At 39.5% G+C, this 144,179-nt stretch overlaps 1 protein-coding gene across 4 annotated transcripts; it reads right to left on the reverse strand.

The window, feature by feature from the left end:
• Window positions 1-1,828: 1,828 nt before the first annotated feature.
• Window positions 1,829-67,175, reverse strand: fat1a (FAT atypical cadherin 1a). Of its 4 annotated transcripts, XR_015713499.1 has the most exons (31): window positions 67,041-67,175; window positions 62,643-65,926; window positions 55,035-55,349; window positions 45,096-45,157; window positions 40,624-40,953; window positions 38,979-39,195; window positions 38,257-38,325; window positions 36,754-36,893; window positions 29,467-29,742; window positions 29,192-29,402; window positions 24,329-28,402; window positions 24,056-24,252; window positions 23,840-23,993; window positions 22,525-22,758; window positions 19,940-20,326; window positions 18,646-18,860; window positions 17,655-17,792; window positions 17,047-17,190; window positions 15,709-15,906; window positions 15,010-15,588; window positions 13,757-13,979; window positions 13,556-13,687; window positions 13,336-13,493; window positions 11,989-12,457; window positions 11,008-11,161; window positions 10,000-10,110; window positions 9,296-9,930; window positions 7,701-7,838; window positions 7,486-7,550; window positions 5,118-5,153; window positions 3,024-3,122 (listed from the first exon to the last, which is right to left on the reverse strand). XR_015713499.1 is itself a non-coding variant. In XM_087810368.1 (30 exons), the coding sequence occupies exons 2-30, from the start codon at window positions 65,899-65,901 to the stop codon at window positions 2,476-2,478; spliced, it is 13,902 nt and encodes a 4,633-aa protein (XP_087666494.1). In that variant the 5' UTR covers window positions 65,902-65,926; window positions 67,041-67,175; the 3' UTR covers window positions 1,829-2,475. The 4 variants fall into 4 exon arrangements, 3 of the variants coding, with proteins under 3 accessions (XP_087666494.1, XP_087666504.1, XP_087666500.1); XM_087810368.1 differs by lacking the exon at window positions 7,486-7,550 and having other exon boundaries at window positions 1,829-3,122; XM_087810378.1 differs by lacking the exons at window positions 7,486-7,550; window positions 38,257-38,325 and having other exon boundaries at window positions 1,829-3,122.
• Window positions 67,176-144,179: the final 77,004 nt, after the last annotated feature.

Raw genomic sequence — 144,179 nt, forward strand, 5'->3', positions numbered from 1 at the left:
ATCTCGAAATGACGAGTTGTTTAATGTGTTTAACGTTTTCTTGTTCTTTTGTAAATCATTTTTGGAATCTTCTGTGTCAAACTTATTCCATGATTTCTTAAAAAAAATGTATCAAAATGTATTGAAAGTTAGTAAAAATTACCGCGACTGAAAATGGTTATAAACACTTTATGAATGTTGCAATTTTTGTCCATTTAAATCTCTTTTTTTTATTTTAAAACTTTCATGGATAATTTTCTCGATGTCTGAAAAGTAAATTAAAGAAAAATGTGACGTCCTTCTTCCAGAGGCTTTTATTTTGAATCATCTGTTCTCTCTGTCTTTTGACGGACAGCGAGTGCGACGCTCCGCGAGAACCACAGCTGCCGACGAAGATCAATCTTCTGCCAGGAATCTTGCCTTGAACTCACGTCCATCGTTTTCCTGACCACTTTTTCATCAGCGCTTTTTGTTCTCTTCGGTGAGTTGGATTTCATTTTGGTTTCTCCTCTGCCCCAGTGGACCTCGCGCCTTGCAGCCACACCCGCCTGAACTGTCTTTTATTTACGACTATTGTTGGACTTATTATTGTAACTGTTGGACTGACTCCTTCAAGAAACATCTGTGTTTGATGATCTACTGACTCCTTCAAGAAACATCTGTGTTTGATGATCTACTGACTCCTTCAAGAAACATCTGTGTTTGATGATCTACTGACTCCTTCAAGAAACATCTGTGTTTGATGATCTACTGACTCCTTCAAGAAACATCTGTGTTTGATGATCTACTGACTCCTTCAAGAAACATCTGTGTTTGATGATCTACTGACTCCTTCAAGAAACATCTGTGTTTGATGATCTACTGACTCCTTCAAGAAACATCTGTGTTTGATGATCTACTGACTCCTTCAAGAAACATCTGTGTTTGATGATCTACTGACTCCTTCAAGAAACATCTGTGTTTGATGATCTACTGACTCCTTGAAGAAACATCTGTGTTTGATGATCTACTGACTCCTTCAAGAAACATCTGTGTTTGATGATCTACTGACTCCTTCAAGAAACATCTTAAGACGTTTTTATTTGTTCAGGCTTTTCCTTGATTTTCTGGATCTCCTGTGTTGTTATCAGTTTTATCTTGATCTTTAAAGTATATACTTTATTGAATATTGTTTTGATTGTTTAAGTGCTTTGTGACCCTGGTCTGGAAAAGCGCTATACAAATAAAAATGACTTACTTACTGAGAGAAAGGACTCTAGTTACACTGCCGCCATCTGCTGGACATTCGTTGTACTTGCACTGTGTCTTTGTATTAAATTGTATTTTTATCACCTCAGCCGTCGTTATTTTATCGTCTTCCGCATGTTAAGTATTCCCTGACAAGCACCATGAACTCTGTCGAATAAGGACGTAGTATCCGTGATACGTGTTATATAGAGGTTTATTTTATTTAATTAGTCCGTAAAGTAGTTTAGCTGAAGCAGGAAATACAAAAAAAGAAGACGGTTTATTTTTTAGGAATAATTTATTGCCAGTAGGAAAGCGTGAGCCTGTGGCAGATAAAAATCTTAACAAGACGTAGCGCCGCTCACACAAACACCTGAAGAACACCTGTGTCCGCGGAGAACTTCTCAACTATAAATATATTGGGTCCCGTTTTCTTGGTGGAAAAATGAAGAGGTTCCAAAGTCAAAATTTACAAACAAGCAAATAAAAAAAAGGAAAAAAGCAACAACACAAGAATATGCAGTCGTTCATTGAAGACCCTTTTTTTTTTTTGAAAATAAGAGGACAAGAAATGTTACAAGTACATCTTTTTTTTCTTCTTTTTTTTGACATTTTCGACGCGTGGATGTACACACAGTAAGGCTGATATTAGCTGTTTTGTTTTTTTCTCAAAAAATAAAAGCATAGAATATCTACAAAACCTAGTCACCTCTGAAGGCAGAACTGTACAGTAAAATTCACATGAAAACAAAGACGCATATAAACACCTTATTTTTCTTTTGCAACGCTTTTTTTTTTTTTTTTACACGATGTCAGACAATCCAGTTCCTTCTCGAGGACAGACGATGGCGCCATTTTACCGACAGATGATGAACGACGAGACGCGTTGAATGGATTGAGTGTGAAGGTTTCGGAGACACTTTGACGACCAGTCCCTCGTTTGATTTATTTTTAACAAACTTAAAAAAAAAAAAAGCTTAAAATGGTTGTGATTTGTTTGAATTTTGATGAACGAACGCTTAAAAAACTGCTCAAAAAGATGCACTTAATGGTGCCTTTGATGCGACGCGACGAGTACAATGTCTTTTTAAAAAGTTCATCGTAGCTTCGTTTTTGAGACAAGATTCTGCCGCTTCAAGCTTCATCTTCTTTCTGTGACCAATGATTTTTAGAGCGATTTTAGTGCAATGGGTGGAGGGACTGTCGTGTGAAGGACTAGGTAGGTGGGGGGGCGGGAGGGGGTTCAGGCACTTTTGTTTGGATCCAGTGTCAGACCTCAGTGTGCTGCTGGGAGTCCAGCGACGGGATGGCGAGCAGCTCGAAGTGACCCTCGTCGCCGCTCTCGTAGTCGCTGATCATGGCCTCGGACTCCTCACAGCACGCCGACATGTCGGAGCAGGAGGCTGTGGACGTGTAGAGGGACAGGGACATGTTGTCCAGACCTGAGGAGTCAAAGTCCCGACTACAACCGAGGGGGTAGCCCGCTCTGTAGCCCATGGTGGAGGCCGGCGTGGTGTTGGCTGAGGTAGAGGTGGCGCCCTGACCCTCGGCGTCGACCCCGTCGCCCGGGTACGAGTGCTGCGGCAGGTACTGGTGGAGGCTGTAGAGCTGGGGCAGCGCCGGACGCTGGCGGACGCCGGAGTCGTGGTCCTCCCTCGCCGGGGGCCGCAGCGTGTCGCAGGGGTCGGCGTACTCCGGCAGGGGCGGCGGCGGCAGGTCGTCGTTGGCGGGGAAATCCTCGGGGGGCGGCGGGAAGTCGCTCTCGATGTCCAAGCCTCCCGGATAATAGTCGGTGTCGATGGCGCTCTGGTCGCTGTACAAGGGCGCCGGCGACTCCACAACCTCATACTGAGGGAACTCCTGGATTCCAGGAAGTTGCACACTTGGCATCCAATCAGATGTGTCCCAGTGGTATCCTGCTCGCGAGAACACAAGGTCAGCGCCGCCACACACCTGAACGTCTGGATGTTAATGTGGGCCATGCAAGAACACCGGTTATGACATCACAACACAGCAGGGGGGCCACAGGTAAGGACTTCATCGACGTGGGAGCAGGTAGAAGGTAAGACCCTGTTATTCACCGGGACCCTAAGAGAACGATTCTGGAAATATCACGTGAACTTTTTGTGTATTTCATTCGAATTTGAAGTTGTGTCAAGTAGTAGTGGTGTGTACTGTCTATTGTTGTAAGAATCTATCAATACAACATGTATCACAATACAGGGGCAACAATACAATATAGTGATACTATAGTAACAGGGATATATTTGTAGTATTCTCTAGTACTTGACTCTGGTGTTGTGATACTGTAGTAACAAATATATATGTGTAGTATTGTCCGGTACTTGACTCTGGTGTTGTGATAGTGTAGTAACAGGTATATATGTGTAGTATTGTCCAGTACTATCATAACACCAGAGTCAAGTACTTGACAATACTACACATATATCCTTGGTACCACAGTAACACTATATATGTGTAGTATTTTCGAGTACTTGACTCTAGTGTTGTGATAGTGTAGTAACAAGGATATATGTGTAGTATTGTCCAGTACTTGACTCTGGTGTTGTGATACTGTAGTAACAAATATATATGTGTAGTATTGTCCGGTACTTGACTCTGGTGTTGTGATAGTGCAGTAACAAGGATATATGTGTAGTATTGTCCAGTACTATCATAACACCATAACACCATATATACTTGTTACTACATTATCACAACACCAGAGTCAAGTACTGGACAATACTACACATATATAGTGTTACTGTAGTACCAAGGATATATGTGTAGTATTGTCAAGTACTTGACTCTGGTGTTATGATAGTACTGGAAAATACTACACATATATCCTTGTTACTGCACTATCACAACACCAGAGTCAAGTACTGGACAATACTACACATATATCCTTGTTACTACACTATCACAACACCAGAGTCAAGTACTGGACAATACTACACATATATCCTTGGTACTACAGTAACACTATATATGTGTAGTATTGTCCAGTACTTGACTCTGGTGTTGTGATAGTATAGTAACAAGAATATATCCGTAGTATTGTCGAGTACTTGACGAAGTCGTAACTGGTTTCTTTTTCTTTTTTTTTTTAAACCAAAATATGTCCAAACATCGGCTTTAAAAGCTACTGGAGTCGACTGTATCCTCTTGTACCCAGTCTTCGCGTGATCTTGCAGGATTTAATTGTTCCTTTACCATTTTTAACAATTGCCGCCATCTAGCTGATTAAATGCAACACAAAATTAAAGAAAAGAAAACGCAGTGAATATTTTCATGTTGATAGTAAAAAGTGAGATTTATCGGCCGACATTATTCGTTGTTCCTTTATCTGCAAGATGACTGATGCCACCTAGCGGCTGAAAGTTGAATTGCAACACTAAAATTAACTAACGCTATGAATATTTGCATTAACTTGAAGTCTAAGAATATAAAATATCAATACACTATCTGAACAAAAATTATTGCGATATTTTTTCGTACCGATACTTTCTAACATCCCTAAAAGAAAAGTGAACGAACTGCTGATTCTTAACTTATTAACGACTTATTAACGATGCTGTGAGTGACTGAGAGGATCACGAGGAAACACGGAGCGAGATCGCGACTCACTGAGTCTTGTTTTAAGTTTTAAGACAGTAAAAAGGGACAAGAACAAAAACGAGCGGCCATGCAACACAGGTCTGGTTCTTTTAAACATTCTCATGAAGGATGGATCTCTTCAAACCTCTGGTCGTGAGACACAGGACTTCGACAGTGCAAACCTGTTAGTCGGTCAACATTCAAAAAGAAAAACCCGGGCGTCATGCAAGCTGCCAGTAAACCCCTCAGTGTCTTCTTCTGTTAGTGGAAAGGTTAGGTGGGGTCAAGCAAACAGAGATGGATCAAGTCACCTTTTGAGTTCTTGGGATCATGAGCCAAAAAAGACTCTTTACATGACGGCGGAGGAGAGAGAAGAGAAACGTTAACGGCAGAGAATAATCAGGATCAAAGACATGAATGAAATGTGGACGGAAGTAAAACAAGAGTCTGAACGTTTTGCCAGTTTCTTTCACCACAAGATGTTGAAGACACTTTGATTCATCGGATGTTTCACGAGCTGCTTCTCCAAGAAGAGTGTCAGAAATGAAGAGAAATGTCAAATGCTTTTCTTAAGAGCCTTCATTCAGATCGTTTTAGGATTCTGAGCCGCTCTAGTAGAAGAACTCACATTTCTCCTGATCCTTCAAACTCTTCACTGGCTGCCAGTTTCTTTCAGGATCTATTTTAAAATTCTGGTTCTTACTTTCAGATCTATTCATGGTCAGACCTTCCATCAGTGATCTGATCCAGACTTACACCCCAGCTCGGGCTCTGAGGTCTGTGGATCAGAATCTACTGATGGTTCCTGAACTTCCGGACCAGAGTGTTTGATGATCTACTGACTCCTTCAGAGTCAAGAAACATCTTAAGACATTTTTATTTGTGCTTTTTCTTAATTTTCTGGGACTCCTGTGTTTGTTGTATATGTCTTGATCTTTTAAAGTATATATTTTAACTGTGTATTGTTTTTGATTGTCTAAGCGCTTTGTGACCCTGGTCTAGAAAGGTGCTTTACAAATAACCTTTACTTACTTACTTACTTACTTACTTAACTCAATATTTTGACTTCATTCCTAAAATAAAAGCAAGCAAAATAAGCCTGACAGAAATATTTGCCACACATTTATTTAAAACGATTTCCAGAAGTTACAACCTTACTGGCTGAGCTATTATGAAAGTGATGTCATCGTTGCAGAAGAGGCCGTTTAGACTTGTTTAATGTTCCACAGAAGGAACAGAGACAACAAAGACTGAGCAGGAAGTGGCTCAATGTTGGATTCTTTTGAACACTAACGGGAAGTATTTGAACTGTAAGGATTGAAGCTCAGGAAGACGATAAATCACAGCTAAAGCAGCGTAAATCTCATTCATTGATGTTTTTTTTGTCAATTAAAAATAAACTCTGAGGTGTTTTAAAGCAGAATATTCCCTCAAGTCTGTCCCCCTCTGGAGCTGCAGCTGCTATATCTTCACATATTTAAAAGAATCTATGTTGACATTAAAATGCGTGGCTGGACACGTTGAGTACAAAACACAGTAACTCGAGGGCCAAGTTTATAAACCATGGGCCACAGAGTCAATCAGAGGTTAGTTCTTGTCGAGACTAGCAATATTTAAGTTATGATTTTTCGCCACATCTTTAATTCTTATATAATGTTTTGTGTGATTTATACATATATTACATTAACATATAGTTTATAGTAACATTCTAACCATCTGTAATTGTACACATTGCACTGGAAAAAAGCTTTAGTTTTAGGCCCCCAGAATATCATATGTAAGGGCCACAAACAAATGCACCATAAGTCAGTGTACATGTGTTTCATTCTAAACTAGTTATTTTCGTCCAGTTTTAGTTTGAAACGTTTGAACTTGGATCCAAACATATCGTGCAGAGCAGCTCGTGACGCCGACTGAAGGTTGTGCGTAAAAGAAAGTGGCAGAACAAACACCAAGGACAGAAGCTAAGGATGGAGAGAATCAATAAAAGAGTACCTTCTCCTTCCAACTCCACAACAGAGTTGACAAGGTGAACTACTGTCTCTACGGAAGCTTGCGAGCGAGGACACACACACACACACACACACACGTCTATTAATAGCACGAGCTCAGGTTGTACTTCTGGTCACAGCGCTACGAGAAACTGCTGTCCTTGATGTTTCCTCTCTGGATGGACGGATCAGGACGAGGGTGGATGAGCACAGCGGGTGAAAGGAGCTGGTTCTACTCGAGCGACACAACACCAACAACACAGATGGAAGAATCGGTCGCCCCCCCCCCCGCCCCCCGGAGAGATTAAGTCTCAACGATGTGCGATGTGAGGAAATGAAGGAGCATTAATATGTGCTGTATTTTGACAGTCATTCCGTTCTGATCCGATGTTACCAGGAATGAAATGAGCGTCGAGAAGTTCCAAAGGGGACTTCAGGATAAAACCACAAATGCAAATATGGATGAAATGAGAGAAAAGCACTTGATAAAAAGATAAATAAAATACCATTGAGACACATTCCTGGATGTTTGATGCAAACATCCCGTGGTGGCTTTGACTTAAAAGAAAAACGAAGACGATGAGAGGAGGGCGTGCACGTGAGTGTGAGCGTGTGCACAGAATAACGAGGAGCATTCGACGGATCCCCACGTTTTGCGATAGCTTCTGCCTGTGACTGAAGGACTTACAGAGAAACACCATCATGCTTAAAACCTGGTTCTGGATTTGTGGACTGATTTGATCCAGATAGGAGCTGAAGCCCCGCAGCGATAGGAAAGAGAAAAGAACACGTGAACACGTCACCGGCGTTCACTTCCAGTCCCGGCATGCAAAGAAGGGTGTTAGCACAATCCCACGAGTTCTGCTCGGAACCGATCCGGTCCCACGACGGACGGCATCTTACCGTTGTCGTCGCACGACTCCGACTGGAAGGAGCTCAGCGACTGGACCTCGGACATGCTCCCTCTGGTGTTGAAGGGGTGACACACACTGTCCTCCACGGACTTCTTGCTCAGACACGGGTCCAGGTCCACGACTTTAGCTGAAAGATGACGACCACAGTTACATTGGTGTCCCAGACGAAGTGTTGACATTCACGACGCTCATGTTTTTGGAAAGCAACCTGACATGTACTGTAGATGATCTAGTTTCAGGAGAATATTACACTAGTACCATATTTTTTGGACCATAGGGTGCAAAGGATTTTAAGGCTCACTATTAAGACATGTCTTTATAAATAAGACCCTGCATTGAGCGTCTGGGAAGAATACTGCAGCGCCTCGAGACATCAGGTGTAATACTACAGAGTTATACTATAGAGTCTCTGGAAGCAATTCTCAAGAGACTCTAGGAATAAAACTACGGACCCTGGCGGCATAATACTAAGGGGCCTCACTGAGTAATACTACAGAGCCTTCCAGAAGAATACTACGGAGCCTTGCAGAGTAATACTACGGAGCCTTGCAGAGTAATACTATAGAGCCTCCCATAAGAATACTACGGAGCCTTGCAGAGTAATACTACAGAGCTGATAAGAAGAATACTACGTCGGCCTTGCAGAGTAATACTATAGAGCCTCCCATAAGAATACTACGGAGCCTTGCAGAGTAATACTACAGAGCCGAAAAGAAGAATACTACGGAGCCTTGCAGAGTAATACTATAGAGCCTCCCATAAGAATACTACGGAGCCTTGCAGAGTAATACTACAGAGCCGAAAAGAAGAATACTACGGAGCCTTGCAGAGTAATACTATAGAGCCTCCCATAAGAATACTACGGAGCCTTGCAGAGTAATACTACAGAGCCGATAAGAAGAATACTACGGAGCCTTGCAGAGTAATACTATAGAGCCTCCCATAAGAATACTACGGAGCCTTTTGCAGAGTAATACTATAGAGCCTCCCATAAGAATACTACGGAGCCTTGCAGAGTAATACTATAGAGCCTCCCATAAGAACACTACGGAGCCTTGCAGAGTAATACTACAGAGCCTCCCAGAAGAATACTATGGAGCCTTGCAGAGTAATACTACAGAGTCTCCCAGAAGAATACTATGGAGCCTTGCAGAGTAATACTACAGAGCCTCCCAGAAGAATACTACGGAGCCTTGCAGAGTAATACTACAGAGTCTCCCGGAGTGATACTACAGAGCCTCTCAGAAGAATACTACAGATCTCTGGAGTTGTGCGGCTTCATAGCTTACCAGTTGTACTAAAACATTCTGACATTCTGACTATTGAGCCCAGAGTACCACATCAAATTGGTTCAAGGTAAATAAGTCCAAGCAGAATTGATACATAAGCCTTATAGTCCAAAAAATATGGTATTGAAAAAAGTAGGTAAAGGTCAGCCACATTAAATGAGTTGGCAGAAGAGTGTGACGAATGCACAGTATTGTCATCTGAAATGACTGTCATCTCCTCCGTTAACCAGCAGCTATCAGTGGCAGATTTAATAGCCGAGCACATTGGCTAAGTATGAGGTTCAAGCAGACTCACCGTCATAGTCATAATCCCAGTTTGGCTTCTGGATTGAGTCACTGTCTGAGACCGAGTTAGACGGAGGTGGGGGGGGCAGGTTAGGGGCCACGCTGCACACGGCAACGGTCTTCCGGTGTCCGTGCACAGAGTCCGGGTTGAAGGTGCTGAACTCTGGGTGCTCCGGGATGGCCGAGCCCTCAAAGGAATTCCTATCCAGGTTGTTTCGCGAATCGCTGGGAATGCTGGGAGTGTATGAGATCGGCCTCACTGGCACCTGAGGCGGGATGTCTGAGTAGATGTTCTTGTTGAACTTGGTGTCAAAATAAGGTCTCTGGAGGAAGGAGTGGGGAACGCTGGATCCGTGTTTGTCCTCGTCGCTCTTGGACCTGCTGTGGCACGCTCTCTTGCGGATGATGACGAAAAGCAGGACCAGGATGAAGATGCTGGACACGAAGACCACGATGCCGATCACCTCTTCCAGGCCGATGTTGAAGGGGTTGGAGGAGACTTCGTTGCGTAACGGAGAGACCACTTCGCACGTCAGTCCGCTGAATCCGAGCGAACAGTTGCACTTGTAGGAGCCGTAGGTGTTCTGGCACTGTCCTCCGTTCTCACACGGACTCTTCAGACACTCGTCCACGTCACTCAGACACCTGCCATTAACAAGCAATGACATGCAGTTGAAGCTAAAGCTCAACAGTGTTTCTTTTAAGAGCACGTACCTGTCTCCCTGGAAACCCGCCTCACACTCGCAGACCGCACCGTCCAGGCTGTCGATACACTTGCCGCTGTTTTTACAAGGGTTGTCGTTGCAGTACGGACCCAACTGGCACCTGGAACCAAACAAGCCGTCACTGCATCTCATCTTTAGGCAAAGCTATCATAATAAAATAAAACCTCTAGAATATGCTATATATCACTTACTCGCAAGACTAATGATGACTAATGAAAGACATATCTATTAAATATACGAATAAATAATTATATTAAAGGGTAACTAATGTGAAAACCCAACTCTCCTGACTCACTCGCACGTTTCAAATGTTGAAGTCTCCAAGATGCAGTAAGACCCTCATCGTGACTGAAGTTTTGAAGTTTTTACTTTATGAAGTCTGAAATCTAGGCGAACAAGAGGTTACGAGAGCTGAGTCCATTATGATGTAATAATGGCTTCACTCCTCCTCCAGCCAGCTGTTATCACACCCTGCTTTGTTTATACAACGAGTCCTTTGGAGGTGAAGGCCTGACAAACCTTAATGTTTGACCAATCAGAGTCGCGTGGGCGTGGTTATGGTAAATAAGATTTAATCTCCAGAAAAGTGTTTTTAGTGGGCGGGGCTTAAGATCATTTTCTCATGTAAATATTTCAATGAAAAGAGAGTTTTGTACAAACACACACTGATGATACAATAGAGTCCAACATCTATTTAAGACTCACTTAAATGAACACATTATTTGACCTTTAAATGTAAAATTGTTGACAAGAAAGCTTATTATCGGATTATATTACTATGATTGTTAGTATTAAGTCAACAGAGAATTCTTGTTTGAATTTGTTTCAAAGTAAAATTCAAAGAGAAATACAAATTGTATAGTTATGAAAATATTGTATTGAAGTTAACCCTAAATAGTAATAGTAAAGTAATAAGTAATTAAAAAGTGTTGTCGTTAAAAAAAAAGAAAAAAAGGATGAAATGCTCTTAACAAAATCCCGCACTGCGGTGCCATACCTCTGTCCTGAGTACTGCCCTCTGCACTGGCAGTAAAAGTCGTCTGCTCGAGGTACACAAGTTCCGCCGTACAGGCAAGGGTTGGAGGAGCAGGGGCTGATGGGAATGTCGCAATGGGTCCCCATGAAGGACGCGGGACACTTGCAGAAGTAGCCTGAGAATTTCAGACGAAACGTTTAATCCGGAGAACACAAAGGTTGATTAGGTTCTGTTAATGAGCCCATAGCTGGTGGCTAATAAATCAGTGTTACCATGGTAACTACACAATTTTGAGTAATTGTTCACCCAAAATTCTAATTTCACTAATTTGTTACTCACCTTCATGTCGACTAAGGGTTGGGATTATTTTAGTAATCTGTTCCTTTTTAGAGTTATAGACAAAAATGTATGTCGATGCTAATGTTGTCTCATATGTCTTCGTCCAAAAAGACACTTAAAAACATCTAAATATCTCTATATTGTATGTAAAGTCCATCTTCTATTGAGGAAATGTAGAGAAAACAATTTAAAAAGTCTTTATGTTAAATTTGTTTGTAGCCGAAGCTGCGTGTTTATTCAGAACCAAACATGTTGTATTCAGTCACAAGATTTATGCTGCGGTCTTGATATCTTACTAAAAAGCTTAAAATAAAGACTTGTTTCATTGTTTTAAGAATAAGTTCTCATGTCGAGGCTTCAATTCAAGAGTGACATTATAGACGAGCAGTACGGAGGTATTTGGATGTTTTTAAGTGTCATTTTGGACGAAGACAACTGAGCTCCAGTCGCTACATTAAAATGAACAAACATTTTTGTCTATAACTCCTAAAATAACAGATTAATCTGTAAATAATCCCAACCCTTAGTCGACATAAGGATCAGTAGAAAATGTGTGAAGTTTCAATTATCACCTAAAGTCTTGAACCCTCTGGACAAGTGATTCAAAGTTAAACAATAATGTGTTTAAAAATATGCATTTATGTAAATAAAAAGAGCTTCTACCTCCGTTGGACAGTGACGTGCAGAGTCCTCCGTTGATGCAGGGGTTGCTGGAGCAGCTCTCGGCAGGGGTGAGCACGCAGCCGGGGGTCACGTCACTGATGTCCTCCAGCACGGCGTGGGCTCGGTGAGCCTTGGTGTTGAGAGGAAGCTCCTGGCCGTTCAGGGAAATGGCCTCGATGCAGCCGCGCAGCCCGTTGGTGATGGGAAGGTTGCGTCCGTGGCGGGCGGACGACGGCTGCCGGACGTGGCTGCCGAAGTAAATGGTGTTGTCCAGGTTGAGCGTGCGCAGGGTTCCCGGCGCCGTGCCCGAGGCGGCGTGCACGCGGTCCAGCACCAGCTTGGCGTAGTTGCCGTCCACCTCCAGGGAGATGGTGTGCCACTCGCCGTCGTTGACCTGAGCGCTGTGGACCGACACCAGCCCTGGTCCGCTGCCGCAGTCGAACTTGTACTGCAGGCGACCGTTGACGATCTGGTCGACAGGGAGAGAAGATTCTCATTAAAAACAGCTATTTATTGATTAAATCTTGTGGTGTTCAACACTGTCACATCATTGGTTGATGCCAAGCAACTTTTGACATGTTGTACACTAGTAAGTAAGTAAGTAAGTAATATTTATTTATATAGCGCTTTTCCAGTCAAGGGTCATAAAGCGCTTAAACAATCAAAACAATATTCAATAAAGTATATACTTTAAAGGTCAAGATAAAACTGATAACACAACAGGAGTTCCAGAAAATCAAGGAAAAGCCTGCACGAATAAGAACGTCTTAAGATGTTTCTTAAAGGAGTCAGTAGATCATCAAGCGCAAAGAGAGAGGAAGATCGTTCCAAAGATTAGGAGCAACAGTCTGGAAGGATTTCTCTCCTCTGGTCCAGAAGCGTGTTCAGGAACCATCAGTAGATTCTGATCCACAGACCTCAGAGCCCGAGCTGGGGTGTAAGTCTGGATCAGATCACTGATGGAAGGTCTGACCATGAATAGATCTGAAAGTAAGAATCAGAATTTTAAAATGATCCTGAAAAAAACTGGAAGCCAGTGAAGAGTTTTAAGGATCGGAGAAATGTGAGTTCTTCTACTAGAGCGGCTCAGAATTCTCGCTGCAGAGTTTTGTATGAACTGCAGGCGAGACACATCCTTGTTGTTAAAACATGAAAACAAACTGTTACAATAGTCCAGACGTGGGAAAACACTGCAGGAATGTGTGTAAAAATGCGAGGCCACTATCACTCGGCCCTGAAATAGATTTTCGTTCCGCCGAGCCGCCCCTTCATTCCCACAATTGCTCGAAAGTGAAAATACTAGCATGTTCAAATAAAGCTCAGCATGAGAGGACACGATCCACGCACCTCCAGGATGCTGTAGTCGGTTCCTTTGGCGAACATGACGGTGGCGTGGCTGGAGAACGTCCTGAGCTTCAGAGACAACTTCATCAGCTCCTTATTCTCGTTCTCCATCAGCCGGTACTTGATGTAGCTGCTTCCGCTGAAGGTCAACGAGTGGCCGTCTGTCGAGAAGAACGACGATCAGAACAAGAAGATCGACGGAGAAGCGTCGATGAAATGTTACCTGTGCATTTGCCTGTTCTGCTCTCCGGACACACACAAGTGTACACAGTCTCTCTGGGATCCGCTACACACTCCATCCCTTCGGGACATGGCTCGCTCTCACACACAGTGTTCAATGAGGGACATTTTCCATCTAGAGGGCGCCAAACACACACGGTTAGATGATGTGGATCCATGCCGGGGGGGGGGGGGGCAGCTTCACCTTCGCACTGACACGTCGCTGCTCTCAGGTGTCGTGGGGTGACAAAGCTGAGGCGGGCGGTGCTGTGGGTGGACATGGCGGTTCTGTCCAGGGTGACGACCTCATCGCAGAAGCGCAGCGGGCAGTCCAGGCCGGCGCACAGCTTTTGCACCACCCTTAAAATCCGGACGCCGGTCATCTCCTCGATCACCGCGGCGGAGGAATTCAACTTCCGGAAAACAACCTGAAGGGATGAAGAGAAATGTGTTTTTAAATGAAATTACTGGCAAAGATCAAAACGGCCTTGATAGATGTAGGATATAAAATATAACAACTGTATATATAAATATATGAGCATTTTTTGTACTGGAAACATCCTTTGTAGAACCATGTGTGTGTGTGTTTGTGCGGCTGCAGCTGCGGTTCGTGTGCGTTTATAGATGCGCCTCAATAGCGATTTAATGACATCTTTGTTTGTATTAAACGCGTTTCGTTTATTGAGATTTGATTGTTAAGAAATCATTCATAGTCTTATACAGTGTGAATGTTAACATACAGTATTTGTTCTGTATTTATTGTAATATTTGTGTATTGTTATTTACAGATACCATTCTCTGGATGAATCATTGAAATACAACTCTATTGTGACAAATCTGGTGTCTCTCTAATCGGAGCGGCGGTTGTGAGCAGACACTCACCCGGCATTTAATAATGTGAGACGAAACATTCAGAACAACGATGATATAAAGGTTATTACTCCAAAAACCTTTTTGTCATACGTGAACGATGCATACAAGGACGTCGGAATTGCTGTGGCGAGCGAAACACTGAAACACGCGTCACTTCTATGAACTAATAAACACAAAATGAGCACAAGGGGTTTCTATAAAAAGCAATTTGCTTGAATGAGGAGAAGCTGTTTGTCATGTGATGGAACAGAAAAGCCCTTTTCTAGTGAAGAAAAACAGGCCATTATTGAAGAAATAACTTTGTTTACTTTCTACCCTCACTTTTTTTTTTGTTTTATTTGATTTAACATATAGAGTTCGTTTTTTTTTAACTATTGTCCTATAAAGGTTGTTGCATTGTTATTTATTGGTTTGTGTGATAAAAAAAAGTAATGAAAAAACTGTGTTCATGTTGCTAAAGGTAAAAAGAATTTGGCAATAATCTGAACTGTTGAAACTCTCAGATAATTATCAGCCTCAAAAATGATGGTCGGTGCAGCCCTACTTATTAGGGCACATGAGTGTTTTCCTTTCATAACGTCTCACCTCCTGTGACTGATAGGGGGTGCCAGACCTCTCCAGAGTCAGCAGAACATCCAGATCTCCTTGCTCCGAAGTCTGCAGACTCACCAGCTGGACCTCACTCCTCCTCACACCTGCGATGTTCCTCAGGGCTCTCTGGAAGTTACGCCAGTAGTCTCCTATGAACTCCTCAGCTGCGATATTCCCGAAGCGTACGGCGATGGAGTTGTCGAGCGCGTGGCGCGTGGCCTGCCGGACGTGCACGTTCACGTCCGCCGCCGTGGTGAAGCGGCCGTCCGTCACGGTGACGTTGAGAGGATAGTGGCCGACGTCGAGCGGCTGCAGGGCGATGACTTTGCCGTCGGAGGCCGAGACCGAAAACATGGCGTTGCCGGAGGACGGAGCCAGGCTGTAGGTCAGCGTGTCGTAGATGTCCTGGTCGGTGGCGTGGATCTTGCCCAGGACCCCGCCGGGGTATTCGTCGCTGGCGGTGGAAACGAAGACGTCCAGCGGGAGGATGGCGGGAGGAAAGATGCTCTCCTCGATCACTCGCACGCCGATGAAGGCCGTGGACGAGAGCTGAGGTTTCCCGCTGTCCGACACCTAAACATAACAACAACTTTGTAACTCCGAGTAAATCTTTGTTGAGCAAACATGCAACTGAATCAGCTCCAGCTCCGGCTGGACCTTCATATCCATGAACCCACTGCACTCGTGTCTCACCCGTGCTTGAAGTAGGTAGTTATCTTTCTTCTGCTTTCTCAACAACCCTGTTGAAATCAGAGCTCCTTGCGGATCGATGTGGAACGCGTCGTCCGTGTTCCCGTCCACGATGGCAAAGGTGAAAGGTGGTCCGTTGTAAGAGGCGTCCCCGTCGGTGACCATCAGCTGAAGAACACTCGTGCCTTCGGGTCGATTCTCCTGTGGAATATAAAAAGGCTTGGTGAGCACATATGAGGAGGCTTTTGTCGGCTCTTCATTTGTATTCACCGATTGTTTTTTATACACATACAATGATGGATGTACATTATTAGTGGGTGTTTGTTTATTGTCTTCTATCACTTGTTGTTCTCAGTGATGTTAGGCTGTACATTAGGATTGGTATCATACATGTTTTATCCATGACCAGTTCCAAACCGGAACTTGAAAATGTGCTTAAAGAATGAAAAAGATCATATTTATAAATGGTCTTTTATTAAAATAACCTTTGATATGTTGCCATTGTAATACACTATATCAGAGTTATGCTCTTTTAATATTATTCTGGGTCTTAATTGTCAATTGTAACTAACGTGAGTAAAGTTAATCACTGTCATGGCTATATTTTTAATTACAGGTTAAATCTTTGTATTTTAGATAAAAATATACACGTAAAAATGACACCAAAACTGAAATAATGCACCAAAATATGAGTTGCTTTATGGTCTTGTTACTGACACAGAACTTAAGAAACATTCCCATTTAAAAAATGTAAAATATGTTATGTTCAATATATGTTTAAATATATAATCTCTAATTATTATGTGTACTACAAAACATATTTATGAAGTATTCATAATGTTATTTAATAAAAAGCCTAACTATTTTTTATTATTATTATTTTTGAACCCATGTATATTCATGGTTTTTCTTGTAAATAATCTTAACATACTACTTAACATGGTTAATTTTTATTCACTCACACGTTTATCTTTACACCATTTTGTGGAATATTTAATTAAACTAAATAAATCAAATGAAAGCACTAGAAAAGTGGTGTAGTTTGTATTGAATACTATGTTTCTTCTTTTTCATCTAAAAGGATTAATTGATCAATTGGATCCAGACGATCATTGTCTCGATTTATATTCAAGCTTCATTCACACAAATTATTTTCTGAACAAGAGCCTTTAATATATGCGCCTTGTTCAGCTTCTACCGTCTCCTTGATATTCTACTCATGGTCTTCCATTATTCCTTCATGTTAATCCTTTGTCTACTTCAATACTTATTCTTTTGCTCCCGATCTCATTTCAATTCCCGTCAGGTGTAATCGAGCATCGGCCTATTTTCCCTCCTCACCTGGATGATGAGGCTATAGTTAGCCTGGGAGAACAGAGGTGGGTTGTCGTTGACGTCCGAGATGTCGATGTTGATGACGGCGCTGCTGGAGAGAGGAGGGACCCCGTTGTCTGAAGCCAGCACCATGAGGGTGTACCCTGAAGTCTGGAGAGTCAACAGCGTTCTTTTAGGCAGATATTCATGGGGATCGTGAAACATAAGCTGTCAAAGAATCTTTAACGGCTTCACTTCTCTACAATACTAATGAACAGAGGTGAAAAAAAGTAGAAGTGAAAGTTTAAATTTCACTAACTTTCTTCTCACTCTCACGTCGACTAAGGATTGGGATTATTTTCAAAATAATCTGTTCCTTTTAAGCGTTATAGGCAGTAAGACCCTCTCTACCTTTGTAATGCTGCGACTGGAGCTCAGTTGTTTACGCTTCATCTTCGTCCAAAAAGACACTTAAAAAACATCCAAATACCTCCATACTTCTCGACTGTGAGGTACCTCTTCTATTTAAGCCTCAACGAGAGGAATTGATCAGAAAAATACTTTTTTTTCCATATAATTATGATTAGGCAAGTTTTTAAAGCTGTCAATATTTTGCTTCTCAAGTGTCTGCTTACTTTTTCTCTATCAAGCTGCTGAGCAACTTTCAACTCTCCCCTGGTAGGATCGATGCTAAAGGGGCTCCCTTTGTTGCCGTCCACAATGGAGTATCGAACGTGATGGTACCCCGGACCGTCGGCGTCCTCAGCAAAGACCTGCCGATCAATAAATCATTAGGGATTTGTCAGTTAGGAACAAACACAAAACAATGTTAAATGCTATACTTAATCTGAAAAACACATTGTTCAGGTAACAATTTACAAATGACACCCCAGAGGAAAATGTTACCACAAAATACGTGTAATTACACACGATAATCCTTACGTTAGTCTCCAAAAATGTAATTGTAGTAAAACCTCAGCCAAGATATTTCTCTTTTTTTTAAACAATGACCTGAGGTCAGGGGGAGTGGCAGCCACTGAGGCGAAGAGATCCAGACTTCCTGCCCCCTGGAAACCTTCATCTGCAGCATCAACCAAGGTCAACTAAGGTCTGACACTTTTCTGACAAGATGCCACAGTGGCCAACTTTCATTAACTTGCGTTTTTAAAATGACATGTCAGATTTTAATTTGATATGTAATATGCCATTTGATATGGTATTTATATTACAAAAAAAAAGACTTATTTTTGTTAGAAAACGTTAATTATTTCCACAATTGAGGGATCAAACTACTTCAAAAGGTAATATTTTGACATTGAATACGTTGCTCAGTTTAACGACTGTATTTACACCAGGTACGGTGAGATGTTTTTAAAAAGGGATTTTCTTCACTCAAGGACTCGCTGCTTGACGATGATCTTAAGGGATTATAAGTCTTTAATTAAACAGACATTTGTTCCCGCATAAGAACAAAGTGCAGCGAGCATGAAGAGCATGTAGTCCAAAATTAACTGAGTTAACCAGGTGTTGATTAGCCACAGGTGCTGACGCATGACGGCACTTTAAATAGGTAGAAAACAAGCAAATAATGTCAAAGGAGAGGACATCCTGGAGAACATCTCTCACCGTCAACACTGTTCTTCCCAGCTCTGCATCTTCACTGACGACAGCCGTGTAGACAGCCTGACTGAAGACGGGTAGGTTGTCGTTGACGTCTGTCAGGTTGATGTTGACAGTGGCGATGTCGCTGAGAGGAGGTGAGCCGCCGTCTGTAGCTTCTACTGTGATGTAGTATTCATGAGAGGTCTCGTAGTCCAGCGGCTCAATCACAAAAATGTCGCCTGAGAGGGAGAAGACAGTGGTTAGCCGGGGAGACGCTGGGATGTGACGCTTATTGTTATATTGTCACATGTCTCAAGAGGGAATTTTCTACCAAGTTTAGACTCAAAAACAGTCTCGCAATATTAGAGAATACATGGAAAGTATGGAAGAATTTTTGTGTAAGATGAAGTTCCCTGTCAGCTTTACTTCATTCTGACACTAGTCTTGGTCTCCTGGGCTCCCTCGACAGTAGCACGGCACACACAGGACTACAGCTCATTTACCTGAACCTCATTATATTTGGAACAAAAAGCATACAACAAAACATGACAACAAAATGTTCCCGGTCACTTACTTATTCTAATATTATATCTCTACTCTATCGTCTCTGCTGTTTTTGGATCGTTTCTGTTTGAGCTCTTGTAAATGAGTCATATTCTACATATTTTTTTACTTTATCGCTTTTATTTCTGCAACTCATGCGTCCCACAATGAGTCCATATTTCACAAGGAACTCTGAGTGAAGAAACTATACAGAGTAAACAATTAAATTAAAATAAAACTGAGAAAGAAGAACAAAAAATAATCCAACAAAAACAATATTAAAAAAAACGTTTGTTTACATTTAATGCAACCGAAACATCAAGTAATATACTATATAGAAAATACTAGGTGTGTCTGAGTGTGTGTTGATGAAGCTTCATGAAACAGTGTCATGTTGTTCAGAGGTCAGTAGGTGGCGCCATCAGTTTAAAAATGATGTTTCATTAGAACAGTTGTTCAAAACAAAGGAAAATAGTGCAGAAACCGCCATCTAGTGGACTCTGAAAATAATGACACTGCTTCATGAAGCTTCATCAGACCATCACTAGTGTCATCTCAGGGACAAGGTGACTTGAAGGCCTGAAAACAAATGTGTTTTGTGTCAAGGTGAACAACCACCACCACTGCGTATGTATTTATTAAAGCCATGGAGCTCGTTCACCTTGACCCAGAGACAACAGAAGGTGTTGTCTGTAGAAAAACTGGTACTCAAAGAATATACTGTTCTTTATGGTCTATCAAGTAGTAATTAAAGTAAAGAAATGAAGACACATACCCGAGTGTTGGTTGACGCTGAACATGCCGTGCTCGTTCCCACTGATGATGCTGTAGGAAATGTCTCCGCCGGCCTCCATGTCTCGACTGGCGGCCTGCACTCTCAGCACCTGGGTTCCCACAGAGACGTCCTCGGAAAGCGTGGCCGTGTATTCCCGATGCTCAAACACCGGCGGGTTGTCGTTGATGTCCAGGACCGAGATGACGACGTGACAGAGGGACGAGAGGCGAGGCGAACCCTGGTCACTGACTCGAGCCCTCAGGTCATAGACGGCCTGGACCTCTCTGTCCAGAGGACGCTCAAGACTGATCACTCCGGTGCTCTCGTCGATGGAGAAAAATCCATCTGCAGAATCCACTAATGAGTAGAGGATGTTGCTATTTAGACCTGAAACAAGAGGTTGGTCATTATTAACTATTTGACGTTCACATACAGAAATACGCAATAAGACAAATATTGATCACAGGTATACTTGCAGGGCATCTCTTTAAGAAGGTGGTTGTTATGCCAATGAAGACATTTCATGGCCATTTATCATGCAAGTGCCACTTTCCTGTGCTACTCTTTTTATGTGGCAGAACTAAGTGCCACTAATGCTCAAGTGGTGTCTCATCAGAAATCAGAAGTTTCAGCAGATATTTCCACTGGCGAGCATTTTCATTTGTTCTAAAGTTATAGTTTCATTCATCACATTATATATAATATTATATATGCATGTTTAAGGCTTTTTGAGAAGACGTCAGGATGGTAACTAATGTATATGGTCAAAGTTTTTTGAAAGCTTTAAGTGGGTATCTGTTTTTCAATAACAATGTAATAACAAATAATATAGTATTACATTCTAAAACGATATTCAAATCAACCATATACAGTGTTATTAGTTATTTAAACGTACAAGACTGTGTCCCGATCTATCTATCAATCCAAAACTTGAAATAAATTAACATGATGATTGTAAACTAGTGTGTTGATGAAGCTTCATGAAACAGTGTCATGTTGTTCAGAGGTCAGTAGGTGGCGCCATCAGTGAAAAAATGATGTTTCATTAGAACAGTCGTTTGAAACAAAGGAAAATAGTGCAGAGACCGCCATCTAGTGGACTCTGAAAATAATGACACTGCTTCATGAAGCTTCATTAGTACCATCACTATTGTCAAATGTCATAATGTATTTATAAAGACGTGTAAATGTATTATAATGTCTTGTGAATGTGAGTCCAAAGAACTGTTTTAATATATAACTGTGCAGTGGTAAACTGTCTATCATCTGAGGTGGACATAATCATATCAAGAGCCAGACTGATGGAAGTCATGTGAAAACACATTCCTCTCTGGAATTTGCTGTGGCTGTTTAGTTTATCAGAAATCAAGGGCATGAGTCTGGAGTGTCTGTCTGGTTCGACTGCACTCTCGCTGATAAGTCCTGTGTCTGAGAGGTTCTAGCAGCGGAAGGACTGAACAGCAGCAAACATATCCTATCCAAGTGGGCAGCAAGATCACAGGAACCTGAAGCACCTGAGTGCCAAAAGACTCAGAGTCAAACATTGATTGAAGATGAAGCGACTTCATTTCTCTTTGGTTTGCATATCTTTGGCGAGGCTTGACTGAAGGCTCGTGAACTAGGTCTAATCACATTGTTAAATCTGACTCTTGCTCGTCTTTTAAGAGAAGCCCATGTTTAAAAAAAAAAGGTCAAGACACTTTTAACCCAGTACAGATTATTTCTGGGTTGAGCATAAAACATTGGAATACAGATTAAATGAGAGATTCCTACTTGTTAGGAGAAAAGTATTTCAGTGGATAGTGGATAGTGTGGTTTATTGTGCCAGTTAGTGTTATAAAATGAACAATGGAAGCTTTTAAGACTGGACATTGTTTAGTTATTTCCAGTGAAAAAACATCAAAGATTTCAAATGGATAATATTGACTTCAAGATGTCACACTTTTTTTTTCCTACTGTAAGGCTCATAGAAATCCAGGCATATTTGTCCTTAAAAAAGACCAAAATAGAGATCCATGAGATTCTGGCAAGCTCTGAAGTATAAAAAAAACATTAGAAAAATGGGCCAGAGTAGGAAAGTGTGATTTTTTTTACTTTGACAGTAAATGTTTTCTTTCAGCAAAATGGGCGGTTATACTAAACTGGAGGTTTAATCGGAAATGACAGGCCAAAAAGCCTCCTGGCTTAAGTCCTGAGGAGCTTATATGTCTGTTACTGAATGGTTTAAGTTCTCAGTCTTATCTCCTCATGCTCCTCAATGCTTGACAAAGCTGGCTGAAAGGTTAGTTAAAAGAAAAGCCCTGTGGCTGTGTACCAGGCAGTAGGAAATTGCAACGGACCTTCACAGCTCAGAGTGAAGAAAATCATTAGAGTGTAATGAAGCTATTAATTGTGAGGGCACTCGGTCGTGAAATTCCATGTTTTCTATAATTCCACATGCCTATTAAATGTGATGTCGATGTATGGCCGCAGGACTACAGTGTAGGGTTTTTCCATTACCCTCAGGTTTACAGTGTGTAAGGTTGTAACTACTTTTGCAAAACTCAGGTAACATTGACACGGAATGTATTTGCATCAGTCCTCACCTTTGTCCACGTCAGTCGCCTGCAGTTTAGCCACGTATGTGCCCGTCTCCGTGTTCTCGAAGATGGTCAGGGTGTAGGGATCGGCGGAGAACTCGGGCGCGTTGTCGTTGACGTCCTCCACGGTGATGTGGACGTCCGCCTCGCAGTAGCGGCCTCCGCCGTCCACCGCTCGCACTTTGAACCTGTGTTCGCTCTGCTCCTCTCGGTCGAGCGGCTGCAAAGTCTTCAGCTCGCCTAAGAGAACATATCGAAGGAGTTTCGCTTTAACTCGACACAGAAAAACATCAAGTCATATTGAGTTCCTGACATTTGCCACAGGTTCAAATGAGAAACTGAGGAAACTCAACATGAAAGAACATGATCATGTATTTTTATAAAGCTTCTCTAACTGCTGTACTTCTCTGACATTAAGTGCTGCCTCTAATTAGCCTGGTTGAGAAAAAAAAGCATCTTATTTTTCATCTTTCTAGGAGTTGAAAAGCAGAGTGAGACTGCACCTAACCCCAGTGATGAATATCTCTCCAGTATAACTGAGGAGCTAATTGTAAAGTCAAGCATATGTTACTGTGATTATGAAAAAGATGAAAAGGGTTGGAACAAAATGTTAACGACATCATTCTTTCAGAAGGCGATCATAAAACCTGTCATAAGATAGTTTCTCAGCTCCATGTTGGTTGGTTTAACCAGTAGTCAGCCACTAGGAGGTAACCATGTGGTAATACTTTCAACTAAAAATAACAAGTCAAGAGTACAGCATAGTTGTAGCAGTAACCTCATACCCAAAGCAAAATAAAATTTCAGAAAAGCTAAACATTAAAAAAAAGGTCATATAATGTAATTCAATGTTGATGAAGCTTCATGAAGCAGTGTCATTATTTTCCACTAGATGGCGGTCTCTGCACACATCATTTTGTAACTGATGGCGCCACCTGCTGACGTCTAAACAACATGACACTGCTTCATGAAGCTTCATCACACCATAACTACTGTTCTGTGGCAAGAAGCGAGCGTGGGCTGAGATAAAACCACGTACTGCCTCCATTAGTTTCAACTGTTTTGCACAAACTTTGAAGTAGGTCGTGGTTTGATCAACGTTGGGCGCTAAAAAAACCCGCCACCAGTTCCACACCACATGTTCATTAGCAGTGAAGCGAGGGGAGCTTTCATCGCAAGTACATCTATTTTAAACTTTGACATTTTTTTGATGTCCTGGAATAGTCCCAGACAAACTGTTGTTTGTGCTTCTGTAAATGTTTAATGGTCCACAGGAAATCAAGACATTGTTTATTTAAAAAGCCCCGCATGAAATACACACCTGTGTCGGAGTCAATGAAGAACAATTCTGATCCACTTCCGTGCAGCTCATAGGAAATCTGGGCGTTTGAGCGAATGTCTGCGTCAGTAGCAAAGACCTGCAGGATGAGTCGACTGGCAGGGTAGTCCTCTGGGATGCTCTCGCTATACACAGACTGTAAAAAAAAACAACAGTGAAGGGACTCTGTTTGATTAAATAAAATGTATTTGATCAGACCTTGTCACAGACTGGACTGTTGTCGTTGGCGTCCAGTACTTTGACCTCCACGATGGACTTTGCTGTGAAGATGCCATCGCTGGCGATGATGTTCAAAAGATAATTGTCCTTTTCTTCACGATCCAATGGCTTCCTCACCGAGACCTTCCACTCATTCTGGATGTGTTCAATAGCAAATTGACCGAGAGGGTCGCCAGCTGTTACGAATAAAAAAAAGACCTTTTAACAATTTTGCCGCACACTGTGTATCATAATAGGCAACATTACACTCACCAGTGATAAAATAGGCCACTTGCTTATTGGCGTCTTCTGAATCGTCGTCGGTGGTGCTCAATATAGCGATCACGCCACTGGGAGGTGGATCATCTTCACTGACTGTTCCTTTGTAAATCTCTGCGGTGAATCGGGGCGGGTTGTCGTTCTCGTCGGCGACGGTCACCTCCACTTTGGTGCTGGTCACATGCTGGATTCGATCGCCTTGGTCTGTGGCTAGCACGGTGATGAGATATTTGTTCACTTTCTCACAGTCAAGATCTTTTAAAGTGGTTATCCAACCCGTTTGACTGTTGATGGCAAAAAGTTCGGAGATCTCGGGGACATCCTGCTGAGCATCGAAATTATAAAGGACATGCCCATTTGTTCCTGAATCCAAGTCATTAGCTTTGACTTGAATTACTTGTGATCCACTTGGGAGGTTTTCCAGAATGACCGCCTCATACGGACTCGACTCAAAAACAGGCTTGTTGTCGTTCAGGTCTTTCACCTGAATGTTTATATTTACAGATGCAACAACCTCATAATGCTCTAGCTTGGACTCTGCAAGCAAAGTCATTTGGTACCACTTTGTAGTCTCATGATCAAGGCTTTTCTGGACCTTCAGAGCGCCAGTCTCCTGGTCTACAACGAAAACTTCATTTGCATTGCTCTCCGGTGTGTTGCCTCTCAGAAGTCTGTAAGTGAGAGGGTGCTCGCTCTCGGCCTGAATCACATCAATCTCTGAGCCGATTGGAATGTCTTCAGCAACTGTGTAACGGTATTGTACTTCGGAGAACTTTGGAATTGGCGTTTCTGGAGGCACAATCCGGATGTAAACCCGCACGAGGGAGTGTTTTGGTGGATTCCCAGTGTCCTTTGCTCTGACAAAGAAGGAGTAGAGTTCACTTTCAAGTCCGATTAGACTTTCTTTGGTCGTGATGACACCAGAAGCAGAGTTGACCTCAAAGTTTTCTGCAACATTCTCTGCATCTGCCTCAATTGTATACTCAATGTCAGCGTTGCTTCCCTCGTCCATGTCCGATGCAGCGATTTTAACAACAGAGGTTCCCCTCGGGACATCGGATGCAATTGCTGCTTTATACTCAGAAGCCCTGAACTGCGGAGCATTATCATTGACATCGGTTAGAATAACATTTACAATGCAAAAGCCCACTTTTCCGCCACCATCTTTTGCTGTGACAAAAATAGGGATGACCTTCTCTATTGAATTCTCTCGATCCAGGGTCTCTAGAGTAGAAATCGCTCCATCGCCGTTGATAGAAAACTTGTCTTTTGCGAAATCATTAACGATCCGGTATGTTATATGTCCATATATGCCTTCGTCATTGTCAGTCGCTTTAGCCTCTGCCACCAGAGTACCAATGGGTGAGTTTTCCACCAGCTCGACAACATATTCCACTTGAGCGAAGGTAGGGTTATGGAAGTTTGCACCTATGACTTTGACGTCCACAATGGCTGAGCTCCTGAAAACACCATCCGTCACAGACACGTTGAGGTTGTACTTCGGTTGCATGTGTGGTCTTCTATGGTTCGAAATGGCGATGGCACCTGTTTTCTTGTCAATGGCAAAGTTTTGATCCTCATTTCCAGAGATGATAGCAAATTGCAGCTTGTTTGAATCTGAGCTGTCTGCATCAGATGCCTGGAGTTGGGTCACGAAGTGGCCACGTGACGCCAGTTCGCTGATGGTAGCTTTATACATGTGCTCTGTAAATAAGGGGGCGTTGTCGTTGAGGTCCGTCACATCTATGGTCACGATGATCTCGCTGGAGAGAGCTGGAACACCTCCGTCTACCACGTGAGCCGTCAGCACGTGCCGTTGAATGTCCTCATAATCGAGAGCTTTGCTTGTTGAAATGATCCCAGTTCTACGGTCAATGGTGAAATAGTCAGAACTCCCCCCGTTCTCCTCCACCAACTGATAGAACACCTCTTGGTTGTTTCCGGTGTCAGAATCTTTGGACTCAACTTGCAAGACCGACGTTCCAATGATGGCTGCCTCAGAAATATTAGCGTAGTAGGCTTTAGATAGGAAAATTGGCACATTGTCGTTAACGTCTTCCAGAATAATGTCTACAAAAACCTCAGAGTGTGCTCCGGTTAGAGAGTCTGTGGCTCGTATACTGAGTTTATAAGCAGGATGTGTCTCAAAGTCCAGAGGCTCAACAACGTGAATGACACCTGTGTTGAAATCAATAGAAAACTGTTTGAAAGGATCTCCTTCAGAGATGGTGTAAACAATACGTGGGCCTTCGGAGTCACTGGCTATTACATGAAGAATTGGTGTGTGCAACTGGATATTTTCAGGGATTTCAATCCTGTAAAAAGACTTTTCAAACACAGGCGTTGCCTTGTTCACGACTCTTATTGGCACTTCAGCTTCGGCTGAGAACGGAGCATCACCATTGTCCTCAGCTACGACTACAATCAGGAACTCTGTGTCGACAGCGGCGTTGTCAAACTTCTTCATCAGGGTAATCTCACCGGCGGAGCTGATTTTAAAATGCTCCTGGTGATGCTTAAGATAATAATGAATAGCTGCGTTTGGGCCCTTGTCTTTGTCCACGGCACTGACCTGTCGAATCACATGACCTTCTTCCGCGTCCACTTGAACCAGGGCGTGATAGGGCAGGTTCATAAACATCGGTGGGTTGTCATTGACATCCTCCACCCTCACAGTGACGACAACATGAGCTCCTTCTACCGATTTGTCCTCCTTGGTCACCTCAACAATAAAATCAAATTTGTCTTTAACTTCGCGATCAAATGGAATTCCAGTCGAAGAGAAAACCCCGGATGTGTAGCCTATTTCAAACCGACTATCAGGGTTCAGAATTTTGTAGAACAAGGGTTCATTGACTTGATTGCCAACAGCAGCAATGACGGCAAGAGTTCTCTTTTCCGGGGAATTTTCCTTCACATAGGCTTGATAGGATTCTCTGGTGAACTTAATCTTTCCTCCCTTGTTCTCTCTCACATTAATCTTTACGGTGGCAACGTTTGAAAATTTTCCATCAGAAACCCTGATCTTCAATTCATATCTGCTCCTCAGCTGAGTCATATTCAGCACAGATATTATGCCCGAGACTTGATCGATGTCGAATTTATCCCCTATATTGCCCTCGGATATTGAGAAAATGAGCTTGGAATTCGGTGCAGAGTCTAAATCAGTAGCGTTCACTTGGATAACTTCTACTCCTTTGTATGTCGGCACTATAAGCGTCGCCTCGTAGAGACCTTGACTGAAAACTGGAGAACGGTCGTTGATGTCAATCACCTCGACGGTGACGTTCGCGGCCGTGTCCGCAAACAGGCGTGGCATTCCCAAATCGTGGACTTGCACAGTGAAGCGGAAAAGATTCCTTTCTTCGTAATCCAAGGCGGTTGTAGTTCTTATCGCTCCAGTGCTTGAATCAATGGCGAAGTAGTTCAACGCATACGGCTCCACGATCCGATAGACAAGCATTGCGTTGTGGTCACAATCAGCGTCTACTGCTTGGATGACGAAAGGAGTGTTTTCGCGAGTCAGAACCACACTTCCGACGGGTGCGGACTCACTGATCACTCCTTTGAATTCCTTGTGGGTGAAAACAGGTGCGTTGTCATTTTCGTCCTTGATGTGAACGGTAAGCGTTGTGTTGCTAGAAAGTCCTGCCATGTTGGTGCCTTGGACGATGAGCTTGTACTGTGGCATCACCTCGTAATCTAAAGGCTTCTGGGTCACTATCACTCCGGAGTTTGGATTCACGTCAAACACGTTGTTAATGTTCCCGCCTTTTATCTGATAGAAAACAGACGACTGACTGACCACCGACACCAAGCTCACGAATCTCCCTGGTTGGGCCAGTTCACTGACTTCCGCAGAAAACTCCTTTTCAGTGAACCTGGGAGCGGCGTTGTCAGAGACAGTAACGAGAATGTTCACAGTGGCGGTGGTTGAAAGTGGGGTCGCGCCTTTGTCAAGTGCCTTGACGGTGAGTTCAAACGCGTTCTTGCTGCTCCGGCTGAGTTCCTTTGCAACAGTTATTGTTCCAAGAACTGGGTCGATGGCAAAGGAGTTTGCTACGTTTCCTGAAATACAGAAAAAAACGATTTAAACCTATTATATTCCGGCTTGATGTACACATGGGCCAGAACGTCACAGTATAGTACACATCAATAGATACATTGCGATTGTCTAAGTTGATGAAGTATTAAGAAGTTATTTTATTGATACATGTTATCGATAAAATAACACGCCATATCAATTAATTAAAAATCCATATCGAAGGTCATTGAACGCAAAATATGTTGTATTAAATGTATTTATTTAGGTGTCTCAGTAAAATATGTTAGTATTTAGTCACAAGATTCCTGACCACACTTGGGGCAATTTTATTTATGAAAAAAGTGCGGAAAGTGCAAGTAAGTAAGTCATTTTTATTTGTATAGCGCTTTTCCAGACCAGGGTCACATAGCGCTTAATTAATCAAAACAATACTCAATAAAGTATATACTTTAAAGGGCAAGATAAAATTGATATAGATTTGTATTCAAAGCTAGGGCTAGAATAAGCATTCTATTTGATTCCTGACATAATAGTTTCCAATCCCACAAGTGGGTCAATTAACTCTTTTCAAATAAGCTTTCTGTATGTTTTAGATTTAACGCTGCATGAGGACACTTTATAAAACAAACCCCTGAGGGAAAAGCTGTGTGTGATCTGACAATCTAGTCAATGTCCTTGACTATTCCATTCATGATCCGGCCCAGTGGGATGTGGAACTCAGCATGATTCATACATTTTTCCAAGATGACAGCTCGGAAACAATGGCGGCAGTGTTTGACACTTTTGTACTTTGTAGATTTGCCTGTTTTTACCTGACTCAATGCTGTAAATTATTTCTGCGTTCTGGCCTTTGTCTTTGTCCAGAGCCGCGACCTGCAGCACAGCCGATCCGACAGCCGCCGACTCGAACACGCGTCCGGAGTAGGGTGCGCCAATGAACCAGGGAGCGTTGTCATTGGCGTCCTCCACGTGGATCATAACTCGGACAAGGTTCCTCTTCACTGGAATGTCCTGATCTCGTACCTGTTGGGGAACGTGTGAATAAAAGCAGGAAGTGAAAATGACAATTTCACATTTGATTCCTTACCATGACGGTGAGAATATGGCTGCGCATCGTCTCGTGATCCAGGGGTTCAGCCGTGTACAGGGTTCCCGTTCCGGGATCCAGCTTGAACTTTCTCAGGCTGAAGGGATCTGTGCTGCTCAGGAGCGTGTAGGTCAGCTTGTTCTTCTCGTCTTCGTCCACTGCACTGATCTGCAACACTTCAGTCCCTGCAGGACTATCTTCGGGAACACTGACTTCATACACCGGCTTGGAGAAGTGAGGCCGGTGATTGTTGGTGTCAATGACACGGATTAGCACCTAAAAGATCACACAGAACACATCAAGCCGTCATTATATTTCTTCGAGGCATTTAAAGGCATGCCATGAATGGATAAGTACTCCAATTTTATGGTTGGCATTTCTGAGGAATTCATGTTATTGGCAATGGAAAAACAATTTGAAAAATGCAATCCTAGTTAAAGGTCAAATAATGTGTTGAGTTAAGTTTGTCTTAAATAGATCTTGGACTCTACTGTATCACCAGTATGTGTCTGTTTGTACAAATCTCACTTTTCATTGAAATATTTACACAAAATTTGCTCAAGCCCCACCCAATCCTCAAACGCATCTTTTTTCGAGCCAGCGGGTTGACTTGACCCACATGTTAAAGTAAAAATACCTCACTAAATGGTGTCAAATCTTGTATTATCTAATAATTCTTATATTATTGCATCGATCTTCCACCTTATCTGCGTTTGATGGATCTACTGACTCCTTCAAGAAACAGAAAGACATTTTTATTTGTTCGGGCTTCTTCCTACATTTTCTGGAACTCCTGTGTTTGTAGGCATATTTAAATGTGTATTTCTTTTGATTGTTCAAGCGCTTTGTGACCCTGGTCCAGAAAGGACTTACTTACTTACTTACACTAGTTGAAAGCGAGATATTTCTTTGTATGTGATTCAATTGTTTTTATCTTATTATTTGTTTATTTCTGTTCAATGAAGTGCTGATGACGTGATGAAGGACAGCTCCTTAACTCATTATCTGTTCCAAACGGCTTTCTCTATAATCGTTTTTACAAAGAATACGAAGAGGTTGTGCACTGACACGCAGGATCAATGCATTGGATGGAAAAAGCAATCGCCTGATGATTACTCTCGGTCGTAAAAGTTTTAAACATAATGAATGCTGAAGAAAGCTTAAGCGAGGGACTTGTCTAGAGTCCAGTTAATTAAACCCATTGCTAAATGGCAGCTCATATATTAAAGCTAATTCCAAATGTGTATTTGTTTTTTTTTACACGTTTTTATTTCAAAAATGCTTGCTCAGCTCAACTCCGTTTGATTCCCACACCAGTGCATTTTACTGGGACAATGTTTTATCACGGCAGACCACTCGCCTGTTGGACTTCCGACAGAGGTTTATGGTGAGATACTGGAATGCTGTCTGTGCTTTCCAACCAGCAAAGGGCTTCAAAAGCTTCCAAAACATGGTGAACAAAGGGATCAGCTCAGATTAGTCACCTGCATACCAGACACTAGGGGGGGGAAGTCCCATAAGCAAACGCACTCGGAGTCTTTGCCATTACACTGTGTGTTAAGCTCTGTCTGTAAACACCAGAGACAAATATAGACTAACTGACAGGAGTGATAACATTTACAATCTGCTGCTTTCTGTGATTTTGGCAGTCCTGCCGTGGATCACAGATGTCATCTAGGAGTGTAGGCGGCGCTGCCGGAGTCATAAGAGCTGGTTTCCAAATCTACAATAAGACACTGTTGTGCAGAGACTGTAATCTGTGATAAATGCACTTTTTCCATCAGTCATGAGTAACGACAGATACGTCTGGTGTGCCAACACAAGCGGCAGACTCACAATCGTTAAGATACGCACACACACATGAGATTTGAACAACTCGGTCCTTCCTACTCTACACACATTTAGACAATACAAGCGGTGCAGACCGTCTGAAGAGTGGCAGATAAAGGCAGTGTAAATCAGGGCTAAGGTGCGAGGAGCTGATAGTTTTGTGAGGATGAGGGAGAAAAAGAAATCCATATTGTCTTAGAGCCGTTAAACACAAACTTCCCAGTTCTTTCAAAGGAATCTGACATGGCTTCAAAGGGAATGGTTCTCCTTAAAAACACTAAATAGTGCAGCAGCAGGAACAATGGTGAAGACAGAACTGTGTAGTCTTTGTGCAAAGTCCACTGTCAGTAGAACTTTACAGGTGGAGATGCACAATGGAAAAGTACAGCAGGAATGTTTGCTGCCAAAGAGGTAAAGAGTGCATTTAAAAATGGTTTTGTTATTTGATTATTATTAAACATTTATATTGTCCTTTTCCTCAGTTTACAGTGTATTTGTAAAGTTTATACAATCTGACAATTTCTCGTAATTCTGCAATTTTAAAATCGAATCAACCAATTATTAACTATTAACCATTAAAATAAACAATTTCAAACCCTAATAGAATTTTCAACTGCTATTTAATTATTGCCAACCATTATCAAAAAACTCTCAACTGTAATCAATATATTTTAACTGTAATCAAACTATTTTCAATTGTGATTAAACTATTTTCGACTGTAATCAATACATTTTCAACTGTAATCAAACTATTTTCAACTATAATCAATACATTTTCAACTGTAATCAAACTATTTTCAACTATAATCAATACATTTTCAACTATAATCAATACATTTTCAACTATAATCAATACATTTTCAACTGTAATCAAACTATTTTCAACTATAATCAATACATTTTCAACTGTAATCAAACTATTTTCAAGTATAATCAATACATTTTCAACTATAATCAATACATTTTCAGATGTAATCAAACTATTTTCAACTGTAATCAATACATTTTCAACTGTAATCAAACTATTTTCAACTATAATCAATACATTTTCAACTGTAATCAAACTATTTTCAACTGTAACCAATACAGTTTTAACTGTAATCAATACATTTTCCAATGTAATCAAACAATTTACAATAATAATCCAAAATATTTGTCAATTATTTTAGTTGCAGTCTTTAATATTTCTGTTATTTATACTTTTCTATTTACTCAACAGAATATTGACTTAATATTAATGATATAATGTTTATTAATTTTTAACGTTACAGAAACAGATTTGTGCTTCCTCTAGAGCTCATAGAAAACATTGTATTTTGAGTTCTTTTTCTTCACAACATCTTCTTTGAGGTTTGATTCTAGAAGTGGGTTTTATTGCTTCATCCTCAATCGATCAATCAAGTCCGCTGAATGAAAAATAGTTGCTCTTCAATGCAGGCTTTGAGTCTTCAGGTGACACAGTTCAAATGAAAAGGCTCATGAAAAATGTGTTGGCTCTAATTCAACTACTTGAAGGGAGAAAGAGAGCTGTTGTAATGGAAACTAAGATTACACCCGGAACAGGAGACCTGGAACAGATTGCGAGCAGCTTGAAGTGCTGCTCAGCCAAGGAGCGATGAGGTGGTGATGGTCATGGGGGAGGGTTTGGAGGACTCGCCGTGATTCCAGCTCCTGGCTGCCACGTGACATCACCAGCAACGCGTCAAAAGACAGATGAAGACGGAGGTAGCATCCAGCGCCCTCTTTGACACGTGAATCACATGAACGTTGGAGTTGTATCTTCTTTTTTTTTGGGTGAAAAAAACACTACTTAGATCAAATGAGCAGTGATTTATGTAGAATTAACTGCTTATTGAGTTCTTATTGTGTGCTAGGATCGAGAGGAAACCCCAGTACCAGCCGGTAAATATGTATGCACTTCAACTTGACCCCAAAACAGGATTAACTAACCTTATTCCCTGCTTTTTATTCTACAAACAGACCGACCTTTCACTTTTCATAGTTGGCAAAATGTAGTACATATAAACTAAACAAAAAAAAATAGAAAGACAAAGAGGATTAGAAACCAGAAAGAAAGAGAAAACATTCCACAGAGCAAGGGAAATGGGCCAGCCAGTCTGGCTGCAGAGTTTCCACATGACTTTGATTTGACAAAGAGATAAGTCGAACATTCACGTGGAAAGCGGCATGTGTTTGATCAGGAAGATTAGCTCGGACCGCTTTTCAAAAGTACGCGAGAGATACGAACGCTTAAAGAAAACAAATGAGTATTGGATGATAAACAGTTAATGACTTGCTGTCGTCTACCTTTGAGGATTCAGGTCATCTGAGTCTGGACTTCAGGTTGCAAGGACATAACTAATATCACATCATGTAAGGCAGAGATGTTGGTTAATCCGTGGTAGGACTGCGAGATTATGACCAAAATGATAACCATGATAAAAACATCTGTACATCTATTGCATTACATTAAAACAATACCTAACCTTTTTTTACATACTGTAGGTCACAAAAACCTGCTTCTTTCCTTTGTTCTTCTTGTATTTTTAGGCAGTTTATCGATTTATGAACTGTGTGGTCGCCACCTAGTGGTCGGCGGACTCATGGTTGAACCAGTGCTGGATTAGTTTGCAGTGAATGTAAAAATTGTTGTAGAGAGTTAAGTAGTTTACGATTGAAGTGTGATTCATTTTATTACCCTAACCTGTCCGTACCAAAGGGTACCTTCATGACCGGTGTGATCTCTGGGTCAAGATGACCCAGTGACCTAAAAACGAATTATTTTCTTTGAGGTATCCCTTATGTTGCCTCTGATACCACCTCTCCGGCTTCCAGAAATACAGTGGCGGAGGTTGTTTATCTTGGCCCCTCAGACAACACAAGGGATACCTCAAACATAACCATTTGTTTTTGGGTCACTGGGTCTTTATGACCCAGAGACAACACAAGGGATACCTCAAACACAACTATTTGTTTTTGGGTCACTGGGTCTTCATGACCCAGAGACAACACAAGGGATACCTCAAACACAACAATTTGTTTTTGGGTCACTGGGTTTTTATGACCCAGAGACAACACAAGGGATACCTCAAACACAACAATTTGTTTTTGGGTCACTGGGTCTTTATGACCCAGAGACAACACAAGGGATACCTCAAACACAACCATTTGTTTTTGGGTCACTGGGTCTTTATGACCCAGAGACAACACAAGGGATACCTCAAACACAAACATTTGTTTTTGGGTCACTGGGTCTTTTTGACCCAGAGATAACACAAGGGATACCACATACATATTTGATATCGGGCCACCGGTTCACCTTGACCCTGAAATAACACAGGGTTAGGTATTTCAAGCAAATCTAGTAATAAAAAAACATTACTTGCTCAGAGCTCGAAATAGAACTTTGCCTGAAAACATCTACAGCGGTTCGTCGGACTTGATACCGAGGATGAACCAGAGAAAGAGAGAGAACCTTCAACAGCATGCTTGAGTCACCTTAGGGCAAGAGAATGCTCTTGGATAGAGGAGTGAAGATGAGAATGATAGTAATGTTTAAGTAAAACATGTTCATTGTTGAGGTTGGCATTCCCATCTGTACCCACACCTCTACTTCTGATCAGAAAAGGGCCAGAATCCAACAAAATTGTCGTTTTAATCTAAATAAGTCACGTTGAACGTTTCTAACTTTTCAGAAGCTTGAAAGTTTTCCCTCACCTGACCCGGTCACATGAGTCAAAATGCCCTAAACGTTTCTGTTCAAAGTGCTGAACGGGTGGACAAAAAAGTGAGACATTCAAAGAGCCGCTTCTTAAGGTCCAGCACAAAAGACACGAGTTTCAGCGGATGAGCGGCAAATGCCAGCGAAGGCGGCGCTTCGTCCAGGGCTCAGTGGAGCACAGCAGCCCGATGATGAAAGGCTTTATTCATACCGAGTGACAACAAATAGACTCTTTTCCAGCTACAGTGCTCTGAAGTTCCACTCTGACGACAGAGGACAAAACAGTTTGAATGTTGCCATCGCATCTGCTCCCAGTTAGCGTGCAGAAATATTCATCGTCTGACGGCTTGTACAGAATTCAGCTCGCATGTTTAAATTCCTGCGCTGATGCAACATCTGTTTAGCTGGAAACGGTGAACTGTGTGACTTTTCTTCAACCTGTTTTTTTTTCTCTGAGCTGCTTCCTGCGAGAGCAGAGATGATGCGTTGTAGACAGATTTGCAGGTCGTGACTAAAATAAAAATAATGGAAAAACTTGGCGTGTGATCACAGCCGCTTCGCAAAAGAGATAAGACAATAAAAAAGGCTTGAAACAAACTGGGAAAGATTTTCAAGTAGCATTACATCTTCTTCTTCTTCACAAATACAATAGCAGACCTTTTGATGAAGGATATTCTTGCTTTTATCAAAATACTTCCAAGTGATTCTGAACCAAAGAGTATTTGGCAAGTGGTTCGTGGGTGGATGGAGCCTGTCCCAGCTACTTGGGGTGTGAGGCAGGAGACACCGAAGACAGGACAGTAGATGATACCATATCTTTTGGACCATAAGACGCGCTATATAATAAGCAGCAATATCAATGAAAACAGAGGGTTCACTGGATGATGTTGTGCATAAGCATGGTGTTACTTTTTAGACCAAGCCAGTGCCTTGCAAAGTAATACTATGGCGCTTCGCGTACTACTACATCTGGTGGTGAAATACCACGACGGAGGAATACAACAACGCCTTGTGGTATAATACAACTTCTCCTTGTGTATTCATACCATGGTGCCTTAGGAGTAATACTATGTTGTATCCCTAATAATACACATTGCAGAATAAAACGCCTCGTGAGTATTACAACCTAGCCTCGCGGACTAATACTACACTCCACATAGAGTAATACGTGTCTTGCGGAGTGATACTAAAGAGCCTTGCAGAGTAAAACCACAGAACCTCATAGAATTATACCACTGTGCCTCGCAAAGTAATACCAGGTTTACAGATTTTTTTGCTCGTAACACATACAATCGATTCGAGGTCAGTAAGTACAACCCAAGTTCATAAATAAAGTACACCAGATTATAAGGCGCACTGTGGAGGGTTTCAAGTAGTGGTGAAGCTTCATGAAACAGTGTCATGTTGTTCAGAGGTCAGTAGGTGGCGCCATCAGTTTAAAAATGATGTTATGTTTCATTAGAACTGTCGTCAACTGCTTCATGAAGCTTCATCAAACAATCACTAGTTTTAAGTGCGTCTTATACCACCAAATATACAGTAAAAAAGACAGTCAACCGCTCTTTCAAAGCCTATAGAAACCCCACACACAGGTAGCACCTGAACGCATCATGGCACACAGCACCGCATCACTCAATAGTCCTCCTTTTACTGCAGCTATTACTCTCGCGAGGGCAAAAAAAACCTCCGACAACTGACTAATCAGCCCCCAACCATTTCATTAGTGTTTCAATTACCTGGGTGCTGACAGTTCGTGTCCCATCTGTGGCTTCCACTGTCAAGTTGTAATTTGATTTCTGCTCCGCATCCAGGGGCCGAGCCACAATCAAGGTTCCGCTGGCCTTGCCCACGTCAAAGCGGCTGTCATAATTACCACCTGTGGAATTGAATTGTGGGGAGGAAAGCACGGACAATGAATTAGACGAGGGATATTATTGACAATGTTCAACAATGACCACCACGTGCATTCTTTGTGTCGCTAAAGGGCTCATAGAAAGAAATGAAACCACGTTTTATTTTTGGTGTGTAGCCCGTTCAGACCTTCGCAAACTATTAAGAAGGGTTTTTTATCTAACAATTTAAGTTCAACTCAATATATAACTTAAACTTAAACATCTTTCATTAAAAATCTATTTTCTCATCTTTTCTGACTTCTAGTTGTCCTTTTTGTTACTTTTAAAATATATTTTTTAAACAAGGTCCCCTTACATCACATATATTTAAAATTAATATATATAAAATTGAATATTAAACAATGTATTCAAGAGCAGAATAACATTTTATTCTGTATTATCATGTATTTTATGCTATGCAATGATAACACTGAAGCTTATGATTTTTACATTCATTTATCTTTAGGTTTCCCCAACAGATTAAAGTGCTCTTCCTTTGTCCCTTTGGCCTCGTATCACAGTCACAAGTTTAATGTGAGGAAATTTAATTGGCCACCCATGGACTCGGTTGAAGGGTCTGTTTATTCCTTATTAGGTTTAGATGAATCTTTTAAAAACTGCATGCAGAGTTTAGGCTTGAAAAACGACTCGAACCAGATCTTTTTTATTTCACTGATTTAGTGAAAAAAACTAGGTCAATTAATTCCGGTAGTTCGGCAGAGGCTCTTCAGGGGTGTTCGAACTGAATCTGCAGTGAATCATTTACATGTAAAATCAATGTAGAGACACAATAGACGCGAGGCGGGCGTGTATTTCAGGGAATTGGATGCTTCAGAAGTGGCAAATTTAAAATCTTCGCATCAATTTGTCGCATGTTAGCCAATCAAAACCTGGTCTAAATATTGGAATACTTGTGTGTGTGAACGTGGAATACATTTTAAGTGTAAAAAAAAAGCTGAAGTAATAAAGTGAGCCCAATGGGTGGTTCATCCTAATAATGCACAAATGAAAGGCTATGGCTATAGTTGTTTGGAATAGTTTTGAATATCATTCATTTTAATCTATGGCCCCTTTAACCAATGGGTGGTCTTTAAACCAGATGAGTGCATTTGATGAACAACACAAATGGAACAGAAGGAAAGTCTGCTAGAAGGAATAAAAAAAAAAGGGAGTGAATGCACAAGAATGGAGTTCATGTTATGGAGGCTCAAAGAAACGATATGGAAATTCAACAGAATTGAAATAAAACCAGCTGGCGGCAAAGAACAGACAGTGGGAGATGATCTTTCAACATAAATCTGCCTATTGGGGGGTGGTGTGTGGGGGGGGCAGGAATCCAGCAGCTACCTTCTGCTGTACAGTTGAGGTCACAAGCCATCTGAAGGATGTAAAATATCTCAGTATCCTCTATGCCGTCTTCAAAATTCATCCCAGAAGTATAAGGAAGCAATTGAATTGAACAGAGGGGAAGAGAAGAGGCAAGACAAAAAAAAGAAAGGCAGACAGAGAAAGATTAGAAGAATATTTACATCAAATACTATAGCATTTTATAAATAAACGTCTCTTACACACAGTCTTAAGTCTAAATACAGTAACTAAACGCAGGTGTAGACGTTTAGCTTATCTCCTATTTGATCGAACCAGAAACATAACAAAGTAAAAACAGCACAAAACTTAAAGTGTGCTTACAAATGTCATTCCTGGCTGCAAAATAAATAAATCTGAATACATCCAGCTAGGATTTGCAAAGGGTAGATGGTTTTGAGCAACAACATTTATGTGAGCTATTAGATATTATTTTCCATTCAAATATAGGCCAGAAGTCCTACATATGTCATAGTCCAACTATATATATATATATATACAGTATATATATATATATATATATATATATATATATATACAGTATATATATATATATATATATATATACATACTGTATATATAGTCTGTCTCACAGCTCAGCCTGGAAACTACTTTTAAAACATCACTCGGTCACACAAACCTATGAGGAAAGGTTGAGCATTTCACACATCGATACATTTACTTTATAATCATGGCAGTAGTACCTGTGATTTCGAACCAAACTGGGAATTCCGAAGACTCCGTCGCTACCACTCCGACCATGTGAGCCACGGGGTCGCTCTCCATCACGGAGAAAACGAACGGGGATTCCTCGAAAAGCAAAGGAGCCGCATCCTCCGGCACGACCGGTTTGGGAATCCACTCAATATGCAGACGGCACGTCGAGGATTTCTGCGGACGGCCGTTGTCTACGGCTTTAATCTGAGAGAGACAAACAGGAGACGGGAAATGACACGGAGGTAGAACACATCGCATTCTCCATACTTGTATAAAAGGTGATTTACTCACAAAATGAGCTGGTTTTTTTTAAACAAGGAACAATTATTCTCTCTAAGCTGTCCTCATTGCAGGAGGACTTTGGATTCTGAATAACAAGACACCTTTTGTGTGCGTTTCCATTGTGATTCAGACCCTTGTGAGGAAGTACCATTACTCTAATGCAAAGCCTCTTTTAAACGAGATCCAGCTCTGCTGGAGAGAGTGTTTTGTATTTTTCCGTCAACTGAGGGAAATAATGCAGACATAATGCTTCCCCTGTTGTTCCATTGTGAGCTGGAAGAACACAATTGTAGTCTATCATGAGGTAGAAACCGTAGCACATGTACAATCCAAGACTGCCAGATGAACTGTGGGACCACCTCGCTCACTGGCTAAAGAGAAAAAAAAGGACATTACTTATTTGAGTTTTATTGGAAGTGTGGGGTTGTGAACCACTATACTCTAAACAAAGGAACCAAAGAGCTTGTTAAAGTCAATGTGTGACGATAAGTATGGCATATATAATTAATGGGGTGTCTGCGTGTGCGCTGCTGGTGTGTGTGTGTGTGTGTGTGCTAATCCAAAGTTAATTACCTTGTACAATCACACTATTCAAATTGTGTAAATTACAATATATCAACGTATATTGAAGTATATGCACTTAAATACCATAGAAACTGTGCAAAGATGTGGAGTAAAAAAGCGAGTGACTGAGTGACCAGTGTTTGCACTTGTTTGCACTGAAGTTTGTGTGATTTATTATTGACTAATAAATATAAATGTTTACATCACACCTTTGAGCACGTTTTTGCGGGAGTTTTCAAAGCATTTTCAGTGAATACATATGTGTAATTAAAGTAACTAAATTAACCTTTGCCCTTTATTTCAACGTGTGTCTAACATGCCTTCATCTTAAAAGTAGCTTTCTAACTTTATCTTAACAATTGCAAAGAAATATGTATTGTATTAGAGAAAAATGCACAAATTAAAAGAGGTCATTAATGGCATATTTAATTATAATCACAATATTTAGGAAAATAATCGCAATGAGATTATTTTCAATAAATGTTCAGCCCTATCTTACATTTATTAAATATTGAGGTGAATATGATTTTTCTATTCTTTTTTTTAGTTAATTATGTCAGAAATTGAACAATAGCTTTGTTATTATCCAGGAATTTTACATTTATTTCAGTTTGCCCATGTTGCCTCAAGACCAACATGATAACCAATGTGATGCAAAGCACACAATGTGCTTTTCCTGGATCTTTTTGTGTGTTTAAGAAAGAAACAAAGGAAGCAAGCTTGTGCTTCTCGCTGTGAGGCTCTTCCACGGAGGATAACAATCCGCCAAAAGGATTTGGAACTCACTGTGAGGATGTCGTACTCTCCAGCCGAAGAGAATTTCTTGGAGGAAACCAACCCAGTTTTGGGTTCGATGAAGAATTTTCCGTGCTCGTCCCCCTCCTCGATGGTGTAGGAGATCTCAGCGTTAGGGCCGTCGTCGCGATCGGAGGCGATGACTCGATACACCGGGTCCCGCTTCATGGCTCTCTCTTTTTCCGGCCGTTCTCGCTCCGGAAGCTTGATCTTGTAGATCTTCTCCAGAAACAGCGGCCTGTTGTCGTTGTCGTCCAGGACCTGGACGATGACTCGGACGGTGGTGGATTTGGCGGGAACTCCTTGGTCAGTGATGGTGATCTTAAAGAAGAGAAGTTTGTTTTAAATAAATGAACAACAAATATCAGAATACTTAAATGAATGCTACACTAGTAACATGCCATTTCTCCATTTTAAATTAAATTAAATTTGATAATAACGATAACTCCATTAAACCACTGGTGTGACACCAAAGAAAAAGATGGAATTCAAGCACTTGAATTAATAATTATCTGCTTGTCTCACTCACTTGTTTTCACAGTAAATGGAATCGTTTTAAGCCTTTGTAAGATTATAATAATAATAATAACAGCAAATCTTGTTTCCAATCTTTCTAGAGCCTGTGTTCCTTCATCTAAAATTCACAATCTGCTTGTCTTTATCGGCAATCTCTCATAACACTTGATATCCACGGCTGAAAATGTTTAGATTAAATTGGAAAATTGATTTGTTTCAGTTGAAAATTCATTGACCACAGCTGGAAATACAAAGTGTAGGATTCATATTGTACAATTGTATAAAAAATACAGAAAGATACTGTAAACCGAAGTGAAAAAAGAGACTGAAATATGTTGATAAAAGTGTTCTTCTAATTTAGGAAGGTTTTAATGGATTCACTCGAATGGCTTCTGATACTTGCTTTTTACTTTGTAAACGACAGTATACAATTCATTCACAAAAACAAATAATCATAAATAAGTCATTGTGTTTAATGACACTTCTGCCTAAACGATTCTTGAATCACATAATTTTATTTGTATATTTCTCTTTATTTTATTCATTTAACATTCGATTCTAGGAAGATGTTTGCATTCACTCAGTACATTTCTAGTTTAGGAGTCAAACAGTGATTCATTTTTGAATGATGAATACATTTGAAACAAGTAAATTAATGGAGCAGCCAAATGTACTTTAGTTAAGAATTTAAAGCCAAGAATCTTCACAATGAGCTGTAGTCAGGAAACTATTAGCACTTCTTTCTTTTGTTTATTAGCTGACATCTGTCAGTGGGTGAGTCGTCACACCTAACTAACACTTCAAATCTCTTTTTTAAGTCAACACAAAACAGTCAAAAGTCAGACAAATGGAAATCGTGACACCCACTGGTCTGTTGGCATTTATTGCAATTGTAATATCCACTACTTAAAAGTGCAGAGTTTAAAGGGTTTAATCAGAATCAGGGAGTGACAGGCTGACCAGAACAACAACAAAAAAATCTTCTCATTTCAGTCCAGGGAAAAGGGCTCAAGGTTTGTGCAGCGTCAGAGCATTTCCAGCTTCGATTTGCACAACGCTGCAGCAGAGCAGAGCAAATGTCACAATCGTTTAAGAGCATCTGCTGAGTTCCTTACTAAACACACTTGTGTGTCCAGAGACCAGCACAACAAGGGCTGTTTGGGGCTGTAGTTTAATTTACTATAGTAGTGCTTTGAGAGGAATCTTGCTGAGCAGCTGCCCATGCTCATCAAACTGACTCCATTAATTCAACGAGATGGCTTGAAACCCAAGAGTAGAGGGTTTTTCTCACGGGAGAAATGCAGACGAAAGGATGAAGGGTTTTAGTTCCTAATATATCCTTCAATATGGACAAGAATATGGCAATTAATTGAAACGGAAGTTAACACATTTATATACTCTATACTGAGCCATTGACATATTAAAATAAATACATTTATAAGTTTAAAAATGATGTTTCTGGCCCGACACAGAGTCAGAACAGTGTGAATACTATGGTAAGGTTCATCCATTGTACAGTTGCCAAACTCCACATGTGCTCTTGTCAAGATAAATCTCGTGTGGTCACTTGTCATGTCATGTAAACATGGCCATTGTTTTAAAAGGCAACTAATGTGTTGAGTAAGTGTGTCTTAAATGGATGTTGGACTCTACTATCGTATCATCATTATTTATCCATTTGGACAAAACTCTCTTTTCATTGAAATAGTTACATTAGAAAGTATGCTTAAGCCCCGCCCACTGAAAATCTGTTTTCTGGAGATTAAATCTTGTTTGCCATAACCACACCCAATCTCAAGATTTGTCATCGATCCCGGAAATCCCCGCCTCCAAGGGACTTGCTGTTTAAACAAAGCGGGGCGTGATTACAGCTGGCCGGATGAGGAGTGAAGTCATTGTTACGTCATAATGGACTTCGCTCTCGTAACATCTCATTCGCCAAGATTTCAGGCTAAAACATTTGAAACATGAGCAATTCAGAAAAGTAAGGTTTTTGACATGAGCTGCCCTTCAGGTGTTATGCAGTCATATATATATTGGATCAATTTAATTGTTAATCAAAACTCCCATGTTTATTATTACATTTTTGTATGAAGAATAAGATTTTAGTTGTAAAAGATATGAATCAAATCACAGCTAAGATGTGTATTTTCCTTTATCAAAACAGTGACTATGTCTTATATTGAATTGTTCTTGAATTTCTTGATTTCATAAATAGGAAGTGCTTAAAATGTATTATTACGAGAACAAAAACCCCAACATCTGGCCACGCACAATCATACCACATGTTCTTAAAGTTGAAAAATGAACCCCAAAAAAATAAATAAACAAAAATAGAAGGTATTTTGGCAGATTGTATCTCAGACTGTAGCTTTGAGGTCCCGGCATGTGCAGGCAGCAGAGAGAAGGACCTGATGTCGACACATTGTTCTACATCGTGCCGGCGCATGCTGTGAGCTGCTTCTGCGAACAGATGTGATCGGCCGTCTCACCCCGGCACTCTCCCATTTGAATGCTCCCTCTGTGCAGTCTCCGGCCTGGAACCCAGGCATGTCCCAGCATGCCCTGCTATTTACCCACCTCCCCCTCCTCCCCTCGACTCCCCTCTTCAACTGCCGGCTCTCATCCTGCCGCTCAAGCCTTCGCTCAGATCATCAACGGCAGCTTTGGCCATTCTCAAATTCCCCCACTGCTCCGACTCTGTCCTTCCTCAGCACATGGTTACCAACCCCCACCACCATAAAAGTGATCACCCCCCCCTCCTCACCCCACTCCACCTCCTTTTGGCATTTGAAGAAAACAATGCTGACACAGGCCGCTGCTCTAATTGTCCCACATGTTTCACACAAAGCTTCTTCTCCCAATAACAAGACGCATGAACTGGTCTTTGGGGGAGTTTGCATGAATGTCATTATTTCTTTTCCAACTCGAGAAAGTAAACATGGTGTTGTCATATCGTGAAGAGCGTGGTCGTCCGGGGAAGCATCCGTGAACACGGCTAAACGTGGGCTCATGAATTATCTCCGCTCACAAAGAAACCCTGACACAGTTTCCAGCAAACATTCCCGCACAGCTTCATAGCACATGTTGGAGACACATCAACGGGGTCGATGGAACTCTTCCTGACCTTCGCTTCAAAGCCGAGCGAGCGAGACTTTGATTGGGACTAAATCAACTTGATTTTCTTCAAAGACAGTGAACTGGAACATGATCTAAATGCTGAGATAACTCACTTATTACATTTAACATCTGGACCAAGAAGATTGATTTCTTATCTAAAAACACGAGTTATCTGCGTCGACTAAAGGAATAACGTTTACAAAACTTTTTGAAAAATCTGATATGACTCATAGTTAATTTGAAGTTATTAAGCAATAGATTGAGCAAGAAACTTCAGGACAGAAATGTTTTGCCTCAGCATGTTTCCTCGACTCACCCTTGTCCTCCAGGACGGTCAACCTTCTGCTACTAAGCTGTCAAGAACGCTTTTTGTGCATTCAAGTCTTTTCTACTCACAGCCGAAGTAGCCTTGATGCCACAACATTCAATTCACGGCAACTCAGAGCAGTGGAATTTGGTGGTGAAGGTAGTAGTATTTTAAAATTACAGCCACAGAAACTTTGCATATTTCAATATGTATTAGGTCTTCTTTTTTTGTAAAAATATTGAAACCAAACAAAATCTCAACTATTTGTAGAGATTCAATCAACAGTGTGACCAAATATATATTCCTATTTATTTAAACATTGTGTAGAAGACAGCAACCTATTCATTTAAAATTAAAGCATATAGAATAAAGGTATATATAACTTATTGGTACAAACTTTTCCATTTTTGACTGGAAACTGACTTGTTTTTACTGGCATCGCAGGTCAATCTAACGTAAATTGCAAAAATTGCTAGTGTTGATCAAATATTAAACTAAAATAAGATTAAAAGGTACATACTTCCAGAATGTGCTCATCCTGTTGTTCTCTGTCCAGCCTTCTTGAAGTCGTGGTGATCAGACCTGCAGGGAAAAGAGAACAATATTGTTTTATTTTCTGTGATGATTTGAACAGTCATGACTCATGTAGCAGAACTCACTGGCTTTAATGTTACCAGGACGCTGACACGACACTTATTTATTGAGAAACAAAATTGCAGTTACACTTTTTCAACACTAGAGTTTTTTGGACAGACAGAATGAATTCATAAGGTAACGTTAAGTATCAACACTACATGGTGGGATAGGAATGCAAAGTCAGCAGGAAATGTGTGACACTTGAGTGATGTTTTTTAATCAAATCTTGAATAGTAATAACTAATAGTAGTTGTACACTGATCACTGTATCCTTTTTGCAATCTGATCTCTGTCTTAATACAAGAAAGGATTTCACAGATGTGTCAGTGCTTCTTTTCATTGTGTCAGAGTCGTAACAATATTTCAGTGTCGTGCAAATGCTGTTTAATGACAGTAAAGTAAAGTCTTGAATCTTGACCTGTATGCCAGTGTTTTCATTATTTATTCCACAACATATTTTATTTTGTGTCTGACCAAATATACTTATTGTAGTAGTTGTCTGTCAATCATATATATTGTTTTATTGATTTGATTGTGTACCGCGTCTTTGTAAAGAAATGTGAAAATGAGCTGCTTGCCTGAAATATTGCCTCTGAAATATTATTCTGATATGTTGTAAGATGGTTTTAAGAGCTCACATACTTCTTCACTAGAATGTTAGGGAAGACACTGAGCCAGTTTGGCGCCAGGACACTTAAGTGACTTAGTTGAAAGAGAGGAACTGTAATCATTAGCTTAGCTAGTCTGTGTGAGGAAATAGAAAAGTTTGTTCTTTGTCTTTATGAAAAACACCAGTCCACTGAAACTGTAAAAACAAAAAAAAGAACAGCAACCAAGTTTGACAGATGCAGGAGCTGTATGAAGCTGCAGGCTCAACCATTCTTTCGAGACTTTTACCTTCCTGGTCAACTCAGCTTCCAGACAAGCAACAATGAGTGAAATACCAGCAAGGTCCGTCGGCAAATAACTCCCAGACAGCTGGGAGGTCTTGACACATTTCATTGACTTCTGCTACAAGCTGCATAAATAAGGCCAGAAACAGCTGTGACTAAAACCCATGATACATTAACTTAAATTTGATATATGTGGCATCTACAACTCATAAAACATCCATCGGGACGTGTATATACACAATCGTATCTGAAATAACTAGGTTGGATGTGGGCTTCCTTCGCAAGAGGATCCGGAGCATCAAAAAAAAACAACATCTAGTATGTTCAACCAAGAATTTAAAAACCCAAAATGACCAAAGAATTGTCCGTTACTTTATTTACACAGGCCTGCTCATGCTGCTGCCGCACAAATGGAAACTTTGTTCTGCAAATGTAACGCTCAAACAAGTTCCTGGCTAATCCAGCTGTGGAACAAAATCAAAACCGAGGTTAAGAAAAGAAGAGAGTAAAAGAATATTGCTACGCGGAGACGTAATAAGCAAAATTCTGTCCACACTGCCAATATAATTACATCTTTGTAGAGACGTTGAGTGTAGAGTAGACATGCCAGCTTCAACCGCCGCTGTGCTGTCTGCCCCGCCACACTCCGCCTGATTATCATAGAGCAAAGCATTTCCGAAACCCAAAGCCATCAATGGCACATATGTCTGCAGCAGGAATAGCAGGCCACAACTAACAGGACCTGAAATAAACCTCCAGCTGAACTGCAATTTAGCCGTAGAGGAGAATCAAACCCCATTTCACTTCTTAGCCTCCGAGGAGGCTTTTCTGCAGCTGCCGAAAAAAGGTGACTTCTATTATGACAAAATTGCCTGATTTCATTTTAAGCAATGAATTAGTTTTCAATTGTTCCTCCACAAAATGTATTCATATTTTCCCCCAATTTCTTTGCATTGACTCAATCAGCAGTGAAATGTAATCATTCTGGTTTTCATACATATGATCACGATCTGGTATCCGTGCACTCTTAGAAAAACCGACGTTGATATACATTTACAAGCAACGATTGATATGCACTGACATCTGCGGTTGCCATTGCAGGAGAAACCAAGTCTGCTTAAAAGTGGTTATTCAGTTTCATCATGGGTTCACGAAACGAAAATCGGTACCATTTGTTGTGAAAGTGTTCCAACCTTATAGCCCCGTGTTTGATTCTGTTGCAGAAATGTCTTTATATGAGATCTAAAGACAACAGAGCAGCATTGCATAACTTCACATTATAATGATTTTTATATTCTCTGTATATTATTTAATAAGGATATAAACTATCTTAACTTTCAACTGGACCACCTTTTTGAACGTACCAGGCAGATGAAACAAGAAACAAAACACTTAACTTGTTGTGTAAACTAGTTTAGTCACAGTCACATTGAGAAAGTGAAACATTAAAACAACAATAGGGGAGCCACAAACACTCATTTTGAAAACTTTCTAATAATTACATTCATCCATCTTCACTGTAACGATGGGTCAACCAATTGTATATTTGAATATGAAAATAATTTTTATTTGAAAATTCAGTAAATAATTTGAGTTTTACCATTCACAACAAATAACAGCATGTAGTGCACTGACCGAAACACTTCAGTAATGCTTGGTATCCAAACTACTCAGATCAATTTTTCAATTATCTTTTTCTAAGAAAACAGACTGGAGAGGAGATTTACTAATGGTTTGTAATATCTGTAATATCTTTTTGTTAGAATTAATCTTAGAAAAAAATGGTAAAAGTAGGTGTAGTAACAGTATATAAGTGAAGGTATCAGTATTGCTTGTATCAAATATTTCCTATCAATAGCCAGCCTTAATAGTATGTCTACAATTTGCTAAAATTAAAGATCTTTTAAGATTATTTTACCAGAAATTCTCCTCGGAGCCAGGATGTAGCATTAATCGTTGTCCTTGCAACCTCATACATGGCAGACCATTTGCAATCTGCAATTCTCGACCCTTGCATCCACGTTGACTTTAATCCTTTTTTTAAGGAGGTCTTCAGAATGTTTGTATATGAACACATTCTCTTGGTTTTAATGCCAACATACCGACATGGAATAGCGAGAATCAGCAGGTGGGACACCTCGTGTGTCACATCAAAACCAGCCACAGTGGCTAATTATTCAGGCGCCTAAATAAAAGCTGGAGCTGACGGATGGTGGTGTCTGCCGTGGTAGCAGTTTTATTTCCTTTTTTTATATCTGTGTTATGAAAGCTGAATATAAATGACAGTATTAAACACACTGTGTCTGCTTCTGTGATGTGTAATTTGTCAGAGGATTCGATGCTTGATCAAACCTCGCGCAGCATCATTCGCGAGCAGAGACAACAGCCCTTAATCGTCAAGGACGTTCCACAATAAAGCCAGTTACAGTGGCACAGATGACGTTGACAAAGTGCTACTTGTACCGAGAGAAACTTCACATTAGACTCGCTACTGTACATAGAACATATTTGCTTGCTTATATAAACCATCAATCAAACAATTACAACCTAATATATAGAGAACAGCTCGAAGTAAGTGAAGTTGAAGATACTGTCACTGGGTGTCCATCCGTTTGTTGCAAGTCACATTTCAAGGATTCCAGAAAAGATTTGAAGGACGTTCTGTTCTACGTGAATGGTTACCGAGGCCTTTCACTAAAACGTGTATTATCATTGATTTATTTTCGATGTTTACATTTTGGGCATTTGAAATGGTTACTGAGCCTGAAACCAAAACACAGAGGTCAATAATTCGTATTTTAGATGGAGTGCTCACGTAGAAAAGTTTGGAGACAAAGTTCCAGAGGCGAGATGTTTTGGACGCCATGAGAGGAGAGTCGGAGGACGATGTTAGCGATGGAGGAAAAAAAATATATACCTGCACTTAACTGTCTTGTTTTGAAAGTGGCCTCGCTAACATAAAAAAAAAAATAAAGTACCATCTGAAATCTTTTGTCCCGACACATACAAAGACTATCTCTAGGCGTGGGCTGGGGAAGACTGGCAGTAATTACAGCCCTGCTGTTTGTAGAGCGGGAGAAAACAACATGTCCTACAGCTAGTTCCCCAGCTCCAAAATGGAGGCCAGTACCGTTGCTGGGTTTTTAACCACAGCTGCTTATCGAGAGCTCCTATGCTGAGGCACACCTCGTGGATTGGAGTTAACTCTAAGGCAGGTGGTCCATTGTGTGTATTGAATGCAAAATACATTTTGTTTGAGGAAAACTGTGATTGACAAGAAGCTTTTATTCGCACACAACATTAGTCCGCCAGCAACAGTGTTTAAAGGTTTATAGACGGGTTTACTGAAACACATTGCTGTGAGTTTGATACAGATGTCAATCAATAAGTAAAAGTAACCACATTCGTTTCAAAACTCTATGTTTAAATGTCAAAGTGCTTTATGTTCGATCAGCTACATTATTGTTATTTGACAATGTGACATTGAGGCCACTAAATGAGAATAATTATTATATCAACTTTTACAAGAATAACAAGATCATTGAGCTGTTTTCAAGGTTTTTTGACATCAGGAGTGCCATTCATACTGTGGGAATGTTTTTAAATGATTAAATTGCTTTATTTATACGTTTTTAAAGAAGGCATCCAAGGTGCTGCAGTTTAACAATCCTAATCTACCTAAAATAAATGCAACTTATTCATCCAAGGAAGATGAAATGAAGTATTCATGAGTATTGAAACATGTTTCATCTTTTTAGTATCACGTGTTATATCTAGAACTTGACAATGTGTGGATTTTTCTAAAGAAAGTCAAAGAGTCAAGAGTGTCAAAGGCAGTGTACACCAAATTGATGTCTTTTGTACTGGAATTTATTTGTTATTTATTTAAGTGTAAACTTAGAGTTGATAAACTCAAGCTTGGTACTGAACGAGATATATCAATATTGAATCTCTATCGTTAGATTTCAAGGTGTTAACATCACAAAACCAACTTTGTTTTTCGATATCCCTTTGACCGTCGCAGACATTACTTTTTGCAGCCTGAGGCAAAGGAATCGGACAGAGAGCAGAGAATATCTACATCAGCGAAGGACACGAGCAATACGGACTCTTCCAGTAATTTAGTGGCAAAGACAAAGTCTTGGGTCGTTATATGGAATAGTTCAGAAAACAAGGTGTTGTGAAGGTTCTGCTTCGCAACGAGCGCAGAGAAGCAGCGTCGCACAAACTCCTTCCTCACCTCGAACAACAACACTGTGCACGACACAAAGCTTTATAGCTATGAGGGAGAAGACGGCGACTTCTCAATCATCCCGGGTGAAGCCCAAAAAAAGTTGAATTGCTGAGGCGATGAGCTGCGTAATTACAGATGATATCACGTATACCAGTGCTGAACTCCTCAAGCATCCTAAGACCTTTTTATTTGAGCAGGATTTTTCTCAATTTTCTTGGAGCTGTTTTGTTTGTCTCCATGTTGTCTTGGCCTTTTAAAGTATTTATTTTAACCGTGTATTGTTTTTAATTAAGCGCTTTGTGACCCCGGTCTGAGAAAAGCGCTTTATAAATAATAATTATTTACTTAAAGTTGTCATGCTGTCTTTTGAAGACTAATATACATGTTTTTTTTTTAAAGAAAAATCTGACTAAACCCCTTGTGAATTTATATTCATTTTTACTAAAGCAAGTGAGTTAAAAAAGGAGCAGAACTTTCTACATCCTCATTTATTATAATGTTTTAATTTTTCCAAAAAATATGATATCTTGCAGAAATATCAAGGTATAAAATCTTATCCATAACCCTCAGCCCAAATATTTACTTTGTCTAATGTAATTCCATTCTTTTTTAAGAATTGATCTTATACAATTGGCATAAAAAAAAAAAAATAGGAACTGGTATTGGAGTGGGAATATTGGTATCAGTAGTATTATCAGGAAAAGTAGCAAGCCCTATTTGTGTCTCAATTCGAAATGTTTGAAAATAAAAAGCAGTTCAGGAACCTGCTAATACATGCACACACACATTGCGTAGCAATGACTGTATTGTTTAATTGATTCGTAAACTATGTACCTTCAGGTTCTCATGAGGATTTGTAACCTGCACAACGGACCAGTCTTGATACAGATCGAAAGAGAATGATGAAGTTTAAATATTAGCTATTCATGAAGGTCACCTGAGCAGCTGAGGTTTATTTCACCTCGGCTGAATCCTTCATCACCAATCATTTGACATTTCACTAAACAGATTATTCAATCCCAATGATTTACGGTCGAGCAAAGGAGACAATGTCATCGCTGTATAATGTCAATCAGGCGTCTTTATTATCCTCCTAATGTCTACTGAAACACTGCGTGCTTTGAAAACCTGTGTGTAAAGGGAATTACGTATGGAAATACTTTTGTCACTCAATATCACTACTAGATTTTATAGTATGTACTTTGAAACAGTCAATGATGCTCTGTGATGTTTTATTTTTTTTGCCAATCATGCAGAGGGTCAAACCTCAAACTTTATTTTTATTACTTTAGATTTTTTAATTTGGCCGGGAAGTAAAATGTAACATTACGTTACCCCTATTTAATTATATATTTATCTGTAAATATGACTAAACATCTAACAGCTAAACATGCCACGTTGACTTGACCTCCTTTACCCGTCATGGGAAGAATGATTCTTTTGTTTAGATTTCTGTCAGACGCTGCAAAGACGTCACCACTTACTCCTTCGTCTTTGACACTAGAGTTTAATGAAAGTATGTTTATTTACGTTTTATGGTACATGCGTTTACATTGACCTACAACAATAAAAGGTAGGTGTATTTTTTTTTTAAGTGAATAAACTATATACACAGTATGTCAACACATAATGTCACATGTACTCTATTGGTCACAGTAGACCTTAATAAGAAAAGATTTTAAAAATTGCTTTAATAATCAATATAATCAAGTCATTATCCCTTTTAACTTCCAGTCACTGTCACTGTACGGAAAAACGATTCAACGCTCTCCAAACTAACAGGAAACATGAGGAAGTTGTTGGAATTATCCGTTTCCTATCTCACCTCCGCCTGATAGGGAGCTTTGGAAAGCCACTGATAACAAGTGTGTTCATAGCGGTCTGTGTGTTCTTTCCCTCCGACAGTACAGAGAGTTTCAGTATCACAACTCGACCATTTCACGATTCTAGCTTCTCTAGAATAGTATGTTTGTTCACAATAAAACATTACAATAATATTGTGTAAGGAATAGGATGATACAATAACTACAGTAGTGTGTGTATTTTTTCTATAGTTTGACTTCTCTCCTGTACCATCCACTAAGTGAAATTACATTACTTGACATAATTTTTACATTTTCATTTCTTATACATTGAATTTAACTGACCTTGAACTTTTCCTTATTCTTTTATTGTATTTATTTTCATCGATAGCAGTATATTCAGGTAAGTTAATATAAAGACTAGTATCTTTAGTTTTCTGTTGAGTGATGACATTTTAGAAGAGAATATTTTCACATACCATTGCAGTTATTTGTACAAGATCAGAACTTTCAATGGGTGTGTTAGCTCAGCGTTCAAAGTCCAGTGGAAACCAAAGAGCACCGGCAGTATTTCAATGAAACAGGTGATAAGTACTGCCCTGACATCTAGAGCAACAGTCATGTCAACAGTTTGACATTCAACTGGACCTAAATCCCATCAAACATTTTAGCGCAGCGCTCTGAAAGACGGCTCATTAATTCAGATTCCTCTGGTTTTGTAACGATTTAATTCACTTTCGCTCCTCTGCATATATATATATTCCTTCCAGTGTGGACAGATGGGACCACCCAGCTGTGGAGGTACGCTGAGAGAAGAGCCAGACCAAAAGGTTTAGTGTGACCCAGCTGGGCTTTACTGCACCGACGTACGGCAATATATGACAAAGGCACAACCTTTCCCCGGCCAATGTGTCAGACAAGGCCTTCGCTGTGCTTGGGCCAGGAACAGTCTCCTTCAAGTCACCACAAGGCCAGCGTCTATGATAGGCAGCTAGTTAGTGTGTTTGGAACGCAGGAGTTTTCAAACCCACACAAAAACACAAGCCTTTTCCTTGCTACTTTATGAAGCTTTGTAGTGTTGCCAAGACAGAGCCAGAGCTTCCATTGCAATTTCGGGGCATGTTATTTCATAGACTTGTGTGAAGTAAATTTAAACATTTTCCAAAACCCGTAATATGCGGTGAGGACTGCATATGGTGATCTGTGCAAAGCAGGACAGCACTAGTATAGCCATCTTTTAAAGAACTGTATATACCAGTTACAAGTGGATTTCAAACCTGATAACACAGTTCGCTATAATAACAAAATATATGTAATATATAGCAGCATATTCGCCTCATCTTTCTTGTGTTTAAACATCCAAACTTTCACATTAAAACCTCCATATTCCACTTTTAAAACAAGGACAACACGTATTCAGTGGCCTTTTTTGTACAGCTCTTTCTGACTCAAGGGGTTTAGTGGCTCAGTGACAAAAGTTTAAATGAGCATTCACACACAAAATGCCTCTTGTTCATGTTCCTCAGAGTACACTGCTTGAATTTACCCAAGGCTTTAAAAGGCTTCAACACAACTCTGGTTAAATGACTAAAGTGCAGCAAACTTCGATTGTTAAAAACATGTTTTTCTACACTTTGCTAATACAGAAAGGCAGTTTGATGGTTTTATCTCCAGCAAATAAATTAATGTAGTTCCTTACGAATCTTAAACCTAAAAGAATAAAATAAATCCTTCATTTTTATGTTACCTTTTCCATTTGGTTAAGGAAATGCATTTTAAAAAGTAATTATATTTACCTAAAGAAAACATAAAGTGATTCATAATAAATATTGCAAATTAATTTCTTATATTTAATCATCAAAATGAAGGTGTTCTTATGATGTAATTATATATTCATGTCAATTCATAAGTACCTTCATGTCTTAGGGTTTCCTCTGTGACTTCTATTTTTAAACAAGAGTCTGTCTGCCGTGAAGGACCCGGCCCTGCTGCGGGGGCTTGTTTGCAAGGCATGCCACATGACGGAACCTTATTTGGTCAGAAAATTCCTTTTGCTATTTCAAACTAAAATAATTCCAGTTTGTTGACGTGAATACCTTGGGAGAAAGGACCACACACGTCAACCGGGGCGAATTAGAGCAACTGCTTCGCAAGCCTTTTTCCCCCCATTTCCGTTTAATGAGCATTTGCATGCAGGGCACTCTGAGACCACAATCCAGGACTAACAAGAGGAAAAGCGCTCGTAGTTGTGTTTGTTTTCCTTCAGATGTCTTATAAACAAGCTAATGATGGATTATTTTGACTGAATACTCAAAAGTGAAAAATCTTGAGAACACCCTGGACCTTCGCTTAGCACCTCTCACTTGTGTTTGCTCCTCTAAACGCAGCCGGCTCTGGCAAGTTTGTAGGAGCCAATGAAATATTAATCATCACATCACTTCCTCAGAGCCACATGAAAATGCATTTCAGAGTGTGTGAGTGAAATAAAAACCCTGTAGGCGAGACCTACTACTCTGCTGGGTTTAAATGTTCACACGGCTCCTTTATTTTAACAAAAGAAAACGAATCATTTTGAAAAAAGAATCATGATAAATCTGTTTGTATATAAATAGATTTAAAACATGTGTAATTTATAGCGTATACTATATAAAGAATTGGCTTCATATTATTTTAGACAGTGAAATGATCAAGTTAACATTAAGTCTCATAATGGATCAAACATTTTACCACCAGCTGTGTGTGTAAGTACATAAAGAATCAGTATAAACATGCTTTATTTTCTATTGTGTGCGACTTGATTGTGAGACATCGAGTGTGGCCCTTGCCTTCACCTCCCTCTTTAAGACTGTTATTTATAGTGACAACAACTGCCGTCCCATTAACAGCGACCGTACCTGTCTTGGTGTTGATGGCGAAGAATCCCTGAGGATTCCCACTGGAGATCTTGAAAGTCAGCTTGTCGCTGGCCCTCGCATCTGGATCCACGGCTTCGATCCGGATGATGGACATGTCTTTGGGGGAGTTCTCCATGACGGAGGGGTAGTAGACGGGCTCGGAGGCCTGGGGTGCGTTGTCGTTGACGTCCTGCACCTCGATGTAGACCTCCACGAAGGAAGAGAGCGGCACTACGCCACGGTCCATGGCGTAGACAGTTAGCCAATAGTGAGGGGTGGTTTCATGGTCCAGTAGTTCTTGGGTTCGAAGCACACCTATATAAGACACAAATGGATAAGAAACATTATGAGTTTTCAATTTCAGCAAATCTTTAACTCATAATAGCTTGATTAAATTATACTGCTAATACACATGCAGCAGTACTTCGAATTATTCAACCATTCCAGCGAGGTCAACCTGTCTGTTCGGTGGGTAATGGAAACAAGATGAACAAATCATCTGGCTAAGTACTAGAGCTGATACTAGCGTCCCTTTTTTCAGTCATTTAGGGTTTCAACATCTAAGAAATGTGGCGAGGACTTTTAATTGCAGCAGATAAACCATATTGTTTTTTCATTAAATGTCGGTTACATTTGCCTTTGATGTTTCCGAATTAGAGAAAACAACTCCCGAAAACAAACGACGAACAGATCTAAGAGACCCTTAGACATCGGATCCAAAAGTAAAATCCAGTAAAATCCGATGTGGTTTAACTTTAACATTAACTCAACATGAGCTTTTATACAAGTTAGCAACATAGCTAACACTAGCTCCAGCTGTTCCCTGAGGGCACTATTAACTATTAACCTGAAAACTAGACGATGTCTATTCTTCACGATCCCCGTCGGACAATAATAAAGCCACGTAAACAGAAAACAAGACAGATGGTCCCATCAACGCTTTAAGACGATAACACTGTGACCCGAGTGACAACTGTCTGTAAAGTTATTTTGACAAAACATTGTGATCTATAGTCGGCCACTAACGTATAACCACGAGTCGAGCAACAGCAGGCATGCGATAGGTTCTCACTCTCGACTCTAACTGTAAATCCATTGCCATCTGACGAGTGAACGCGACACATGTTTGTGGGAGGCCTTGGGCTTTTTTTTTTTTAAGACACCATGAGTGAAGGTGTTATATTAACAGCAATCAGTCAGCTCTGTCCTGTTTACATTTACCAGCGGAGAATCCTTTTTACTGCCGTGGGGGAAGTTGCCCTCAGCTGAACAAACAAAAAAAAGCTTTTTAGACGACCATGGGGTTATAGATGTTGACAATGGTTAAATAAAAGTGCATGGGGGAGGGGCTGGTACAACACAGGTTTAGAGGTTAGCCGTATTCAAAACAGAACACTTATTGCAAACTTTGCGATGATTGTTTTGTGTTTTCTATTTACTTCTTTAAATCTAAAATATTATTAGCATTAGCATCTGTTTACGTGTTATTCTGTTTCATTCGTTCATTGATTTTCTTTACCGCTTAATCCCTTATGGGGGGTCGCGGGGATGCTGGAGCCTATCCCAGATTCTATGTGTGAGAGGCGGGGGACACCCTGGACAGGACGCCAGGGCACACAAAGACAGACGACCATTCGTGCACACAATCATATGGACAATTTGCCCAAAGTTCCGCGCTAACCACTGCGCAACCGTGTGCCCGTGTTTCTGTATCTGTTTCCAATTTTAAAGCCACATTTAATCTTAATTTAATAACAAATACTAAATGATATAGAAACAAACTAAATTCCTTCATATATTTTACACAATCTCTGCTAGTTTTCCTGACACGTTCTTTGTTCAAAGTTTGTAACTTGAGCCTTTGGTGACGGATGGGAACTGAGAGCAGCTTCTTGCCGTGGGCAACGAAAAGCTTCCTGTGAAAATCAGTAACAACATGCGCAAGGCAGTTCCATCACGTTAATAACACAAACACCATGTGATCACAGACGCTTTTCTCACTTGCTTCCCTTTGAGATAACAGTAGAACTTGAACATATTTTATAACGTATAACGTATAACGTAAGATTCTTGTGAATTTTTCATGAAACAAATGGTTTCCTCACAGTGACATGCTTCTGTAAACGTTAAGAAAAAGCTTTACATTTGTTTTTAATACAACTAGATGAACTCCTAAAGACACCAGGATGCCTTCTATAGCCTTAAATTGTATTCATAATAGAATAAACTCCCAATAGCAATATTAGTATAAAAGAAGACTCTGATTTAGAGCTGGTTTTATTAGATTAACAGACACATATCTGTCCGGTCTCACAGGAAAAAGCCCACCGACTGCAACTGTGTGTTTGCCAGAGGCAGGGAGACTGTTCAGGGAGTCCCAGCCTCTCGCCCTATGCTGAGATACGCTCGAGCCCCTTGCCACACTGATAAGGAAATTAAGTTGTAGAAAATGAATGAACATTCATTATTACTTCCTCCTCATGAGTAAGAGACAAGGCTATTACTAAGCTATTCCAGCAGGTTTGGAAAATAAGAAACACAGTTCCCTTCCTCCTTTTAAATAATGTAGAAACTAAAACAGCAGTGTTGATTAATTTATTGTTAAACACAACATGAAAACTGACAATGGTTGATTTGGGATTTCTCCATGGGAAGTACACGCAATAAGATCTTTAAATGTTTAAACCCTCATGCTGCCTCTGGGTCAAGGTGACCCGAATACAACTGACAAATGAGATTGTATACCTTGACACAAAGGCGACACTAGGGGTACCTCAAACACGTTTGTTTTCGCACAAGGGATACAAGGGCATATGCTTGAGTTGAGGAGGAAATATAATCTTAAAATTTAAGACAGTGGGTGCAGTAACCCAAGTTCATGGTGTTTTATCTGTTCTCACATGTCGATAAGAAAGAAGGTTGGTAAGATTGTGTTATTGATTCACAACGGGCAAGGTAAATATTGCGTCCAAATTAAGGTGAATGACTGTTCATTGACTCATCAAGGTTTTCCTTTGACAAATAACTTTTATGTCTAGGATGGTTAAGATGTAAAAAAAAGGTCAATGTGTGTACTTTGTGTACTGTAATTGGGGCTGACTGGGTTTACTTGGAATTCACATGTTGATAAGACAAAAGGGTCAATTGTATTACTTTATTGGTTTATTATACAAATCAAAGATACCATCATAGTTCATTAACTTTATCCGGTCATATTCCAATAACTCAGTGACACATGAGCCAATAAAAGAAATGCCACACCAAAAAGGACAAGCCTTACAGCAATAAAAGCTCAACACTGGGTTACTTTGGAAAAAATATCTTAAGAGTCAAATGTGGAAAGGAAAAGAAAAGTTATCTACTATTGCCCTCGAGAGACATTGTTCCCAAACAAAGCACACGAAAGATGAATCTAAGGAATTCATTGGCCACGCCTAGAACATGTACCTAACCCAGTGCAGAGGTAAAATAAACCTGCCTTTAGGCTGCAAGAAAGGGAGAACAGACCGTGCAGTAGCTTGTGCCAGATTTCCTTTCCTTTCACACAAGCTTTGTTCATTATAGTCACCTGAGCTCAGTCGCACCTGAAATGTCTCCACACACACCGTGAACTATGACCTGTATATATTTAATGTCACTTCTGGTTTAACACGTACAGTAGATTTTTGATTTAGCTTCACTGCTTTGCATGACTTCTTTGTGTTGACTGAAACAGAAAAAAAAAAAAGACGTTCCCATTATTGGTGTTGAGAAGTATTGGTATTTTAAGTCAAAAGGTTTCGAACAGTACTGCTTTTTGAACTGCCTCTGCTAATCCCACCCACCACAAGCCCACATTCCTCAGCCTTCCCAGGCCTCAGTCTCACTGGCTTGAACAAACCTTCTACCCCCTACTCTTGTCTACGGCTTGGCAGAGCGCTTCACATTCCTTCACCACATTTAAGAGCCCAGTACAGCTAGAAAAAGTCCAGAGGAAGCTTCCTGTTACCTGGCAACGTAAGATGACCTTATTGTAAGAGACTTGTGTTTGTAGACACAACATTTCGAAGTAAAGTCCAGACGAACAAGAAAATCTGACTTATTGGGAAATGTTTTTATTTTGGTTTTAGGATTAAAAAGAAAAATGAAAACTATTTATAACGTGTTACTGTCCATGCCAACCATTTTTATGTATTTTTCTTTACGTTTTAGTTCCGTTAATAAAGTGAGACTAAGGATGATATCAGTTGAAAAACATTGTGTTTTTTTCTTAAATAAATACCTGTTGTGGTAAAACAAATAATTTAAATTAACTATTCAAGTTCAAGTTATTTAATTTGTCAAATATACATGTATCAAGACATACAGCATAAATTAAGTCTTTGCTAATAAACTCCAACTATCCCACAATGTTCTTTGATATTCATAAATAAAACATGAGTTAAGTAAGTAAGCAGTAATTTAATGTGAACTAAGCTCCAGTTCTATCACTAATCAATGGAATATATAACAATTGTTATCTTGGTATTTTATGATTGTAATTCTTAATAAAGCTTCAACGCATAAATGAGAACAGCATATCGAAGGGCGAAGAGAAAGGAAGAAGTTTCCTGTCATAACTTGAACCGTGGATAAACAAATGAAACCTTGGCAACCTTGACATTAATTGGCTCGCTGAAATCCATGCCAAATGCTGCCTGAACAGTTTGGAGTTGAACTTAAAATAAAATCCAGGCAGCAACACAATCCACCAGAAGTATCTCAGACTTTCTGGGGCAGCTCGTTCCAAACTAATATTCAATAAAAATAAAACATAGGTTAATTCCAGTTATATACCCAGAAACTATTTTCTATTCATAACATTTAAAAATAAAAGGTTTAAATAACAACATTTGGTCAACGAAAATCCCATTCATCTATCTTTATATTTGGGAAAACCTTTAGCCCCACTCGCTGTCTGTCTTTGGGGGTGTTCGTGGTCTGCTGTTATTGTTGAGCATCAGACAGCATGAAATTGGCTATTATTGCCTTTAAAAACTTCTCTTGAATAAAGGGACAAATTCGTGTCAGTATTTCTCGTCTGCAGAATAATTTAGCGTGGTGAGAATGCACACCATAATCTGGGGCAGATTCACATTTTTCACGGTTGTTAGAACTGTTTCATGACGCATTAAACCATAGTTTATGTCAATCAGGTTCAACAAGTAACTAAATGGAAGATAATACACTATGATACACAGCAGTTATGTTTAGGAGGATTGAATAGTGGGAAAATTACACACATTATCAATTTATATATAAATCAAAGAAGACTTTTGATTTTCATTACATTCAGCGTTTTCTTTCTAAATGTTGCATCCACAGTAATGGCACTTAAGCAAAGACTATTGATAATCATGTATTCATTTGCAGTTTCAATTTATTTATCCTACGCATGTTTCCTCCATTTCTATAGTTTTAGTAGCGAAAGGTAGCTTTAACCATGTTGTTATTATCAATATATCCTTCTTTATTTCAGATAATTAAAAATAATATTTTTATCGACTCACAGTTTCCAATGAAAGGTTGAGTGAGTACATTAACCAACAGGAAATTGCGTCCGTATTTATTGCCTTGGTCAATTTTGCTTTCCATCAGAAATAGTCGATCTAAGGAAATGGCAGGATCATAATCTGACTGCTGTCTATATATATACATGCAGGGGGAACATGATTCAAGAGGTAAAATGAACATTAATTTCTGTCTTACAACAATAAAGCAAAAATGGACATTATCCTTATCAACTTTCTTAAAAAGCCCTTGAAAACTACTCTGCCCTTTAAGAATACCTTTATTTTCATGTCAAAACATGGAAAATGCAACAGCAAGATGATAATAGATAATAAAAAGTGAGAAAATATTTCTTAGAATGGCAAAACTGTAGACACTCAATAGCACAACTAATGAACAACAACAATCACACAGATGTTTTCTAGAACCAAATAACAGCTTGCTTATTACACCTTTAAGGTGTTTGCATAAATGTTATTCCCCTAAGGTACAATGTATGTTTAGTCTACCTCATCCGTCATTGGATGAGAACTGGAAGTGAAAGAAAATAGGCCACATTTTTACTCTTAAATAGGAAATCTCAAAAGTAATGGAAATTAAATGTTTGTTTTTAACCCATGCGAAGAAGGTACTTCCACTTCCCTAAAACAGATTTATACCTTTTGCCGAGTTACTGATCACATTGTAATCCTTAAATTACTTCTTCAAGGAATGTTGATAAGTAACTTATTAACAAACCTTTATTGTGACATTTAATAAGGAACATTCTGGCAACATTACACAACATGTAGCATACAAAAGTAGAGTACACACACACCCTTAACACACACATATATATTCCCTTTCAAAAGGCAATATTATCGAGAATATAAGGTGCATGACAAAACCACACCCTTCCTTTATTGAAATCTTAGGAGGGGTGTTACCACCTTGGCTGTGTTTAGTTGTCTGCTGACCACAGATAGAATCCATGATAACAGCACCGGGCCGGCACAATCCCATCATTGCACCTCCTGATAATCACTTAATGTGGCCCTTCGGGATTAAGTGGCAGATCAGACGAGACTCGATGGATCTTGAACCAGCTAAGGATTATGGGTTAAATATTGATACCATTTTAGCCAGACCAACCATTTGGAATCTGACACACTGGTACAAATAATTGTGTTTGCAGCTACTTTTCAAATTGCGTGCTGCCTGAAGGATGAAGTGCTCATTACTGCAACAAGTTTAACCAAATCATCTTGAATAAACCGACATAAATCACGCCACGTTAGCAGCTAATATAAAACATGTTTGTTTTTACTGTTATACATATCCGCCTGTGGAGTTTCAAAAAAAGAACAATTTATTATGAATTAAAGGTCATTGCTACATTAAATATTTACCACAGCCTGGAATAATTCGGCGTCACCTAAACAATGAGCCACCCAAGAGTATGGTTTAAAAAAAGCCACGAAACAATCTAATTCCAGAACACCAAGACAGGTGATTACTAGGTTTGGGGTGGGAACTCTTGGAATTCCAGACTGCTTATTTTGAGATAATTTGAGTCAGCTGCTAAAACCATTCAGGGCAGCTGTGAAAGTGCAATTTATTCAGTCAAAAGCACACAATCTTGCCATGTGTACAACATTTCTGAAAACTATTACAAGCTAGTATTTACCGCTAAAAGACGTTTGACTTTATCCAATTTATTCCACATTGTTTTTCCTTATGGTTAAATATTTAAAGAACGGTCGTACAAATAATTTAGAACATCTGTCGTGCCATGCCTGAGCAAACATTTACACCTGAAATAAAACTTTTATAGGTTTCTTGAATATGTGTTCATAACCTTTAGAGTTGTTTTGTGCCAAAATAAAAACAATCTTACTAGCAATTGCAAAGCACACTTACACTGAATGTTGCAAATATAGGCTTGTTACATTAGAATTGACAAATGTATACGAAGTAAAACATTGTACTTAAATGACTTGATTATATTTGCTTCATCATACCAATGTTGTGAACAGACTAGAGAGAAATCTAACTATACAAGATTAAGGTAGTTGAGTTTAGCAGAGAAGTAAAACTCACCAGTTTCCTCGTCGATTGTAAAGATTCCCAGTCCCGAGCCGTCTCTGATCGAGTACCGAATTTCCCCATCTTGTCCTTTGTCTTCGTCCTCGGCTGTTATGGTCATCACAGAAGTTCCGATGAGCACGTCCTCTTTGATAAATCCTCTTTCCACAAACGATCTGAAGAAAGGTCTGTAGAGGTTCTCGTTCACGTCCACCACCTCCACTTCCACGAAACAGGTGGATGATAAAGATACCGGTTTCCCTTTGTCTTTCGCTTTCGCCGTGAGATTATACACCTGCTTGGTCTCGTAATCGAGGTTCTGAACGATCCGCACGGCCCCGCTCAGCTTGTCCACTTCAAAATGACCGTCCCCGTTATCTGTGAGGCCGTACCGCACCTGGCTGGAGGGCCCGATGTCAGGGTCATGGGCTTCCAACCACATGATCACGGTACCGATAGGAAGATCCTCTCTCACCTTGACGTGGTAATTCGGGGGCACAAACTTGGGCGGGTTATCATTAACATCTTCTAAGGTGATCTTCAGAGGGACGGTGGACACCAGCTGGGGTTCATTGACCGCCTGATCGCGTGCTGCGATCTTTAAAACATAATAAGGATGGAGCTCACGATCCAGCGGCTTCGTCACAGTCACAACACCGGTCTCCTCATCGATTGCAAAGTGGTCGGTGCCGCCAAGAATTGAGTATCTCACTACACCATTGTCTCCTTGATCCTTGTCGGTGGCATCGACTTGGATGATTTCCGTACCCATCGGAGTAGTCTCGCTTATCTCCACGAAGTAAGAGTCTTGCAAAAAGCGTGGACTGTTGTCATTGGCGTCTAAAATCTTAACATCCAAGAGGCGTGATATGGACTTCTGCGGTATTCCCAGATCGTAAACCGTGACATTGAGCGTGTAGTGGTCTGACTTTTCTCTGTCCAGAGCAGAATATACCAGAAGCCACCCGCTTTCCATGTCTACTATGAAACGGCTTTCTGTGTCTCCTCCTGAGATAACATACACCAGTTTCCCGTTGAAGCCACTGTCTGCGTCAGTTGCGCTCAGATGGGCGACCCGGGCCCCCACGGGAAGGTCCTCTTTGACTTGGATTACACTGGGGAAAGACTCTGAAAATTGGGGCGAGTACCTGTTGACAGAGTGAGCGTCCATGTAATTGTCATCCGTCTCGGTTGGCGTGTGAACTTTTCCACCCAGAAGAAGCTTCTCAGCCAACATGGTAGCGACACCGGTCTCCACGCATTTCAACTGGACGGGCTTGCGAGCCGTGATGACCGTGATGTTCATGACCATCGGCAGAGTCGCGTGCTCTCCGTCGGACGCGATGATTTGTAAACTATGGAAAGATACTTTAGCTGCCTCTCCATCGCTCAATGGATGCTTCAGTGACAGCATTCCAGAGTTAGGGTTCATTTCGAACAGGTCAAGGTCATTGCCGGCCTTAATGTAGTACCTGACCAGCTGCAGCTCATCGGCATCGATGGCAGACACCGTGGTGATCTGCTCTCCGACGCCATGATCCCTCGGCACCGTGACTTCACAATCCACGTTCTCGAACAGCGGCTTATTGTCATTGAGGTTGTTTAACGTTATGGTAACGGACGCTTCGACCTCTCGCCGAAAAGGGGTTCCCCAGTCCGAGGCCCTGACTCTGAGAGAGTAAATCCTCGGCATGAGTTCATAATCCAGGACCTCTGAGGTGCTGATGATACCAGAGAAGTAGTCGATCACAAAGGGTTGTGGGTTCAGATTCGTGATGGTGTATGTGACGTAGCCATTTTCACTTCTGTCTAAGTCGGTGGCTTTCACAGTTATCACACTGGTCCCTGTGGGCGAGTTCTCATCGACACTGGCTTTGTAGGACGTTTGTTGGAACTCGGGCGCATTGTTATTGACATCAGTTACGTAAATGATCACTTTCGTGGACGATTTCTTGTCACTGGTGATCACTTCTAGGTCAAATTGTGGGGAGGAGTGAGCACTGATGGGTCCGGCCGTGGTTATTAACCCGGTATCCGGGTTGATGTTGAATCTGTTCTTGTCGGATTTGTGCCGAAACGCATATTTTAGATGTGGATATTTTGGCAAGGCTGAAACCTTAATGACAGGTGTGTGAAGAGGGGAAAATTCACTTATATTCGCTCTGTAAACTGCCTTTTCAAAGACAGCGGGTCCTGCTTTAAAATGCGCAGAGGTGACATGTACCAATTTAGCAGATGAGAACTGGGGGGGGCTTCCTTTGTCTTTGGCTTGTAACGTAAGGTTGTATCCAAACGGCTGGCTGTCCCAGTCCACGTCTTTGACGGCTTTGATTTTGTACTCTTTGCTCCCCGGGCTCGTTCTCACGGCCTTGAACTGTTGAAGGGGGTCACCGGCGACGATGGACAGCGACGCTATCTCGCCGTTCGGCCCCTGGTCGTTGTCCTCCACTGTCACGATGGCGTAGGTCGGATCATGAGCGGAATCCGAATGAGCCAGAGCCACCGCTGTGATCACAGGTGCATTTTCATTCGCCGGCTCGACCCTCACCGTTAGTTTGGCCATGCTGCTGAAGCCACTGCTGCCGTATAGTTTCATCCCTCTGTCCACCGCCAGAATCTCCAACTCGTACAGCTTCGTCTCAGAGTAATCCAGCTTTCCCGTTAACGCCACCACGCCACTTGTCGGGTGCACTGAAAACATGTCGGTCCACTCCCTGAAACTATAGTAGTATTCCCCATTTGTACCGATATCTGCATCCGTCGCAGTCACCTTGGCCACACTGGTGCGTATGGCAGTGTTCTCCGGCAGAGAAATGCTGTAAGAAGTAGGTGAGAAAAGTGGTCTCAGATCATTGGTGTCAAGAACCTGCACTTTAATTCTAGTGCGACACTCTAAATCGGTTCCTCTCTCCGTGGCTTTCACCGTGAGCACGTAGTGGTCTTTAACCTCCCGGTTCAGAATGGCAGTGCTTCCTCCTTTGGTCCTTATTCGCAAGAAACTGAAATCTCCCAGCAGGTAGTCCTCCGCTTTGAAAAGGTTCTCGTTATCTCCGGCGATTATTTTGTATCGTACTTCCCAGTTGGGGTCGGCGATGTAAATCCCCATCTTGGTGTGACTCTCGAGGTATGTCTTAGCAGCAGAGTTCTCGTAGATGGTTGCGTTGTAGACGGAGTGGGTGAACTGCAAGGCGGACGCCGTCCCGGGATTCCCCGCGGCGCCACAGAAGAAGTGCGAGGACAGCACCAGCAGCAGTACCGAGTGCTTCCCCATCATCGTACCTTGAGCTCGGAGAAACCACCTGAAGGCAGACGGAAAGAAATAAATACACAAAATAAATCAAATGGAAACGTGATTCATTAAAAACAATATTAACAACAGTTGATGGCGGGGGGAACTAAAACGTGAGGTGTTGACAAGAATTGTGACGCTTTGGCTGGAGTCTCATCCATTTACAGTCTTGAAAAGCTTTGTCATCTGTTTATTTTCCCAGGCTATAGGCGAGAGATTGCATGTGGAAAAAGGGAGAAGGCAGAGGAATAAGTTACGAGATATGAAGCCAGACTTCCTCTATCTCCGCTGAGGACAGCTGTTTTTGCAATTCTCCCTGAACCTTGTATTTTTTAAATCACAAACCAGCGCACCTAAAGCACATTATGTTATTCTGTTTTATTCTTTAAGTACGTTTCTATTTAAGGGTCAAAAAAAATAATCACTGTGAAACTGGTCTCGAATTCCAATCTTTTACAACCTGTGCGTGTCCATACAAAGACTAATAAAGGCAAGACGTCTGCATGTCTGCGCACTATTTATAACCGAAAAAGACGCACCATTGTTGACTTACGGTGACTTGGAACGATGAGCGCACGAGTTAATAATTACACTTTTAATGTAAAACGAGAAAGAAAAAAAAAAGCAAACATTTAAATAAATAAAATCTAAAACTATCGCCTGCAGGTACAAAAGAACCATCTGCGGGTTGTTGGAGCGAAAGAAAAGAATCTTCCAAGTAACCAAAACTAAAAGTGCAGATCGACACATGTTGAGATTAGAAAAAAAATTAAACATAATTCGGGTCACGAATATATTAAAAAAAAGAAGGTTTATTTGAACAAACGCTGGAAGAAAGTTAAAGAAAAAAAGAGTTTCATTCCAGAGTCCCATCCCCCACAACTCACGGCCATTCACCTCATGAAACGACGGCGACAAAAAAAAACCTCCGTTATTCTTCAAAGATTTCCTTCAACTTCCACCCGCGTCCTGATAACCTGTGAGGTCATGTTTCTTATTAACTTTATCTCCATTTTAATGGCGATAAAACGGCGCTTGTTTCTTTAGCGATAACTTTTTTTTCTTCTTTCTTCCCAGAGATGCCGGCGCGGATCATCCCGCCATCGATGAGTTCGCGATCGTACCTCTACTGTGAAGAAGCTCGAAGTTTCGGAGGTTTCGCATGGAGTTTGTTTGGTCCAAATCTCGGCATGGTCCTCCGTGGAGCTGTGTCCGCGCTCCGCTACTCCATCTGCCACCAGCGAGCAGCAGCAGCGGCGGTTCTCTCGCCCTAGTTTCTCTCTTTCTCTCTTTCTCGCTCTCTCCCACTCACCGTATCTCTCCGCGCTGCGCACGTCCGGATCTACTTACCGGGTTCGTGGGATTAGAAACTTTCCGTAAAGATCCGGATTAAATCTATCGAGGCCACTTTATCAGAAGTATTTTTTTTAAATGACGAGGTAAAACCTGTTATTCGCAGACAATTATTATTCTAGACGCAAGCGGATTATTTATTTTCTAAATATTCATATTTATTTATTTTCCTTTCAATGAGTAATGATGGCACATTGAAGATTGAAGACATTCTATCCCAGAACTGTTTTAGGAACACGTTCATCTTTTATATTTTATGACTAGAATTGTTTAAAGGTCCCTTGGGTTTTGATTTTTCATGGCACTTAAATTTAACAAACCAAAAGAAAGTTTGTAATAAGTGCGTAATAACCATAAGTCAGAAGATCATTTCATGGCATATCAAGATTGTTAAAATGACATAATTAATGTGGATTATTTCATATATTTTAATTCTCAATAACACATTTTCACTCATATCCTTTCTTTTTATTTGTTTCTTTATTTATTTTAATGTCCAGTTGTGTCTACCTGGTGTGGTAGGGCTTTGAGTAGTTTTTTATATGTCATTATAGCAAAGTTCTGATACATTTTTATAGGATCAGGTGGAAAACTACAGTATGCTTTAAGTGCATTAAAATGCCACGTTGAATTGAAACTCATTCGCACACAAGGCGAGGTCAAACAAAAATTAAAATATTTTTTTTAGCAAACTGTCACAGGCAGCATGAGTCCCTTGAATTGGCCCCAGGACCCTGAGTTTAACGTGTGGTGATTTAAAATGTGGATAGATAAAAATCTCTAAACTTGTTGTCACAACATGATCTAGATCTTGTAATCCATGCATTTGTGTCTTCTCGTCTGGACTATTGTAACAGTTTGTTTTCATGTCTTAACAAGAAGTTGTCTCGTCTGTAGTTCATATAAAACTCTGCAGCCAGAATTCTTAGCCGCTCTAGTAGAAGAACTCACATTTCTCCGATCCTTAAAACTCTTCACTGGCTGCCAGTTTCTTTCAGGATCAATTTTAAAATTCTGGTTCTTACTTTCAGATCTATTCATGGTCAGACCTTCCATCAGTGATCTGATCCAGACTTACACCCCAGCTCGGGCTTTGAGGTCTGTGGATCAGAATCTACTGATGGTTCCTGAACACGCTTCAGGACCAGAGGAGAGAAATCCTTCCAGACTGTTGCTCCTAAGCTTTGGAACCATCTCTGTGTTTGATGATCTACTGACTCCTTCAAGAAACATCTGTGTTTGATGATCTACTGACTCCTTCAAGAAACATCTGTGTTTGATGATCTACTGACTCCTTCAAGAAACATCTGTGTTTGATGATCTACTGACTCCTTCAAGAAACATCTGTGTTTGATGATCTACTGACTCCTTCAAGAAACATCTGTGTTTGATGATCTACTGACTCCTTCAAGAAACATCTGTGTTTGATGATCTACTGACTCCTTCAAGAAACATCTGTGTTTGATGATCTACTGACTCCTTCAAGAAACATCTGTGTTTGATGATCTACTGACTCCTTCAAGAAACATCTCAAGACCCTTTTATTCCTACAGGCTTTTCTCTGATTTTCTGGGACACCTGTGTTTTTCTCGGTGTTATCTTCATCTTTTTAGTATATATATGTGTGTGTTCTATAAAATCTGTGATCTTAGATACACAACCTTTTTTAAAAGGAAGATTGAGTACAGCCAGGTACAGTACACTGTACTATAAGTAAGTAAGCAATTTATATTTATAGAGCGCTTTTCTAGACCAGGGTCACAAAGCGCTTAAACAATCAAAACAATAAATCATTTTAGAAAAAATGATATATATATTTTTATATATATATATATATATATAAAAAAAATTCGCAAAGCTCTTAAACAATCAAAAAATAAATAATTGAAAACATTTATATATATATATATATATATATATATATATATTCTTTTATATATATATATATATATATATATATATATATATATATAACATTTTTTTTAATTGTTTTTTATTTTTATTTAAAAATTATATATATATAAATTATATATATATATAATTTTTAAATTTGTTTTAAATTATTTATTTTTTTGATTGTATAAGAGCTTTGTGAAAAATTATATATATATATATATAATTTATTAATTATTATATATATATATAATTTATTAATTATTATATATATATAAAACATTTTTTAATTATTTATTTTTTGATTGTTTAAGCGCTTTGTGACCCTGGTCTAGAAAAGCGCTCTATAAATATAAATGACTTACTTACTTACTTATAGTACAGTGTACTGTACCTGGCTGTACTCCATCTTCCTTTTAAAAACGTTGTGTATCTAAGATCACGGACTCTATAGAACACTCTACAAGTCTACAAAAATAGAAGATGTATTCAAATTTTTTTGTGCTGCAGCGATGGCTTGTATTCATGAGTGGGAGTCGTTTTGAGTGTGAATCCGAGCAGTTCAGCACCCAAAGGTGCCTCATGCACTGATGGTATTCGCTGTATCTTCTCCTACAATGTAGTCATTCCTACTTCAACGACTGTCGTCTGTTTGCCGATGGAATCATTGTTTTGCTCGAGCCAATAGTGTCTCGCAGGCTGTGGAACTTGGCAGAGTGACGTGGAGGTGTAGCTTCCTCTCCTCCTCTCCTCCTCTCCTCCTCTCCTCCTCACTCCCTCGCTTCTCCACATCAAAGCTGATGTGTCTCTTTGGATGGAATGTGAGTCTGAGGTGCGCGATTGATGGCGCTGTCTGCCTGCTCTCATCCGGAGCCCACCCCCAACCACACCCCCAACCACCCCACAGCACCAGTGCAGGGTCTGCTTGCGTGTGCACTCTTGCATGTGAACAACAACAAAAAAAAGATCCACCAGATGAAGTGATCTGATCGTCATTCTTTGACCATCCGACAAGGAATCATCTGTCACTATCGCAGGTGAAGACGCATGATAGATGTGAGGAATAATGAGATGGTAAAGTTTGATGGACTGGTCAGTGGTGAGAGCATTTATTTAATCAATTTAATATTCTTAGGGTTAATCTTTTAATCTAAATCCATCTTTATGTCTAAATAAGTGGGTTATTATTATCCCCCCCCCCCTCATCCTCTTTTTGTCAGCGGAATTCATGCCTTATAAAGTCTACTGACTCCTTTAAGAAACATCTTAAGACGTTTCTATTTGTTCAGGCTTTTCCTTGAATTTCTTGAACTCCTGTGTTGTTCTCAGTATTATCTTGATCTTTAAAGTATGTACTTTTTTGAGTATTGTTTTGATTGTTTAAGCGCTTTGTGACCCTGGTCTCGAAAAGCGCTATATAAATAAATAAATATTACTTACTTACTTACTTACTTATAGTGTGACTATTTTTCCAGCCAGTTTAATATGAATAATTTACGTTTTATTTTCCCATTTTTTTTATATGTATTATAATGAATTCATATTATTTTCAGTTTATTTTTAGTGAAGGGAATCATTGAAGGATTCATTTTGTATTTTCCCTTTCTCAAAGTATTTTTTCTATTATTTGCGCCCAAAAAGTTCATGTTCTTAGAGTTTTTCCCTTGTAATTATGATCGCAACACAACTCATATGTTGATTTCTTTAACAACTCAGTTAACTGGAATGTAGAATTGGAATTACATGTAACAATCAGATTAGTTTGGTTATAATGTGGATTACGCAGGTTTTTAAAAGTTATGATTTTTGATGGGGGGGGTTTTGTGTGTCAAAAGCTGCACTTAAAAATACATTCATCCTATAGAGTCTGTGTCTCTGGTTCATTTTTTATTTTTTTCGAAAACTTGGAAAGAGCCTCTAGATGTGTCAAGAGTCACAGATTTATTCCAAAAAAGAAATCTTTAAAAAACAACTTTCAGACATAAACAATCGATATAACAGATATATTTTTTATCTTTGTGGAGCCTGGTAACAAAAGACTCATGGACCGGTACCAGTGCCCGGACAAGGGCTGGGAGACTATTGCTATACATGGTCTTTGAACAAATCATTCAAAACTGAATTTTCATTTCAATTTGATTTAAAGTGTCTTATCATAACAAAGTTATCTCGAGACACTTTACAGTTTAAATAAGACTATAATGGACAAAAAGAAAAACAGATCCCAGCAACTCAACAATCACAGCGTGGCAGTGGAGATGAAAAACTTCCTTTTTATAAGGCAGAAACCTCGAGCAGAACCAGACTCAGTGTTGACGTCCTGCTGTGACCGGCTGGGAGGGTGAATGGGGGGTGATGGGGTACACAGATGGATGGAGAAAAGGGTGAGGGAGGAACATTAAATCAGAATATGATATTACATTTACATTCAGGAGTTATAAGTTAATTTAAACAATCACGCAAATCTTTATTTGTCTTGTTGATCAAATTTCTCAGAAAATATTTCTCAGTGAAACCAGCAGCCATGAAGCACCGAATGACCAAGTGTTGTTTCTCAGAAATCTTCCAGCGTACTGGCATCATCCATCGAACATCCATGCAGATGAGTTATGTGTGTTAGAGTGAACGTTGATATCATCTCTACAATGTTAAACACTGACTTCTGCCCCAAATCAGCTCCTTTCGTTTCCACCCTCTGTCTGTCAGTGTCATAAAACCAGCGTGTTCACTGCAAAATGAGATAATAGCTCATTCAAATTGTCATCAACGAAGCAAATTTTCTTAATTCAGAAATGTTGGCGTGTGGTTAACCATTAAGTCCGACAGCATGAGGTGAATTTGTTCGCCAAAAAAACGATTGGGTGTGGTGTTGGTGGTCCGGCACGAGACTCTCTGCCTAATGTCACTTTAACACCGGCTCATTTAAGTCACTTTTGCCCGCAGGCTGAGCAAGCCAACGAGACCTCGGACATGTGTGGGAAAAATCGGGGGAGGGAAAGATCGTGTTTGAGTGTCAGAGACTAAGAGTGCAATGATTCATCAAGGTCCCGGCGTTATGACCGAGACAACGTTAGCTTTCTGCTTCCTCTCCGCCTCCTGCCTTTACTCTTCCTCTGATCGAGTAAAAGCATTAATTGAATTCAGATCAGGTGGCGCCTCGGGCCAGTTTCCTCCTTTAATCTTCGCTCGTGTTCGCACTACCGGTGCTGTGGGTCAGATACCACGGATGTACAGTGTTTGCAATAGAGGGGGGATTTTACCATCCCACCGATGTGGCGGGAAAAGAAAACCTTGAATCCATTAGTAACTGGAACTAAAAGTAGAATAATGTATTCAAACCCATGTGAATAACCCAGATTTCCACACAGAGAAACCCGTTTTGGAAATAATATATTATAATAATGCACCAAAGAGATTTTCCTTTAAACAACAGACACCATGAAGGGATGCAGTGTCAGCAGCTTGTGTAGTAAAGGTGAGTCCAGTGGGTCGTGGAGTTTTCTCTGCTGTGAACAAAGTATCAGTAGAAAACCCAAGTGATAAATCTTCCTCTAACAATATTTAATCAGCAGGTTTTGTGAAATATACCAAGAAAAGTAAAATACAAACACTTTTTTTTCAGGAAGTATACAAATGTTTTATTGGTCTAATTGAAAAAAAATGCACAGGTTTCCATAAACACTAGACTTGAAGGTGTATTTGATACATCTTAAGACGTTTCTATTTGTTCAGGCTTTTCCTTGATTTTCTGGAACTCCTGTGTTGTTCTCAGTTTTATCTTGATCTTTAAAGTTTATATTTTATTGAATATTGTTTTGATTATTTAAGCGCTTTGTGACCCTGGTCTGGAAAAGCGCTATATAAATAAATATTACTTACTTACTTACTTACTTACAGGAGAAAACCAGAGAACCCGGAGTAAATCCACACATGAACAGAGAGAAACAAGTAAACCCACAACAGGAAGTCCGTCTGAGCTTTGACATCCTTCACCCCAAGTTGTGCCAATATAATCAAACCATCTTTATAATGAGCCACAAGTGTTCTGGTCGCTATCATTTGTCGCCAAGCAACGAAGGTTGAGAGTGTTCCTGGTGGGGGGTTCACTGCTGGACACTATAATTATCACACATTATAATTAGTCTTTTTTATTTCAACATCAGAATATTTTGTTATGACAAAAAGTTGCATCAAGATCATATAGCCGTGATTATCAGTATTAAATATGTTTTGAATATTGTGGGATGTAACGTGGAATTAAAAAGGATGGATGTTTTTATTTACATAATTTACTCAATGAAGGTTGGAGCAGTTTGTCCAATTTACCAGGAGACAAAATCAACTTTTACTCCTGGTTACAACCTCTACCAAATTATGGCATTAGTATAGATCCTCTTGTTTTATTAGTGATTGTTGTCCAAGTAAGTAAGTTAATAAGAAAGTAATAGTTCTTTGTAAAGCACCTTTCTAGACCAGGGTCACAAAGCGCTTTAATAATCAAAAACAATACACATTTAAAATATATACTTTAAAAGATCAAGACAACATAAGACAAATGCAGGAGTCCCAGAAAATTAATAAAAAGCCTGTACAAATAAAAATGTCTTTCCTCTGGTCCGGAAGTTCAGGAACCATCAGTAGATTCTGATCCACAGACCTCTGAGCCCGAGCTGGGGTGTAAGTCTGGATCAGATCAATGATGTAAGGAGGAGCATGAAAATAAGAACCAGAATTTAAAAATTGATCCTGAAAGAAACTGGCAGCCGAAGCAGAGTTTCAAGGTTCGGGGAAATGTGAGTTCTTCTACTAGAGCCGGAGAGCCGCAGTCCACTAGCCTCTCATATAACGTTTGTCTACCTCAGAGAATGTGCCAATTAAAAATAGAAGCTACTGTCTAATATTAATGGTTGACTCAAAGCCAAAAAATTCCAAATACATTTGTCACTTGTAGACAAAATAAGCTGATGACAGCGTCTATTTGATGAGCACAATATGTATGATTTTCTGAAGACAGTAGACTTCTGAAGCAAGAATAAGGCAGGGTAGGTGGGGGGCGGGGGGTTCAGGGGCGGAGATTACATGGCACAGTCCAGGGTAGTTGAGGAGGGGGGCGGACAGCCAAGAGGAAGGAGCAGAGACAATAGTGGGGGCAGGCAGAAAACTCGTAGACTAAAGAAAACGGGCAAGACCAGATTAAATACACAGGCAGGAAAACAAACAAGGAGGCAGGCAGGGAGCTGGATCAAAAGTTAGGGAATGCTGGGTACTTGTGTGTCGCACAGGCACTGAGCTGAGTGTGCTTTTACAGCTATCCCTGATCTTCTACTAGAAAAAAACAGAACAGTGATCTCTAACCAAAAAGACACAGGTCTTTGAAATCCTCGCCAAGAGAGCCTACATTTATTTCAGCAAGATAAACAATTGTACTTTGGATTCAAACACAAATACTCAGGAATACAAATAAAAATGAACAAATAAAAATGTCTTAATATGTTTCTTGAAGGAGTCAGTAGATCATCAAACACGGATGTTTCTTGAAGGAGTCAGTAGATCATCAAACACAGATGTTTCTTGAAGGAGTCAGTAGATCATCAAACACAGATGTTTCTTGAAGGAGTCAGTAGATCATCAAACACAGATGTTTCTTGAAGGAGTCAGTAGATCATCAAACACAGATGTTTCTTGAAGGAGTCAGTAGATCATCAAACACAGATGTTTCTTGAGGGAGTCAGTAGATCATCAAACACAGATGTTTCTTGAAGGAGTCAGTAGATCATCAAACACAGATGTTTCTTGAAGGAGTCAGTAGATCATCAAACACAGATGTTTCTTGAAGGAGTCAGTAGATCATCAAACACAGATGTTTCTTGAAGGAGTCAGTAGATCATCAAACACAGAGATGTTTCTTGAAGGAGTCAGTAGATCATCAAACACAGATGTTTCTTGAAGGAGTCAGTAGATCATCAAACACAGATGTTTCTTGAAGGAGTCAGTAGATCATCAAACACAGATGTTTCTTGAGGGAGTCAGTAGAACTTCAAACACAGAGATGTTTCTTGAAGGAGTCAGTAGATCATCAAACACAGATGTTTCTTGAAGGAGTCAGTAGATCATCAAACACAGATGTTTCTTGAAGGAGTCAGTAGATCATCAAACACAGATGTTTCTTGAAGGAGTCAGTAGATCATCAAACACAGATGTTTCTTGAAGGAGTCAGTAGATCATCAAACACAGATGTTTCTTGAAGGAGTCAGTAGATCATCAAACACAGATGTTTCTTGAAGGAGTCAGTAGATCATCAAACACAGAGATGTTTCTTGAAGGAGTCAGTAGATCATCAAACACAGATGTTTCTTGAAGGAGTCAGTAGATCATCAAACACAGATGTTTCTTGAAGGAGTCAGTAGATCATCAAACACAGAGATGGTTCCAAAGCTTAGGAGCAACAGTCTGGAAGGATTTCTCTCCTCTGGTCCGGAAGTTCAGGAACCATCAGTAGATTCTGATCCACAGACCTCAGAGCCCGAGCTGGGGTGTAAGTCTGGATCAGATCACTGATGGAAGGTCTGACCATGAATAGATCTGAAAGTAAGAACCAGAATTTTAAAAATGATCCTGAAAGAAACTGGCAGCCAGTGAAGAGTTTTAAGGATCAGAGAAATGTGAGTTCTTCTACTAGAGCGGCTCAGAATTCTGGCTGGAGAGTTTTGTATGAACTGCAGGCGAGACACATCCTTCTTGTTAAGACATGAAAACAAACTGTTGCAATAGTCCAGGCGAAAAAAAAAGAAGTTTGTATGGCTCTTTTCTAAATTCCTCTGTGTTTCTTCTCGTATGCTGTTTCGACAGGAATATTTTACAGCCCAGTGTTAAGTGGTTAGAATGCCGAGAGAGGCCGGCGACCTGTTCAGGGTGTCCCGATCCTCCTACCCAAAGTAATCAGCAGTAGAAAATCAATAAATGAACGTTTCGATTATCTGTGATAGGACGTCTGAGAGACCTGGACAATATCGTGAGATGCCACCTAGAGAGGTCGCTTAGACGGTACAAACGTGAGATGGTGGCGTCCTGAAATGAGGATGTTTCTCCTGCAAATAGAAACCCGCTGAGAAAAGCAACACATTGGCCGATCATTTTACGAGAGGATGTAATCCGAGACCAAACTATCAAGAAGTGCTTTTTGCTCCGACCGTGTTATCCCGTCCACTCGTGGGAGGATGGTGAGAGAGTCATTGGAGCTGAACGCTAAATGACTTGCCCCTCCTTTATCTGTGACTAATGGGTTAAGCTTTGATTTCCGCTGCAACCTGAAACTGGATGCAGATCCAAGGAAAGATAGAGATGATTTGTGGTGCGCTCACAGCATAAGAGCACCCAGGTATCTGTTATCTCCCCCCCCCCCTCAATCTAGCCAGCATCTGAACCCTTTGCTTAACCGTGGGACGGATTAAAATAATTCTATATCATCCCAGTCAGAGCGTCCTCGGGTAAACGCCAGAATGATTATATAAAAATGAACCAAAAATTTGCACACATTATGCAAAGCTATTGGGTGTTTTGTGAAGTGATCTATTTTATTTTTTATTTGTGACAGCCAGGAGTGGGGGCAGAGAAGCTGTTTTAAGAATAGAACAGCAAGATATTCATGAGCTACTGAATACAATTGGTATTCATCGCCCAGATACAGATAGATTAATAAACTGAATAGAAAAAGAGCAGAGAAGTCTTCACAGTCCTTTATTTTATTCTGACATTCCCGGGCTCAATGCCCTGACCTTTTGTGAGCACGGCCTTCGTACGCAAAAATAGCTGTTCACAACACCTCGGAGTGAAAAGTCAACCTTTTCTTAAAGGTCAACTACTATGAAAATCCAACTCTCCTGACTCACTCTCATCTTAAAAATGTTGAAGTCTTCCTCTCCAAGAAGTCTCTCATCATGACCATGTTTTCAACTTATTACTTCATAAAGTTCTCCACCGTCTGAAATCCGGGCGAACAAGAGGTTACAAGAGCAGAGTCCATTATGACATAATAATGGCTTCACTCCTCCTCCAGCCAGCTGTAATCACGCCCGCTTTGTTTATACAACGATTCCCTTAGAGGTGGAATGTTCCGGGATTGATGATGCACAGTGACAAACCTCAATGCTTGAACACACTTAAATCCACACATTAGTTGACTTTTAAATAGAAATGCAATAGAAAAGAGCTCATCTAAGATGACTTTAAAAACACAACATATGAATCAATAGACGTTGTGTTGTGTTCACTCAATACCAAAACACAATTTCCTAACCTGGATTCACAAACACGGGTTGTGTGACCTGGAAAAGACTGCAGAGTTGCTTTTAGGTTATTTCTAGTGTTCAAATCTCCAGCCATCTTAACCTAAAACTTTGAACTCATCTCTTGCGTTGTGGAGGTAACAACATCAATCGAGGAAGTATTTTTACTTGAAAGTACTTGGAATAAATCTCGGTATTTGTATTTATCAGTAAAACACTTTTTAATTTTGTTTTTAGATAAGAATATTCTAGCATATTACACCCAAATAATATAAAAGTTGTATACAGCGTTAGTGTGTTGGAGAAGTTTTGGTATTAAATAATCTAATCAATATCATATTTTCTGGGGGTGTTTTTTGATACAAATCATTTTGAAAGCAATTTACTTAGCTTGTGTATTCGCCTGGAAGTTTGGACTTGTTCGGTTTGGAATGATACCAAAGGAATGCAAGAAAAATGATATTGTGTTCTGGAGAAAAAAAACGAGAATGTTGGCAGACATGTTATACACCAGATGTGGACACACTTTTACCGATGTTTATATAACCAAGAAAATAACAACAAGTGAACTTAGACAAAAGTGTTGCTCACTGAAAAATAACAAACTTCAAAAAAAAGTTTATACCCCATAACAAACAAATGCATATTCTGCAGTAAATATGCAGTTGATTTGATTTTACTCAACCATGAATACATTTTGATGCATTTTTTTGATTATTTTTCCTTTGTTATGTTATGTGTTCTTTGTTTTGGAGAAAAAAAAAAGGATTCTGTTGATGTCTAAACGCCGACAAAGAATCAACGAAATGAATTAAAAAAGAAGAAGAATGTAATGTTTCTTGAAGCATTCATCAGTTGTTTTGAGGAGATAATTGTTCGCACATTTGTCCATGTCGTGATGCAGCTGTTTCTCCTGGGAGGCAGCGCTTTCAAGTCGTGTGTGAGGACACTTGGGTATAAACATCGGCTTGAACACAACGTCGACTTTTATGTTTGAATGACTATTTACCGCCAGCTATTTTTCTCCCCCCTTTTCTAAATCCTAATCCGTCAGAAATTGTGTCGGGATTATACACAAAAGGCACATTTTGGACAAGGATTTGCATGGATGGATTAGCAAAGCCTTGTAATGGAGGCTCGTGTTTGTAGCGAGAACCCTGGTTTTCCGTCTGTGGCGCAGTTGTTGAGATGTCCTACTTAAATGTACGTATGTCTCGTCCTCCACCTCGGGAGATGAGACGCTTCTCCCGTTGCGACGAAATTTGTAAACAGTATCTACAAAAAACAGAGCTGTGTACAGTTTTACACGTTGAGCCACTTGAAACAACAGACAACCAATGCTGTGTGCTCACTTACAGCTCCAGGCTTAAGTCAGTAACTCAGAGGATTGCAGGAGCTTTGAGCCCCCGAGGATGCTGGTTCTTTTCAAAGTTGCTCAGCCCACATTTCTCCTGAACACACTGCTGCTCGAAATTGTAAATAGCAGAAACCATTAAGTACTTAACAGAGCATTAATTCAAGCTCCAGTGGATACGGCCTCGCATTCTTTATGCCAAACACATGCTAATCACGTCCGTTTATTATATATTTGTTGCCTCATTTGCTTATCTAATAGACGCCGTATCGCCTCTCAGATTTAAACAGCTTAGACGAGACCCAGAGCCTTCAAGCTGCCTCCTAATCTGTGCATTCTAAACAAGTTGAATGGCTCCAGGGATTTGTGAGAGGAACCCTGGTTTTTGGTGTGACGCAGCATGATGTCTGCACATCTTGTGTGTCATCAAAGCAGCGACTGGCTGCTGGGACGACTCGCCGAGTCGTTCTCTTGGCAATTGTCTGGCTTGAAAACGCGTCAAATGCTAAGTCCTGTGACACGACAGGTACAAATTATTGTCTGTAATTGTTGGTGTCGTGTTGCTGACACCGGATGAATCACTGTCAAATGCATCCCCAGGCAGCGTTAAATACACTATTAAGGTGCCAGAGAAAAGGTGACGCAAACATTTAAATAACTTAAGTTTTCAATTGCAGGTATTATTTGATATTTTTATTTTAAAAAGCGTCATTTTTCCTACATGTATGTTTTTTTATATCACGACAATTTAAGGTCACATGTTTTTTACTCAATTGAAGAGTAATAGCAGGTTTAAAAAATATTTTCTAAGATATAAGTAAGTAAATAAGGAATTTGTATTTATATAGCGCTTTTCCAGACCAGGGTCACAAAGCGCTTAAACAATCAAAACAATACTAAAATATATACTTTAAAGCTCAGGTCAGAAAAGCCTGAACAAATAAAAAGGTTTTAAGATGTTTCTTGATCTGTGACATCAGTCGTACTTTCCTGAGCCGTAGTTTTGACGGCAATTCCGCGGTCGGGAACATCTTCAAGCCAGTGCCCACTCCCTGTCAACTCCTATCTCTGGCATCACCCCCTCACTTCAGGATCACTCCCATTACCTCTTATATTTGCTGCTATTAGACATTTTTTGAAGCAACAATTTGAATAACTTTCATCATATTCACAACTTGCCTTTCTAAAACACTTGGAAAAATAGTTGTATATATAGAAATCCACTCCCACCTGTCCAGCAATAACCTCAAGGTGCAGTTTCAGTCTGGCTTTCCTCCCTGTAACAGCACCGGAACAACCATGTTCAAAATCATGTCAGCAGATTCTGGACTCCCTATTGGACTGGTTCAAATTATTAGTGCTGGTCTGATGAAGCTTCATGAAACAGTGTCATTATGTTCAGAGTCCACTAGATGGCGATCTCTGCACTATTTTACTTTGTTTCGGACAACTATTCTAATGTAACATCACATCATTTTTAAACTGATGGCGCCACCTACTGACCTCTAAACAACATGACACTGCTTCACGAAGCTTCATCATCCCATCACTACAAATAATATCTCTTTCGTCGTTCCCAATTAATCTCATATCTTCTCCCTTTTAGTCACATTTTCTGCAAATTTCATGTTAAGCTTTGTTGCTATGCAGATGACGCCCAGTTGTACCTTTCACCCAAAATGTCTTCCTCTGTGCCCACTCGCAGAAAATCCATTCTTGGTTCTCCTCAAAATTGACAATAGCAAAACTGAGGTTTCCCTTTCATGGTTCAAAATCTACTCTCACAAAACAGTTTAGCCTTCACCATTGACAACTCCTCAATATGCCCACTCCACTCAGGAGGGTGTCGTCCTTGACAGCACTCTTTCCTTCCACCCTCACATCCAAAACAACACCTGGTCAGCATACTTCCATCTCCACAATAATCGCCTCCGTCCTTCCCTGGGCCCGGCCAGTACACTCCCATGTCACCTCCCATCTGAGTTACTGCATCTCACTTCTCTCTGGTCTCCCCCTTCACACCCTTTCGTAAAATGTAACTGTTTCAAAAAATCACTTCCATTCTCCGACATCTTCAATGGCTCCCAGTCACACATCAAATCGTTTAATAAAAACTCTGCAGCCGTTTAATTGAGGCAAACCTCGATGTCACAGCAGAGTCGGCATGGTTGGGGTAAACAAGATTTAATCTCCAGAAAAAGCAAAGTTTTCAAATTAAGCACATTTTCTAATGATAATATTTAAATTAAAAAATAGTTCTGTATAAACAGACACATACTGTCGAGTACAATAAATGTGCAACATCTATTTAAGACACACTTGAATCTACACATTAGTTTACCTTTAAGCAAATCCAACATTGGATTCACCTTTTAAAACCCGATGCTGCCTCGAGACCCAAAACAATTGAAACTATAACGATTTAGTGGATAAGTCAGTGTTTTACCAAAGTGAGTTAGAATGTAAACAAGACACAACAATCGCACATGTGAACATTTGTGGCGATCAGACGGACCAAAAACAAGCAAAGAAGTCGGTTGACTTTAGCAGTCATGGTGAGGCGATGTGCTCATGTGCGGAGAACAATCTGTTCTGAGACTTGTAGGATGATTACATTAGACGAATGGCAACCAGGTGTGGATAGAAAGCATTAACAAACATTCATGGAAGAGAAGCTCCTGCTACACCAACTGATTTCAATCATCAGCGAGCTGGTGGAAAAGTTTTCGGTCTCCGACGGCTCAAGCATTTTTTAATATATAAAATTATGCTTCTCTCTCCCATGTGTATTTGAACGTTCGCCTCACCTATTCAAGACCCTTAATTTGAAATCCGTGCCAAGACACAGCGGCGGAGTTGTGAAGCAGCACGCGGAAAATGGCAATCATCAATGTTTAACAGTTCTCTTTCCGTCAACGTTTAGAGGCCAAACACACACACACACACACACACACACACACACACAACTTCATTCCCACAAAGAGGCATTGTGTGTTTTGGCCAGACTGTATCTCACCCCAGTCTGTATTTAGAATTTTACAAAGGATCAATAAAGTCTGCTCAAATCATTTCTATATATCAAGTATAGATCCACTGCATAAGGTGACCTCTCACCTTTGACCCCATGCAGCTGGGATAGGCTCTGCTTCACATGAGCATATAAGTAAAAAAAGAGAAAATAATCAAATAACTTTGGAAGCTTTAACTCTTCTAACAGTTGTTGTTGCTTATATACACACAAAAAATATGTAAATCTGTGCTAGAGAACATTTGTTTAAGATAAACCATCGGCTGCTGATCTGATGAAGCTTCATGAGCAGTAGAATTATTTTCAGAGTCCACTAGATGGCAGTCTCTGCACTAGTTTTCTTTGTTTTGAACAACTGTTCTAATGAAACATCACTTTTAATCTGATGGCGCCACCTACTGACCTCTGAACAACATGACACTTCTTCATGAAGCTTCACCAGACCATCACTACTGATTAGACATGACTATTGCACAGGTGTGTCTTAGAATGCTGCGATAAAAGGGCACTTAAAAAAGAAGCTAAGCTTGATCTCTCAACATAATGCCACAGATGTTAGGTATGTCTAGGGGGAATTTACATGCTGACTGCAGGAATGTCTAAATCAATTCGACATTCGATGGTTCGATGATTTAGCAAAACTAATAAAATAAATCATAGTAGTATCTTCCGTGTGTAACATGTGACTAACAGACAGAAAAAAACATACCTGAAAGCACTTTTATCATTACAATTGTTTGGCTAATATTGTCGGAACATGGGTGGTTATTTCCATTAAAACGTGGGAAACTCCAACTCTCCTGACTCACTCACATCTTCCTCTCCAAGATGCAGTAAATCCCTCATCATGACCATGTTTTAAAGTCATTAGATTAAAAAATTCTCTGAAATCCCGGCGAACAAGAGGTTACAAGAGCAGAGTCCATTATGACGTAATAATGGCCTTCACTCCTCCTCCAGGCAGCTGTAATCACGCTTTGTTTATAAAACGAGTCCCTTGGAGGTAGAGACTTCCGGGATTGATGACCTTGACTTTTGACCAATCACAGCAGAGTGGGTGTTGTTATGGCAAACAAGATTTAATCTCCGGAAAAAACAAAAATGGTTTTCAGTGGGCGGGGCTTAAGACCATTTTCAAAATTTCAATGAGAATGGGGTTTTGAAGAGAACAGACACATTCTGATGATACAATAGAGTCCAATATCTATTTAAAAGACCTTCAAATCAACACATGAGTTACTTTTAAATGTATCTATTATGCATATTTTATTTTCTAGTCATTATATTTGTTCAACCAAGTTGTACCAGAAAGAAAACAAACTAAAATACTAAAATATTTTTTTCACACACATATACAGTATATATACAACATATTGCTCTTAGTTTCTGTCCACAGATACAACTAACTAGTTAACTAACTGTAATTATTTACTTTCACAGTCAACAGCAAAAATCACCGGCATCTTTTATACTTGATCAAACAGCAAAACTCTTGTTTCCATTTTGTCAAACCACAGCCTAGAGATGTATTTTGAGTTTCTCTTTTCAGATACCAAAATGAAGGTCTCAATTTGAGCAATTCAATTGCTGAATTGCTTCTATGGTGGTGGTAAATGGCTGAGCATATTTCCAGAAGTGCCATTTATTCCAACCATTGTCCTCCTAATGAAACTATAATTGTTGATATTATGCTTTTAAAAGACACAATTACTTCCTGTTGTTTTCCATTTAGTACGAGCTCGTCATTCTTTGTGAGCGGTCTACTGAACAGAGCTGCTTATTTAATACTTTTCACCGATGTGTGAATCGTATGAATCATTATTCTTTGCTTTGGTTTTGCGGCACTTCCATAAAGGTTCAAGTAAAAAGTTGAAACTTTCATTTAAATAATGTTTAAGTTAGTTAAAGAAAAGAAAAATGGTGTTAGTTTATGAACCAATGGTGTGAAAGATAATTCACAAACTACAATATTATTGTACAAATGTATGAAAACTACAATGCGAGTTTATACTTTCGTTGATATTAAGCAATGAATTTGATGAAAATGCTGTACTAAAAAAATACTTCCTCAGGTGTATTGGAACACTTCCACACTGCAGACATGTTGGCTGTATCCATGCAAGTGCGGACTGGCCGTGGCTTTTGTTTACGGTATTTTTTTCCGGCTGTAGGGTTTTCAATTCATTTCAAAGTCAAAGTTTTTAACAAAAATCTATTTCGGAATTGGAAAAAGCCTCTCGGAACATTTTCCTAGAACTCCACACAGTCCAGTTGACTCACTTATGAACCACTTGGTACAACTGGTAATTTGTGCTCCCTAATCTAAAGTATTAACAATAATATGTATTTTCTAGTTCCTTTCTTTGTTTATGTGTGACCAGAACATGGACACAGCTTCCATATGTGGCGCTAGTTGCAGAGATGGACTCATGATTGATGGACTGCAGTGCGTCATAAACCTCCAAAGGACTTCAATTTCAGAAGTTTCCAATTAAACCAGAGTGAAAGGCTCGCAGTAAATCCACAGCAAACCCATTTAAAACTAAACGTAAAGAGTTAATGAACAAAAGGAGAAATATCGTCTTGTTATAAATTTACAGGCTCGTCGCTTCCTTCTGGTCCCTATTGCCTGAGCGTAAATCCAGCATCTATCTATGATCAGAGGTGAACCATTAAAAACCATTGTCTTTCTGTCGTTTTCATCAAGGTAAAGTTCACCTTTTGCTTTTGTTTATCGTTGAAAAAAAAAAATCTTCTTAGAAGCTTGACCTTATCTAAGAATACAGAATCAATACGACCTCAGTAAATTCATCAAGTTTACTCGCCAGTGTATCTTTTGCTTGTTCAAATAGGTCAAAGAAGTCCATTATACTAAGAACTCTGCCCTTTCATCTGTGTGGGTAGAAGGACAGCTTGGTATTCTTATCTATCTTTTCCATGGGACAGAGTTGGTGTCCAGCTACTGTAGAAATATTTTGTGTCAGCTTCGTTTTGCTGTAGACTTCTTGTAGCCGCCATCAAAGAGTTGGACCCAAACAACAGTTTTATCATCAAGCAGGTTTTTCTGCTCAACCCTTTGAAGGTCTAACAAACGTTCCCAGACCCACTCCTGGGCTTGTATGCAAAACACTACAGAGGTAGTTATTGTGGGGGAAGTGGCAACAGCGGGGTCTATTGAAGTTTGGTGAAAATGCAGGCGGAGGATTAGGGCGTTCAAACATTGCTGTCTTGTGAAAGACTTGATATGACTGCACCTGTGAACAAGCTGTTCTCTGCAGAGGCGGCACTTTGAGGGCAGCGACTGAATATGTTGCAGATAGAAGTTCAAAACTGTTTGGTTCTTTAATGTAACGTTGAAGGAAAAGGGCACAATGGAAGAAAAAGAGTATTATTATGTTGCAAGTGGCATCCATTCTGCGGATGGCTATAAGTTCATGGACATGTTTTTAAGTGGCAAAGAAAAGGATTGTCTCGTCTCGTCTTGTCTCATCTTCTTCCGCTTATCCGAGTCCAGGTTGCGGGGGCAGCAGTTTCAGGCCCATACTTTCCTATTCACGGCTAAGTCATCTAGTTCTTCCTTGAGGACCCCAAAGCGTTCCCGACCAGCTGAGAGACATAGTTCATCCCTGGTGAGATGAGCCGCTGGAGAGAATCCCGATCAGATTCCCAAGCCAACTCAACTGACTCCTCTCCACGCGGAGAGGCAGCGGTTCTACTCCGAGCCTCTCTCGGATGACCTTGCTTAGAGATAGGGTCCACCCACCCTATGGAGAAAACTCATTTTGGCCCACAATCATGTTCTTTTGACCACTACCAACCGTTCGTGACCATAGGTGAGGGTAGGGATGAAGATTGGCCGGTGTACCTTATGGCTTAGCTCTTTTTTTGACCACCATAGAGTAGTGCAGCGTCCGCATAATGTCCTGTTGATGCTGCCCCGAATCTCCTATCGAGCTCACCCTTAATTTTTCCATCAGTCGTGAACAAGACCCCAAGATACTTCAACTATTATCCTTAGGGCAGGATCTCATCCCTGTCCTGGAAAAGGATCCCTACTGAGAAAATAATCAGATGAGAAAAGTTGCATCTTCTTAGGGACTAGATTCTAGAAGTCTTAAGATTTCAGAACTTCCTGCAACTTTTCATACCACCAGTTTTGCCATCAGACCTCGGCAGATCATCCATAATGCAGGAGCGTGACTTTCCTTCGAGCTTCCTTTGCTTCGTTTACTGAAAGTGATTGGCGTCTGCCTTAAGACTCCAGTTCAGTATCAGTGTCCTCAAAGAAACCCATGAAATCGCTTATGTAAAATGTGGATGGTCCACTGTAAAGCCCTTGGATAAAGCATCACGTAATGCAATGAGACCGTCTTTCTCAACATCATAGTCTAGTCCTGCTCTATCTGCTCATTTCAAATTATATAAACCAATAGTTTCAATCCTTATGGTTTTGCTTCAGGAAATACACATTAGGACAGTGATTTTGTGTCGTCAATGTTTTGGCCCGGAAGGGGGTATTACAGTACTTGCTTAGGTCAGAACTACGATTCTGTCTGCCTCAGACTTTTACATTGCGATAATATAAATGTCCCATTTTCTAACGCAGTCAAAGGCTGGGACTTGTCAAGGGAAGGAGGTGAACCCTGATAAAAAGCTTGGAGAATACTGATTTAATGTCAGCCACATTACTGACGACAGCTCCTGAAAGTGGAAAATCCAATCAAACTGTGTCTTCTCCCCGAAGTAAAAGTTCTGGCTGTAGAAAAAAAAAATCTTTGGAAAAGAAATGTCTGACACAATGGAGTGGAATCCTGGATCCTGGAACTGAAATTTTCGGAGACAGGTGAGTCTATTTTAACAGCTAAAACACAACAAATAAATGATGATGTTTCCTATTACTCTTCATAGTTTAAAATCACATCATGATTAACTGAAGGGCTTTATCCAGAAAGATATCTTTCCATGGCGTTTATTTGTCCAAATATTACAGTGTAGCATATTAACTTGCAATATAACTTTCAATATTGCTCTATTAGAAGGGCAGGGAAATGGGAAGCCACGTCGATTATTACTCCACTTTCATCTCAGAATATACATATATGACGGGAATACCTTAATATATAACTTGACTATGGCGTTTCCCTCATTTCCCTGCTTTTTATTTGAGCAATATTCTTAAAACAACCCCTGCCTCAGGTTTATAACGAGGAAAAGGATGAGGAATGAGCAGAAGGGAAGTTTAAATATTTACTAAGAATAATATGCCAGTTTTATTACAGTGATAGATTGTCTCTCTCCGCCGTGTTCTGAAATTACACTAAATATTTTATCTCTTACTGCGGAAATGACTGCAAACTGGACGATGGTGATTGCAGAACGGTTCGGTCAAGGCTTTTCCCCGAGAATGAGAAATATATTGGATCCGGCAGAGATATTTCACAGATCTAATGGGGTGACCACTGCTGTTTGTATCATCATTCATTTAGTTCCACCTTGAAATGGCCCTGTGCTCCAGAGACACAGTGCAATCTTGGACCTTTTAAATGCTCTGGCATGTTTATGCCTTACTCACCGTCCGAGCATCTCGGCCCGTGAGGCGTGACATGAAGGTTTGTGGCACAAATAGAGGAGAAGGTTACTGTAACACTGGGTAATTCACTCAAAGGAGTCATGTAAATATGAATTAAAGTACCTTGTTTGTTCAATTTTATTTTCATTTTAATCTTTGTTACAACTCAAGGTACAGCTGATATAGTTGAATTTAAGAGCTTATATCTAGACATTGTTAATTCATAATTACTACTTAAGTTCTTACATTACTATCTATGATATTGTTCTGACAAAAACATTCCACGTTTGCTTGTCTGTTTGATACACACTACTTGAATTATAACCATTGTTTAGAGAAAACAAGGCTCCCATATTTATTTTTTACATTGAATATGTTTCCATGTTGCATAAAAAAGATAAATAGTTAACTAAACAGTCAACACTAACAGATGAAAGGTCAAAGTTCTCAGTATAACCGACCTGGCTGACCTATTTTAACGTGTAAAAGATCAACTGCCGAGTAAACACGCCGTTACTAAAGCTGTATTGATCCTGTGTTCTCAGATAAGGTCAAATTCGGAAAGTCTTCTTTTATGATAAGAAAAACACAAAATGTTATTACCAATATGAAAAGTGGATCATATAGTCAAACTTAAATTTCCCCCAAAACACTATTTTTGCCATTTAACTCACGTATGCCGCAAATAAATTGTCCACCAGCGAATATTGGTTCAGTGGATGAGAAAACATTTTGTATTGGAATAAATGTATGGCCCACATAATAAAAAACTGAATAATAAATCACAATATTATGAATGAAAATAATGTTATTCATAAATATGTTTCTATTCTGCCATATACTGCCACACGTAAATAAACAGTAGCGATACAATTTAAACGAAGAAATGAATGTGTTTTTTTGTGTACTTAAACAATTCATGAGGCTTGAATGCATCTCCTGGTCCTCAGCTCTGCCTGTAATAATGTTTTATAAAGAATGAGAATATTTATTTTCTTTATGACCAACATTAGCAGATACCACTTCAGCCTTAAGAGACCACCCAATCAGCTTCCTCCCCCACTTCAGCGAACTTCCTCATGCCCTGAGGTGACAGGCGTGTCACCATTATTTACCCACATGTCGCCACGACCGGCTCAGAGGTCAGCAGGCAGCGTCGCTCGCTCTCCTTCTCCGTCTGCCTTTCCCCCCTCGGAGGAAATCCGATCCCCTCGACGGCGAATCCACCAGCTCTCAGTCTCGGGAGTTTCCGCTACTTTGTCGCGATGACTAATGGAGCTAATTAACGGAGAATCATTACAGCGATCCCTTGATCAACAGCGTTCATTTGTCCTGCTGAGGATATTGAAATAACTCACTTTGTCAACGTTAAACTGTGTAAACTGGCCCGATGGGCATTTACAATCTTATTATAAACACTTACGGTCAAAGCAAAGCAATATTTAGTGTTGTTTAAGTCAGACAACGGTAGGTAAAATACACAAATGGGTATAAGATTCTGGAATAGTTTTTTTCCCCTTGTTGTCGCAGGACTTTAGAGGAAAGTTGAGGCTCCTGGCTAACTTCAAATCTGGCGGAAGAAAGAGGAACAGATGTCATGCTCTGTACTTTTTTGTGCTTTATTGTTTTACTCTACTTCCTCCTCTCTGTCTTTTCCTCGACAGATTAATGACACACGACTAGAACTATCTACTAACAGGTCCCGTGTGGCTGCTTTTTAAACCTCCTGATTAAAGTCCGCTGTTTACGTTTGTCCCGATTCCATGTTTGTTAAGTTGAACTCTGTCAAGTAATGCTTTTCAGCTTTGCTAGTATTTTTCCGTGAGCGCGATTCTTAGCCTGCATGTGGTTTAAAAGTGGGTTGTTTTTAAAAAAAACTGTTTTAATGCATTGCTTAGTGATGTGTTGATGAAGCTTCATGAAGCAGTTTAGAGGTCAGTAGGTGGCGCCATCAGTTTAAAAATGATGTGATGTTTCATTAGAACATAGGAAAATAATCCAGAGACATTTAGAAGGCTCTGAAAATATAATGCTTCAAGAAGCTTCATCAGACCATTGCTATCAAAAATACTGTTTACAGTTTTTCTCAGTCGCTTTGGTGCTTTTAGTTCACAGCAGTTCTCAAAACAATTACTGCAAACTACGTCACTTGCTCAAAATAGATAGTCTATTCCTGAAAAGCAAGTATTCATGTCAATGAAACTGCCAGTGTGATCAAAATGAGTCTTGACACCATCGTTTATGAACAAGATAGTCTAATGGCTTTGTCATGTTTTCATTATGACAGTTTATTCTCTCAGTGGTTTCCAAAGCCAAAAAAAGGTCAGAACTCGGTGACACTTCCTGAAAATGCTCAAGACAGCACTATACACTACTTGTACAGCCATTTGAAAACTACAGTAAAGGAGTACAAGACACTGAATACGTATGTTTCACATTTTTACTGTATATGCTCTTTGCAATTATACAGCATTGTGCAAAAGAAAAATACACTTGAGAACTCTGTCAGTGGTTGCAATTGACACAGATTCAATGACAGCGCTTTGAATGTCTTTCAACCTAAATGCATTGTTTGCATCACCATTGCACAAATGCTCTTGTTGCGGTGGTAAAAAGTGGTTTCTCTTCCACCTCTGCTAGGTTGTCTTTCAATCCTATGTGGCGCAGAGTAAAATCACAGTAATGTACAGTAAACATGAGGTATTATGAGACGTTGGATTACCGTCCAATACTATACATACCTGTTCTCCCTATGGATTGAGATCATGGTGGTTCTTCCAACGTTTGGTTGCACCCTCCGACCAGCCTCAGCCATTGTGAGGCCATGAGTGACGACATGGTCCACAATTGTACCCCTAATTTCATGTATTTGGCCTCTTCTCCTCCTTCCCCTTCCTCCCCGCATCCTCAATCCTCTTCCACGATGCCGACCTTGATGGCCGATGGTCCACACTATGTCCCGCTCGGTTCATATATGTTTGCCAAGTCAGGGTTCATGGGGTTCATCCCTGAGTGACTGTGAACAAGTGGCTTGTCATTGGTTACAACTAATACTTCCAGTCCTCCTCCTGAGTGAAAGTCCACCTGAAAGCAATTGTTCAATTTAGGGACATTTCCAGGAAAAAATGATAAAGAAAGGTATACAATTTGCTTGAAAGATGTTGATAACTAGTTCAACAATTTTGTACGTAATGACTCAAGCAATGAAATGAAGACTATTAGTTTTATTGGGAACGACTATCCAGTATCCATAAGTATAGTTAATTTTGACTGACATGACATAAGAAAATAACGATGTTATGAAACAGCAGAGAAGTGTATGAAAGCAACTGATGATGTCCAAAAGCATTTGCCATTTGTTCAGAGGAAGGAGAAATTGCTACTATCATGTGCTCAAATGACTTAATGTTGGGGAGGTTGAAATAATAGTTATGAGAATTTTCATTCTGATCTGAGAAAAGCACCAAAGCAACTGAGAAAAACTGAAATATAGTTTTGGTAAACATAGGTTTTATGGAAATATACATTGTATTAGGATTTTGGTGAACTTTAAGATTGATTCTTCAGCTGCCCTCCACTGGTGTGAAAAAAATGAGGTCAACAGGTGAACTTGTTAGTTTCGTCTCATCGACCTCTTCTGTAAAAATAAGACAACATACAGCAAAAAGAAAAAACCCTGCGGTAATCTGAGATATTTTTCATTTCGAATGAGTTGAAGATGATAAAACAAAACATGTTTTTGTTTAGTGCTAAACAATGTATTTATTTGGTCCGGCTAGCACTATTTTCATACTCCATTGATATGATTGACATGTGGAGAACCTTTATATAAATATATGCTAATAACAAAAATATCATCAAAATATGGATGGATGGATGGATGGATGGATGGATGGATGGATGATGGATGGATGGAGGGATGGATGGATGGATGGATGGATGGATGGATGGATGGATGGATGGATGGATGGATGGATGGATGGATGGAATGATGGATGGATGGATGGATGGATGGAATGATGGATGGATGGATGGATGGATGATGGATGGAGGGATGGATGGATGGATGGATGATGGATGGATGGATGGATGGATGGATGATGGATGGATGGAGGGATGGATGGATGGATGGATGGATGATGGATGGATGGATGGAGGGATGGATGGATGATGGATGGATGGATGGATGGATGATGGATGGATGAATGGATGGATGATGGATGGATGGATGGATGGATGGATGGATGGACGGAATGATGGATGGATGGATGGATGGATGGATGGATGGATGATGGATGGATGGAGGGATGGATGATGGATGGATGATGGATGGATGGGTGGATGGATGGATGGATGGATGGATGGATGGATGGATGGATGGATGGATGGAATGATGGATGGATGGATGGATGGATGATGGATGGATGGAGGGATGGATGGATGGATGGATGGATGGATGGATGGATGGATGATGGATGGATGGATGGATGGATGGATGGATGGATGGATGGATGGATGGATGGATGGATGGATGGATGGATGGAATGATGGATGGCTGGATGGATGGATGGATGGATGGAATGATGGATGATGGATGGATGGATGGATGGATGGAATGATGGATGATGGATGGATGGATGGATGGATGATGGATGGATGGATGGAGGGATGGATGGATGATGGATGGATGGATGGATGGATGGATGGATGGATGGATGGATGGATGGATGGATGGATGGAATGATGGATGGATGGATGGATGGATGGATGGATGATGGATGGATGGATGGATGGATGGATGGAATGATGGATGATGGATGGATGGATGGAATGATGGATGATGGATGGATGGATGGAATGATGGATGATGGATGGATGGATGGATGGATGGATGGATGGATGGATGGATGGATGGATGGATGGATGGATGGATCTGAACTGGTCCACACACATCAACGCCGTGTATAAGAAGGGCCGAAGTCGCCTCCACCTCCTGGGGAGACTGAGGTCCTTCGGAGTGTGCAGATCACTATTAAGGACCTTTTATGACTCCGTGGTAGCCTCTGCTATCCACTACGCTGTGGTCTGCTGGGGAGCAGCAGCACGGACCGGGACAGGAAGAGACTGAACAGGCTGGTCACGAGGGCCGGCTCTGTCCTGGACCGCTCGCTGGACTCGGTGGAGGAGGTGGGAGAGAGGAGGACACTCTCCAGACTATCCTCCATCAGGGACAACACTCTTCACCCACTGCACCTGACCGTGGAGGAGCAGCTCCTTCAGTGGCTCAGGCCCCCCAGTGTAGGACGGAGCGTTATAGAAGGTCCTTCATCCCAACTGGTGTCAGGAATATCCTGACACCAGTTGGGATGAAGGACCTAACTCTCTACTTTAAATATCCTGATGCTAATCCGTAGTTTTTCTTCTCGTGTGCTTTTTATTTTATTTTTTTTCCCGTTTTTATTTCTATTTTATTTTATTTTATTCTATTTTATTTTGTTAATAGTGTTAAATTTCTAATTTTTGTAAATAATTGTATATTCTTAAGATCGTTTTTATTTTATTTTGTATTATCTCTTTTATTATTTCTTTTTCCTTGCACTTTATTTTTTAAACTGCGCTGTTGTGAAAGTGTGTTTCCCCTCTGGGGATGAATAAAGCCTTTCTATTCTATTCTATTCTATCTCTCGCGGTCATCTTCAGGAAATTGTTTTTCCAATTAGCACACAGCAACACAGACGATAGATTCATAAAAATGAAAATAAGAACAAGAACAAAGTACCTTTAAAAGGAAAGTAAGTAGAAAAGCATTTATTGATGTAAAAAACAAGAAGGTTTCAACAGAAATGATAGCAGAGATGACAGAGGAAGTCACAGACCCGTCACACGGAGCTGAAACAGCCGCTGGGGAATGAACACGATGATACAGAATGAAACTTGGACTTACTTTGTTTTGGACCTTTGATCTCATTACAGGATTAATAAATGACCAGCTCCTCTGTGAGATTAAAGCGAACCACGGTCCTTGACATGAGTCCGCCTGATGCTACCGCTTCCTCTTTTAATGCTTTGAATGATCTTAATTAGCAGATCACAAATTTCGTTGATATATATTTTATCTGTGGATATTTAATAATTGCCATGACATTAAACAGATGTCAGAGGCAACAGTGTGAAGTCATGAGAGTCAGCTGAACGCTACCTTGTATCCTTTATTTCCTTTAATATCTAAACCTTGTGTTTAGGGTCTGGTCTTGTTTTTAAAGGTGTGCATCCACACACCTACGGAGCACATTGTCGAAGTCAAGTGGTTTTGAACAGTTTATAATACGGAAAATCCGCTTGAATATAACAGTCGACTTTCATATCCTTCCTTTGTTGGTATGCTGTGTCCACAGCTACATTTCTCTTGGTTATTCTTTCTCGGTTTAACCAATCATTGTTTCTTGTCTGTTTCCAATTTTCGTCTGTGTTTTTTGTTCTCCTTTTGTCATTGTGTTTTATTTTGTATTAAACGAAACTGTGAGGAAACAGAGTGTTTCGCCTCTGTGAGAATGGTGACTGATTCACTCTCTGCAATCAGGTGTGTGCACTGATTGGCTGATTGAGCCCAGGTGTGACGAGGCTATATCTGCTCTGAGACCTGAGATCATTGTTTGCTCTATGCGATGGTGAGAGGTTCACTCTGAGTGCCCTCTGAGCTAGAAAAGATATTTGTTCAAGTTTCTTGTCTTTCGTTCAGCTGCTTGGCAGCAGTGGTTTGGTTCTCACTTTAGTTTTGGTTATTAAAAGGTAGCCTTGTGCGATTTTGTGGTTTTCCCTCCAGGGATAACTTTAAGACACCCCTGGGTCCGCACCTTTGCCCCAAACCTCCTTTCCCCCCACGCCAAGTATTACACGAAACATCGTATCGTGGCGATACATCGTGGCGTACACTTGTATCCAGTTAGTTCGTATTGTTCCATAAATCAAACCGAATTTCTTCTTCGGCAAAAATAACAATTGTGAAATCACACGATACATCGGTGAAATGTGCTCTTCTGAATCCCAAGCTGGAGATCCAGAGGAGCTACCTTTTGGGCATCTGTGTGACACTGGTGTGTGTCTTTGGGGGACACACTGTGCTGTGACATAGGTACTTGAAGAGAAAATGAGTCTTTGGCTATCAGGAACTCCCCCATAAAAAGATGCCATTAGACTTTGATACGGTGTAAAGACGGCGAGGTTTCAGCCCATTGCACTTTATAGCGGCTCTGATGGTGTTGCTCACAGCTACTCTCATGCTCGTGTGAGCACCACCGTCAACAACCCCCAGAGTAGAGCCTGACGCTCACTTCGTTCTTGGCCATTGTTTTAAATGTGACCCAGCAGGCACGGGATGAAATCCGCTTGCAGGCATGAACCGAATTACTCTCTTTTGTGAAAACAAACGAAAGGAAATTTAACAGTATTTTACGATGCAAACCTTGACGAAAAAATACGCTTTAAAACGAAGAAGTCACGAGGAGGAGAATAAATAATAATGAATGCTAGTTTTAACATGGATTCATTGGGATAAAAGACAATAATACTATTAATTGATGGGACTTTATCTAGAGAGGAAACACTTTTACATAAGTCTTTGTATCCTTTGTCTTTGTTATTTTTCTTTGATTTATGTTCTTTATCTTTATCTTTAGACTTAGATAAGTAAGTAAGTAATATTTATTTATATAGCGCTTTTCGAGACCAGGGTCACAAAGCGCTTAAACAATCAAAACAATACTCAGAAAAGTACATACTTTAAAGATCAAGATAATACTGAGAACAACACAGGAGTTCGAGAAATTCAAGGAAAAGCCTGAACAAATAGAAACGTCTTAAGATGTTTCTTAAAGGAGTCAGTAGATCATCAAGCGCAAAGAGAGAGAAGATCGTTCCAAAGCTTAGGAGCAACAGCCTGAAAAGATTTCTCTCCTCTGGTCCTGAGCCGTGTGCGAGGAACCATCAGTAGATTCTGATCCACAGACCTCAGAGCCCGAGCTGGGGTGTAAGGCTGGATCATCTTGTTCTTTCTCTTTATGTTCTTGTTCTTATTTTATTTTGATTTATTTTTGTGAAAAATTGCTGTTTTTGCTGTGGATATTGGAAAAAAACAATTTCCCGAAAGAGACCTCCTGAGGGATCAATAAAGTTCTACCTTACCCTACCTTACCTTACCTTATAAAGTACTTCTACTCAAACATTTTAAACATTTCTAGGGCCAGTGACATGATTTTCAAACAGGAAATTACTATCAAAAAAGGAAAAAGTATTTTTATTTTTTGTTCAAAAACAAAAAAATCAATAAAACTTTGTTTTACTATTTGGGAGAACATAGAGGTCTACACGGTCTATAGAGCCCATCTTAACTCTATTCTACTTCACTGGATTCTACCTGGATTGTGTCAAGTTTTCCATCAACACGGTTCGATCGACGCAGATACTATTTTTAGTACCGTCTCCACTCTAGTTCCGGGCCGGCTGATCCGGCTCTGAAAAGGTGACAGACAACGAGAAAGAGTCCGTATGTTGGTCAAAGAGTTGATTGATGGTCCGCGTAGAAGGTCCAAAAACCTTTTGTGTCTGGTAAGTGCAACGTTGCCTCGCAAGTTTACCAGCGCTCTGTAATAATCCATGCGTTTGTTTCTTCTCGTCTGGACTATTGTAACAGTTTGTTTTCATGTCTTAACAAGAAGGATCTGTCTCGTCTGCAGTTGATTCAGAACTCTGCAGCGAGAATTCTGACCCACTCAAGTAGAAGAACTCACATTTCTCCGATCCTTAAAACTCTTCACTGGCTTCCAGTTTCTTCCAGGATCAACTTTAAAATTCTGGTTCTTACTTTCAGAGCTATTCATGGTCAGACCTTCCATCACTGATCTGATCCAGCCTTACACCCCAGCTCGGTCTCTGAGGTCTGTGGATCAGAATCTACTTATGGTTCCACGCACACGGCTCAGGACCAGAGGAGAGAAATCTTTTCAGGCTGTTGCTCCTAAGCTTTGGAACAATCTTCTCTCTCTTTGCGTTTGATGATCTACTGACTCCTTTAAGAAACATCTTAAGACGTTTCTATTTGTTCAGGCTTTTCCTTGAATTTCTCGAACTCCTGTGTTGTTCTTGGTGTTGTCTTGATCTTTGAAGTATGTACTGTTTTGAGTATTGTTTTGATTGTTAAAGCGCTTTGTGACCCTGGTCTCGAAAAGCGCTATATAAATAAATAATACTTACTTACTTACTAATAACGGCCTCGTCCACCGCGAGTCGGCAGCAGTGCCGGCGGTCGATACACAACACGACGGAGTCGAGCCCAGTTGTGTAGTGAAAAAGCACCAATAGTCTCTTTAAATTGTCCTGGGTTTCGCCCCAGGAGAGCATTTGGACCTCTATTGTATCATCGGTGTGTGTTTGTACAAAACTCTCTTTTCATTGAAATATTGACGTTAGGAAATGATCTTAAGCTCCGCCCACTGAAAACACTTGGTTTTTCTCCAACTAAAATCTAGCATAACCACGGCCCTCATCAATCTGAGGAGTCTCCACCTCCAATGGACGTGTATAATGGACACCGCTCTCGTAACCTCTCGTTCGCCGGATTTCAGACGTGGGGAGAACTTTATAAAAGTGTAAAACAGGGTCATGATGAGGGACTTCTTCCATCTTGGAGAGGAAGATTCAACTTTTGACGTTAAGATCTTCGTAGCCTCTTCAACTCTGACTCCAGCAACACTGAGTGTTCGATGAAGTTACTTAAGTGAATTACACTATATTGACATTGTTTAAATGATAAAAAAAGTGATGTATGTACAGCAAAGATATGTCGGCAAAATATCCAATCTTGAACGTAACTTTAAAAGCAATTAATCAAGTGATCTGTGAGTCCCCTGGAGTGCTGGGAAATGAATGTTTATATTAAACCAGAGTGTTTTGCTCAGTGAAGCGAACCCCCTCAGAGATTCGCCTTCATCCAGCCTGTAGGATGAGTTAGCCACATAATCTCCTCTCCCCTCGGAGGCCGGGATGGCGGGCTGTTAAAAGATGTCTCGGGGGGGGGGGGGGTACATGTGTACTGTTTTTGTGCTCAACGTTTCAAACAAGCCACATCCATCGCTGTCATTCTCGCGCTCAAACACAAAAAGAGAGGGTCATCCATCTGCCTGACCAACTATCCACGCGGCCAATTACCCACTTGTTTACCCGGCGACGAGTCTCTGCACCTGCCGTCCATCCTGGGGGTCACTGATGATTGTCATTCTGTCCACCAGCTCCTCAACCCCCTTCTGACCAGTTTAAAGAACCTCCAACTGAGTCAACACACTCACTTTGATAATCGTATCCATCTTTGCAAGTCGTATTTTTGGTAGAATGACAATTAATGAAGCGATCCCCTCCGTCCTTCATTATTCAAAACTCAAAGCAGGAATTCAAACGAGAGCGTAATAATGACGTGAAGGCATCTCATGGACTTCTGCAGTGTCCCGTGATCGTGGGAGGTTTGATTAATGGTCCTCAACATGTTCTGATTTGACCAACTCCGAAAAAAAAAAGAAGGAATTGATGGAGATAATCAACATTCATGAGAAGGGAAATGAGGTTTAAGGGATTCAATGGAAACGCCATCAAGTTTTATTGAAGGATTTATTAACAATGAGAATGAAGTGAATTCATGTCTGTAGATCTTCAACCCGTCGCCTACGTCACAAATAAAATCCATAACGTCCACTATGAAGAATAAACTGTTACTAGCTTTAACTGCATATAGATTAATTAGCAGGAAAATTACCACAGTCTTAAACCGTCTTATCTTTAGGTGACTGGAAACAAATGTCTAAAACAGAGATAACAAACGTCATCTGGATTCCTTTTCTCTTTTCTTTCGTTTCATTAAAACAGTTGTTCAAAACAAAGGCAAGTAGTGCAGAGACCGCCATCTAGTGTCTAATGACACTGTTTCATGAAGCTTCATCAGACCAATCGCTGGTTCCGGGACCCGATCTAGATGAATGGATAGATGGATGGATGGATGATGATGATGATGACGATGATGATGAAGATGATGATGATGATGAAGATGAAGATGAAGACGATGATGATGATGATGATGAAGATGAAGATGATTATGATGATGGTGACGATGATGATGATGAAGATGAGGATGATGATGGTGACGATGATGGTGACGATGATGATGAAGATGATGATGATGTTGATGAAGATGATGATGATGATGATGATGTTGATGAGGATGATGAAGATGATGTTGATGAAGATGATGTTGATGATGATGATGGGGATGATGATGATGACGATGATGATGATGAAGATGGTGACGATGATGATGGTGACGATGATGATGATGAAGATGGTGACGATGATGATGGTGACGATGATGATGAAGATGGTGACGATGATGATGAAGATGATGATGGTGACGATGATGATGAAGATGATGATGGTGACGATGATGATGAAGATGATGATGGTGACGATGATGATGAAGATGATGACGATGATGATGAAGATGATGATGATGATGGTGACGATGATGATGAAGATGGTGATGGTGATGGTGATGAGAATGATGATGATGATGACGATGATGATGAAGATGATGATGGTGACGATGATGATGACGATGATGATGGTGACGATGATGATGAAGATGGTGATGGTGATGGTGATGAGAATGATGATGATGATGATGATGAGAATGAAGATGATGATGGTGACGATGATGATGGTGAAGATGATGATGGTGAAGATGATGATGATGAAGATGATGATGATGAAGATGGTGACGATGATGATGAAGATGATGATGGTGACGATGATGATGAAGATGATGATGATGAAGATGATGATGGTGATGATGATGGTGATGATGATGATGATGGTGATGGTGATGGTGATGATGATGGTGAAGATGATGATGGTGATGGTGATGGTGATGATGATGGTGAAGATGATGATGATGATGATGAGAATGAAGATGATGATGGTGACGATGATGGTGAAGATGATGATGATGATGATGATGAAGATGATGACGACGACGATTGAGAGATATTTGCTGTAAATACTTACAGTGACGTCTCAGAACACCCACAGGTAGATTGGGAGACTTGGGGGAAATCAATAATGTTATTAGTTTGTGTGTGACTATGGATGCGCTGCGACAGACTGGCCACTTTTCCAGGGTGTCCCCTGCCTTCTCGCCCAATGAAACCGGGTTAGGCTCCAGCAGGAATTCACTTTCAAATGAACGATATTATATGAATTGAATGAATCAGAACATCTGGACCACAGTTATTATCCTATTATTATTATTATTATAGTTATTATTAGTTATTATCATATATTAACTATATCAACTGGTGCAACAATCGTAAAAGCCAGTCTTGTTAAAGTCGTATACATGCACTTATATTGATATTTATCACGTTCAGCTGCAGTAGAATTGTGCGCCTGTAATAAAACCTGCTCTCTGGTCACCGGCTGCTGCCACCAGGATTTCCCTGAGCGTCGGGGTTTGGGGGAGAATTTATTATATCGCCGTTTCTTGCTTGTTGAGACAGATTTGCTGTTTACAGCATCTGAGCAGAATTCCAAAGTCGCTCGCTGTTCCACCTGCCAGGGGAGCGTCAGCTTTTCTACTCCGCCTGCAGACGCCTCCCGGGGAGAGAAAACACACACTTGCATAAACTGCTGCTGAGAGATAATAACAACAGCCGAGTGTGTGGAAAATGTCATAGAAAGCTCTGGTCATGTGACTCCATTATTTGACTCTCAGGAACACGAGAAGGAGGTTTGAACGAGTAGAAGCAGCAGCTCCTGCTACTGTGCTGAAGCATCACAGCACTGAGAGCCTGGGTTTCTTTTTACGTCTTATAACTACTACTTATACTTCTACTACCAATTATTCTACTACTTATTGTACTTCTACTACTACTTCTACGGCTACCTCTAATTTTCTACTACTACTTCTAATACTTATTGTACTTCTACTACTACTTCTACGGCTACCTCTAATTTTCTACTACTACTTCTACTACTTATTGTACTTCTACTACTACTTCTACGGCTACCTCTAATTTCTACTACTACTTCTACTACTTATTGTACTTCTGCTACTACTTCTACGGCTACCTCTAATTTTCTACTACTACTTCTAATACTTATTGTACTTCTGCTACTACTTCTACGGCTACCTCTAATTTTCTACTACTACTTCTAATACTTATTGTACTTCTGCTACTACTTCTACGGCTACCTCTAATTTTCTACTACTACTTCTAATACTTATTGTACTTCTGCTACTACTTCTACGGCTACCTCTAATTTTCTACTTCTAATACTTATTGTACTTCTACTACTACTTCTACGGCTACCTCTAATTTTCTACTTCTAATACTTATTGTACTTCTACTACTACTTCTACGGCTACCTCTAATTTTCTACTACTACTTCTAATACTTATTGTACTTCTACTACTACTTCTACGGCTACCTCTAATTTTCTACTACTTCTAATACTTATTGTACTTCTACTACTACTTCTACGGCTACCTCTAATTTTCTACTTCTAATACTTATTGTACTTCTACTACTACTTCTACGGCTACCTCTAATTTTCTACTACTACTTCTAATACTTATTGTACTTCTACTACTACTTCTACGGCTACCTCTAATTTTCTACTACTTCTAATACTTATTGTACTTCTACTACTACTTCTACGGCTACCTCTAATTTACTACTACTTCTACTACTTATTGTACTCCTACTACTACTTCTACGTCTACTACTAATTCTACTTCTTCTTCTACTCTCACTACTACTTCTACTACTACTTCTTCTACTCTCACTACTAATTCTACTACTTCTATTGCTATTTTTACTTCTACTACTACTTTTACTACTACGACTTCTATTTTTCTAATCAAACTTATACGTTTACTATTAATTCTACTACTCATTTTACTTCTCATACTACAAATTCTATTACTACTTCTGCTACTAATTTTACTATTAATTCTACTACTAATTCCAATTCTACTTTTAATATTAATTCTACTACTAAGTCCAATTATACCTTTACTACTATTTAGACTTCTTATACTACTACAACTACTTATTAAACGAATTATACTACTAATGCTTCTTCTACTACTAATTAAACTACTTCTTCTACTCCCACTACTAATTCTACTACTACTTTTACTACTAATTCTTCTTCTACTTCTACTACTACTACTTCTACTACTTCTTCTACTCCCACTACTAATTCTACTACTACTTTTACTACTAATTCTTCTTCTACTTCTACTACTACTACTTCTACTACTTCTTCTACTCCCACTACTACTTCTTCTACTCCTACATGATGCTATAGAGTTGAGTAAATACCACGAGAGCTCTCAATATAGACAGTAGACAGGAAGCGACTATATTAAGCTTGTTGGACTTTTAGCTTCTGCTACAAACAAGTTTCAAATATAGATTTTCCTTTTTTTTTCCCCGAACAATTTCTCTCCCCATTTGCAACCATCAAGTGGACGTGATTATTTTTGTAAAAGAACAGATTACTCTGAAAATAAACTCTTAGTTGATATCAGGGTGAGTAGAAAATGAGGGAAATTATAATTTTGGGTCACGATCTCTTGAAGCTCGTGCCGCTGAGACGACTTCTTGTTCCACCTTTGCACCTGCGTTCTAATGGATGTGATGTTTTCAAACACATCATATATATTCATGGTTTCAAATCACATGTGTTCAGGAGTCACTGCAGCTGTTTCCACACTAATGATCTCAATCTTTATTTATATATCTTGAGACATGAACCATTATTTTCACCCTTGAGAGGCGATGATTCCACCATATGTTTGCTCTTTATTTGATGAATTCTATTTAAGTAGCCGACAGAGCAGAGAGGATGGAATTGAAGCGGTGAAGTCATGCCTGTCCAGCAATGCATCTGTTTATCTGAACAATACAGTTGATGTATTTTTAAACATGACGACTGAAGGAACAAGACAATATCAAGCCTGAACCACCACATCCTGGAACTTCACAAAGATTTGTCTGATAAAAAAATGATTCATTTCATAAACTCATCTCATCATTTATATGGGGATACATTTATTTTGTAGTACAAACACTTTGAATCAACTCTATTGAACTGATTATTAACTAATCTTAAACTATAATCAAAACATTTTCAACTGTAATCAAACAATTTTCAACTATAATCAAACAATTTTCAACTATAATCAAACAATTTTCAACTGTAATCAAACAATTTTCAACTGTAATCAAACAATTTTCAACTATAATCAAACAATTGTCAACTATAATCAAACTATTTTCCACTAATCAATTTTTTTTAACTATAATCAAACAATTTTCAACTATAATCAAACAATTTTTAACTATAATCAAACAATTTTCAACTATAATCAAACAATTTTCAACTATAATCAAACAATTTTCAACTATAATCAAACAATTTTCAACTATAATCAAACTATTTTTATCTATAATCAAACAATTTTCAACTATAATCTATCTGTCAATCACTCATGATTTTTGTTTGTCACGTGTCATCGCTGCTTGCAGCCATACGGCGGTCAATCATTTACCAGATTAATTAACGGAAGTACTTTCAAATATTTCAAAGAGAAGCAAATACTGACTAATCAAAATGCTTTCATAGCCTTTTCCGTCCGGATCTTGGTTTCTGTCTCCCGTCTCTGCTGGTTTGTTGAAAGGTTTTTGATTTGACTGATATTGTGTTCGTCTCCCTTCCTCGACCCACATATGTTAGTTCAATTTAACTCGTGAGGATATTTATAAAGTCCAATAAAGAACATTTAAAAATATATGATGTTTTTTTTTATCTACACTGGCTCTGGCGAATGAAAAGTATTTCTTTTTATTTCTGTCTGCAGTTATTGTGTAAATGTTATTTAGTTATATATATATATATATATATATATATATTAATATAACTTTTTAAATGTAAACATTTCTTTTTTGTAGGTGTTTCTCTGCCTCTTGGAGCTGGTCGTCTGAGCCCCTGCAACCGACCTCGTCTTCCGTATCCCAGTTGTTCATAAATAACCTTTCGCTTTAAAAACCTTTTTGGTTTCTCATTAAATAAGTTTAATTTTTAATTCTAATAATGGACAAAAATGTATTTACCAAACCATGTAATGTACTTTTATTTAAATATATATATGTATGTATATATATATATATATATATATAAAAGTTGTATAAATGTTGTATAAAGTCACACAAACCTTGATTATTCGCTTTTAAAAAAGCATCTTGTGTGATCACTGGAAAATTGTTTGATTATAGTTTGAAAAAAATTGATTATAGTTTAATATTGTTTTATTATAGTTTAAACTTGTTTGATTATAGTTGAAAATTGTTGGTTCCAATATATATATATATATATACAGTATATATATATATGTATATATATATACATATATATATATACAGTATATATATATATATATATATATATATATATATATATATATATATATATATATATATATATATATATATAGTATATATATATATATATATATAGTATATATATATATATATATATATATATATATATATATATATAGTATATATATATATATATATAGGAACCAATAGAACAAACAACATATTTAAAGTACAAGGAAGTTTAAGGAGAAGGAAAAGTTCAAATGTGTTTTTTTGTTTCTGAGGCTAAGATTTTACGCTGCAGTTAATGACAGCGAAAGGTTCACGGACAATTGCACTAATGGCTACGTTGTCAACAGCAGCGTCTTCACAGATTCATCTCGGATGTTCCACGATGGCATCATCAACACGTTCCTCACCAGAGAAGACGTTATTGTTCGTCGTCGACTTCATAGCCGAAGATTCAGACGGTGTTTGGAGCTTCTATTCCAACACATTTATCCATGGAATGATCATTAATGTTTACACAGAAGGCGAGAGAAAGTCGAGACACCATCGTGGGTTTTGATCTGGTTTTGATCTGGTTTTGTCGATAAGACCCCCCCCCCCTCCACCTAGCCCCCCCCACACCCATCTATTTTCCCTCTCTCTTTTTCATCTTCAAATGCAATGTAAACTTCCATCCCTCATGTCTTCTCTAAAATGTCATGCAAAATAAATGAGTAGAGAAATGGGCGTCCTGCAGGGAGGTTGAACCAACACCAATAAAAGCTCAGAATTGTTCAGCTCAAATAAAAGTTAAAAAAAAAGAAGAAGGTGGGAAAGGGTTTGATTTTGGATCAAAGCTGTGATGGAAGAGGAAGTGAGAGTGTGATTTCAGCCAATCACACGCTCGTCTGTATTTCCACGGAGATGAGATTTTAATTTGGGAAACATTGATATTCCCAGATATTTACGTGAGAAACTTTCCTCAAAAGTTTACTTTCAGATTCTTTCTCTTCCCTCGCGCTGTTGAATAAGTGTTTTTTTGGGGCTGATCCACTGATTGCAGGTGATTCACCAAGTTTAGCTCCTGAACAAGGGGCACCTTTTTTTTTAAGGATGCCTTCTGGACCCGGTGGTTCAAGTGAACACTGAGTAGTTTTTTTTTCCAGCACATATACTAGATGGTTGATAAACTGTAGAATGTAAAGTAAATAAAAAAAAATACATCTTATCGTAACGTTGAATCAGCAGAAGCTCTGGGCTGGTTCCTGAGCATCATGGTCCTGTTTGGATCTTTGTTTGACTTATTCTGACTAGTTTACTTTTTCTTGGAGTAAACTTGACCCAAGCAAGCATCTTGACTTAAGTGTTGATGAAGCTTCATGAAACAGTGTCATTATCTTCAGAGTCCACTAGATGGTAGTGATGTGTTGATGAAGCTTCATGAAACAGTGTCATTATCTTCAGAGTCCACTAGATGGTAGTGACGTGTTGATGAAGCTTCATGAAACAGTGTCATTATCTTCAGAGTCCAATAGATGGTAGTGATGTGTTGATGAAGCTTCATGAAACAGTGTCATTATCTTCAGAGTCCACTAGATGGTAGTGATGTATTGATGAAGCTTCATGAAACAGTGTCATTATCTTCAGAGTCCACTAGATGGTAGTGATGTGTTGATGAAGCTTCATGAAACAATGTCATTATCTTCAGAGTCCACTAGATGGTAGTGACGTGTTGATGAAGCTTCATGAAACAGTGTCATTATCTTCAGAGTCCACTAGATGGTAGTGATGTGTTGATGAAGCTTCATGAAACAGTGTCATTATCTTCAGAGTCCACTAGATGGTAGTGATGTATTGATGAAGCTTCATGAAACAGTGTCATTATCTTCAGAGTCCACTAGATGGTAGTGATGTGTTGATGAAGCTTCATGAAACAGTGTCATTATCTTCAGAGTCCACTAGATGGTAGTGATGTGTTGATGAAGCTTCATGAAACAGTGTCATTATCTTCAGAGTCCACTAGATGGCGTCTCTGCACTATTTTCCTTTGTTTTGATCAACTGTTCTAATCTTAAACTGATGGCGCCACCTACTGACCTCTGAACCACATGACACTGTTTCATGAAGCTTCATTAGTGCGTCACTACTTGACGTGTCAAGAGAAACGGATCTTTTTTCAAATTAAAACACCTTCCGAAGAGTAAATATAAATACATCAGAAACTACACAATTCATACACTCTTAACATATGTTTGTAGCCATTTAACTAATTAGAAAAACAAAACAAAACGATTTTTAAGACAGAAATCATGAAAAGTATTTTAAATATTTCCATGGCAGTAATAATTATCTGTGAATATCTTAGTTTTTTTTTACATTTATGGTTGCATGGGTTTATGAAATACCATATTTTTTTTAATACTTTTCTTTTCGTCCGTAATACATATTTCATTTACTCAAAATCTAGCATTTCTTTTAGAAACTGTTATGAGTGGAACTCTGTTGGACAGCCTGCGTCCAATCAATAAAATCCATTTTAATTTTATCTCCAAGCGTGCAGCAAGAACTGCAAGGTCAGGTTCAAGAATCTCTATGTAAATGATGGAAAGTTGTGTCCCCGGAATATTTGTGTCACAGTTGAAAGTTCTCACATTTAAAGCACAAAACACGGGCAAAGATCAGCAAATTTAAATGGAAAATAAACAGTTTTTTTTACCGCATTGAAACACACATTTGGTATTTTCTCAATTGTTTTTGCATGTTTTTCATGATTTATTATCTCGTTCATTTCTGTATTATATGATGTCGAATGATGGGAATAATTTCAATTCATTAATAAGTTCTTAATTGTTCTTAAACGCAATGATCACATTTCTAATCTTTAACTCTCTGTAACCGAGTGTAACTGTTGATGTCTGTTAAAATACAATACATTCATTTATAAAGCCAGTTTTTTTCTAATAGGTTTTTTGATCAGCAAATAATTTAAATGAAAACAAAAACTCATTTGGAGAGATTTATGAGATAGATTAACAACTGATAACCCTAACTTAATAATCTATACGTAATCAGCGACTCATGTGTGCATGTGCTTTGCATTCAAAAGACACAACTTTATTTATGTAGCCGGTGACATATTGTCTTTTCGAGTCTCAAAGCATCGATTTATGAAAGATAAGAGGAAAATTGTGTCTATACATTCTACTGATTAAAATCAAGATAAATATTATGACGTTCCAGGGAAAGTTTTTGTTGGCCAGCATGTCCGTTTAGGTTTAGAGGAAAACATGACAACGCAGTTGTTTGTTTGTGTCGATTATGGTATTAAAAAAAGTTTGTCCTGCAGAACGGTGGTTTCATGTTTGATCGAGCACTCGTAGAAAACATCCTCGTGTTTGAGACGGAATGTAAAAAACATAAAAAACGATTTTATTGATATAGCTAAGAATGTATCGTCGCATGGAGTCTCAACACATCGACTTTATAAAAGATACATAGGAAAATAAATGATGGAGTCTGTGTACGTTTACTCTCAACATCATGTGTACAATCAGTTAAAAAATGACACGATTATTAAGCATGTACTACCCTGTAGTAAGTGCACTGTCTTGCAGTGTACTGTGAAGCAGTGCACTTAGAGAAGTGAGACAGAGCACTAGAGTCAAACACAACTAGGATTAAAACATGTTCGAGTTCATGATGCGTCTTAGACTCGCGCGGGAATAAGAGGAATGGCAATGACGTCAACTCACTCTGAATAAGCTGCTAAAATAATACAATGGACTTAATTCAATCTTTTCTATCGTTGCAGGGAATGTGACAGAAAGCGGGATGATTGATTTTTTTCTCACTCGAGGAAGCCATTATCATATAAGCGTACATGAACGTTTTCAATTTGCACTTTCTCTTTTAGAAACAACATCATCTACAGACCAGTGTTTTTTTAAAACACCGAGGAGCAACATTATTCTGCGGTTATCTGTTATCTCTGGAGAACAGCCTGCATCTTCCTACACAGACAATAAATTGCTCCATTCATCTTTTGTGACAGATTTGTTCAGGTGGATTTGTGTCGGCGTTTAACGCAAATTACATTTGGCTGTTAATCACATCACTAAGAACAAGAGAATAATTGCACGTTAAGATTAAGATTGAAGCAACTTTCATCATCTTTAGTTTGTCTGATTACACCATCAGTTATCATTTAAGTCAGTCAGTCATTTGTATTTTTAGAGTGCTTTTCTAGACCAGGGTCACAAAGCGCTTAAACAATCAAAAAGAAAAAATACTAAAAAGATCAAGACAACACCGGGAAAAACAAAGGAGTCCCAGAAAATCAGGGAAAAGCCTGCATGAATAAAAAAGTCTTAAGATGTTTCTTGAAGGAGTCAGTAGATCATCAAACACAGATGTTTCTTGAAGGAGTCAGTAGATCATCAAACACAGAGATGTTTCTTGAAGGAGTCAGTAGATCATCAAACACAGATGTTTCTTGAAGGAGTCAGTAGATCATCAAACACAGATGTTTCTTGAAGGAGTCAGTAGATCATCAAACACAGAGATGTTTCTTGAAGGAGTCAGTAGATCATCAAACACGGATGTTTCTTGAAGGAGTCAGTAGATCATCAAACACAGATGTTTCTTGAAGGAGTCAGTAGATCATCAAACACAGATGTTTCTTGAAGGAGTCAGTAGATCATCAAACACAGAGATGTTTCTTGAAGGAGTCAGTAGATCATCAAACACAGATGTTTCTTGAAGGAGTCAGTAGATCATCAAACACACATGTTTCTTGAAGGAGTCAGTAGATCATCAAACACAGATGTTTCTTGAAGGAGTCAGTAGATCATCAAACACAGATGTTTCTTGAAGGAGTCAGTAGATCATCAAACACAGATGTTTCTTGAAGGAGTCAGTAGATCATCAAACACAGATGTTTCTTGAAGGAGTCAGTAGATCATCAAACACAGAGATGGTTCCAAAGCTGAGGAGCAACAGTCTGGAAGGATTTCTCTCCTCAGGTCCTGAAGTTCAGGAACCATCAGTAGATTCTGATCCACAGACCTCAGAGCCCGAGCTGGGGTGTAAGTCTGGATCAGATCACTGATGGAAGGTCTGACCGTGAATAGATCTGAAAGTAAGAACCAGAATTTTAAAATTATCCTGAAAAAAAATGGCAGCCAGTGAAGAGTTTTAAGGATCGGAGAAATGTAAGTTATTCTACTAGAGCAGGTCAGAATTCTCGCTGCAGAGTTATGTATGGAAATAAATTAAAAATTGTAATCTGGTTTAAGTAGTGATGGTCTGATGAAGCTTCGTTAAACAGTGTCATGTTGTTAACAGATCAGTTTAAAAAATGATGTTTCATTAGAACGGTTGTTCAAAACAAAGGAAAATAGTGCAGAGACCGCCATCTAGTGGACACTGAAAATAATGACACTGTTTCATGAAGCTTCATCGGACCATCACTAAGTAGAGACGTGACGATTCTCCCAAATTAATCCTGATTTCTTTATTTGAGCCAAAGAGTCCGTCACAGTTCTTTTTTCGTTGGATTGTAGTTTGATTTAAAACCTGTCAATACTAGTTTCACATATCAATCAAAGTGTTGCTAAAAGTTTTGGAGGAAAGGTTTCCTGAGTGGACAGGCTGTATATTTGGACCTGATGGATCTGAGCCTCCCGCCCGAGGGGAGCGGTTCAATTAGATGATGTCCACGCTGATAAAGGTCTGCCACATTCGGAACTGCACGCCTCGCTGGACTGGAGGCGTGTGGAGATGCTCAAGGTTGACAGAAGTCAGATTTCTGGAGCAGACTTATTCAGCTGCTGCAGGCGAAGACAACAAATACTGCATACATCAAACTTTTTTTTAGAAACAAACAAACAGTGTTCAATTCAACATTGTGTGTCTAAATATAAGAGCATGATTTTACCATCGATTTTCAACTAAAACTTTAAAAAAGAATCATGATCTTGAAGTGATTGTCAAGAAACTGACTGGTACAAGTTAGTGGTGGTCTGATGAAGCTTCATGAAACAGTGTCATGTTGTTCAGAGGTCAGTAGGTGGCGCCATCAGTTTAAAAAAATGATGTTTCATTTTCAGTTGTTCAAAACAATGCAAAATAGTGCAGAGACTGCCATCTAGTGGACTCTGAAAATAATGACACTGCTTCATGAAGCTTCATCAGACCATCAGTAGTAAACGTAATGTTTTCAAAAGATGTCAGTAGTTGATACCAATACCGTTACATTTTTTCAATACTTGATACTTTTCAATATCATGGTTAATAAAAAGTAGTCTTTACTTTGAAGTACACAAACTTTATTAAATAAAGAAACCAACAATCAATCATTTCGCAGTCAAGGAGTGTTTTGGGTAACTTTTTTTGCCACAGAAATGCAAAAATAAACTCTTATACATTTAATTAATCCACCTATCCACCTATCCACCCATCCATCTATCTATCCACCTATCCATCCATCCATCCATCCATATAAAACAATACCTTCAACTATTGTACATTCAAACAGCACTAATGAGCAGCTTTTAAGTATAATTATGAATCATAATATTATTATAGAATTCAACCATCCATCCATCCATCCATCCATCCATCCATCCATCCATCCATCCATCCATCCATCCTTGAAACAATCCTCCCATCCATCCATCCGTCCTAACGTATTTCATCTATCTTAATCTAATCCATCTCCAGTTAAAATGATTGCTGGAACAAATTTCAGGATCTGTTCTTTCAAAGCTTTCTGAATATTTTGAAATTAAAATATTAAAGTAACACGGCAGCTACAATTACCTCAGACGGTAAAGAGCTTGTTGAAGAACTATATTTTCACAAGGCCTCGCTTGAGGCCATTTTGGAGGCTCGTGACGACTGTTTTAAGGGATGAATGTTTTCATCCTTCATTTGGTGTCATACTCCACAAGACAGGACGACTTTCGCTCTACTTGACACAATTTTATCTTGTTTTTGAATGGTGGAGTTCTGGGTTGTTTGGTTCAGCACCAGAAGGTTTCTACACACAAAACTGTCAGCCCTTATCAGGTCGGCGCTCTCTGCGAAGCTCTGACCTTCAGACATTATCTCCCCCCACTTTCCTCTCATCAAAGGTAGCGGTGATAAGAAGTGACTGCTCGGTGATAGAAACCTTCTCCTGCGACTCCGGCGCACGAGCGCTGAAGACATCCAGGGGCGGCGTGTAGCTGCGATCGGTAGACGAGGTGAAGGGTTAACGGGCGAGGCGGTTGTGTGAATTTTCAGTTTCATTTCACCTTTGTTAAACTATCTCGGTAGGAATACAATAGTAGATGATTTTCTGAGACTTTTTCCTAATAGATCTTTAGAAAATCTTCAGAAGATTTGTGGAGAGTGTGCATTCAGAGTATAAGTATGTGCTGTAAAATTACAGTCGTTTTGGGGTCCTTTCAGATTCTTACCAGGGGTCTGGTTGAAGTGCTTCGCTTTGATATCGCGGTAATTATATAGCAGGAATCTGTGAAAGGTTTTCAATGAGCAGTTTCGGTCTTTTGTTTCTTTGGCTACCTAACTTTTCCTATTACAGCAATCTTTGGAAACTTTGGGTATTATTTCCTTGTTCTTAACAACCTCAACAACTGCATTTGTTTTTCGGGAAGCCAGGGAGGTCGATCATCTCCTCCCAGAGACAACACAAGGGATGAAAAGTAAAGCTCATCAAATGTCCACTTCAGATATGCTGCTGTAAGAAGAAACATATATAAAGCCTCGTAAAAAAAAAAGGATTTTTTCTAAATTTTCCAACATCTCCCTTTTGATTATATTCCAGTTGAGATCAGTTTTCCTAAATTTGCATTATAGGGGGCATCGTTGACTGAAGTGACAACTGAGCATGAATTGTTGCTATGCCCAATGATAGATGAGGCTGGTAGACAGAGAGGTGGAGAAAAGAGTGAGAGAAAAGAGGAGAGTATAGAGCAGGGCAGCAGAGTGCAGGGAGGGTCGTGGAGTGAAGTTTTGGTCCATTGACACGGTGGAGATCCTGGATCTAGGGGGTGGAGGTGGGGGCCTGGAGAAGCAAAAATGTGGGTATAAACTGCATTGGTGATGAACAGAATGCAGGGAAGAAGGATAGACACGGAGAGAGAGCTCAGCGTCCAAAACTCCTCCTCCAACAATCTAAGCCTAAGTGAGTCCTGACCATAGGCTTACTTACCTTAGGGTGTCTGCCCTCAGGACTGAAGCCTGTAGTTGGTTCCACAGCTGAACTGAAGGCCCCTGTCTCCACATCTACATTTAGAGATTCGCGGTACAACCAATAGATGTGAGTTTAAGGTCCCCTACCGATGGGACATGCCAAAAACCGGGAAGCATCTTATTCCGATGCCCGAGCCACCTTTACTGACTGCTCTAAATGGGGAGGAGCAGGGACTCTACTCCAAGTCTTTCTCGGGTGTCTTGTCACCCTTGGAGAAAACCTGTTATGGCTGCTTGTCTAATTTCCTCATTAACTGTATCCCTCTTTTTTTTCCACCTCCATTATTCCTTGTCCAGCGCACTCCTGTCAGAAACTGATCACTTGAAATTGAAAGAGCATTCTCGATTCAAGGCTTGTCTGACTGCTGGCAGACTGAAGCCTTTCTCCCCGCGGAATGTGGTTTAAGGTTATCCAAGAGTGACCCTTGCGATGTTTACTTAACAAGACCCACCTGGCAGAGATCGTGCTCATTTGAATATCCCTTAAACACTGATGTGTAGCTCTGAGCGACCGCGGTAACCTGCCATGAAGTCTCTGATCCAAGGCCGCGATGACGTGAAACAAGTCGTGACACATTTGTCACGGCGAGTTATGCCTGTGTCCTTGTTTCTTATTGGGTAAAGAAGGAAGCAATGGACTTCAGGGACACGTTCTACGTGGTTCTGTATTTGTAAATGGCTAATTCTGTTGTAAAAAAAACTCCATGAACAGGGGCTGGAAGTCAGTTCGGAGTCCAGATGGTCCCTTATTTTAGTGGTTTTATTTAGGTAACATCAGGACATAACGCACAAGATGTTATCCATGCAGCTTGGATTCTACAATAACAACAAGTAATGGCCGTGAGGTAGTTCTGTAGAGACTGATGTTTACGTGCTTCTAATGTGGTTTACACACATAAGGATTTACTCGATTTTAAGAGATTTTTTTTTTATCCCCGATAATCTCACTAAATAGTTCAAGATCTAGTAGCCTACCATCCAAGTGTTTAATCTCCTGTGATGAAACAGAAGAAGAAACATTGCAAAAACAAGAGAATAATCTCAAAACAGAAAAGGACTTTGAAACATGAACTTTGTAAAGTAGGTAAATTGCCGTAAATTTTTTTTTTACACAGCAAAAGCATAATTTAAGATAATCCTATCTACTAGTGATGGTCTGATGAAGCTTCATGAAGCAGTTTTAGTATTTTCAGAGTCCACTAGATGGCGGTCTCTGCACTATTTTCCTTTGTTTTGAACAACTGTTCTAATGAAACATCATTTTTAAACTGATGGCGCCACCTACTGACCTCATAACAACATGACACTGCTTCATGAAGCTTCATCAACACATCACTACTTAAAACCGTTAACATATTGTTTTGTTGTTAACGACATTATAATACAGATTTTTTCCTATAGAAGTAAATCTGACTCTTTTATATCTCTTGTGATTTTCGAAGTGTTTTCAGTCTTTTAAAATACTTAAATCCAACAATTTCCGAGTTTATTTTGCATGTTTTCTTAAGCTTAAGGGCCATTATTATGTTTCCTCCTAAAAATAAGGTGCAGCTATGGCTCTGGCAGAAGCGCTGACAGACCTGTCAAGGATAATCCTCAGCCTCCCGGTGTCAGCTGAGGTTCCTGCCCTGCCTGGCAGAGGCATGGAAGAGGTGCTTTGCTCGGATGTCAGCTTGAAAATTGTCCATTATATCCTCTCTGTGTCATCCAGTGTAATGCTTCGATGTGATAAGACAAGGGATTGGAATCAGCAGTCGATGAAGACACGAGGCGCTTTGGAAATACATTTCTTCCGGAAAAGAGACAACAGATCCAATAATAACACAAATTATATATAAATGATAATAATTTAAATTTGGAATCTGGCGCCACCTACTGACCATTAAACAACATGACACCGTTTCATGAAGCTTCATCAGCAGGTCACTACTTGGATAACAATTTTTTAATTGCTAGTTGGCCTGATTTTTTCTGACCCAAAATATATGATTAAACATGATTCAAAGGCATTCATAAGATTCATCACCTGAGCTAACCTTCAACAAATCTCCCAAAATGTAGATTTTCTGTGTGACTGGAATCATTTGTCAGCAGAGCACGTTTGAAGTCGGACACATCCATAATGAATTCTCTCCTTCAAATTTACAGACGGCTTTTATCGTCCAAATAAAAATCTGATTGGGCGAAGAGAAAATGATCTTTCTTGCATGTGTTGCTTTTCTCGGGGGGACATTTCAGTAGATCGGCAGCACATTACTTTTTTCTTTTTTTATTCCTTGTCCTTCACCGTATGACATCTTAAGGATTTATTCATCAGTGATGAATCCGCGACTCCAAACATTCTTCTTGAGTCTTATATCCAAAGTTTTTTTTGATCAGCCTCTGCTGCTGTGAAAAATGTTTTTAAAAATCTCCAGAGAAACGTCTTTCAGAAATAAACGACACACTTTATCAACACTTCATCCTGCTGATTTATTCCAAAAATATTTGGGATCCTTATGAACCATTTTGAAATATTTACATTGGAATCTTAAAAGGTTGAAGAGTTAAATTTCCCTCAATTTCAATTTCATTTCATGTCAACTAAGGGTTGGCATTATTTTCAGAGTAATTTGTTCCTTTTTAGAGTTGTAGACAAATATGTTTGTTCATTTTAATGTAGCGACTGGAGCTCAGTTGTCTTCGTCTTCATCTTCGTCCAAAAAGACACTTAAAAACATCCAAATACCTCCGTACTGCTCGTCTGTAACGTCCATCTTGTATTGAAGCCTCAAGGGTGAGGAATTGTTTAGAAAATAATGAAAAAAGTCTCTATATTTTAAGATTGTTTTTAGCGGAAGTTACTAGGCCATTAGCGTAAATGAGCGCTGACACTTGCAATGTGTTTCAATGAGGATAAACCTTTAGCCGACGCTACAATCAACCTTAAAATATAGACTTATTTAAGGGTTTTTTTCTGAACCATTCCTCATGTTGAGGCTTCAATACAAGACGGTTGGTTACACAGCAGTATGGAGGTATTTGAAATTTGAATTTGGGGTGAACTGCCACTTTAAGGAAGCCTCTTGTAATAGTGATAGAGGTTAGTTGTAGTAACTGCCTGAATGATTCAGATTAATCCCAAAGGCATTTCATTTTCGTATATAATATGAGTATAATAATACGTTTATGAATTCTAGTTTTACTATGAACTAGAAAACAAGACCCGTTGTACCATGATGCTTATTTTGGTACTTTTTCTTTCTGGTTTGTATCAGATTCATAGGGAATTCTGTTTATACTTCACTTGTATAGTGGTTTGCCTTTGAGGTCCCATGCTTGATGGAGTTTGAAACCTCTGGCCTAGGTTATCATTGGAGTTCAATGAATCTGCAATAAACAAGATCCAGCAGTTCCATCAAGGATTTCCTCCTCCTGGTCACTGTGGCCGCGGCCTGGCTCCTCCGACAGACTTGCTCTCATGTTGCAAGAATCACCTTAAAGTGATAGTTCACCCAAAATTCAGTAATCTATTTATTTTTAGAGCATGTTTGTTCATTTTAATGTAGAGACTGGAGCTCAGTTTTCTTCGTCTTCATCCAAAAAGTCACTTAACAACATCCAAATACCTCCAAACTGCTCGTCTGTAAAGTCACTTTTGTATTAAAAATTGTTGAATATAGATTAATTAAATTAATCTTTATATTTCAAGTTTGTTTTATAATCAATAGCACAACGAATGAATGAGTCCCTGAGTCTATTAGTGTTGCACCTGGGGAGTAGCATTCGTGCACTCCATCTGCTTCTTTATGTTTTTAAGTGTCTTTTTGGACGAAGATGAAGATGAAGATGAAGATAAATACCACTGAACTCCAGTCGCTACATTAAAATGAACAAACAGTTTTGTCTATAACTCTAAAAAGGAACAGATTACTCTGAAAATAATTCAAACTTTTAGTCGACATTAAGATGATTCGAAAATGAGTGAAATTTGCGAAACTATCAGTTTAATAAAACTCCCTTCGGTGACTCTTCTGACTCAAAATGTCCAATTTTCTCAAAGAACGCACTTCAGTCCAGTGGGATTGGTAGTTCTGTGGTCACCGTCGGTCACAGCAATCAAAATAATCTATCGCAGAAAAAAAAAGAAAAACCATGTCACTTTGTTGACCCGCACAAACAAAGTGTACCTCACATACAAACACCATTTGCCAGCAGCTTCTGTTGCGTCCGGGGAAAATGGAGTTGAAAGAGTGTTTGCCAGGCGAGTGCCGGCCAACTGAGCGAAAGAAGGCGGCTTTGCTTGTCCACACACCAAACCACAGCCCACAGCGCTGCAGCTCTGAGGGGCATCGCCATCGACATATTCCATCTGCAGCAGGAAACAAAAGATGTGCAATTTTATGGCTGGACCCGCTGAGCTGGACCATAAAAATGTGTTTCAAGTTTTTTCTTTTTATGAAAACCAGTTAGTAGGAAAAAATGGTCAGCAAAGTGCTGACTTCTGGGAACTCGACATAAATACCAAACAAACTTTGTCGAACATTATGTTCTCAACTGGATCTGTTCATTCTTATATAGGCCAGAATAGACTGAAGGAAAAGAACACGAGCCTGAAAAACGCTGGGCTTCACTGTTACGATACTGCAGAGAATAATGTTACCTGCTATGCATTGATGACTTTGATTATGATAACACAGCCTGCAGCAATATTTAGAATTCTCTAAATTAAACATCCTCCTCACATAATACCGATAGACTTTAAACAAGCTAATACAATTATAACAGGAATAAACTCACCAAAAACCTTTCTTTTGTCTCATAGCAAAGCACAACAAAGGAGGCGTTGTCAGGAGGGAGAACTTTCTCAACAGATGTATTTTAGTGTTAAAAAAAAAAAAAAAAGACCTTGTAAGCTCCTTAAAGTTCACCAGAAACTTCACTCATTTTCTGCTCACCCTCATGTCGACTAAGGGTTGGGATTCTTTTCAGAGTAATCTGTTCCTTTTAGGAGTTATAGGCAAAAATATATGACGGTCTTGCTCCGTTTTGTTCGTCCAAAATGTCTCTTAAAACTCGACACAAGTCTATACTTTAAGCTTGTTTGTAACAGAAGCTAAATCGCCAGCATGCTACGCAAACACACTTGCTGTCTCTAATCGCGCACTTAAGTGCACAGCTTTCTAGTACACTGTGAGACAGTGCACATACTTGCCCAGTGTTCAAATTTCAACAGGTTAGAACTCAAATCAAACACTGCTACACACACAGAAAAGACTCGACAGCTTCTTCTTCTACTACTTTTTAACGCTGATCCCAAGCGACGCTTTTAGCCAATTGAAACAAAATTATTAAGTTGTGTTTCATTTTGTTATTATCGTTCCTGTGTTGTTTTGTGGTAAAATTAGGGTTTTATTTCCGCGACATTTACGGCGGTATCTGTTCTGACGACATATCGTAGCTTCCGTCTAGACCAGAGGTGGGCAAACTCGGTCCTCAAGGGCCGCAGTGGCTGCAGGTTTTTGTTCCAACCAATCAAGACGACACATTTTGACCAATCAGGTTTATTAGCAGTGTAATCAGTTGATTGTCAGTCTGGTGTTGATTGTTTTAGCTGAAACCTCATTGGTTAAAATCTGCATTCTCGATCGGTTGGAACAAAAACCTGCACCCACTGCGGCCCTTGAGGACCGAGTTTGCCCACCCCTGGTCTTGCGCCATATCCGTCACTAACATGGAGGCCGTTGAGGGTGGAGTGACCATCGATCCACACTCAATTATTTGGCCATTTGAGTGCTGATTGCGCACTATATTATCGTACACTGCTCATTGGGACACACTTGTGCACTCAAAGTATTAAGTGTAAGTGCAGAAGTGTAGTTTGGGACACACTAGTGCCAGTGTAGACAGTCGAAGCTTTTGGGTGAACTATTTAAGTTGTGTTTTTAAAGTGGTTGATTCATAAAAGCACATAAAAGTCACAGTTGTTTTCACTCAAAAGTGATTTATTTGTTACTAAATATGTGACGTTCACTCCCAAACTTTAATGAGCATCACCTCAATTAAGTGCGGCACCTGTTTCCACCGGCATCCTTTGGCGCGCTAACCAAATCGACACGTGTGTTTCTAATCATCGTAACCACATGCACCTGTATGTGTTTAATCATCCGTCCACCGCGGGCTTAATTTTCAAGCGGAATTTCCGCGCGACACTATTGAAATCACCGGTGCAGTGTGTTTGTGCACGTCTGTATCTTCGGGGAAGATAAGAACTGAGAGTAAATCTTTGTGGAGGGGTTTGGCTCACCTTCTCGGAGCTAACTGCACACCTGCAGAGCATAGATTAGAGTGGAATTATCTGAGGAGCACGCCTCTGCCGAAGCAGCTTCCTCCTTAATCTTGGGCTTTCATCTGACTCTTGTTATTGCTGTTTTTCTGGGGATTGGAAACTCTTCAAGAGCAAGTGTCTCGGGGGGGAAAAAAAACACCCTGGAAGTGTGTTGCAGTCATTTTTGGGGGGAATCGTAGACGGAAATAAAAGTCGCAGGAAACTCAAAAATGTTTGGATTTTCTGTCCCCTCAAATGACATCATAACGGAGGATGGTGATTATTATTTTAAGCATGCCTTTCCTTCAGGATTGTTTACTGTTCAAAAACAAAAGAAATTGCAAAATAATTACGACTTCACAAGCTGTAAACCAAACCCTTGGTACTCAGTCACAGAGGGACACCAAGACACAAGTGAGAACAGATGCTGTTGCTGAATATTCTGATCACTTTAGATCGGGGTTTTCAATTTGATTCAAACCTTTACTTGAAATAAATTGCCGCAGTCAATTATGGAACATGAGATATGAGTCTCAAAACTGGACCCATGGAGGCGAAACGTTTGAACTCACCTTATGGGCTCATTTGAAAGTTTTTTTTCGGAACGACTGATCTTAAAGATTGGCTCCTTCCATGAAATGAATTATAAGGTTGTCCAATAAGGCTGTAAAAAAATGTTGAAAACAATTTTTTTTTAAGGAATTATGAGCTTGTTTTTATAATAAAACCAACAAAATGATCTGATGCTTCAAGTCTTTCTCTACGAGAGTCACAGACGTTCTTGTGGAACAACATCACGTTTGATCAAACTGAAGCTGCAGAATGAAAGCAGCTAAAGTTTATGTGATCAGAACGATCTCCTTGAAAACACTTACATACATACACTGTCACATAATATCTCGTTTGTAATTTGTAAACAAAACCCTTAAATTGTATAAATGCAATAAGAATTTCCGTGTTGCAGTTGCGCCTCACATTCATATGAAGCTCAGACGATCAGACCATCTTCATCATCATCATCATCATCACTACTCAGCTCTGTAAGTTACTGATTTACAGTATTATTCTTGTTAAAATCCATTTTAAGATTTTTCAAATGAGTCCCTGATCGTCTCTGTAAATAAATTATTTGCGTTAATAATCCTGGATGTAGATATAAACATTTACACCGAAGCTTATCTGCACCAAGTTAAATTTAAGTGTGTGATTCATGTCAGAAATGTTTAAAAAGAACAAATACAAACTGTTAATCCAGTTTAAATTCTTTTTTTTTTCTGATCGCAGAGAGAACAATCGAGGACTATGGTTCATTTAAATATGATTTGAATATGTAAATGAGGTCGTGGAAAGGGACGAACAAGTCTGTGATTAATTCCACGTTGATTGGGATGAACAAAGGAAAAGTTATTTATTTGTGTGAACGCAGATTTACACATCTGAGTATTTTTGGATTTGAGTATACGACCGTTTTAGTAAAAAATCCACAAACCTCTTTCTATATTAATAGTTTGTACATAAATATTTATCATAAATAAATCATCGTTAAATAGTAGAAGAAGCTGTTGTGTCATTTCCTGCTAGTCCGTAGCAGCAGAGTTTGATTTGAGACATACTATCTGTGGAGAATTTGCGTACTAGTTAGTATGTACACTATCCTGATGATACTAACTTCTAGTATACTAAGAGAAGTAAGTAAGTAATTTTTATTTGTATAGCGCTTTTCCAGACCAGGGTCACAAATCGCATAAACAATCAAAACAACATTCAATAAAATATATACTTTAAAGATCAAGATAAAACTGATAACACAACAGGAGTTCCAGAAAATAAAGGAAAAAGCCTGAACAAATAAAAACGTCTTAAGATGTTTCTTGAAGGAGTCAGTAGATCATCAAACACAGATGTTTCTTGAAGGAGTCAGTAGATCATCAAACACAGATGTTTCTTGAAGGAGTCAGTAGATCATCAAACACAGATGTTTCTTGAAGGAGTCAGTAGATCATCAAACACAGATGTTTCTTAAAGGAGTCAGTAGATCATCAAACACAGATGTTTCTTGAAGGAGTCAGTAGATCATCAAACACAGATGTTTCTTGAAGGAGTCAGTAGATCATCAAACACAGATGTTTCTTGAAGGAGTCAGTAGATCATCAAACACAGATGTTTCTTGAAGGAGTCAGTAGATCATCAAACAGATGTTTCTTGAAGGAGTCAGTAGATCATCAAACACAGATGTTTCTTGAAGGAGTCAGTAGATCATCAAACACAGATGTTTCTTGAAGGAGTCAGTAGATCATCAAACACAGATGTTTCTTGAAGGAGTCAGTAGATCATCAAACACAGATGTTTCTTGAAGGAGTCAGTAGATCATCAAACACAGATGTTTCTTGAAGGAGTCAGTAGATCATCAAACACAGATGTTTCTTGAAGGAGTCAGTAGATCATCAAACACAGATGTTTCTTGAAGGAGTCAGTAGATCATCAAACACAGATGTTTCTTGAAGGAGTCAGTAGATCATCAAACACGGATGTTTCTTGAAGGAGTCAGTAGATCATCAAACACAGATGTTTCTTGAAGGAGTCAGTAGATCATCAAACACAGATGTTTCTTGAAGGAGTCAGTAGATCATTAAACACAGATGTTTCTTGAAGGAGTCAGTAGATCATCAAACACAGATGTTTCTTGAAGGAGTCAGTAGATCATCAAACACAGATGTTTCTTGAAGGAGTCAGTAGATCATCAAACACAGATGTTTCTTGAAGGAGTCAGTAGATCATCAAACACAGATGTTTCTTGAAGGAGTCAGTAGATCATCAAACACAGATGTTTCTTGAAGGAGTCAGTAGATCATCAAACACAGATGTTTCTTGAAGGAGTCAGTAGATCATCAAACACAGATGGTTCTTGAAGGAGTCAGTAGATCATCAAACACAGATGTTTCTTGAAGGAGTCAGTAGATCATCAAACACACATGTTTCTTGAAGGAGTCAGTAGATCATCAAACACACATGTTTCTTGAAGGAGTCAGTAGATCATCAAACACAGAGATGGTTCCAAAGCTTAGGAGCAACAGTCTGGAAGGATTTCTCTCCTCTGGTCCTGAAGTTCAGGAACCATCAGTAGATTCTGATCCACAGACCTCAGAGCCCAAGCTGGGGTGTAAGTCTGGATCAGATCACTGATGGAAGGTCTGACCATGAATAGATCTGAAAGTAAGAACCAGAATTTTAAAATGATCCTGAAAGAAACTGGAAGCCAAGTATGCGATTTGAGACACAGGACAGAAAACAAAAATGTAATAAATGGATTAGCTAAGAAAAATTCTCCAGCCAAAGTCCCAAACACCAACCAGAACACCTGGAATTTGTAGTTGATGTTTTTCCTTTTTGCCATGAGTTTAAAATTGAAGGTTTTTTTCCTCACAAAGACCGAACACCTCCTAGATGGATATTTGAAGCCTCAACAGGGAGCCGCTGCACATAACGTTGACATGCTGTCGAGCAGTCAGGTGTGAAGAGTCTGTCAGATACAGTGGGCTGCAGCCGTGGGGAGCCTCTGTGTGCTCGACATCGTGTCCAACAAAGGGAGAGGAGAAGGCAACAGACCAATTAATGGCAACATTTAGAAGGTATTTCAGCAAGAATGACGCATGAACAAAATGTGGCTTCGCACCGGAGATGGTGGGAGGAGGAGGGAGAAGACGGTTCATGCGAAGGAGACGACGCTCGCAGATTTGAAGTTGATATTTCCCGATGTCAGTAGGAGATGATGATCGAGATGAGAAGCGTGTCTTGTAGTTGCAGATCTACTGTGGAGCGATTGAGGTTCACTGAAAATCTGCTTCTTCGTTTATGGACAGGAGCTCTTTTAAAGTGATGGTTCAGCCCGAATTCAAGCTTCACTCATTTTCTTCTCACCCTCATGTCGACTAAGAGATTATTTTCAGTCATCAGAATCAGAATCAGAAAACCTTTATTAGTCCCGCGAGGGGAAATTCGGTTTAACAACAGCAAGAGAAATAAAAACACCCAGAAATAAAAACGAGAAAGAAAATCTAAATAGAATAAAAGATAAATCTGCGCTATATAATATATACACAATCATATTTACATAAATAACAAGAGGTGCAGTTCATCGAGTTAAAATGTTTGTTCATTTAATTCAAGTCTACACTGAGCTCTCTAATAATATAATAAAATGAAAACTCAATCTGTTTTTTAGAAAACAAAATTGCCACAAAATGAAACTGACAAAAAATAACTTACTTCCAAAATAATTTTGACAGAGTTACTGTTATGGTAGACAACATTTAGTTTAGAAATAATGTTCACGCAAGAATATTTGACAACATTTGTCCCCCACAGACATATGTTCAAGTGATAGTTCACACATTTTCTACTCACCCTCATGTCGACTACAATGGGATTATGGTTTATTGTTTATTCTTGGAGTTCGTCAAGTGTTTGTTCATTTTAATGAAACGACTGAAAAAAAAGTGGAATTTAAATTTTGGGTAAACTATCGCTTTTATATTTTTTTCAGGTTTTGGACACATTTTTGGTTTATTTCAAAAGTACCAGTTTGGATTTGACAAAACCCAAAGAACACCCATTCCTAATTAAAAACAATAATAGATGCTTTTCTGCTTGGCTTGAATCAGAATTATCGATCGAATCTTTTAAAATGACAACTTTCTTTTTAACAAATGATTCTTTGCGAAAACAAAATTGTAAATTGTGTAATATTTACATAGGGATGTAAAAAAAATGGCTGCATTAATAGCTTTGAAAGTAATTTTGGTTTTAAGAAAACATGAAAAGTAAAATGAATTGATCAGAGACCTCTATGGTTCTCATCATTGTGTGTCTTGTTTGCAAACTTTGAATTCAAATATTATTTTAGAAAAATATATAGATTTGAAATTTCTACTTAAGCTCCGCCCACTGAATACGCTTTGTTTTTCTGGAGATACAGTTTTGTTCACCATAACCGCACCCACTCTGCTGTGATTGGTCGAGCATCAAGGTTTGTCAACCCATGAGATGAATCCAAGAAGTCTCCACCTCCAAGGCACTCGTTGTATAAACAAAGCGGGCATGATTACAGCTGACTGGAGGAGGAGTGAAGGCATGATTGTGTCATAATGGACTTACTATCGTAACCTCTCGTTCGCCCAGATTTCAGACGGGGGAGAACTTTAAAAAGTAATAAGTTCAAAACATGGTCATGATGATGGATTTACTGCATCTTGGAGACGAAGACTTCAACATGAAACATGTGAGGGAGTCATTATATTTGTCCGAAATCAAAAAGAAATGGATGAAAACAAGGTGCTTTAATCCTATTCCACATGATTGCCGATATGGAAATATTGAATTTTCTCACTACAGTGGCACAGACAAATATGAATTCATCAATCTCCTGGTAAATGTCACGCCGCACATGCAAGTATTGAACGAGTGAGATCTCAGCGGGGTTTGTCCGGATCATATAGACGAGGTGTGGCGTCGAAGCATGTTTTGACATTTCTATGGCTGCCAGCGTGTGCTAAATATGAACTGGATTAACTGATAATGAGATTATTCTTCTCTCAGGGGTTATAAACAAGTTAATTATCTATGACGGATCAAGTGTGTGGCCCGGGAGGTGAACACACACAGCTGCTGGAAACATTCATTTTCATCTGACCTGCAATTATAGCCCTTTTTATTCCAGTTAGCCACTTGAATCTGCATGAATCCCATGGTTTAGAAACTTTCTGCGTCAACTAGATCTAAGTTCGGTTCACCTACTTTCCCACGTCAAAGTTAATATGCATCATTAATGAAAAAAAGCGTTAAAAAGGTCGGACTTCCTGACATGTTTTGAAGGTGGCGTACGTCCTTATTTACCGCTCAGATGCACGTCAGCCTCACTGTTGACACGTTCACATCATTACAGTCAATATAGATCAAACACACACACGAGTGTTTGTAGTTACACGAGTGGATATTCAATTAAACGTATACATTTGTTCTCGTTCACCAAACTAATGATCTGTATTTATTAACATCGTTTTAAACGGAATGTTTTAATCCGCTATTTCACACACTTCAGAAAAAATGTAAAGTAATTATAACATAACGAACAAAATGATCAGCGTCTGATGCTTCAAGTCTTTCTCTATGAGAGTCACAGACGTTCTTGTGCAACAACATCAACATCACGTCAGTTTGATCAAAGAATGCTAGAATGAAAGCAGCTAAAGCCGGTTTATCTCATGTGAAATATTTTTTTTATTTGTAAACAAAACACTTTTATTGTATAAAAGCAATAAGAATTCAGGCGTGTATTGAAATCATTTACATTAAATTTGATTGGGATGTACAAAGGAAAAGTGTTGTGTGCAGATTCATACGTCTGAATATTTTTGTACGTGAACCATTACTTGGACTTGAGTGTCAGACCGTTTTCAGTAGAAGATCCACAAACTTCTTGTCCATGAGGCCCCTGCTTTCCTTTGGGCAGCATTTCTGTCTATTCGGCCAAAGTAGCAGTGATGCGTTCATGGTCTGCAAATAAATGTACGTTTTTTTCCATCTTCGTCGACCTTTTCATAAAAACTGTTACAAGGATTATACGACTGTTTCCCCGCGACTCACTCATGGTTGTTTACTGTGTGTTTAAGCAGGTTTCTGCCTGTGAGAAGATGAACGGAGAGAGTGAGATGTTCACGGACACCAGAATGAATGCGTTCATCCAAAATATGAACTAGTTCAGGAACTACCTTTCAATGAACTAGTTCAGGCACAAAACTGATGTCACTCTGACCGTTACACCGGTCAGACAAGGCTAGAACCGCAGCGGATCAGAGGACTTTCCTCATTATGAGCTTATATATTTAGTGTACCTGTAATAGGATTAAGCCAAATCAATTAACGCAAATCCTCTTTGGACCTGCTTCCCTCCGTGGATTTGTACCTAAAGAGAACGCCAGCGTGCCCGGCAGGCATCAGTTGATTTGGTTGGGAGGGTTAATCGGGGCTCAGCCGGGCCACTCGGCTCATCCTTCGTTCAAAAAGACTTGCACCTGTTGCTCTCTTTTTCTTACGTACCATTAATCTGTCCTTCTTTGTAGAAGTTGTGAATACGAAATATGCAACAACGGCTCAAGAAAACGGATTCTTAGACACATCGTGAACGTTTCAAACGGATCTTCATGTTTTGACCTCGAATTTCCAGATCCCTGGCGTGTGCACTGTAGCTCTATCTTTCATCTTTAGCTGAAATCATTTCATTTCTTTATGGCGCGATGATTCTTCCTCTGTATTTAAAGTCTTTGGCAAAACGCTTTTCTCCACTTTCCCCCGTGGATTGATGGCCAGAAAAGTGTTCAGCTGAACATTAAATCAAAGTCAAGTTGACCTTTTCAGATGTGAAATGTCATTCTCTAACACCCGGGTGTGCGTTTCATTGAAATAGCCATTAACCTTGTGTTACTGCTTTGTCTTTGGATGCATTCAAGGGTTTGCAGGTGAGCTCGACGTGGAGATGTTTTCATGTGTGGTTTGTGTCACCTTGACGACTGATACTGCCTGCTTTCATGGAGGAACCTCTGGAACCCTGAAGACGTGATGCTAATAATATGTTAGGAGGAAAGTTTTAGGGTCAGAATCAGAATCAGAATCAGAATCAGAATCCCTTTATTATCCCGCGAGGGGAAATTCTTTTTAACAAACAGCAAGAGCAATATACCAGAAGAAAAATAAAAACACCCAGAAATAAAATATTAAAAAGAAAAGAAAGAATCTAAATAGAATAGAAAATAAATCTGCACTATATTATATTCACATATTTACAAAAATAGCAAGAAAGGTGCAGTTAGATAATGGCTGTGTTGTTATTGTGGAGTCTGATGGCAGCAGGGAGGAAGGACCTGCGGTACCTCTCCCTCACACACCGGGGATGGAGCATCCTATCACTGATGGAGCTCCTCAATGATAGGATGCTCCATCCCCGGTCAATGAGATGTTTGGAGTGGGTTCCATATCAGAGACGGACAACGTTCCTCTGATTTCTTTCTTCTGCATTGATTTACACTGAATAGTGACATTTTCTCAACAGAAATAAGCTAAATACATATTATATTAGTTTATCCATCCATTCATCCATATATCATTCGTCAATTCATCCATTAATTTATCCATCCATCGAAACATCAAACTATCCATTCATTTATCCATCCCTTTATCGATCGAATCATTAATCCACCGATCCATCCATCTATCAGTCTCTCCATTTATTCATTCATCCACCAATCCATCTATCTATCAATCTCTCCATTTATTCATCCATCCACCGATCCATCCATCTATCAATCTCTCCATTTATTCATCTCTCCATTTATTCATTCATCCACCAATCCATCCATTCATCCTTTTGTCCATTCATTTATCAATCCATTCATTTATCCATCCATCTATCCTTTCCTCCATCTATCCTTTCCATCCATCTATCCTTTCCATCCATCTATCCTTTCCATCCATCCATCCATCCATCCATCCATCCATCCATCCATCCATCCATCCATCCATCCATCCATCCATCCATCCATCCATCCATCCATCCATCCATCCATCCATCCATCCATCCATCCATCCATCCATCCATCCATCCATCCATCCATCCATCCATCCATCCATCCATCCATCCATCCATCCATCCATCCATCCATCCATCCATCCATCCATCCATCCATCCATCCACCCACCCATCCATCCATCCATCCATCCATCCTTCATTCATGCCTCCTTATTTACACCATCCAATTATCATCTGTGTTCAAAAGACAGATAAATGTCTAACCACTCTAAAAATGATGTTGGTTCAACTTTAAAAACTTTTTCCAAGAACATTTTTAATTTTCCACTAACTACTTATACCACAAGACACTGAAGTACAAGCCGAATGATTTGACTTTTCCTTTACAAGCTTTCAAGTGGAAACAATTTCATTTAAATTGTGTTAAAATGACTCCCTGCCCCCTTAGTTATTCTAACATATTTATTCTCCTGTTAGTGTCATGTTTTTTTTTAGTACATCTATTCATGGAAGAATTGTATTCTTCTTTTGTTTCAAGCATTCTTTTTCTAAGCTGCTTATGAAATGATCAGATGACACACTCTCTTCAACCTGTTGGTTTCAGAATCTCTTGCCTTCAACCCGCCGAGGACTAACTGTGGTCCTGTTGTTATCATTAATAGATCCTCTCAAGACCACGTCAACATTCCAGGGATTCATGAAGCAGATTTATGAAACTTCCATCATGTAAACACATGATACACCATTACGATTGACCATTTGCAAAATAAACTTTCAGTTCTCTGCGTGACTTGTATATTTTCTTTTTAGATCAAAGAATGCAATCAGTTTCCTTTGTCAGAAAGAAATCCTCCTGATGATGTGATCCTGGTACATGGTTTGGCCTGGGAATTATGGATCTTCAAATCCAACCCCCTTTGGAGACTTTCCTCAGAAGCCAAACCACCACCACAGTTAATTCCTATCACTGTTTCTAGTTCTAGTCAGAGCCGTTGATGAAGTTTCATTGAATTTAACCATCCGTCTTATTTTGAGTGATGGTTTACATGTTTGCACAGAAATATATTTAAAACAACTAATGTCAAAACCCAACTTTTCGGACTGACTCACTTCCTCCAAAGAGGCGCAAAGTCCTCTTCATAAAGGAAATGAAATCTGGGCGGAGGAAAGGTTACGAGAGCTGAGTCCATTATGAAGTAATAATGGCTTCACTCCTCCTCCAGCCAGCTTTGATCAGGCCCCACTTTGTTTATACAACGAGTCCCCTGAAGGTGGAGACTTCTGGGATACTTGTTTACCATAACCACACCCACTCTGCTGTGATTGGGCGTCACAGCAGAGTGGGTGTGGTTATGGTAAACAAGATTAAATCTCCAGAAAAAGAAAGTATTTTCAGTGGGCAGGGCTAAATAAATTTTCTACAAACAGACACACTTAAATCAACAGATTAGTTTAAGTTTTGTAAGGCTGTAAAGACTATAAAGGCAGATAGAGAGACAGATATATATCATACTTTTATCTATTGATTCAAATTATACTATGTATTAGGAGAAACTTAAACAATGTATTAAATATTAAATAAATATTGAATGGTCTTTGTGATGTTTATTAAAACCCTGTTATACACAGAAGTTAAATGGAATTACTTTCTTCTCATGTGGCCCAAAAACAATACTTGTTGTATGTAAACGTGAATATATTTTTCCTTATACTTACAACATCTGACGTATTGGCAGAAGCGATAAATGAGATTGTGTGAAGTCGCTCAAAACAATGATCTTCCTCCTCCAACAGCACAATGTAAATCACATGTTTTGTGGCACTATTTCCTGTGGACAATCAAAGAATTGATGGTAATATATCGTTCCCTCTGTATCGTAGAGTTTCAGAGCCACGTTGGCACGACTGAGCGGCACTTGAAGCTCTTGGCTCACTTAAGTGCCATATGTCACCGATCAATGTGTCCCCGGACAAGGAAAGAAATAAACCTTTGAGAGCACTGAAACACTTCAGCCATTGATCTGCAGCTCACTCGCCAGTTTAGGAGAGACAAATACCAAGATAAGCATGATAAGGTGTTTTATTACCAGAAAAGTCAAATTTAAGGTTTGCTCCCCGTTGTGTTGTATAAATGAACACTTGGCTTAGACGCCAGTTTTCAGAAGTCTTGGACCACAAATACTGTGAGAGGAACGATCATTACCAGCAGTGTGGTTAGCACCAGTACTGTACAGATCCTGGATGCTTTTCTTCAAACTTCTACATCACTGGCGGCTCATTGGATTTCAATTTGAATGGCAGGTTACGAGAGTGAACCACTAACTAGACCATGTCTGTTGGATCTACAGTATCCCTGAGTACTGATTGGTTTGGGGAACTATTTCTTTTTCGATTTGTTGACTTTTTAATTTCTTTGCAGCTCATGGCAGTCGATGAGTTCATTCTGCAATGTTTTTTCAAATTTGTTTAAAAAACTGGGAGGTTGCCAGGCAATGCTTTTTAAGAACAAACTCCAGCATCCTTCAAAATATCCCGGAGGCATCTCTGCTCTCACTTTCATGGATGTGACACTTGCAAGCTTCTTGACTCCACAGAATCTAACAGTGAACCCTTCAGGATAGACGTGTTGTTTCTGTTGACATCATTTCTGTTCTCACTTGCAAAATAGATCTGGTCTGTATCCACTCGTCAACACCCCATTTTTTTTACAAATGAGTCCTGAAGGGTATTTTTGTGTAGATTGACTACAATGTTTTTTTGTTGTGGCTGGATCTGAGTCATCAACCTCTGTCAGTGATACACTACGAACTAGGGCTGTGTTTGTCAAGAATCAGGTGATATGATACATATAATGCTACAGGGGTAACAATACGATATATTACGATACTGTAGTAACAAGTACATATGTGTAGTATTGTGCAGTACTTTACTCTGGTGTTGTAATAGTGTAGTAACAAGTATATATGTGTAGTATTGTCCAGTACTTGACTCTGGTGTTGTGATAGTGTAGTAACAAGTATATATGTGTAGTATTGTCCAGTACTTGACTCTGGTGTTGTGATAGTGTAGTAACAAGGATATATGTGTAGTATTGTCCAGTACTTGACTCTGGTGTTGTGATAGTATAGTAACAAGTATATATGTGTAGTATTGTCCAGTACTTGACTCTGGTGTTGTGATAGTGTAGTAACAAGTATATATGTGTAGTATTGTCCAGTACTTGACTCTGGTGTTGTGATAGTGTAGTAACAAGGATATATGTGTAGTATTGTCCAGTACTTGACTCTGGTGTTGTGATAGTGTAGTAACAAGGGTATGTGTGTAGTATTGTCCAGTACTTGACTCTGGTGTTGTGATAGTGTAGTAACAAGGATATATGTGTAGTATTGTCCAGTACTTGACTCTGGTGTTGTGATAGTGTAGTAACAAGTATATATCTGTAGTATTGTCCAGTACTTGACTCTGGTGTTGTAGTATTTACAGACCACATGACTCTAGACGAAGACGTAACTGCTTTCATCTGTTTTGAAACCAAAATATGTCCAAACATCAGCCATTAAAGCTGCTGGAGTCCACTGTATCCTCTCGTCCTCAGTCATTGCTGGGATCTCGGAGGATTTCCTTTAGATGCAAATGGTGTAGTGACTGCTGTCATCTAGAGGTCGGAAGTTGAATTGCAACACAAAAATGGAAAAAAAACAAAAAACAAAACAGTCTTAATTGTAAATAAATATATACATAAAATAAAAAATACATAAATAGAGTATTTACAGATGTATACATATCATTCTTGGTGGCTCAATCTGTCTTGTAAATACTAATTACTTACTTACTTATATGAAGTCACTGTATCATTATTGACATCTATAATCTCTTTGTTTTAAAGTGTTCGTAGGTTCATTATTTTATCTAAAACACTGGCATATTTAAAGGTATATGAACTTAAAATTTAAATCCTTGAGTTTAAGACATTTGTGGTTATGCATTCTGGAATAAATAATTAAGTCGTGAACTATTTATTACCATTATTTTCCAAAGTATATAGACCTATCTTGGATAGCAGATATGGTTTTTATCATATTGATTTAGCTTGAAGTACTTTAAACTCAGTATTCGTGACCGTCAACCGAATATTTTGTCGCTTTCCCATGCAGCTCTGAAAATAGACCATTCCCAGCTCAGCGAGAAGTGAGAAAAAGTCTCGTAAAGCAAGTGTGAGGTTTATGTGTCGACACAATGTTACTTTTTACCCACGAGCAACTTTAAAAACCGTGATATAATGTGGGAAAAAAGGAACAGGATGAAGAAGGTGTTGTACTTGCTTCAAAAGTGAAATCATCAATTAAAAGGTTATTTTTGCTTTTTCATTAGATTGTCAACGTTGTTGAGAAGTAGCAATATTTCCATTTAGTGAGACACGTGTCGGTATTTTTTCTTCTTTCTCAAAGTGCGACCTCTTGACACCATCTTTGCAACACTATAAAAACATCTTTCTAAGGACTATATACATTTTATTTACTAGTTCAACTCCACATATAACCTGTTAAATAATAAACCTTTTTTTTTCTGGTCTTTCTTTTATTTTTACTTCTTATGTGTGATATTTTTGAAAGCGCTTTTAACATTTAAAATATAATTCATATTAAATACATTATGACAAAACGTATTTATTGTCATAATACCATCTTTTATTATTATTATTATTAATAAATTATTTTAATATATAAATATGCCATTTTTTTCTATAGTATCCTAAAATAATTAAATGAATAGGAAAATAAAATGATATACAATCCGTTTAAAACTTAAACCAAGTTATGAATGTCCTTTTATTTCTTCCTTTTTTAATGTAAGTGTTCCTCCTGTCTTTTGGCTTAATTTGGCCCCTAACAAAAGTCTCAGTATATATTGTGGCCCCTGAGAAATTCCAATTGCCAACCCCTGTATATAGTATTATTAAGTACCAATCTCAACCATCCTTTCTAGTCACACCTACATTCTTCATTCTTCTCCACCACTTATCATGAATTCTTGTCCTCCTCCTTTGATCTTCATGCCTCCTGGAGCTCCAACTGTATCCTTAATGAATGAATAACTAAATCCGCAGGCATCTGAGGAAATGGTGAATATGGTCGTCATCTTCCCAGATTGCTGATGTCAGCAGCTCAAGCAGGAAATCAGTTCTTAAAGTAAAGTCGATCCCATCAATTTAGTATTTGCGCACATTCAATCTCTTTTAACTCTGAAACATTAACAATAAAAGAGAGTTTCGCTTTACTTACTGGACAACAAGGACGAAGGGAGGTTGATTTTGGATGTGAAGGGCAATTCTTTTTTCACAAGACCAGGGCTGACCCGGTTAAACCAATACATCCAATTATAACTTTAGGCACTACGACTCATTGGTTGGACTTCATGACCAAGAGAATGGTTCATTGAATACTTTTCTATAGAGTCTGGTACAATCATCCTGACCTTCACAAACATCGCATGAAGTAAGATGGAGTAGAAGGGACCAAAGGGCCTCGTTGTATAAACAAAGCGGGTGAGATTACAGCTGGCTGGAGGAGGAGTGACGCCATTATTACGTCATAATGGACTCCGCTCTCGTAACCTGTTGTTCGTCGTGATTCCAGACAGGGGAGAACTTTATAAAGTAATAAGTTGAAAACATGGTCATGATGAGGGACTTACTAGCATCTTGAAGAGGAAGATTCAACATTTGAAACATGGGGGTCAGTTAGGTTTTCATATGAGTTGATATTTCATATCTACGTGATAAAAACACTGGCGCAACAGAAGGTGCTTCACTGGACCCGTTATATGACAGTATGCAGATAACGCTGGATCCACGACTTCCTCCCAGAATCCATCAGCGTGACTCACATCTCTTCAAAGACCTTGAAAATCAAATCTACGCGAGGCTTGCTGTGATGAAGCGCGAAGCTGCCACCAGATTGTTATCCTTCAAAATGATGTTAAAAGTGAACAGTCACACGTCAAAGATTTATTTCAAATTGGAATCCAGACTTTTCTCTGTTACTGCGGAAATAAAATACTTCACACATCGAGGATGTTTTTTTTTTTCTTTTTGAAGATGTTTGAAAAGTTGCTAGTGTAGGAATAGAAAAAGTACTTAACCAAGAAGAAGATGAAAAAACCAAGGTCCATCCGATAAATATATATATATTAATAATATTTTCGAGTCTTACACACAGAACATTACATCATGACAGGCACAGCAACATAGATGTAAGTGTGTCTTAAACAGATGTTTGACTCTATTGTATCATCAGTGTCTGTTTGTACAAAACTCTCTTTTCAAAGAAATATCTAGAGTAAAAAATGTACTAAAGCCCCGCCCACTGAAAACACTTTTCTGGAGATGAAATCTTGTTTACCATAATGAAACCCACTCGTTCTACTACTATCTTGATCGTTCTAACATCAAGGTTTGTCACTGTGCTTGTCAATTCTTCTCCTCCAAGGGACTCGTTGTATGGACAAAGCCAGGCGTGATGACAACTGCCTAATGGACTCCGCTCTCGTAACCTCTCGTTTGCCTGTTTTTTTGGAGATTAAATCTTGTTTACCATAACCACGCCCGGTCTTCCGTGATTGGAAAAGCATTAATGTTTAACGTCGTCAATCCCAGAAGTCACCTCCTCCACAGGACGTGGAAAAAGAAAGAACCAATGCGTTCTGCAGGAAGAGTGAAGCCATTATTACGTCATAATGATCTCCACTCTTGTAACCTCTTGTTCGCCCAGATTTCAGACGGGGGAAAACTTTATAACGCATTAACTTCAAAACATGGTCATGATGAGAGACTCACTGCATCTTGAGGAGGAAGATTTGCAACATTTGAAACATGAGAGTCAGTTTTCACATCAATAATCTGGATTTACGTTTCTCTTATCTACAAATAGTTCCTGCATCAGTCAAACATTAACACTGTTCAATAAAGAGATTCATTATTTTAGAATCATGTTAAAAAAAAACGTGTTATTATATATCCACCACATTTTTGTTTCCACAACAGCTGGTCAAGTTGATTTGACGGCGAAATGTCCGATCCTTGTTCAGCGTCATTTTAAAAGGAGTCTGTTTCTCTCTCGCACTCATCTTGACGCTTGTCAAGGATGTTGTTTTTAAACGATGCCAAAAAAATAGATTCCAATTTTCCTTTCCAGTGAGACCGCAATATATTTAGAAACCGTTTGAATTCCACCAAGTTTTCTCTGCCGCCTTGCCAGCATGGAGAGTCCACAGTGGACCATCCATCACTCCTTAGTGGACATGTGAGTGTGAAGGCCTGCCAGAAACTTCTCAGCCATGCATGGCCCTTGTGTTTGTTGCGACCCAACGTTCTCTAGAAATGCTCCGCCTCTCGACCGAATTCCCAGGAGGGAGTTAATAGCTTCTCACCGTGATGGAGAAGATCGGGTTAAAAGTCAAATCTGGAGATAAAGATATCATGTTTTCGAGATGTCAAACAAATCTCTGACTCACACTAGATTCAAGAGTTTAGAAAATAATGTTTTTAAAATCTCCATGTGTTTTTGTTTTCATCACAATGTGCAGTTTCCTGTATGTCTACTGACTCTTTTAAGAAACATCTTAAGACGTTTCTATTTGTTCAGGCTTTTCCTTGAATTTCTCGAACTCCTGTGTTGTTCTCAGTATTATCTTGATCTTTAAAGTATGTACTTTTTTGAGTATTGTTTTGATTGTTTAAGTGCTTTGTGACCCTGGTCTCGAAAAGCGCTATATAAATAAATATTACTTACTTACTTACATTCTCATATTTACAATATGTGGGACTCTTTACCTGATTTACCTTTTAGGAATCCCAACTTTATGACCTTGAGATATCAGTGAAAAACAAGCAGAGCAGGTAAAATAATACTGATTGGGTCATAAAGACGCAGCTTCGAGACCATACTCGGCCCTGAGGTGATGTCCTTGACACTATATCAACAAACTGGCTGTAGATAAAAGCTCTGCTACACAATGCAACACAAAGAAGAGGGAGACCCACAGCATGTTTCTAGATCGACTTTATAATAAAAAACGGACAAAGTTGAGATTGTGGACATCCTTCAAGGTTATGGATCATTTGAAAAAAACAATGTCATTGACGATGAACAGAATGGAGTCTATTTTCTTTTTGAAACTCATGGTAAGGTGAGAGGTGAGGAGTAAAAGTCAGCTCTAAATCCATCTGCTTTATTGTTTTGAACATCACGTATTAATGAATAGATTGTCATGTGTCTGGGTCTCTTTTGACAGGTTGATGACACTGATCTGGATACTTAAGCTGTTCCAGTCTGTGGTGTCAGATAGTTCTTATTTATTTGCAGGTAACATCCTAGTGCTCCGAGATTTCTTGTATTTCATCCCTTGTGCTTTTTTGAGCTTTTTTAGATTTACTTTCACGAGTCGGATCATCCAGGCATAGTTCCACCTCAGGTGTTTACTTTCTACCATGCGCTTGTGTCTACAGCTATGTCTTTTTTTTCTATTTTGATTTTCCTTCTTTTTCTTTGTTTGTCTGTTTATTCATTTGTTTTCCATTGTGTCAAATCTCTCTGCTGCCAGTAACTACAGCTAGTTGGAACCGGTTAGTTCCAGGTTTCCGACAAGCTTTTTGGCATTAAAGTAGAAGAAAGATTGTTTTGATGATAATTATTGACATGTGCAGCAATAAAATTTTTAAAAAATGACGAGTACGATCAGGTAGCTCGGTACTCGTTTGGTTTTGTCTGATGGCATTTAAGTTGAATTTGTAAGGCTTTACATTTTTTAATATTGAATTTAAAAGACTATGAATAAAAAAATATATAGTCTAGAAAATATATATTTGAAAAATTGAAGTTAAAATATCAAACTAAATGTGTGAAACGTTATGTAATTAATTTTGAAAATATTTAAATAATTAAATTAAATTATACGATAAAAACAAATTCAACCGTTCAATATTTAAATTATTGAATACAGTTGTTAAAAAACAAACAAATACAATATTTGAAATGTGTAAATTCAACCATCCCATATTCTGATGGCACTGATATACTATCCTTAGTCCTTGGGCCAATATTTATCTGCTGTCAAATGTGCTCAGTGAAACCTTCAACTTACTTTTCAATTAGAGGAGAAAATAAATCAACAGATGTGTTCGCTCCCGGTAGCTGTTAACCACTGCTGCATGTATTTAACTTTGATCACTCTGAAGCCGAGTGAAACCAAATATATGGCGCAATTATTTTAATTATACGGGGCAATGGTGTTGGTTAATGCTGAACAAGCACCGTTCAGGTTATTGTATGGCTCCTGAAAGAAAACATAAGCTGCGCATTATCTAAGTTTGTTTTGAAAACATCCATAAAACAACATATGGACGGTTAAAAACACCGAAATAAACTTTATGTCTTGGTTAACCAGGGAGTAGAAGCCTGCAGATGTTGAAGGAAAAAATGTTCTTTGCTCCGGATTCCTCCTTCCATTTCCATCGTCTTCATCTGCCTTAGCAAGTCATTCGTCTAAAATCAACCTTCACTGATTTTCTACTCGCCCTCATGTCGACTAAGGGTTGGGATTATTTTCGGAGTAATCTGTTCCTTTTTAGAGTTATAGACGAAAATGTTTGTTCATTTTAATGTAGCAACTGGAGCTCAATTGTTGGCGTCTAAACGGACAAAAAAACACCAAATACTTCCATATTATCCCTCCAGTTATCCCTGGGTCAAGGTGACCCGGAGGCCCAAAAAAAAAAGGGTTTCAGGCGTCCTGGTACAGCTTGCAAGATGCATGTTAGCTTTTTAGTTTCTGCTACAAACAAGAGTTAAATATACAGACTCGTTTCATTCTTCGGGAACAATTTCACATGTCGAGGCTTCAACAAAAGAGGCACATTTTTATGTATTTGGATGTTTCGATGCACCTGTCTGGACAAAGACGAGCGAGCGCCGGTCGCTGCATTAGCATGGAGATACAATTTTACCCAGAACTACAAAAGTAAATGGATTTCAATCCTGAATTGACATGAGGGTGAGTAGAAAGAGTGAATTCTGGGTGAACTTTAACTTTAACCATCCTCTTTATTCCCTTGGCTTCCCTTTCAACATGTTTTCAAAGATGAAAATACAGAGAAGGTTTCGGAGAATGTGTATCATAAATGTGGCAGGATCCAAAGTAACAAAAACAGTTTGTTTTTGTTGCAATGGCAAAATATAACGTTTTGTTTTCCTGTCTTTTTTTCTCCTACTTTGGGCATTTGTCTGTTAAAAAGTATATAAAGAGTTGAGTATTCAGATTAACCACTGGTGTCAGAACATTCCAAGAGCCGTTTAACTGGCATAATTGTAATCACATGTTTCACATACACACACAGGAAATTGCTGTCTGGCAGATTCCTTAATGTAGGAACACATTAGAGTTCAGACATGAGCCTTCCTGGTGTGCTGAAATGAGTTAACACATAAACACTTAAGAAGTCAGTCTGAATGGGTTCAGTGTGACTTCTGATCATTGCAGACATGATACTTTCATTTTGTCTGTTTTTTGGATTCATCTAAATGACTCTAAAAGTTGCTGGACTGCAGAGGTGTTCATCTGGATGTTTGCATAACAAACGTCATCTGTAAACCACAATGTGATGTTTAACAGTGAACCAGTAGAAACAGTTGTTAGAATCAATTTCCAAGTTGCAATTATTAAATAAAAACCTCCTTAACCTCCGTCACAAGCAAGAACAAAAGTGGTCGGGAGTAGAAACAGAGACACCGAGGTGAGAGTTAAAACATGGAGTTTATTGATAAGAGTCAGAAATAAAACACACTACATATCAAAATATCACAATATCAACAGTTAAAAAAAACACTTTTGATCCTGCCTCTCTCTTTTTGATTTAAACCTGGAATGAAAGCATTTATAGAATAAAATAAGGTACACTTGTATGAGTTTATATTTCTGTTTTTATTCCTCTATTGTCTTGTCCTATTTGCGTAACTCAATCCAGTTTCTCCAGGTTCCAGTCCGTGGTGTCAGAACGTCCTTCTTACTTTGCGTTTGTTTCTTCTCGCCTGGACTACTGCAACAGTTTATTTTCATGTCTTAACAAGAAGGATCTGTCTCGCCTGCAGTTGATTCAGAACTCTGCAGCGAGAATTCTGAGCCGCTCTAGTAGAAGAACTCACATTTCTCCGATCCTTAAAACTCTTCACTGGCTGCCAGTTTCTTTCAGGATCAAATAAAAAATTCTGGTTCTTACTTTCAGATCTATTCATGGTCAGACCTTCCATCAGTGATCTGATCCAGACTTACACCCCAGCTCGGGCTCTGAGGTCTGTGGATCAGAATCTACTGATGGTTCCTGAACTTCTGGACCAGAGGAGAGAAATCCTTCCAGACTGTTTCTCCTAAGCTTTGGAACCATCTCTGTGTTTGATGATCTACTGACTCCTTCAAGAAACATCTGTGTTTGATGATCTACTGACTCCTTCAAGAAACATCTGTGTTTGATGATCTACTGACTCCTTCAAGAAACATCTGTTTGATGATCTACTGACTCCTTCAAGAAACATCTGTGTTTGATGATCTACTGACTCCTTCAAGAAACATCTGTGTTTGATGATCTACTGACTCCTTCAAGAAACATCTGTGTTTGATGATCTACTGACTCCTTCAAGAAACATCTGTGTTTGATGATCTACTGACTCCTTCAAGAAACATCTGTGTTTGATGATCTACTGACTCCTTCAAGAAACATCTGTGTTTGATGATCTACTGACTCCTTCAAGAAACATCTGTGTTTAATGATCTACTGACTCCTTCAAGAAACATCTCTGTGTTTGATGATCTACTGACTCCTTCAAGAAACATCTGTGTTTGATGATCTACTGACTCCTTCAAGAAACATGTGTGTTTGATGATCTACTGACTCCTTCAAGAAACATCTTAAGACGTTTTTATTTGTTCAGGCTTTTCCTTGATTTTCTGGAACTCCTGTTGTGTTATCAGTTTCATCTTGATCTTTATATACTTTATTGAGTATTGTTTTGATTGTTTAAGGGCTTTGTGACCCTTGTCTGGAAAAGCGCTATACAAATAAAAATTACTTACTTACTTAACTATACGTCCTCAAATGTTCTCCCGTTATTTTTTACTGGTGCAGCTTTTCTAGTTTCAATGAATATTAAAATACCGAGACACTGGTGCAAAGCGTTTGATTAAAAATGCATTTTCCTCCTTTTCATCCTGTTCCTTTTCATAAAGTTGCTTTTACACGGTGTCGTACTTCATATATCCTCATATTTCCCACATGGCTAAAGAACCTCTAATCATCATCACTGGAGTGTTTTCCATGGTCACACATTCCCAAAAGTTACACTGTCCAAAAAAGTGATTTGAAACATAATTATTTCTGCCTTCTGGGTCGGCGTGGAGATACCAGTGGTATTGTGCTGCCGCCTGTTCAGTCGAAACGTCTCTGCCACATTCCTGTCACTGATGGATTTGGAAAATTCTAATTTAGAAAGTGGGTTGTACACATCCACACAAATGTCACAAACAGTCCCACACACATATAGGTTTAAACGCATGTGTGTGTGTGTGTGTGTGCGTGTGCGGCGACTTCCTCTATTGCTTGGTTTCACATTACCAGTCCTCCCTCTCTCATCTTCTCCGTATTTTGGTCTTTTTCCCTGCCAGCTCCTGGAGTCTGCCTGTCTGCTCTCTAAATAGAGTTGACCTCAGTGCAAACTTCTGCTGCTACTGTCTTTAACTCGGCGTGGAAGACGATGCATAAATAGGACGTATGGAGCGCGCATGTGTGTGTGTGCGTCCATATAGGAGGACGAAACCAAATCATAAAGCAGTAAAACAGAAGAGTTCAAACGACCGCAGATATATTTGGAAACGCAAACATGAAGATATAAAATTTATTTTTACTGATGTGGTTTTGCAATTGTATAATTCAGACCCGGTTCAGCCAAACTACAGCAGGACAGCGGTTGATATTCCTCACAAAATGGATCATTTGAGTAAAACTATACTATAATATTTTATGCAGATAGTCCGTGATGTTCTCTAAAAATGTCAATGGCTTGTTAAACTGACCGTCTTTTATGGATTCTTTTTTTTTTTCTTTTATTCTTGTCTAGAAAAACAATGATCTGAATGGAAGTCATACAATCATTTATTTTGGTCTCACGTCCAGGCAGAAGAGGAGGAAGCTCCGGAAATTGATCAAATTGGGGTCACAAAAGGGGTTAAGTAGAGTTGAACCTCTCGTTCAATAGATGGCTGTGAATTAGAAATCTAGAGTAGATTGTGGTGTTGAACACAGTAGTGCTGGTACGATATGGATTTTTATTGTTGCGTGAAAACCTGACTCCGCACAGGAGAGCTTTGTTTCTTTGTAAGCACTGCACTAGCAAATGCTGTATTTCCTTCCATACAATCATACCTAGCAAACAACTGAGGCTTTGTTGTACAATGTATGGGAAAAAGAAATGAATTTGACTGAGAGTCTTTGCCTTTGGTCTTCACCTTTAGTTCGATTTCCGTCCTGAGATTCCAGTGCAAAAAAACAAACAAAACTTAATTCTATAATTTCTTTAATTCTTTTATTCCAGTTTTATTCTTTCTTTCATTAGTGTGTCTTTTATTCATTTCTCTTTTTCAACTTTTTCTCCGGGTTGAAAGTCTATAAAGGTCTCCTTTTTTGTTTTTGCACAAAAGACCGGTTTAATCTGGGCATTGTTTTCACAGACTGACCTTCATAGAAGAACATTTTTCCTCTAGTTAAATGGTTTTATTTTATTGAATAAACTTGACCAAAACGAGTCAGAGGCTAAAGTTACTTTAGAGAAAATGCCATTTTAGATAGAAATAGTTAATACAATAAACATTTTCTGTGCGTTAACAGATGCATGATGGTCAGAAGAAGTTTCATGAAGCAGTGTCATTGTTTTCAGAGTCCACTAGATGGCGTCTCTGCACTTTTTTCCTTTGTTTTGAACTGTTCTAATGAAACATCATTTCTAAACTGATGGCGCCACCTACTGACTAAACAAGGTGACACTGCTTCATGAAGCTTCATCAGAGCATCATTTACTTTCATCTTTTACTCCACACACTCCTTATTCCTGATGCATTCCTCAGCTTTTTATCTCCTTTTGATATTCTCTCTCTCGGATTTTGATAGCAAACTGGTGCAGACTCAGGGTCTCATAGAGACGACTACAGTAGCTTTCTTTTGTTGCTCTAAAATAAACAGCCTCAGTGAGTTTATTTTATTGTCCCCAATGTTCTGCAAGGTGTGGACCTTGCGGAGAGACAGTAAAGTTGGACTCGACCTGGATTCTGATCTTTGAAAGCATCTCTTTTACAGGAGGATCGTGGAGATCTGCTGTTGTTCACTGACCCTGCAACATCCTGCCGCGCTGCAGAGAGCGTAGAAAGAAAAAAGCCTTTCAAGCCACAAGCAAACCAATTGTTTTTCTCTCATAAATTGATCAAAACGGTACAAGACGGGCAGTTTCTGTGCTTACACAGATAAAAATCAAATTTTCTGTTAAATGTCTGGATTCCAGAATTCCTAAACCCTGGAGCCGCCGCCAGCTTTGAACCTTAAACAATGTATAACGCGCATGGTATTTGCAACATTCCATCTATGTGGGTCAAGCCTTTCCTGCTCCTTTATTTCCCCTTTTTACCCCCGACCTCCTTTGACCTCCTCATACCAGGAACACCCCAAAAGCCACAGCCAGAAAAGGAGGTAGACCGGAGGCGCCCAAACTTTTGTCTCCCGAGCTATGATTGATGATCAGATTCTGCGGAGAGGTCAGGACGGATCTGAACCAAAGGTTGAGCTTTAAGAGCTGAGAATAAATGCATTAGATTAATCGAATTATCTGTCAGATCAGTGACATATATATTTTATTTTCTCGCCATTTACTCTTTAAAATTAACCTCGTCTGTTGTTTATCGAAAATAAGTCACATTAAAAAGACAGACTCTCACAAGTCGATTGGTTATATTTTATTTATATCACATGCTTATGTATAATAGTGTTCAAAGTGTAAAAACTGTAAAAAAAAAAAACAGCCAGGGTTTGCTTGTGTCCGCCCAGTTGAAAGTCAACATCAGGTCGTGACCGGTTGATCTGGGTCTCGGTATCAAGTCTTTTTTAATCACCATTCAAATATAAAAGAAGGATAAAGAGTGGTTTCCTGCTCTCTGACTTCAGATGCAGACGATGACCTCATAGATCGACATCCTGCGACTCCTGGAGTTCATCATTAACATGTTTCCACCTGATACGTGCAGCTCTCTTTTAACAAGGCTTTGAAAGCTTCGGCGAGGATCAAAAGAGCAGAAAAAGCTTTCTTCAGGCCGAAGAAAAAAGAAAAAAAAAACCAATTAGCTTTCACCCCACACATGGTATCAATGAAAGTGTCTAGAATTCAGGTGTCGCACTGAGGCAGGAAGGCGTGTGCGAGACTGAAAACACTTGTTTTAAGTGTGAGTGATGCTTCTGGAGCCAAGAACACGTGACAAAGTTGTTAAAATATTTCTTTAAATGAGTTTTGATCTCAGTGGTGTAGGTTAAACAGAAAGGAAAGACATTTACTGTTGCGGTAAAATAAAGGTTTTATGGTAGAAATTTGACCCAAAGTGACAAAAAAAAATGATACAACTTAAAATTATCCCTTCAAAACCGTTTCAATAACATTTATTAGCTCTTTATAATAAAAAAAAAGTGCAAATTTGATGACCATAAAAATAACCAAAATGTTGAATTTCATCAGGCGCGATCACGGTAAAGTGTCTTGGATTGAACCCCAACCTCTCAGACCGCGAGCAACCACTCTACCATCCTACAAGTGTTCTCCTCCTGACCCTTTACCATTTCTTATTTCTGCCAATAAAAATGAGTGATGGTCTGATGAAGCTTCATGAAGCAGTGTCATTACTGTCAGAGTCCACTAGATGGCGGTCTCTGCACTATTTTCCTTTGTTTTGAACAACTGTTCTAATGAAACATCATTTTTAAACTGATGGCGCCACCTACTGACCTCTGAACAACATGACACTGTTTCATGAAGCTTCATCAGACCATCACTAATAAACAGGCAGGATCTGTCTCGCCTGCAGTTGATTCAGAACTCTGCAGCCAGAATTCTGAGCCGCTCTAGTAGAAGAACTCACATTTCTCCGATCCTTAAAACTCTTCACTGGCTGCCAGTTTTTTTCAGTATCAATTCTGGTTCTTACTTTCAGATCTATTCATGGTCAGACCTTCCATCAGTGATCTGACCAGACTTACACCCCAGCTCGGGCTCTGAGGTCTTTTGGATCAGAATCTACTGATGGTTCCTGAACTTCCGGACCAGAGGAGAGAAATCCTTCCAGACTGTTGCTCCTAAGCTTTGGAACCATCTTTGTGTTTGATGATCTACTGACTCCTTCAAGAAACATCTGTGTTTGATGATCTACTGACTCCTTCAAGAAACATCTGTGTTTGATGATCTACTGACTCCTTCAAGAAACATCTGTGTTTGATGATCTACTGACTCCTTCAAGAAACATCTGTGTTTGATGATCTACTGACTCCTTTAAGAAACATCTGTGTTTGATGATCTACTGACTCCTTTAAGAAACATCTGTGTTTGATGATCTACTGACTCCTTCAAGAAACATCTGTGTTTGATGATCTACTGACTCCTTCAAGAAACATCTGTGTTTGATGATCTACTGACTCCTTCAAGAAACATCTGTGTTTGATGATCTACTGACTCCTTCAAGAAACATCTGTGTTTGATGATCTACTGACTCCTTCAAGAAACATCTGTGTTTGATGATCTACTGACTCCTTCAAGAAACATCTGTGTTTGATGATCTACTGACTCCTTCAAGAAACATCTGTGTTTGATGATCTACTGACTCCTTCAAGAAACATCTGTGTTTGATGATCTACTGACTCCTTCAAGAAACATCTGTGTTTGATGATCTACTGACTCCTTCAAGAAACATCTGTGTTTGATGATCTACTGACTCCTTCAAGAAACATCTGTGTTTGATGATCTACTGACTCCTTTAAGAAACATCTTAAGACCTTTTTATTTGTTGAGGCTTTTCCTTGATTTTCTGTAACTCCT

This window comes from Callionymus lyra, chromosome 1 (assembly GCF_982586985.1).
Source record: "Callionymus lyra chromosome 1, fCalLyr1.hap1.1, whole genome shotgun sequence".
NCBI classification, from domain to species: Eukaryota; Metazoa; Chordata; class Actinopteri; order Syngnathiformes; family Callionymidae; genus Callionymus; species Callionymus lyra.

Bases quoted from the DNA above. Each gene is read 5' to 3' on its own strand.
- fat1a (XM_087810368.1), bottom strand. From the start codon at position 65,901: ATGATGGGGAAGCACTCGGTACTGCTGCTGGTGCTGTCCTCGCACTTC. The intron at 29,743-36,753 runs GTAATTGAAACA...GTGATCTTTTAG, and splicing joins CACGAACTGTCAGCACCCAG to GTGCTAATCCGTGTCATTGA. The intron at 15,589-15,708 runs GTGAGACACGAG...TGTTATGTTTAG, and splicing joins ACTACCTACTTCAAGCACGG to GTGTCGGACAGCGGGAAACC.